We start from the raw sequence: 144,179 nt of genomic DNA, 5'->3' as shown, positions 1-144,179 counted from the left end.
CTACCGCTCGGTGCAAACTCGTGCTATGATTATTATGTTTTGTTTTTTTTAAGAATCTTTTATCGACAGGTATCTGTACGGGTTTTTATTTTATTTTTAGTTATGATATAATTTGTGAACGGATTTTGAACGGATTTTTGTAAAACAATGTCCACAGATTTACATTAAACTTTACACCGTTTGAAGATATTATGAATGTAAAAAGCTTACCTTGGAATAGTAGTTGCTGAGGTGCTATAGTTTTTGACAAATAAGTAAAACAATGTTACGAAAATACGTTTTAAATGCTGACATAGTTTTCGTCCCATTTACTTATTTCTCAAAAATTACAGCACCTCAGCAAGTAACATTTTAAGGGAAGCTTTCTACTATCATTTTCTTCAAACCATGCGAGTTTAATGTCAATCTGTGGACATTGTGCAATTGTGTCCTGCAAAAAAAAGTACCCGGACCCTTAGTCTGCACAGTTGATGTATCTCAACATTATTGTGAGCTCAATCGGTCGTCGAAGTTGCGAGATATTAATAAAAGAAAAGAAAAAACACCCTTGTCGCACCATGGTTACACGAAGTTGTGTGCTTCCAGAGGCTTGATTTCGAGACCTCAAATTCTAAATCTGAGGTCTCGAAATCAGATTCGTGGAAAATAACTTCTTTCTCGAATACTACATTACTTCAGAGGGAGCTGTTTCTCACATTGTTTTATACTATCAACTTCTCCCCATTACTCGTTACCAAGTGTAATTGCCTAAAACAATCATAGCATATGATTATTACAACAACATGTCTGCACCTTTACAAGTATACATGTTTGTGTTGTTAACATTCTCCAGCCAATACTGTAGTGGCAATCCAAATTGATTGGTTCACATCACCAAACGCGTTTGATATAAATACAATAAAACACATCCAATAAAGATGCCCGGAGGCCACGAAAGACCTTGTGCTTCATTGACATACGGCCCTCAACGACAGCAGTCCAGACACGCCAATCAAAACATGACGTAACACTCCAAAAGGGAATAATTAATCCGGGTCTATGTAAACAACTCTCACAGCAAGAGAGGGGGTGGGTAGAGGGGTGGGTTACGATTGGGGGCGAGGTCATACGGGACGGGAACTCCTCCCTCCCCCTCTTGATACCCCCACCAGCCCGGGCTTATACAAAACAGCCCCTGGGGCATGTATCAACACAAACTAGGCAACAACTTTTAGAAGTCAACGGCTAAGTACAGGGTTGAATTAGAGCTGTCTTTTGTTGCACCACGCGTCACTGTAATACCCCTGACGTGCAATCTCTGGAAGCAGCAAATCTCCATGCTCTAGTTTTGTCTTCTCTCTGCTGGTTTTTAAAGACTGGTGTTAAAGGCAGTGGACACTATTGGTAATTACTCAAAATAATTATTAGCCTAAAACCTTTCTTGGTGGCGAGTAATAGGGAGAGGTTGATGGTATAAAACATTGTGAGAAATGGCTCCCTCTGAAGTGCCATAGTTTTCGAGAAAGAAGCTTGAAAGTCAACCTGTTCGATGGTTTCAAACTTTGCCAACAAGCTCTGAGGTAAATTATGCTGATCACTGTGGATTATTTACACAAACAAGTGGAGGATTTTTGTGTGTGTGAATGTTCAGTAAAACTAGTGTGCAGTGACGATGCTTAAAGTTCGAATTTTGAGCTTTTTTTTATTGAAGACAGTGGACACTATTGGTAATTACTCAAAATAATTGTTAGCATAAAACCTTACTTGGTGACGAGTAATAGGGAGAGGTTGATAGTATAAACCATGGTGAGGAACGGCTCCCTCTGAAGTGAAGTAGTTTTCGAGAAAGGAGTAATTTTCCACGAATTTGATTTCGAGACCTCAGATTTAGAACTTGATGTCTCGAAATCAACTATCTAAACGCACACTTTTTTTCAAGATCAATCCGCAAGTTCGATGAATGATTAAGCTCAAATTTTCTGTGAAGGCTAGTCTTTGACAATGACCAATAGTGTCCACTGCCTTTAAGACTAGTCTTGTCTCGAACTAGGACGAGTTAGGACGAGCTTTAAGTTTTTAATATCTCCAAGGATTACCTTTAAGTTCGTTGTGAAATCGACCCCTGGTAATTACTCAATCAAAATAATTGTTAGCATAAAATTAAAAAACCTACTTGGTAATGAGCAATATTAAGAGCTGTTGATAGTATAAAACATTGTGAAAAACGGCTCCCTCTGAAGTAACATCGTTTTGAGAAAGAGGTAGTTTCTCACTCAATTAATAAACGACATCAGCTGAAGCCTTTTATTTATCTGATAAACACACAAAGTAATGCAACAAGGGTGTTTTTCTGTCATTTTTTGCTTGCAAATTCGATGACCAATTGAGGCAAAATTTTCCCAGGTTTGTTATTTTTTATGCATTCGGACTTGGGATACACCAAGTGACTGATCTTTGACAAATACCAAACGTGTCCAGTGCCTTTAAAGATACACCCCGGGCGTTAACGGTGATACATAAATAACGTTATTCATGGATCTAATGATACCTTGATCCTTATCTCTACACGTTTAAAATTCATCTTTAAGTAATGTTAGGGACGCCCTGGACCCGTGCGTTGATAGGCTTTGACAAACAAAAAACTTCCCCGTTGGATCGAGGGTGGTAGACCCGTATCTCTGCGGAGCTGTTAGGGGAATAATTTATTACATTGCATGAAAAATACTAGCAATTCATATGGAGAGAATAAAAGATCTTGTCTTGCCGTGTTTGTATAACCCGTGTCCGGTCCGTAGAGCCGTTAATCGCACCGTGTGCTGATTCGGATTTTTTTTTTTTTTTTTTTTTTTTTACGGCAGTTGATACATGTGTGCAAAGAAACATACCTAATCCGGCGTGTACTTTTTTTTTTTTTCAATCATCACAAAAAACTGAAAGAAATGGTCCAAAACGGTACTGTTGACAGACGGTATATAAGGGGGGAGAAAAAACCAGTGTAGCCTTGAAGTCTACTGGCAGTGCGCTCGCCAAACCCGACAAATCCTACTAGGTATTCAGCCCAATTGTTGTGCATTTTACCAGTGCTAGTGGGCCGTGCTACGCCGCATTGAGTTTTGCCAACGAGGCAAGCGTGCCGGACGAATACTGGTGCCGGAGTGCCATGCTACAGTGAACCGGGGCCAAGTTTGTCTAGTTCGGCCGATCGTTGGATGGAGCTTTCATAGTCAAGATACACGGGCCAACGTTGTCGCTATGTTACTTTCCAATGTTTGAGTTGCCGTCTTTTTCAATGGGGCCAGTGATTCGAAAACAGAACTGTAAATTGCTTTATCGTAACGTTAATTACTTCACTAGATATTTTTAGGTGTGTGTGAAAGGGGGGGGGGGGGTATAGTGGCGTGTTCATTGACATAGCACGCATGGACACCTTAGCGAGCTCAGTCTGATGGCTTACGGGCTCTGAGGCCACGGGGCTGTATGTGTTACAAGTGCGCCCGCTAGCCGTAGCCAGCACCGAACACCCCCCCCCCCCCTTCGCCTGTTGACAACACGCGGCGATAAGGCAGCTCCTTGTCTCATGGTGTGTGTTCAAGGCTAACCCCATCACAGTAAAGGTGGCAAGTGTTCATGGTCCCTTCACAGTCCAGTTCGGTATGTTTGTTGTACTCGTTCAACTTGTGTGTGCGGGTATAACTTCTTCTCCTTAGTTTATACTCTGAAACCTCTCCTCTTCTTCTTCTTCTTATCTCAATGTTAATGACACAAGTCACAACTGTGATAAGTACATCTTCTACAATAGGGGGCTAGTTGTCATCTTGACTGGTGGAGGGGGGGTTAGGAGAAGGTGGAGAGCTTTGAAGGATTGGATTCAATTGGCAACACAAAACAAGAAGAAGGGAACCGTAGTGGGGTCTAATGGTAATATACACACCACAATAGACAGTGACAAACCCCAACGTTGAAGTGCGAGTCATTACACGCATGCGTGGCTCCCAAATTACCTCATCTCATTGGTGGAGCAGACGTCAAGCTGTCACTCACCACAATGCTGACCAATCATGCGGAAGCATAATTAAACCTAATTCAGTCACGCTGGGCGTCTAACAAGCCTGAGTTTTGCTCACGAAGGGGCAACACTTTTACGTGTCGTTTTCCGGCTTTCGGTAGTCATTCGCAAGTAGGGGACCCTCATTGGCACATCGAGCCACCGTTGAAAAAATACCTACTACGGCGAAGAGAGCAGAGTGTAGAGCGAGAGAGAGCGATGAGTACGGAAGCATTGCACCCGCAGTATATGGACCACTCTCTGGTCAAACGGAGCTCAGCCCTGCGTTTCGTCGACGTGGGACCGCACCAGAACTACAACGGCATGCCGAGCTTTGGGTTGCCTCCTCATGCCCACCACGGCCACGGCGGAGAGGCCATCGGTTCCGAGTCCAATATGCCGCCGTTGAATATGAACCCGTACGGGATGCCAGATACAACTCACATGGGGGGTCTCAAGCTTAGCCCCCAGCACTCCCACATGGGGGAGGCCTCCATCGTGTCCTCCCAGGCCAACTACGGGTCGCAGTCAAACGGCTATGCCCCCCACTCGCACGCCCATGGACACCCGAGCGTCGGTGGTTACCCCAGCCAGCCCTTCACGACGGGACGGGACTTCTTGCTACGACGGGACCCTCTCCCCGGCTCGGGGATGCACCCGTCCCTCGGTAGTCTGTCATCCCACGAGCCGTCGTACTCCTCCAACACGGGTGCCAGCCATCACAGCATGTTCCCCGGGGGTGGCTCGCTCCATCACTCGGTGGACAACTCGGCAACTCATGTGATATTCCCCGGACTTCACGAACAGTCGAGCCACAGTGGGTCCATGAACAGCCAAATGCGGCTGGGGCTTCCCAGCGACATGCGGACCGATCAATTCAACCCGATGTCCGGACCCCGTACCGATTACCTCACCTCCCCACAGCTCCATAATCACATGAATATGAACATGAACATGAATATGAACATTGCTCCCCACCACAGCCACGCTGCGTTCTTCCGGTATATGCGACAGCCGATCAAGCAGGAACTGTCCTGTCTCTGGATCGAGCAGGAACAGCCGGAACCTAAGAAACCCTGTAATAAAACCTTCACCACTATGCACGAGATTGTAACACACATCACCGTGGAACATGTAGGGGGACCGGAACAGACAAATCACACGTGTTTTTGGCAAAACTGTCCGAGGGAACAGAAGCCGTTTAAGGCGAAGTACAAGCTGGTGAACCATATCAGGGTTCACACGGGAGAGAAACCATTTCCCTGCCCCTTCCCCGGGTGTGGCAAGGTCTTCGCACGATCGGAAAATCTCAAGATCCACAAGAGAACACATACAGGTAAAAACAACAAATCAAAAAACCATCACTTGCAAACAATTCATTTTCAAGCTGTCAATAATGTATTTCTGTATAACTTAATAGACCATTGTCTTTCGCCAATGATAGAAGTAGTTGTGAGAACTTCAAAACCATCCATCCAACCGACGGTTTGTAGGGTTACCGTAAGCCATAATGAGAAATGGTGGATATAATACTATGACACTATTAGGTTTGGGTAAATTTATCTGTATACGCCCAAAGCAAAACAGTGCACTCCTATAGTGTCCACCATACCTCAACAAGGCTCATGATATGTATAGTTCTGTTTCGATTTACTTGTTTTACCACTGTAATGTGCCATAAAACTTTCACTTGAAAAGAGCGAAACGAACACCACTCGGACAAGCGAGTGAACTTTAAGAGAGTTTCGACAATATTGTAACCCTTCAACAATCCTCCAGACGATCTGAAGGGTTGCATTGTCACAACTATCTGTGTTAATGAGTGACTTATTCGCCTCATTGCCTCCACGATGAAGGAAGTGCACTCATCCAAGGTTCATGAGTTGCCTTAATTATCAAATTATCACCTTACCAAGAGCCATGCGTTAGTTAAACTTCTAAAAGTCTCTTAAACTAAACGTCATCGTGCGTTAAACTCTCACATTCTCGTAAACTTAAGTTACTGTAAAGTTCATAACACCTCAAAAAGTTAACTCCTTTTGGTCAAACATCAAACCATTGTTCCCAAAAGGAAACCATTTCGGGTTCGGTTGACAAAAGTCCCACAAATTGGCAGACCACAGCAACAACCACCTTATGTTTAGGAGATACATGGACAAATATTGGTTGAGAAAAAGTTAATGCAATTTTTTTTTTTGAGAATTGATGAAGTAAACTTTTCAATTTTTCAACTTGTTCATGGTGATATAAGTGCAGTATAAAAGCAGTGCTCATTATTTTCCGAACCGGTTCGTCTTGAAAAACACCGTAGCTGATTTAACTCTAACTTCTTGGGTAACGCTTTTGTTCTGAAGGTTCTAATGGTTTTGCCGATATTGTTCAAGTGGTATTGTACAAGTTTCATTACATTGATGTCCCCCCCCGGTCCCATACAGTAAAAAGTTAGTTACTCTATTTTTTTACTCGTAGCTAACGTAATTTCACCTGTAGGCCTTCTAATTGCAGTCGAAATTTTCACCAGCAAAATTGTCGAATAGTTGTAGCATTCTTCAATTGAAATACTGTGTGAATGAAAGACTTCTTTTTTTATATACTTTAAGCAAGAAGGGAGATATATTTCACATTATGCATGTCAACACACCATGATACTGCTGGGGCGCCTATAGACTCTATAGGTTTCCATTGTGAGAGATTCGCACCCGGCTTCGTAGCGGTGACGAGAGACCAGTAATCGAGAGTTGTGTCTGCCCATGATCTGCCGTAGCTCACGGCAGCGGGGGTAGGCGGGTGTCCCGCTGCGGTAGAGTGCAAACTCGGATGTCACATTGTTGTCTCTCAACCCACCCTGCTAGTGTTGGGAGCAGTAAGACTTTTCACACAACTAAATAGGATTACTTAATACTGCAGATCACAAATGGAATTGCTACGTTGCAACAATCAAGACAATGAGTTCAGAGCCGCTGGGGTTTGAGTTTAGAAATTAATAAACAAAATAATCACTAGAAAGAATGAATGATAAAAAGGCATCGCTGGTTTTGTTGAGTCGTCATCTTGCTTTATGGTTAGACGGCGGAAGTTGTTGTCTGTGCCTCCTACACACAAGTTGCTCTTTCCCTTTTCAAAAAAAAAATACAATTTCTCAGAAGTTGTTAATATTTTAGGAATTATGCTTCAATGGTGGATTATTCTTCATTTTTTTTAATCAATACGTGGTGGACCCTTTTTTCTAATAAACTCTGAATTGGTTGACTTTTAATCCGTTTATTGACGGTTGGTTGTTACAGTGATAATTATGTTTGATAAAAGGCTCTTTCGTAATAATGAAGTGGCGTTATGTCGAAGCATGGAGGAATAAATATCGAAGCTGGTAGAGGGAGAAAAAAAGAGTCAATTTGAAGCGGTGGAATTGTTGCTCGAATTATGTGAAATTGACTTCACTTTACGAAATGACGTGATTAAGTTTTAACAAAGCATGAAGAAAAAAAAGATCGGTGTTATAACGGTAATAATTTTACTTTTGTACTTGGTTTCTTATTGGTTGACTTCCGAGTCAAACCGTTGTCACAAGTTGAACTTCCATTGTTGGAAATATTGAACAAACTTGAGTTTTTGTGAGAAAAAAATAATTATTTTTTGGCCTTCTTATGATTTGTGTTATTACCACTTGACATAGTTCTAATAATAACTGCTGGGGACAAACCAAAGTCACATTGTTATATTAGAGATGCAATACCTAATGTTTAAAATGTCACAAAATTAGACAAGGGAGAGTTTGTGCAGAGGGGCTATCATTGGGTATTTGTAAGTATAAATGGGATAAACTTTTACGGTGGTTTGGGGAGACACTGTTAGCACTGGCTCTGATTGTTCACCAAAAATCCATAGAATTACCGGTGCTTCAAAAAAAGTTACCCAACAAGTCAATTATTTGTGAATGATCAGTCAGTGACTACAAGTTTTGCGGGTTTTCGTTTTTTGTGTGATGTGCTTTTAATCTGAAAGTCTGACCACAAAGTGAAATGGTCTTTGCTTAAGGTAAATCAACCTTAAAAATTATTGTAGTTTTATTCACGACACTTCCGTTTCCAAAAATGCGAACTGAATTTGTTCCTACCTTTTTTTCTTTATTTCCTTTTTAATACTTGTTTCCTGCCTTACATTGTTCAAAATTATTATGTATACTGAAGTTTTGTGACATTTAACAGTATAGACATAATTTTAATAACTCTAGTAAGAAAAACAACGGAAAGTTTTCAGTTACGAAACTACGAACTTAAACAAAGAACGAAGAACTATTCAAAATATCGCAACAGTGACAAACGATTGCATAAACTCGAGCAACAGTTTTCACTGTTATAAACGCACTATTCTGCTCATGTTTTCTGATATTATTATCAGACAAATATTCCCTTATGATCTGTCTTGAAAAGAATTTTATAAGTGGACAAAGTCTTCTGCTGATCTGTAACTATCTTTCTACTGGGCTTTTAAACATAATGGTATTACAGAAACTTGTTTCACCCATGGAGGTAGATTTCAACATAATACTGTTTATAGATGCTTCATCGTTTTGTCTTACTTTGGTAAAAACACACACGTCATCGCGATCGTAACTCAACTAATAAAAACCCCTTGCTTTATAATAGAACAATATACTACTCTCAATTAAAGTTAATAGCTAATGAGAGGTTTGGATGCTTTAAAGTTTTAACGTGCTGTTAACTGGAGGAACAAAATTGTCAATTTCGGCAAATCAAGAACAAGTGTCAAAATGGTCACAGCAGAGAAATAACTCTCTCTGTGGCCACACATGTGTTGTTTTGATACCTTTGGTAGAGATCAAGTTTCTGGCCATGACACGAATCCCTACCCACTGTGAATATGAAGGTAGGCCCCATGTACGAACTAATTTACCTGTAGAAAGTATAGCTTCATAAGTCGTTAAAGGGAAGGTACACGTTTGGTAATTACTCAAAACAAATGTTAACTTAAAAACTGCTTTGGTAACGAGCATTGGAGAGCTGTTGATAGTATAAAACATTGTGGTAAATGGCTCCCTCTGAAGTAGCATAGATTTTGAAATAGAGGTAATTTCCTACTCAAATAATAAAAGACTTCTAGCTAGAAGTCTTTTATTCCTATCTGGAGCACACAAATTCTTCCAACAAGGAAGTAGCATAGATTTTTAAATAGAGGTAATTTCCTACTCAAATAATAAAAGACTTCTAGCTAGAAGTCTTTTATTCCTATCTGGAGCACACAAATTCGTCCAACAAGGGTGTTTTTCTTTCATCATTTTCTCCCAACTCCGATGACCAATTGAGCTCAAATTTTCACAGGATTGTTATTCTATGCATATGTTGAGATACACGAGGTGAGAACACTGGTCTTTGACAATTACCAATAGTGTACATTCCCTTTAAGTTTTTGAGAGAAAAAAAAGTGAAAATCACAGAGCAATGTTTTCAGGAGAGTCACGCAAATACCAGTGCTGGTAAATACTGCTAAAATAGTAAAATAATCTCTCGAGACGAACATTATTTTCCTGACATTGTTTTACTCATTTCTCAAAACCTACAGCACCTTATCAAGCAATATTTTAAGGGAAGCTTTTTTACCATCATTATCTTCAAACAGTGTAAGTTTAATTTGAATGTGTGGACATTGTGTTTTGTCATGTGTTTCTTACACAAAATACCAAAACCCTTTAACGTAATGTTGTAAACAAAACAGTTATGGCAAATCAAGTACATACATTAGTGTTGCTCTATCCGGTCCTTACTCTATGCTCTATGGTATCGACAGAGAAATAACTCTCTCTGTGGCCACATGTGTCAGAGACAAAAAAAAACAACCTTTAGATATATCGTCAACCTCAACCCATATACCAGTAACCAATTAAACCCATACAACGCGACACCCAACAACTTCATGTTTATGCCTCGTAAATCTTACAGTTCCAAGACAAATGGTGGGCGATTTCACTCGCTGTGTTTTCAGGGGTAGTTGGGATATTATAGGTGTGAGACCCCCCTTCACGGGGGATGAAGGGTGGCGTGATGACACAATTACAAGTTTGTATCTGTCTGACGTTTGGTTGTGTGAACTTCTTGTGGGGGTGCTCCCCTGGGAAATACTCGGATTGACTTATTCAGCCATTTTGTTGTTTTGTTTACCGAACATGAATAATAAGTCGGTAATCTTTTGAGCATGGCTCCTTGTGTGTTTAAGGGATAATTGTAGAAGGTAACCTTGACACATCCAACATGGGGCGTCTTGGTCCTACACGATTGTGTATAATATTATATTATAAAATACCGTACAGTTACACAAAGTGACACCTGTGTCTAAATCTTAATATAAATTAGTTTATATGTTGGTTCTCTTGGTTCATTTCCTCGTCAATGCTTCAACAAAGTACATGGATTGAGCAATGTTGGTTCTTGTAATTGAACACTCTTCAAAGTCACGAGATCTGAAATATCTTTCGGATCTAGTTCTCTCTCTACGAAGTCGTGTACACAAATCGTACTTTCTGTTGGTTATTGTCTCTTTATAAAGATGCACTATATGAAGTAACCCCTGTTTTGTTTATCCTTCTTCTATGAAAGCAAGTGCATGAATCGAACCGTCTTTTCGTGTCGCTCTTTTTGCAAAATTGAACTATCGGTTCTGTTTTATTCTTTTGGAAATACATGAATTGTACAAACTCATCAAGTCGAACAATGTCTCTTTGATACATGCCAGGATTTCGCACTTAAACGTGTGGGGAACTTTTGCATGGCCTGCACAAACTGCATTGTTTAACTCGTTGCTAACCTATACATCTATCTAGACTAAAGGTCTGAAGCATACAGAAGGGACACTTACCTGGGTTCATGCCAAACTATTCTTAAAGACAGTATTGTGATCTGTTCTTAAAGGAACTGAACACTATTGGTTATTACCCAAAATAATTATTAGCATAAAAACTTGGTAACGAGCAATGGAGAGCTGTTGATGGTATAAAACATTGCGAGAAGTGGCTCTCTCTGAAGTTACGTAGTTTTTGAGAAAGAGATAATTTCTCACTCAACCCTTAGAAAGACTTAAGATGTAAAGCCTTTTTCAGACATCTGAAGGCACACAAGTCCAATTCAACAAGGGTGTGTGTTTCTGTCATTATTTTTCTTGCAAATTCGATGACCAATTGAGCCCAATTTTTCACAGGTTTGTTATTTGATGCATATGTTAGGATACACCAAGATACTGGTCTTTGACAATCATCAAAATTATAGGCCCTACCCTACCCTGTCTTTAAATATTTTCACCGCGGTCCTTTTTGTTTCTTCTTCTTTTACCCAAACCACGTTTTGGGGAGCGGTGGCTGACCGATCCTTCAAGTGAAGGAATTTTGTGACATAAGCGTGTGTAGGGTAAAAGGGGTACAGCTGTATAGGTGATGATTTATCTATGGTAGATTGTCATCACACTCCCTACTTTATACTGACTGACAAGTGTATAGTGAGATCTCACCACTTCTCCCACCAATAAACAAACAATTCTACAGCCAGAAAAACACTTCCGTTTTTTTTTTTATGAGTTGCTTGCTGGGAAGTTGTTACGCGAGAACTTCATTGCATGGTTTTCACACACTTCAAAATATGTTACTCAGTTAAAGCATGGTTAAAGGTATTGGACACTATTGGTGATTACTCAGAACAATTGTAAGCATGAAAACTTACTTGGTAACTAGTAATGGGGAGTTGTTTATAGTATAAAACATTGTGAGTAACGGCTCCCTCTGAAGTAACGTAGTTTTTGAGAAAGAAAGAATCTCTCACTAAAATATTTGAATTGAATTCGAGACCTCAGCTGAGGTCTCGAATTCAAGGCATCTGAAAGCACACACTTTATTCGACAAGGGTGTTTTTTCTTCCATTATCTTCTCGCAACTTCTCGTTATTTTAGGCACATGTTGAGATACACAAAGTGAGAAGACTGCATGGTCTTTGATAATTACCAAAGGTGTCCAGTACCTGGCACAATCGTCTCCAGCAGTGTGGACTTGAGTTAAAGTAACAGTGTGTAATGATTTGGGGCTTGATTTGGGGTTGACGAAACTTTAAAGAAAGAGGTGTTTACTTCTACACAAAAGAGCACTGAAAGAAATTACACTGTTTTAAAAGTGGTGAAGTTACTCCCGCGTGTGCCTTCGTTATTGGTGGTTACTAGTTCCCGGTTCAGTATTGACACATACAGCTATAATATAAGCTAGTCCTGCTGTGTTAACACTAAATAAATATTGTGTGAAGATTATGCGATGAGCAAGGTTGAAAGAAGAGTGAACTATATGGTTTTGGAAGAGTTGGATGGGCAATGGAGCTTTTGTATAGCTCCATGGGTAGGCATGCCACCTGAACTTTCTAATGTTACTAGAATTTGAACTTGTGTTTATCGGTTTGTATGTCAACTTTGGTGAATTCGTAACAAGTACATGTACTTGCTACAAAACCCTTGCACTATGATGAACCAATGTTTTATTTTGGTTTGTTGTATAACACCACGTAGTGTGTGGAGATTGTGGGGTTAAGCCTTAAAGTGGAATAAACTTCACGATTACGTTCGTTTAAACTTCCTCGATTAAAAACTCAATTAACAGTCTAAACGCGTGTCTGCATTTGAAATGCATTCTTCAAATTCACTCAGAGCAGTCAGTCACAGTTATCACCCCAGACTGAAATAAATAAACAACTTCGAACTCCCAAATACCTCTCCATCATTCAGACCCTGATTTTGTTAGCTGATACTTTTAATCTGTTTACGACAGACAATGTCAACACAGCGGATGTAATTATCACCTGTTCTCGCTTGATCTGCTAATTAATTGTTAAAGCCTACACATCAATGGTTTTTGAATTGGTACATTTTGTTTACTTTGTTCAAACTTGAGGGTTGCAGTGGGGACGTCCCAACTTACGTTACGTTACGAGTAGAATTGTGAAGGCCCATGCTATGGATTGCCTGATCAGTGCTTATATTATGTGCTTTGGTTTTATTTGCTTTTTTTGGCAAGTAATGATGTGGTTCCGTACCATAGTTGGGACCGGTTTCAATTTGAGTGCTACAAATTGGACAGCCCAACTTAAGCTGGTGCAAGCTCGTGGTGTGTAGTACTTTGGTTTGATTTGCTTATTTGGCAAGTCATGGTGTTGTTCCGTACTAACTAAAGCATCATCCCGATTATAGTTGGGACCGGTTTCAACTACAGTTTTACAGTTGGAAAGACCCACCTGTACCTTGTAAAGAAGTAACTATTGTGAAGTGCTTTGGTTTTGATTTGCTTATTTGATTTGCTTGTCATGGTGTTGTTCTGCACCAACTTGAGAATTACGCGTCCCAACCGTAGTTGTGACCGGTTTCAACGTCTTGAATGGTACTGTTGGGATGCCCCAACTGTGTTCTCCGGCAGTGCAACAGACTACTCAAGATCGCTGAAGTTTCTTACATTCTGCAGTGGAGTGCAATGGCTAGACATGACTTGGACGAGGAATAACCCCGGTGTTTCTGGTTCACATTAACAAGTACCCTTCTTTACAGGCTTGTGATGTACAGTGATTAATTTAAGTTCACTTTTGAGGCATCCTTGGTTTAATAACCAGATATGTAAAATAATAATTTTGAGACTTCCAGAACTTGACTCGACAAGAGTTTGATACATGGCGAGGCTTGCGATCAAGTCTGATGGAAACAACGAAACCTTTGTACTTTTTTGTTTTGTTTGACAATGTCTCTACTTTGATGACAAGGCGATTGTCACGAAGATGAATCCAACTTCCTCTCCAAGTATCAAGAAAGGTGTCTACGTTTCCAGGAAGATTTTTTTTTCTGAAGATGGGGATCGTGATATGCTTTAGATTGTATTCTCATTCGTGCAACTGTCACTGATGATGTAAAACATACACACTGAGCACCTTTGTCCAGCAACTTCCGCACTTCAAGTGTTTGCTTAAAAATACAGCAAGAAAAGCTTGATCAAAACAACATTATAAACTGATAGCCCACCCATTTCGTTTATTGGTAAGACGAAGGATAAACGAAATCCAGTTCAGAGATTACTGTTTGAAGACGTATGGGATTTGGCCCAGACGTTAGATCATGAATAATTCATTAGATGAAACAAGCAAGATGGCGTCTGACCTGACTCTTATCAACTTCTGGTATAGATAATTAAATGGATCAAGTGATCCCTGAAGATCTCGTGCGAGTTTGATCTTCACTGATCAAGTTTTCAAGGAATGTTTTGCAAGAGCAATATGTTTCTCAACGCGTTTTTCCCAAAATGGACAAAATGCGCGATAAATTATTTTTGAATAATCTTCATTCCTTTTACTTAGAAAAACATTGTCAATTGCCTGACGTTTTAAACCATGCAGAGTCTTTGAATGTTACCCTTCGAGAAAGACTCTGCTAGGGTCGAGTCGAAAAGTCAAGTCATTACCGGATTTGTGCTATTGATAAGCTGTTTGTAATTTTGATACCTTTTGTAGATAATAATAATAATAATATGAAACATTTATATAGCGCTCTACGGAGAACAGAGCGCTTTACATGAGACTATGACAACAAAACAAAAGAAAAACAAACAAACTAGGATGGGTGGGGAAAAAGAAATGTCTTGAGGAGGCTTTTGAATACAGGCAACGAGATCGCCTCTCTCAGACCCGCGGGGAGCTCATTCCATAGGCGAGGGGCAGCTATGGAGAATGAGCTATCGATAGCTTTCCGTCTAGTTCTAGGAACGGAAAGCCAGATCAAGTTTTTGACCATGACATGAATCCCTACTCACTGTGAAAATGAAGATGTTTGTAATATAATGTACCTTTAGAAGTTTCCGCTTATTTTAAGGGAAGCTTTCTGCCATAATTATCTTCAAACCGTGTTAATTTTATGTAAAATATGGGTGGAGTGTACTTGTGTTTTGTGTCGTACGAAAAGTACCGAAACCCTTTAACCATAATGTTTCAGTTGCACAACTATCTGTTTATTCAATGCGGACTTAATCAAGAAATCGAATCTAATCTTAATCTACCATTGAGATTTCAATGTTGTAGTTTGCAAGTACTAATCTGTCGCCATCTTGAACTAACCATGGAACTCTTCAGACAACCCGATGTCTATCATTCGACCCTGAAATTACGTTCGATCGGTTTTCAAGTGGTGAAAAAATTCCTGTTAACTTTCTCAAAACCGCTCGACTTTCATGAACGTTTTTGACTACCATATATGACTGCATACCTGGAAAGCTTAGAATAATGAATGAGGTTAAAAGCCACATTAATGAATATTGGGAGGTTAGGTTATGGGTCGTCTTTATATTTTAACGGGGAGGCAACAAAAACTTGGTGGAAAAGTAGTTCCTTGTTATTCCTTTTATAGTTCTGCGTGCACGGAAAGCATAGATAAGAAATGAGACTGAGGGTAACGAAACGTTGGGACAATTTAAGATTCACTCTGCGGTAGTGCAATTAGTAACTATAAGCTAAAGTAGTAGTCCTAACTGATTGTCTATACCTTCCGCCCAGGTAGTAGTTAAAAAGCAGGACGGTTCTTTTCAGAACTGAGAAGTCTCCCGGATAATCCGAAAAATCTACTCCACGGTAGTAGAATAACAAGAAAGTTCTCTAACTAAACAACAAACTCAACTGGCAAGAGCAATACAAACATGGTGATACTGCAAGCAATAATATGGAATGCTGCTAACATTACCACACTAGTGGTAGCAGTTTATACTCGCATTAAGAACTGTTGGGAGGTACGGTGAGTTTAATCTCAGTTTCTGCGAGTCTTTTTTTCTTTTTACGGGGAGACGACTAACACCGGCCTATTGATCCGTCTCGCCGGGCCGTCCCAGCGGACTCCGCGGTGTCATTTTCACGCGCCCACGGCGCGGCTCTCCGGTCACAAAGTACCCGTGCGTGAACGGGGCGTGAAACTTGAAATATTGTCAAGTTTAGCCAGGCTGCTGATGGGGTGTTTTTGAACATCCCATGCAGAGAACACTGCGGTAGTGGGACTGTAAACTTGGGGTCCAGTTTCCACTTTGCATATCTACAAATGTCTTCTCTAATCATGGGAAACCGGCTTGCGATGTTACATGTTTCTCAAAGCTTTGCAATGGTATATTCAAGCTCTTTATTATACCGTCCACGTTGCGCTTCGTATATTCAATTGATTTTGTTTCCTTGTGCTGCAACGCCTTTGTTGTTAAGTGGAGGAATGAGTTAGGATTGATGCTCTTTTTGTGCCGGGCCATATAAGGAATGCTGCTGGTGGATTTCACAGAGAGTAAAGACTTAGTTGTTTTATCTCAAGTTACTCGTCCTAACTATAGGACTATAGCCTTCAGTTTTGAATAACTCATCTTAGTAAGGACTATCTTTGTGGTTTCGATCCCTGGTTGGAGGATCAACAATAATTTGGTGGGAAAAGTAGAGCCACGTTTGCAAGAATTGTTTTTCCAAAACTTACTCAGCTGAATTTAATCACAATAAATGAGATTTGTTCCATCATTTCCAACTTGTTCTTTGAGCGAACATTACAAAACTGTTGTTGTCGTCGGTCACTATTAATAATCATTATTTTGCCGGCGGGCCTATTTACAGTGATACTATACGGTCGGTTTCAGAACACTCTCAGCTGAATCAACTTGTTCAAAATGATATTTGTATTAAAAAAAGAGGTTTTGAAAATTTAATTACAAAATGTAACAAATATTCAGGAACACGTTTTTTAGGAACACCGATTGCTTTGTTTTGCATATAGTTGTTTTGTGGTTGTAGTTGTTGTTGTTGGTTCGTAGAGCAAGGACGAGCTTAGCAAAACACGATTCTGCTTACCAGAATGAGGTCACAAGACAAAATACCATGTCATTTGTGTAGCGTCTGTGACTTGTATACTGTTTTTTTGCTAAGCAGAACAGTTTTAAGCAGTATAGTGTGTGCCTAAAAAAATGTGGTTTGCACGGGTTGGTCACCGTATCAAATTGGTTTATTGAAATCACTAATGACTCCTTTTTACACAAACCTTTCGAGGTAAAAAACTAACTAAGTCTTTTACTATTTGAATGAGAAAGTACCTCTTTCAAAAAAAAACACGCAACTCGCAGAGGGAGCCGTTTCTCACAATGTTATATAAACATACTATCAACAACTCCCCATTACTCATTACCAAGTAAGCTTTTATGCTAATAATTTACTTGAGTTATTACCAATAGTCCACTGCCCGGTTTAACTGTCACATATTAATGAATCCAATAGCATATAGTCGTCCCTTCTACCCCAACATTTTATTTACACTAAACTTGATAATCCACGTATAGTTAGTGTTACCTTTTTCTTTCTTCAAAAGATAATTTTAGTAGATACATCGCAAGCTGCTTGGCTTTATACGCAAAGTTGAACTTGTACACGGCTGAAGAACAAATTAGGCGTAATCGTTTATTTGTAGAGATTAAGAGATTTTCTGTTGCCAGTCAAACCCCTTTCAGCAATTTCGTCAAGATTGGTAGAGAGAAGGTTTTTGGGGGGAAGGGAGTGGGGGGGTTGTAAGAGACCGGGGCCGGGGGAACACGCGCCAACGACTCCGGGAAGCGGCCGTGGTGCGAACGGTGCTGCGAGCTACCCCAACTCCGCGCTCCGCAAACGGTGTAGGGAGACGACAAAACACACTGCTTGCATTTTAAAATAATGATTTAGCGGAATAACTGCGATGCCGTTTAATCAGGCGTGTAATTCTTCACACAATTGTCCTTCATTCTAGGGCGGTTTTAATAATCAAATATCGCGCAATAATGTCTGCACCGAAGCTGTAATTACGCACGGTCCCCATTGTAATACTGCACTGACCTCAACTTCAGTTCAACACCATTGGTTTATTCCGCCGCTGTATTTTTACAGTTGCCAGTGGTTTGGTGGGGGTTTTTTTCATCGGGTTGAAAGACTTTCAAAAACAGGAGAAGGTGCTGCTGTATTGAGACATGGGTCTGATGACATGGATGAAGAGGTTTTCCTCGTTGAATTAATCAAAATGTTCATTCACGCTTTAGACTTTTTTATTTTCACGCTACGTCTGATTTTTGGTCGAGGCAAGATTTCAACACAACAAGGGAAAAAGTGCAGGCTCTTTTTTTTTTCATCAGCGCAAAAAGCTATTTTCGTCCATCGATTAAATGTTTCAGTTGCATGCTGTAGACAAACAAAAACTCTGTAATTTTTCAAACCAGCAGGGGTTATAAATGCAATATCTTAAGAACATTGTCAAGTTTGGATTGAATTAATTTTGTTGTAACTGTATATATACGTGGGTGGGGTTTTTTACTTAGAAATTACAATTTTTAAAGTGGATAGGCCTATTGAAATCAATATATTTTTGTAGAATATTATTATCCGACATTAAGTTCAGAAACAGGAGAAGTTGGTGTGACTTTTAGTCGTGGGTCAAAAACAAATGTCATCTTGAAATGAATGTATGCGGAGAAATACATTTCAAACAATCTGGGCAATTACAGCGTTTTTATGTCTTGCTATACTACGTGATGGATAGACCCAGAAGAGCTTAAATCAAGCGGGGTGATATGCCGGGTGGAGGCACCCACGTACGCAGCGTGCAAACAGAACAAATCTGAAATGGGATCGATGTTACAAAGGTAGTCATATCATAACTGGGGTGGATTTCACAAAGAGTTAAGACTATAGTCTTATCTCGAGCAGTCTGATCTCGAGTGAGGACGAGTTACTCGTCCTAACTTAGGACTAGCCATATTTTTTTTAAATATCTCCCAGGACTAGTCCTAACTATTTGTGAAATCAACCCCGGGTACTATAGGATTGGACCTAACTTAAGACTGGTCTTAACTTAGAGCTGGTCATAACTAGGACTGGTCCATGGACTCTTAAGGGCTTATTACAAACTTTAGCCTAGTTCTAAGTTAGCACAAGTATACTCTTCCTGACTCAAGATAAAACTATAGTCTTAAAGATGCTATGTCAGATTTTTTGCCGATTTGACCCAACAGTTTTGATTTAAAATTCAATAGGTATTTTGATATTGGGGTCGAGAAAGTTACAAGCTTTCATTTGAGCCATTGCTTGAAAAAGTCCGCCAATTATTAGTAGCAGTGAAATAAAGTGCTCAAAATCCCGACAATATATCACGTGACCAATTCTTATGTGTTTTATAAGAAACGTTTCAAATTTTTGTCACGGTTCCTGACTATTAAAACTAAAAGTTTACCCTTTTTTTCGTTAGAGTGGGTGATACTCTTTGAAATACCATTCACTCGAAAATGTTTGGGGCAAAAAATCTGACATAGCATCTTTAACTCTTTGTGAATCCACCACCCAGACATGTATGTGGCAAGCTTTTTTTTATAAGTTATCTTAACATCCCAAAAGCTATCTGAATGTTGAAATGTGGTCGATTATCTTCTTGGCAATTGTCTAGATTTGTTTCATTTGTGTTGCCAGGTGTCACTTTCCACTACCCGGACCCACTTTGTTAAAACTCAATACTGACATCTGTTCTTGGTGACTGCTCCGCTCCTTTCTGTACCGCTGAAAACCTCGTTCTTATCCCTTTATATCTGGACCATAAAATAATATTTGTGGTTTTGATCCTCGAAAAAATTGACATTGTTCTTTGTGGCCATGTTTCTATTTTGTATCTTGAAAATCGCGTTCTGTATCCGTTTCGGGGAGGTACAATAGCATTTTGTGGTTTTGAGTGTTTTGTCATGATGAGTAAAAAGAGTGTAACATTGTGCGAGGGACATTTTTGGGGTATGCTTTGTGACATGGAAAGCTGTCAATTTTGATACAATGGAACTATAACTTGGCCTATGTATTACTATGATTTGTACTTAATAAAAATGTGTGTTTTTTTTGTCCTTCAAATTTGGGGTGAATACACCTCAAATTATTTTGTGCAACATAGTAGTATTTTACCAAATAACCCTACAAACATTGACAAGTCTCAAATTAACAACAAAATCTTCATTTTGAAAGCTTTGAACTTCAAAACCATAAATCTTCACCTAAATGAAAAAAAAAAATCTGCAATTGGGACTATTTGTACAAATTATAAAACAATAGTAATAGTGGTTTCTTATAATAGCGGGCGTATCGGCCTCTCAGTAACGCTCCTTGCGCTGCATACAGTATTTCCTGCTAGGTTTGTCCCGCTACGTTTGAATTATGAGACCTAATCCTTAGCACCATGTAATTGGTTTACAATGTGCTAATTTATGATATCTAATTCATGATATCTAAATTGTAATTTTGTTGTATTTTACAGGTGAGAAGCCCTTCAAGTGCGAGTTCGACGGTTGCGATCGCCGCTTCGCCAACTCCAGCGACCGGAAAAAACACTCGCACGTCCACACTTCGGACAAGCCGTACAACTGCAAGATCCGAGGCTGCGACAAGAGCTACACGCACCCAAGCTCTCTCCGGAAACACATGAAGGTGCACAGCAAGTCACCCCCACCCCCGGGGGTGTTCGAACCCGCGGCCACCTCGCCGACGACGAGCTCCGAGTCATCGCAGTCACAGGGAGGAGGTGGAGCTGGTGGTGGTGGGATCGGGAACAGCATGCCCCCGGCCCCGAGCCTTACCAACAACAACCCGGCGACCAACCTGAGCGAGTGGTACGTGTGCCAGACGGCAGGCGGTATGCCCACACCGCCAAGCAACGAGCCCTCTCCGGTAAACAGTGGTAACAGTAATAACACCCACATGAGCTCAAGAATTCCACCAAGTTCGAGTAATAGCACGTCGAACTATTGATAGACTTGAACTTTCTTTGTGAATTGTAAGAACAGAAACAAATTGTATCAGTACTCACTCCCCATGCATGAGGATAGAAACATTTCTTGGGTTTGGTTCGTGACTGAGACTGAACAGCAACAAAACTACGGGTACAACATGATTAACATGCAAAATTATCAACCACACCAAGACTACGACGAGTATAGACCATTTTTAGGTATGGTGGACTCGGTGCTATGGCACTATAGACCTTTATCATGCTGCCTCCATCGTAGCCATGCCCCTCGTATCGAATAACAATAATGAATGCTAAAAATCATTTTGAAAATAGGAACCAGACTATTTTGTTCTCCCAGCCTCGGTTTTGGTAACATTGATATCAATGGGAGAAAATCGAGATGGCGGCACCGTGATACAGGTCTATTAGGTTTGGGTAGATCTGTTTGTAGACACCCAAACCAAACAGTGCACTCCTATAATGTCCGCCATACCTCAAAAGGGCCTTTGTGACGCGGCACAGTGCCACCAGTGAGCATGCAGCACGTTGAACATTCTGCAATGTCGAGGCGAATCCAAGGGTGCCTGGACCATTATTAAGAACTTACAGAAACTGTTTGTTGATCAACGATCCAATACAACAGCTTGGGAGCCAGCCAAAGACCTCGTTCAAGAACCCTTTTGTGGGAAGAAGATTTCGAAGAGCTCGTTTAAACTCATCTCAGAGTATGCTTAAAATATTCTAATTAATGCAGGTTGATGTTGAAAATGTTCTTTTTTGACAACTTTTAAAACCTATACAAAGACAAGGTGTACATTTTTTTATGCTTCTGATTTTTTGGAAAACTGACCTTTCCTAGATGTAGTTATAAACCATAATTTGAACGGCACACATGTGTACCTTTTACCTGTAGGCTTCATGAATCCATTGTGAGTTTTGTCTTATAGAGAAATAGTTACTGAAAACCGTTTTGTATCACAGTGCCGCAATCTTTGTCCTCTTCTTACCAGAAAAACAGAGGCTTACATGACAAGAGTCTGGCTCCTTTGAATGTGTCAACGAATCCGCATTGAGATCAATGTCTTGCATTCAGGGAGCCCGACCGTGGATGGCGGTGCTGTGATAAAGAGGTGCATATAGAGTTTTTTCCAAACCTCGGCTGAGGCCGGCTCCGGGCTCCGTTTGATATAGGAAACACCGTGTAAAATGTACACTGCTCCGAAATGTGAAGCCCAATCCGGAGCCGGAGCCCACCATGACGAAGTTTGGAAAATGCTCATTGTGATTTTCAGCCTTGTCGAAATCACGTCAGCTTAAATTTCAGCTCCGTTTAGTGATGATAAAAATCAAGTTCGGTTGCACACGGGGTCTCGCGGTTTAAGGGACGGAGCCTGTGGTGAAAGCCGTAGTTTCCAAAAGGCTGGGAGTAGTATGTATAGGAACCAATTGCCGGCTACGTCATTGCAGTCAAGGTATTATAGAATCGTAACTGACAATAGATATTAGAATGAGGTGCAGATACGGACATAAACAGGGTGACAAATGGGGGTCGGGAGAGGTAGAGAGAGATGACTTAAGATATGAATGTGTGTCAAGATTAAAGCTCTTACTCAGTCTAGATCTAAAACAACCGTTTGACAATTACCTCAGTATGCTCAATGCTCCTCACAAAAAGTGTCTTGTCAGAACTGACTACTGGATAGCTCAGTTGGTAGAGCACCGGTGCGTTGATCTACAGATCGCTGGTTCATGTCCCGCTCCATTCAAATTGTCTTAGTTCAGAACCAAATTATTTATCTTTAGACATACACTCACGCACACTGCTGCTATCCTTTTGTTTTTCTCTCTCTCTCTCTCGAACGCTGTCAATAAACTATAATAAAACACCTCAAATAAATCATGCGACTTAGACCAAGTTTTATAGAGGGTGTTGGCTCACGTACATGTAAATGAATGTCAAACATGATATCGTACAATGTTTCATCGTTAAGGACGTAAATTAAGACTTAAATAATGACGTCAGCGGTTGCAATTAATGACTAGTTATTCAATGGTATTAATGAAGCTAAGGGATCCATAAAAGTGCATTGAACAATAACTAGTTGGCCCGAAAGTATGGAGATAATTACTTTGAGATTTAAAGCATAAAGCATCTGGAACAAATCCATTTAATCGGGTGTAGACATTCGGCTTAATTCCTCTTTTATTTTTCAAAACAGTGCCAGGGAAAACTGAAAAACACTGTACACAAGTTAACTGCGATCGGCAATTTCCTCTCTGGGAGTAGTAGAATGGAATTTTAAAGTGGATTAAGAAGAACTAGACATTAGGTTGTTTTTCAAAATGGCCGCCTGATAATTGGTACCAAACAGGTTTACTGTGGTTTCAATACACGTTAACTTTTCATGGAAAAGACATCAAACTTGAATTGGAGACTACGACGACTAAAGCTACACATTATTAAACAAAAAACCAAACATTTTGGTTTAAAAAAAACCTCTTGCCATTAAAACAAAAAAGACCTTAAAATGTTTTATATTTGTTGTATAGTTATTATGAATTTTTTTATAAACTGGATTTTTCTTTCGGTTTATATTAGAGTGGGGATATTCCCGGGTTTGTCTTAAAAGAAATAGTTCCTGACTTGTGAGTAGAATTTGACAATCATTAAAAATTAATAATAATGTTCTGAATGCAAGTCATGAATGCATATTTTAATGCAATAAACTACATTTTGTTTTTTGATATATTATCGTAATTTTGTTTTTTACTTTTTATTTTTTTTTTTTCATTTTATTGACCAACACAAAGCGAGAGTAAGAATTACAAATCAAGGCATTTTTAATTAAGAATAATTGCGCAAACGTTGGAAATGTTTCTTTTTCAGTTCTGTGGGTGTTATGGGGGTCTGTTGGTGAAGCAACACTCTCCTTCTGTTATGTTTTTTTTCTGATGCATATTTAAACAAAAGTTATAATTATTGCAAATTTCTTTCGTTGTCTAAATTTGACAATTTTAGATATTCAACCCTTAAACTTTGACAGTTTCCTTTTGGTTCTTAGTAGAATCTTGTTAAACCCAAACACAAAAACTGAACACCGCTTTACCAAACAAATCGTCCTGATTCAATGACCAAATGCATTCAAAAGCTGGCGCCCATAAACGAAAAAAAAAATTATTTATATGTTTGACTCATCCGATCTTTGGTCAGAATTCCATTTTCTTTTTAAGTTGGTCACACAATTCAATCATCTTAAATTTACCCATTCAATCTGATCCTGAGACATGAACTCTGATTTCAAAAGAAAAAGAAAAAAAGTCCGTTTTCTTGTTTATTTTTTTCTTGTTTTTTTTTTATTCTGTACGAGCAAATCTTCGTCTTTAAATGCAAATTATAACTGCCTTAAAATCATGCAATATTTCCTCCCATCTGAAGTAAAGCACGCCTTTAATCTTGTATCTTCTCCCCTAGCATACTCGTTGGTTTTACATCCTCCTTTAACGTCATGATGACGTCATCACATAAGTAATTTAGAAGGGTTCCCTTTCTTAACTTTAGCATGGTTGTTAAACTTTACAAATTGCAACAAGGACAACAATGTTAGGAATGTCCAGGGTCCCCAGTGAAATCTCAAATTTGCTGTCCTTATGGACAGTATAAACAATGTTTTCCTTTTAACACGAGGTGCATTGTGTACAATTTCGCAACCATACTAAAAAAAAGCAATGGACCCTTGCTAAATCACGGTCGTCTGAAAGTATTTTATTTTGGCTTCGTCTTTTTATCTAACTTTTCTCTTTATTTATTTTTATCCCGGCTTATCATTTTTACCCACCCTTTTCTTTTCTTCGAAACTCTGTGATAGGATTTAAAGCAACTACTCAATAAATTACATTATTGTAAATTATATAGAATTTTTATAATAAATTATCTGAATATTGAATACTGACATTCCTCTCGTGTCTTTCTTAACTGTCTTTAACCGCTCTGTATGCTAATTAGATGCAAAGTAGATGCAAATTAGCATCACAATCAGGCCGCTGCTATCATTCATGGTTATTCATAATCGTCTGGCCAATAGAATGGTTGGGAGCTGACCACGTGGCTATTTTCAACGAATGACGTGTCCTCATGTCATCAAAATGCTTCTAACTTTTGTCATTGGTTTGTATTGTTATTGCAAACAATTAGTCACCAATAATATCAAAATGTAACTCCATACTCTAGTTTAAAGGTATGGACATTATTATTTGGTTATTTTCATAGACCAGTCTTCTCACCTGGTGTATCCCAACATGTGCATCAAACAACAAACCTGTGAATATTTGGGCTCAATTGGTCGCCGAAGTTGCAAGAGAATGATGAACGAAAAACACCATTGTTGCACAAATTTGTGTTCTTTCAGATGCATACTTAAAGGCTTCAGGACTGAAGTTTTTTGTTATTTGAGTGAGAAATTACATGTACCTCTTTTTTCCAAAACTACGTCGCTTCAGAGGGAGCCGTTTCTCACAATGTTTTATACTATTAACAGCTCTCCATTGCTCGTTACAAAGTAAGTTTTTATGCTAATAATTATTTTGGGTAATTACCAATAGTGTCCAGTACCTTTACAATACACTGATATTTGAAACGTTGGCCTTTGAGCGAGTGACTTCACTGAGTGCAGTAACATGTCTGCGTTATTTGAGATATTTTATTCCATTTTTAACTTGTTCAGATTATGGCCGATTGTTGTCGTGATGTGAAATGGTCATTCAACAATCACCGGACTTTGCTGTCGTTTCCACCGCCTCAAGAGAAATATCACTGTGGGTCTTTCAGGCAGATCAGCCGGTCGGAAAATCGGCCCAAGAGAACCAACCGCCGGTGGGACCGGAAACGAAAAACTCACCATAACAGAAATGACCACAGCAAAGGTTCCCGAGTTACAGTTATGGTTATAGTTAAGGATGGATTATGGTTAAAGTTAGGAACAGATTACGGTTATGGTTAAGGTTAATAACAATGCTCTTCGATTGGGTATACATAAAGTGTACGACCATGTGTTAATAATAGTGTGGGGAACTGTTGAATTGTCATATTTGGCAATTAATGATTATAAGAAGGAAATTCAAAATTCGAAGTTTATGAAATTTATTGGTATATTTTATTAAAATTATCACATTGTGACCAAAAGGAAAAAATGCATGATATATTTTAAGATAAAACCATCAAAATCTAAGTAGACACCAATTTGAATGTTCTTACATCAAGTTTGTTCACCTTTTCGTTTTGAAACTTTCACCAAATTATTTCACTTTTTGTAATAAAATAATTCAAACCAACCAGGATAGCTTTCTAAACCAACCAGTTCAACTTTACAAGACAATTGCAACAGTGTTTTTCAACCCGTTGTTTGTGCCTTTCCATCGATATCACAATTATGTTTTTAAAGGGCACACTGTTAAAACACACGCTGTCACATGAGTCACTTTACGGACTGGAAACAAAAATAACATGGCAGATGTTTCGATGCCCACGAAACAAAAAGTGATCACAACAACTTCATAGGATATTCCTGGAACGATACGTGCTTGAACCCTTCATCTGCTAAATGTCATCTTAGGATGACGGACAAGAAACTAAAAAAGACAGTTGACAAGTCTTTGAGTTTCGCTTTGATCTTTTTCGGAGTCTGCGGTGACGACTACAGAGATGGCGGATCGGGACTCAGTTACCTGGCCGTGGAGAGTAGGCTTACCAACCCGTATGGCAAGATCAAAGAGACACGGTGGATGGAGAGAAGAAAAAAAATCATCTTCTGGGAGAAATTGCCGAAGCAATAAAATATATAACAAAAATAATGGTGAAGTGGAACAGGTGATAAGCGTCGAGACCCCCGGGCCATTGAAAGCCAATTAGCTGGTTTTGTAAAAAGGTGGGCATAAGACGCCGCGGTCAATGGTATCTTGGGTACCAAAAGGTAGGGTGGTGCAGGGGGGGATACCGGGTGATGCAGTTCTACTACCGGAGTAGGGGTTTCGGGTAACACCCTTTACTCTCGGTTCGGAGTTAAGCATAACATCTTCTATAACCAATACCACCGTGTTAATGTGTGTTTGATGTGATAGAGATGAAGAGGTGGTGGGTAGGCTTTTGTTTTCACTACAGACCGCTGCATAAACCATTTTGTTGGGTATTTGAGCGCGGACTCTCAGGAATGGAAATGATATCCACCATGAGCAAGCGTCTTGAGAATTCTTTCTTACCTCCTGCTGAGAAGCTGAGAGGAGAAAATGTGTTTTTTACCGGGCGCTCTCATGATTGGGGGGACGCTATACCTGAAGAAAACAACTGATGGTTGGAGCGGAAGTAAGAAGTCAGAAACGTCAGAGGAAGTTATGGGAAGAGAAACAGGGGTGTACTGGAGGGGCACTGAGGGGTGAACCATGGGTGAACTTTCGAGTGCTTGTGGCACCCCTCATCTTATTTTGTTGTTCATGGCCTAGGAATGTTGATCAGATTTATTTTCGTCAACATGACTAAATTCAATTCAAATATAAGTTTAATATTCTAAAATAAAAACTCATTTCATCAGTAATCTATCCTGGCACAATTTTAAGATTATCACATCGCAGTCATCAATTTAAAAATAATAATAATATTGAGTTGAAATTGAAAGTTGGTCAGGTCAAGTTATCAGATTTGTATGACTCACTATACTACTTTCTGCTGAGTGCTACTTAATGTTATTTTGTGCTTTACTCCGTAGTTACATGTACCTATCGATTTTTTTTTCATGGAAGTATGAAAATAAATGTGTATTTGAATTGAATTGAGTTGAATTGGATGATTGTAAAATCACGATATTATGTTGTATAATGGCGTCCTATCAATAACCAATGTTAACAAACTGAATTCATAGTGAGGGCAGAGCAAAGGTTGGGTTTATGTCTGCCACTGCCTTTTTTTTTTGTATCGACCAAATTGACAAGTTGGTTTTACACAACTCTTTCAACCGGCACTCTGTTTGAAACTGTGCGACTAAAAACAAGGCACAGGTAATCATCAAAATGAATGACTTATTCAGTGATTAAAAAGTTCACATCAGTGCTCCAGAGATATACCCTCTGAAATATTGACAAAGACGATGCAATAAATGCCACTTTAATCAATTAGAAAATACTTTCTGTTCCAGCATTAGTCCTACCCAAATTATTATTTAAATACTTAAAGACACTATGGACACTATTGGTAATTGTCAAAGACCAGTCTCCTCACTTGGTGTATCTCAACATATGCATAAAATAACAAACCTGTGAAAATTTGAACTCAATTGGTCTTCAATTTATTGGAAGAAAGGTAAGTTGTTATGCTAACAGTGATTACCAATAGTGTTCAGTGCCTGTAAGTCACTGGACGTCCCAGCGTCCAATCCAGGGGTCATGGCATTATTGTAACTTCACTATCATGTTTGGGAACGACGCAGTATTCTTGAACGTACAAGCAAAAAAGATGTTTACAAAATATAGTTAATAGTTAAAAGAAAGACTCTGGACACTATGGTAATTAGTACAAAATAATTGCTAGCATCAAAACTTAATTGGTTACGGGCAATGAAGAGCTGTTGATAGTACAAAACATCTGTTAGAAGCGGCTTCCTCTGAAGTAATAGCTTTTGAGAAAGGGGTAATTTCTCACACAAATATTAAAAGACTTCAGGCCTAAAGCACACACATTTGTGCAACAAGGGTGTTTTTTCTGGGGTTTTTTCTTAATCTCTTGCAACTTTGATGATACACCACGGGAGAAGACTGGTCTTTGACAATAATACCAAAGTTGTCCAGTGTCTTTAAACATACTTCGATCTCAAAAGGTTAACCGGCAAATGGCGACTGTAAACTCGTGTGTTTCGCAAAACAAAACAAAGAATAGTGAAAGCGAAAGGACAAAGACACTGTCGCTAGACATGATTCACTGACACATGGTTTCCGCAGATGTATAGGCGATTCTTTAAAACAATATTATTGGAAGAAATTGTCAAATTGGGAGAGGTTTGTGACACAACCTTTAGTGCACTGGACACAATTGGTAATTACTCAAAATAATTGTTGGCATAACAATTTACTTCATGGTAACGAGCATTGGAGAGCTGTTCGTAGTATTAAACAATGTGAGAAACGGCTCCATCTGAAGTAAACGTAGTAACTTAGCAGACATACAAACTATAATGGTATTCAAAGAATTAGTTAAAATTCAAAGTATATCTTTGTTTGTTTTTTGGAACCGTTCGATTGTTTGAATCCTAATATTAAGTAGATGTATACAACAGGACTAACCTGTGAACACTCATTTCAAAAGCTGAGAGCAAAGAGTAATAGGGCGTAAAACTCTCTCTTTTATTAAGTCAAAGAAGGGTACTTGCAACTCGTTTCAACTCGATGTAGTGTGAGGTGTTCTCCAAATTTACTTCAAAGGAGTGACACACTCTCAAAAGAGCGAAACTACAAGAGTATAACTACAAACCGGTCCTTTTTTCACCCCATTTGACAATTTTAGGGAGCACTGCTACCTTGACTGTCCCCCTACTCTCTACTTACGGGTCCATTGACTGGCTTGTCCCCCCTAATCCAGACCAATCATCACCCCCATTCCTAACCCGTGTTGTCAAAGCAAATCCTTGCTGGCTTTGCCTTGCGAAAACACGCCCGTGGCTGTTAGCGTAGACGTCTACGGTTTCGTCGAGGGATCCTACCCGTGGCAATATTGCAACCGATCCGCTCGCTCCGGCACCCTTTGCGGTGAGCCCGGGCCCCAAGGGCATAGGTGGATCAAAAAAGACTAGGGTAAAGAACAAAAAACTTAGACATATCTCCTTTTATATATTGACGTGCTCTCCTTTGCCATTTTTACTTAGTAAACTCCAAGGTAAACTCATGTTATACTCGATTTTGAATCAGAATATCAATTCTCGATTGGTGTGAAAAGGTATACCAAATCAGGCAACCGTTTACGCAAAGGCTTGGTGAGTAAATGTTTGCTGATTGTACAGTACGAATATGCTGGTGTTTTTGGGTGGGTTTTTCACTGAGTGCTTCGACCACGAGTGGGGGACAGAGACCCTTCTGGTAACCCTGGTGTCCAACACATTTTAACCCGGTGATGTGTTTGTGTACCAAATACCAGAAGCTTATAACTGAACGCACATGTAAAGCACTCAATTGCTGGATTAAAGGGATTAAATTATATTTACAGTTAAATCCCCTCAGGAAATCTCAAACAAATTGACTGACAGTTGGAGGATTACACAAGGACGGCGTGGACTTCATTAAAAAAAAAAAGTGTAGAAAAAAATCTTCAGGAGCGTTTTTTTTTTTGTGTGTGTGCTGAGGGAAGAATTGATGAATTCTAAACAAGCAAACTGGTTATGGGGGGAACAAAAGCTGGAGCCGGCTTGCACGCAGATGTTCAAAAGGTGGTTCCAAAATGGGCGTGGCTGATGAGATAGATACCCCCTCTTTTATTTTACCCTTTTGAGATGACTTATAGGAAAAAACTATATTTGAACTTGCGGGTACAACCAAAAAAATTTCAGACGCTTCACGAAAAGGTTCTACTACGAGGGGTGTTTGCATTCAAATAATACAGGTGTGTATTGTTCACCGTTGATTACCTACTTTGTTTTCATCAGTGGTCAACAGTGCAAAGTGCTAAGTGTTAAAATAAAATACATTTAAAGGCAGTGGACACTATTTGTAAATACTCAAACAAGTTATTAGCATATAATATAACCTTAATTGGTAACGAGTAATGGGGAGAAGTTGATAGTATCAAACATTGTGAGAAACGGCTCCCTCTGAAGTAACGTAGTTTTCGAGAAAGGAGTAATTTTCCTCGAATTTGATTTCGAGACCTCAGATTTATAATCTTGAGGTCTCGAAATCAAGCATTTAGCACACAGCTTTGTGACAAGGGTGTTATTTCTTTCATTATTATATCGCAACTTCGGTGACCCATGGAGTTCAAATTTGCACCACAGGTTTGTATATGCATATGTTGAGATACACCAAGTGAGAAGACTGGTCTTTGACAAATACCAATAGTGTCCAGTGTCTTTAAAGTACCTGTAAGTCTCACAGCTTTTTAAAGTAAATATAACATTACCCATTGACTCCTGAACTCTCTTCTGCTCAATTTGATTTCAACTCAATTTGATAAAACCCCAACACTTATGTAAATTTCCAACCGTCCTTGCGCACATCTTGACAAACATCACTCCAAGACCTCTCGACCAAACGGGACATTTTTCAGGGCCTAAATACTTCAAACTGGAAGTCAACAACCCCAATGTCTCAATTTATGGAAATGATTTACAACTGTACCCCCTTTATATCTCAAATCTTTGTAGTATAAAATATTTTGAGGGCCTACAAAATATTCATTGGACTCTGTTTTCCACCTTTTTAGTGGGAGTACCCCTCAGCTACCTTTCTCAATGTTTTTGGCGTACACTTGGTCCCAGTTTCACAAAGCTGTTCAGCAGAAAATATTTGTTGACACATTTCTTTGTTAGGCAAAAGTTGAGTGGGCCACCAGTCACAACTTCGTTGACTTAATGGAAGTTTGGCTGGTAACCCGTTTTGGTAAGCAATATTTTCCTGTGCTTAGCAAGTTTCTATGCTTACAGGCTTTATGAAATTGGGCCATGGTTCAGGGGTATACACTTGGGCCCATTTTATCGAGGAAGAAGTTTCATGCTAAGCAACTTTTCGTGCTAAGCACATTCCTGCAGCGATTGCTAAAGTGGTTGTTTAGTGTTGCATCAAATAAACGATTTGAACTGAAGGCAATTTCAACCCTTAAAGACACCGGACACCTTTGGTAATTGTCAAAGACCAGCTTTTACACTTGGTGTATCTCAACATATGCATGAAATAACCAACCTGTGAAAATTTGAACTCAATTTGGTAGTCAAATTTGCGAGATAGAAAAAAACACCATTGTGATGTCTGCTTTCAGGTGCTTGATTTCGAGACCTCACGCGAGACCTCAATCATTTCAAATAATTTAAGTGGAAAATTACTGCTTTCAAAACTTCGTTACTTTAGAGGGAGCCGTTTTTCACAATGTATTATACTATAAACATCTCTCCATTGCTCATTACCAAGTATGTTTTATGCTAACAATTATTTTGAGTAATTGTGGTGTATTTCAACAAATGCATAAAATAACAAATCGGTGAAATGATTTGAGCTCGAGTGATTGTCGGAGTTTTGAGACATCGACAACTATGAAAGAAAAAACACCCTTGTCACACGAACTTGAGTGCTTTCTGATGCTTGATTTGGAGACCTCAAATTCTAAATCTGAGGTCTCGAAACCAAACGCATGGAAAATTACTCCCTTCTCGAAAACTACGTCACTCAATAGAGGGAGCCTTTTCTCACATTGTTCTATACTATCAACCTCTCCCCATTAATACTTGTAACCAAGTGAGGTAACCAAGTGAGGTTTTATGCTAACAATAGTTTTGAGTTATTACCAATAGTGTCTTCAAGAAGTGCATTTTCAAAGGTGGGGGAAAATATTATCTGCCAACGATAATGACTTTGTAATGGAGAGAGGAGAAAGTGAGAACGAAATCCATTTGATCGCAACCTGATCGGACAGCAGACTTTCTTGGGCCCTACCAACAAGAGGACACATGTCCAACCTTAGATTAGGGCTGACTTTATACACGTGTTAACCATGTGTCTTTTTCAAGGTATTCCGAAAGCCAAGTCGTCCTTGCTTGTCGCTTTCTCTAAAACCCCCTCCACCCTCAACCAACAAAACCAGCCTCCATTTTTTTTTTTTTTTTTTTTTTTTTTTTACCGCAACACATATTGCCTGCTCTCATAATAACAATACAGTCTAACAATAACAACAAAAATCTTCGCTTGATTTTTTTTTTTTTTTCCCTTTACTCTCTCTCTTTTCGGATTATTATTAAATTATTTTGATCCTCTGGGGAAGCCAGACTTGGTGTCTCTGCGGGCCCCGTGCAGGGATCACGGGGGCCTGTTTGGTGCTGGCGTTGACTACAAAAAGTTAAACAGAAAAAAAACGGGGTCAAGGTTTCAACCAATGTGTTTTTGCGCTGCGCCCAGTGTTTACGTTCGTACCGTGCACATTATCCACGCTGAATATAGAAGTGTGAAATTTACCGCCGAACTCCAAGCGCCACCTGCACTGAAGAAACCCGCTTTTCTGTACCAACCCTATCGGAAGAAAAACACCCAGTTAACAGTGCAAGAGCCGACTTTTTCTCAAGGTTAAGTTGGTCTCAAACCAACTTTTTGGCGGCAAAGAAATAAAATAACTTAAAAAAACCAACGGCACGAAGAGGTGGTAGGAATCATGCGAGCTAATGGCACGGTGGAACGCAGCGAAACTACCCATGCCATGTGTGCGTGGCGTCGGCCTTTCAACACGGGGTATTGTGATTGGTCGAAGGGTTCCCTGCTATAGCGGTTCGCCAAGAAGTCAAACTTACGCCGGTCAAAAGCTGACAACATCGAGCTCAAAACCAAAAGCTTTTTCTACCTTAGTGATCACATGAGTTTTCTTTTGTGAATTAACCTTAATCAAAAGTGCCGCTAGCATAATAACTCTCACATGAAACTAAAATACACCATATGTTTTGTTTTTCTTTACTCAAGACGTTCTTAATTTGATATCCTCTCGAAAATATAACCGAAGGCACTGGACACTAAAGTGTAGTTTTTGAACAAAATACATGAAGTTAATATTGTTGCAACTGGTGCCCACTCATTTTTTGCCTCGCAAGGACATTTGCTGTGAAATATTTTTTGCTTAGCGGGTTTCTGAAAGTGGGCCTTTGTGTCATCCCATGTATATTATAGCCAAAGCTTTTTCGTGGATACTTTCTAGTGTCTAACAATAGTATAAGGAAGTGCCTAGATTGTGTTGCAAAACTTAACCCGGCCCACTTCGGGAGTGCGTTCCCCCTGAAACAACTCATTGACAAATCACCATTCACTAAAAAACAAATGGAAATAGCCTAGCAAATGCCAGACCTTACCAACAATGCTAAGCACAACATCCAAACAAACAAAATCTTACCAGCAAAAGTTACCTTCTTTATAACAAACATTATAACAATTTCGCAGTGGATGTTAAAGACACTGGACACTTGTCTTATCACTTGGTGTATCTCAACATTATACACAAAATAACAAACCTGTGAAAATTTGAACTCATTTGGTCGTCGAAGTTGCGAGATAATACTGGAAGAAAAAAAGACCCTTGTCATACGAAGTTGTGTGCTTTCATATGCTTGATTTCGGAACCTCTAAATCTTATTCTGATGTCTCGAAATCAAACGTGGAAAATTACTTCTTTCTCAAAAACTGCGTTTACTTCAGAGGGAGCTGTTTCTCACAATGTTTTATACTATCAGCTCTCCGTTGGTCATTACCAAGTTAGGTTTTCTGCTAATAATTATTTTGAGTAATTACCAATAGTGTCCACTGCCTTTAAGCACGCTCTATGAAAGCAGAGCCAAAAGGTTTTGTGCATTTCGTAGTACAATTTGTGAGTGGCATCCTGTTCATTTGTACTCAGCAGAAATTTGTTATGCAATATTTTTCTGCGTATAAGCAGCTCCATGAAATTGGGCCCTGTTTTCACAAAAGGTGTGAAAAAGCCGAGTCGGATTGTCTTGCGCATTACGCCCCGAGCACTGTAATGGAGCCGTGCACGCGCAAGATGAGAACCCGGGAAAAAGCACGGGGTACCAAGGAATCGAAGGTTATGAATATCACATATCCAACGGTAAAACTACACAGGAAAGAAGCGGGAAAGATTGGTGTACTTTTTATTTGCAGAGGGTTTTTTTTTTTTACCGTCTGTTTTTCTCTCTCAAAATGGAGGACGAGGGTCGCAGTTGTTGTTTGCTCAGTCAGCATGGGGTGACATTAACATTTCCGCAATTTCATTTTTTTGTTATTCTGTGGTGGGTTTTTTTCTGCGTTTCTTTTTACAATGTAGTTGAGAATCTGTTGGAAACATGTGCACTGGGTAAGAATGAAACTATATCATTTTGACGGGCAGGGTATGGGATTAAGAGTCACAGATTTATTTCTGATTTTCTTTTTCTTTTTTTTATTCATCGGTGAATAGCAAGTGAGTTCATGGTACCGTTATTTCAACAATTACATGCGGGAGAAAATGTAATGCATGTCTACGTGTTTACTTTATGACTATATGTAACTTCGTATGATTGCTGTAAAAACATATTTTTCTTTATGCAAATTCTCCCATAACAGGAGTGAAAGTTTTTAGAGGCACTGAACATTATTTGGTAATTACTCAAAATAATTATTAGCGTAAAACCTTACTTGGTAACGAGCAAAGGAGAGTTGATGATAGACTATCAAGGATAATAGGATTATACTAAGTATAAAACATTGTGAGAAACTGCTCACTCTGAAGTCACGTGGTTTTTATAGAAAGAAGTACAGTTTCTCACTAATTGAAATGAATTCGAGACCTCAGCTGAGATCTCAAATTCAGTATCTGAAAGCACACAAAATTATGCGACAAGGGGTGTTTTTTCGATCATTATTCTCTCGCATGAAATAATGAAATAATTTACGAGATATAAGTTATTAGTACAAAACAAAGATATACATTGGGACAAATGATCTGAAAAGAGAGACTATCAAATACTCTAAACTCCATGACCTCTTAGGTTCAATGACATTTCACTGTACTTTTTTTCTTCAATTGCTCTGGAAGTCCACCATATCAATATCATGTATATTAATATCACAATCCATATTTTTTTTCTCTGATCCATTTCTTCCGGTTGGAGCGGAGTTTCTTTGCCGTGGTTGTACCGTGTGTCAACTACAATAACAAGGCGACCTGGTGGTCAGTACACGGGACCACCAGAGTATTTTCACGTGAAATAAATTTGACCCCCTTGTTTTAAAGGCACTGGACACTGGTAATTACTCAAAATAATTGTTAACATAAAAACTTACTTGGTATAACGAGCAATGGAGAGCTGTTGATAGTACAAAACAGTGTGAGAAACGGCTCCCTCTGAAGAAATGTTAGTTTTTGAAAAGAGCTAAATCAAATAATATTTAAAGACTTCAGGCCTGAAACCCTTTTTAGGCATATGAAAGCACACCAAATTGTCCAACAAGGGTGTTTTTTTCTTACATTATTCTTCTGCAACTTCGATGACCAATTGACTGAAAATTTTCACAGAGTTGTTATTTTATCCATATGTTGGGTACACCAAGTGAGAAGACTGGTCTTTGACAATTACAAACACTGGTCTTTGATAATATCACAAAAGGTGTCACAACTGGGGCTTAATATCACAAAAGGGGCTTTAAGAAAGAATTTAAGAATTAATGTATTTTCTATAGTTTTTATATATTTTTTTATTTGGTATGGTATTTTGATGTGCAATTTTTATGACGTTTCTGTCTTTGTGCCCTTTTGTGCCTTTGTTATTTGTATTGTCTGGATCGCCTTTAAATAGTGATTATTTTCGCTTTTTGGTTATCTGCACGCTTGTTCTCTGTGTAGTCTTATTTTTATTGCCTATTCTTTGTAGCCTGGAAATAAATAAACAAAGTGAGAGGGTCCTGGTTGTTTTTATGACAAAAGACACATTGCCTTTGGTTCCACATATACTGTAGGGAGGAAAACTGGAGGAAAACAGTTTTTGAATTAGAGTGTATTATTGTTGTTTGTTTATTGTTTCACCCTTCTGTTTTGTTTTCTGCTCAGGTTTGTTATTTAAAGCGTAATGATGTTTGTTTATTTGTTCCATCCTGCTGTTTTCTAATTGTATTCAGATTTGGAATTAAAGGAACACGTTGCCTTGGATCGGACGAGTTGGTCAAAACAAAAGCGTTTGTAACCGTTTTTTATAAAATGCATATGGTTGGAAAGATGTTTTAAAAGTAGAATACAATGATCCACACAAGTTTGCCTCGAAATTGCGTGGTTTTCCTTCTACTGTGCGAACTAACATGGTCGGCCATTTATGGGGGTCAAAATTTTGACCCCCATAAATGGCCGACGTGTTAGTCGACGAGGTAAAAGGAAAACCACGCAATTTCGAGGCATGTTTGTGTGGATCATTGTATTCTACTGTTACAACATCTTTCTACCCATATGCATTTTATAAAAAACGGTTACAAACGCTTTTCAAAGACCAACTCGACCGATCCAATGCAACGTGTTCCTTTAAAGCGTATAACTGATTGTTTATTATTTCATTTGTCTGTTTGTTTATTTGTATTCGCATTTTTAATTATAGCGTATGATTGCGTGTTTTTTTCTTGCACTCGTCTGTGTTTTATTTGTATTCAGATTATTATCGTTTGTTTATTCATATGCATTATTCAGCTTTTTTATTTGTATAAATTATTATTATTTGTCTCATGTGATTATAGACCATCAACCTTCATACTTTAAAAAAAAAATAGTCACTGCGTCCTCTGATGAATATAAAGAAATGAGAAACTAGAGTAAGCAGTTGCAAACTGCGTACCAACCAAAAGGACCTTTTCCCCAAATAGTTAATGGCCTGATGTTTCGACCCTAGCAGAGTCTTTCTCGACGAAACAAAATAGAAACTTAACAAAACTTTCCCTGTGAATGACGAAATAACCAGACGCCCAAAAGCGTCTTACCAAATGATACTTAAGGACTGTTGTGATTATTACTTCGTTGTTGTCATCGAGTGTGTGAAATCCCAAGGGTTCGTTGCCCGCCTTTAGCCCCCATCATCATTAAAAAAAAAATCGTCACTTTCCAGTACCTTTAAAACATCTCTTTTTCCTGTCCAAACAGCCCCTCCTCTATTGAACCCAAGTACCATCAGTCCTTAACCCAACGTGTATCTCTTGGTGTCCATCTTACGTCAAGACCTGTCAAACCCCACACTTGAGATGCCTTGAAGAATCGAAGATGACAGGGGAGGTATTGTTCCCCTCCATTGTTCCACTCAGTCCACACACCGGGCCCAACAAAGCCACCCCGAGACGACTGGAGTGGGACCTGAATACAGCGCCCTTGCTCCCCATTGAAAATTATCGCTCACTTGTGGCGAAATCTCCTACATCGGTCTCGGGTGGCTATTCAATCTCTTCGGAGCTAGAGGGTGCTTTGAATGAAGTGGACCCCACGATTATACAGCAGCGGATCCCTCACTAGTCTCTCAACTCCTCGTTGAATTCTTAGTTGTCTAATTATTTTTTCACATGGTCTTTTATTAAGGACTTCTTCCCGTATACACTTATTGGGGCCTGAAGGGATGGACTGACGGGTGAAAAAAAGAACCGATACATTTTGGGGGGATCTTAGGGGGAACTTGTGACAGTCGTTGAGTGGGATCAGATCCTATTGGAATCTCTTTTATCGCTTATGACAGGTCCCCGCTGAAAAAAGACTTGTTTTCTGGTGTCAGTTTTGGGTTCTGGACATTTTAAACACACCATCTGGGATCTTGCATTTGAAGGGGTGTCTTTGCCCCCCCCCCCCCCCCCCCCCCACACCACCCGAAGTAGGCCACGGTACGTGCAAACTATAAACGACAACTTGTGACCTGATATCCGAAAGACAAGCCACTTGGGGAAAAAGACAAAATCAACACCACATTCAACCTGATACCCAAATAATGAAACTCGAGTTGGGAGTTCCCTTCGAGTTATCGCCCTTTTTAAAAAGTATATCGAAGATTTACGCCTACTAATTGGGGAGTCATTTTGATAAAAACAAAGTAGGCCTTTAACTAAAGTATTCTCCCAGTTTTCTGTTTTCTACTCCCAAAACAAGCCACCGGTCTCCAGGCGGAACGACTGCCAATTATTTGAGACTCGGCAGGTTGAACTCGGTAGCCACCCACATCAAAATCTATACCAGCCACCCAAATCAGAATCTATACCAGCCACACAAATCAGAATCTATACCAGCCACCCAAATCAGAATCTATACCAGCCACCCAAATCAGAAGCAGTATATATACACAGCGGGACAAGTTCTTGTTTAAACTCGGAATGCTCACCTATCGTCATCATCCCATTTAGAACCTACACTGAAGCAGTACTAGCAGTAGGACAATTTCTTGATGACAGTTTTTGTGTAACTTTTGTCTAGACCCGTGCAATTTTAAAAGTACATGTCCGAAGATTTAAGTAAACAAAAACAAAAGTCAGAACAATCTACACAGCAAAGTAGATTTTGATCACATGGTGTTACTCAGACTAATTGTATACTGTTAAAGACACTGGACTCGTTTGGTAATTGTCAAAGATCAGTATTCACACTTGGTGTATCCCAACATAATGTGCATACAGTAACAAACCACCTGTGAAAATTTGGACTCTATTGGTCAACGAAGTTGACAATGTATAATGAAAGAAAAACACCCTTGTTGCACAAAATGTGTGTGCTTAAAAAGGGCTTCAGGCCTGAAGTCTTTTATCAGATTCAAGTATTTGAGTGAGAAATTACCTCCATCTCAAAAACTACGTTACCACAGAAGCAGTTACTCACAGTCAACAGCTCTCCATTGCTCGTTATCTAGTTATTTTTTATGCTAATCAGTATTTTCAATAACTAAGAATGGTGTCCAGTTCCTCAACCTTGTTAAAATTTTCGGATTTTCAAAAAAAATAAAAAAAAAAAAGGTGAGATTGCGCTTCAATTAACATCAGACTCCAAGTCAAATTGCGGTCTGCAAACGCCATCGCCAACCAACCAAAAAAAAGATCAAGGGAAGAAAATATTACATGGCGACTTTAAAGTTAACGTCACCCCCGTCGCTTGGATGAGCACGGTAAACACCACCACAACGAAAAGGGAAAAAAATGAAATCGTGCACCCAGTGATGATTTAAAGATTTAATCGTCAATAATTCATCACCACCTCGCTACCAATATAAATACATCGCTCCATACCCAAACAATACCAATAGCTCTTATAACAATACCAAGTGAGGAAAAAATGCCCAGTATTTACAGAACGGAGTGGTTATTTTTGTTGGAGTTTGAAACGGAGCTGCCTGGCTGACGCCGATGGCTTTGGTCCTCGCACGCAGGTCCGGAGAGCAGTCGGGCCCCAAATGTTTCGATTCCCCGTGAGTGTTTTAGCGGCCTGGCCAAGGGGGAGAAACTCAGGCCGTCTGCTAAGACCGTGACACCCGGGGCCTGGCACAGCCCTTGCACCCTTCCTTCGCCGGACTCTGCAACATTTCGTTTCTTTTACCAGGGTCCAATTTCAAAGAGCTGCTTAAGCAGGAAACACTGATTAAAATTTGTCTGCTAAGCAACAAATGGCAGGATACCAGTCACATTATTGTATAAGTAGAATAATATTTTGAATGGTAACCATATTCTGGTAAGCATGATTTTGTTTTTGCTTAGCTACTTGTTGCGTTATTTTCATAGAGGCCCAATTTTATAGAGCTGCTTAATAAGCGCACACAAAACAGCTAAGCATAACAAAATAAAGCTTACCAGAGAAAGAATTTCTAGCCAAACTGCCATGTCACTAGTACAATTAAGGGCTGGTAATCCTGCTCATTTCTGCTTAGCAGAAAATTGTCAAGCAATATTCTCTGCATATAATAATATTTGGTTTGTGGTAACACCATCTACTTGCCATGTAGAGTTTGTTCTTTAGAAAACTGTGTTGCTATAGTGGAGTAGAGCCGCTCTATGAAATTGGGCCCATTCATAGTTCGCTACTTTCTTTGGACCAGGGTAGTTTATCCTTGATAGTTCCCAAATTTAGTCTTTCCTTTCATCTCGTTTCTATTGGGTCATTATTTGTGGCTTGGGGGATTTAGTGATGACATAATAGGAATGAAGTGGAGAGTGAATATCCTTATAACAGGAATAAAGACCTATGACGGTTTGCTAAACACAAAAGAATTATCGTAGGATTTGAACCTTTGAATGTGAAGAAATAATAATCTATAGTAAGGTTTGTTGGTAACAGCATGGCCTCTTTAATGAGGATAGGGTGGTTCTGACTGATAGGTATGTTACAACTGACGTTTCGATCAGCATACTTTGAATGTCTTCACGAGAAAAAAACTTTATCTGATACATTCAAGACTTCACCAACGAAATTATTCGAACTGGACTTTTTTTACTGTCCACGATTAACCACACTTTCCCAAACCCTGTATACTGGGCCTAATTTGATAGGGCTGCTTAAGCAGACAATATTGCTTAATAATTTCTTGCTTAGCAGAAATGAGCAGGATACCAGTCACAATTGTACATACGACATGGTGTTGTTGCTGATAACCTTATTCTAGTAAGCATAATTTTGTTGTACTTAGCTACTTTTGAGTTTATGAAATTTGGCCCTGTCCATACTCGGACTGTGTGATACGGGAAAACTATTACGACCAACAAAACAAAGAAACACACACCCAAAAACTCTGGACCCAATGAACAGATCATCAGACGCTTCAAGTTGAGCGTAAAATTTAACCCACTCTCAGCCGGGCCTCCAGCGCCATTCACCCCCGTCCCTTCAATGCCAGCAGCCGCTTGGGTTCCCTTGCTCGTCGGAGTGTTAATTAATGAACCACAACGCGTGTGCACACAGACCAAAGAAATTTGATTTTGTCACTTGCGGTGGTTTACCATTTTTTTCGGGTGGATTTTTGTTGTTATTGACTGACCTTTGGAAGAAAAGAGAGCTATTGGTATTGTCGTTTTGTATCAACGTCAAACTGTGTAATACGCAGCTAGTGGCCTATGTTAGAGTTCCGAAGAAAACACTTGTTTTTGTTACATAAAAAAGGTTATGCGTATTATGGGACCGGACGGGTGATCTGTGAATGTTGTGCAATATACAACAGGTTCTTTTTCTGTATTATGGTACAACCATGGTATTGTTACTATAGTTCCCCCTTAGGGCATGTTGGAGATTAGTGTTAAATAGGCCGTGACGATTAGGTACCAGACGACTTCTAGACTCCTGCCTCGATGTGAGTTCGGTTGGCTTTACTTAATGACAGTTGATAAGAAAATCAAAATAGCAACAGCTTTGTCTCGCAACGTGGGTTGATTATATCTCGTTGTATTCATAAATAGGTATGATCAATTAAGAGTATTAAAATCATTTATTTGTCAATATCTATTTGTTTGTGTGTACTTCTTTGTTTGCTTCGTTCAGAGACCCCATCAATTAGTCCATTGTATCGTAACTGGTGGTAACCTCTGCTAAGCAGGATGTTTCTGCGCTAAGCCATTAATACGGTTAAGCTTTTTGGAGTCTTGACCATGGCCCAACTTAATAGAGCCATGCTTAAACACAAAACAATTTTGGTTACCAGAAATAGGTTACGAGCCAAACTACCATTTCATATATACAATGTTGTGGCTTGTGTCTTGCTACACTACGCTAAGCAGATATTTGTCGATCCTATTCCGTGCTTAGGCAACTCTATGAACTTGGCCCCAGGATAAAGGCTAACTGATGAGCAATGGTATCATGAGTCAACTCGACCTAGGCCTATAACAGTTTAACACCTTAACATGGCAGTTGAATTGATTGGAGCGATTAAATTTTACAGTTGTGGCTCCAGTCGTGTCTCTGAATCCTTTCTCTGTTCAATGTGTCTTTCCCCAAAAAACTGATGCATCGTCGTTGATTTTGGAAGACTAAAGTCACGAGTTATCTAGTTTCCAGTAAACGCATCAGCCAACCTGATGTGACGAAAACGTTCTTACATTAGGTGTCGCTCTTTCGAGTACGGGCAACTAGTTTTGTCGTGCAAGTGTTTATTTTGATGCGCTCGGTGGCAAATTAATAATTCCAAGTGTTCTCCCTCATTAGTGGCTGCCACTCCGGCCGAATGCCAGCAAAAATAGCAAAGTATCATTCCAAATTATGTCCGTGTGTAGACGATGTGACCTGCGACATCACATGTTTACAAAAGAACCACAGAGCCTGGACTTCCTGCAGGCAGGATTTGTACACAGCTCAATGGAAGAAAACATAACATCTTATATTTTATGGAGATTGCACTGTCTAATTCCTATCAACTTTTGATATGATGAAGGGGGCACATCTCAAACTTTATCCAGCTTTTACTTTTATAACTCTTGGTTTTAAGTGGAAATTATGACACAAAATGTCAACTTTCTCATAGGACCAGTGTAGTATCTTGCCTACCAGAATATTTAAAGAATGTACAAGGTATAATTGTAAACAAAGTTCACATGGTCTATTCCAACAGACTAGTTTATATTGAGCCCCAAGTCAAACTAATAGGCCTACACGTACTGATGTTCAAATTTTCTCGTAAAGAAACACGTAAAATATGAACCATTGAAAAGACTGACTGACCAATGAAATGACAAACTAACTGGTCCCACTCAGTGGCTAGCTTGAGAAGTTGATGGCAAACCCTGCAAAAGTTTACTTCCGTTGAATATTGCAAGAGCTAAGATGTAATACAATGTCTCAAGGCACGCATTGTCCGGAGGTGGCATTTTCGTTCTTTTGAGAGTTAAAGTCAATCTGAATCACTCTCTTTTTAGTGAAATTTTAACGAATTTCACGCTAAATCACAAAGTACCCATATTTCACTCTTTAAAGAGTTGTCCGTCAATTAATGGCTCTTTGCAAGTGTGGTATGGCGGACAAAACGAGTGGGGTTTTATTCTTCACTCTTTTACCTTATTAAACAGAGTACAAGGATGTCAATTCAACAAGCAAATAATATGCTTTGACGTCATAAATCTGTCATTTTAGAGCTGGTAAAACAAGAGAGTTGATATGCTTTTTGGGTTTTAAGTAATTACCATAGTAGTATTCAATGCCTTTAAATGCGTTCCAAAACGGCAGCTAGAACTTTGATGTCATGACACATGGACGATCTCTATCCGTCACCTCTGATGTCAAAAAAAGGCTGTATCTTCACACCGTCAAGAAACACCTTCATTACTTCAGTGGATTCATCACACCTCGGTGACCACCGACACACAGTTTCTTAAACAATTAGGAACGTTAACTTGTAATAAGTCATCTCTAATTCAGTTTTGGTTTCCCCTGAGCGATTTGTCCACATTTTGGAAAAGTTAACAACGGTCCTTATTCAGTGGGAATGTTTATATTACTAGGTAGTTGGAGTCCTTGAATTAAAACAATCTTAACAGTGTGTAGGTAGCTTAAATGATTCGGGTTCTCTTTCAAAATGTCCACAGATTTACACTAAACTTACATGGTTTGAAGAGAATGATAGAAGAATGTTTCCCTTCAAATAGTACTAACTAAGGTTGTGTAGTTTTTGAGAAATGAGTAAAACAAGTCACAAAGTCATTTTCGTATCATGAGACCAAAATTATTTTAGCATGTAAAATCCCCTTAACCAGTTATGATTTTTATTATACCAAAACCATAGCAAAACTGGTTAATACTTTTTTACATGCTAAAACTTAGACGAAAATTATTACTTTTACTTAGTTCTCAAAAACTACAGCATCTCAGTAAGTAAATTTTTAAGGGAAGCTTTCTACTATCATAATCTTCAAACTGTGTAAGTTTAACGTAAATCTGTGGACATTGTGTTTTTTGTTAGGAAAAAAAGTACATAAACCCTTTAAAGGCAAAGTATACCTTTGTTTTTGGAACCATTTGAATGTTTGATCCTATGTAATACCATAGAGCAAGGATGGTAATACATACAATAAAACCCATGAAATAATCAGTTCAAATGGTGGACGCGTTTTTGAATTAACCGCCGAAAATGGAGCAGTTGTGTCCATGCATGAAGAATAATGTCGTACAGGGTTTTAGTACTCGCACTTGGTACTTAAGCACTAATCGAATACTACTCGAGTACCGTTTTGAAGGCACTAGTACTAGTACTCGAACTAGTACTTTCCTGGAAAGTATAACTACTTAATGTTGATAAAAATGTTGACAGGTGATTGTCGTACAGTGTTTTATAGTACTTATTCCTTCGTTACTCGAGTACTGCCTAAGTACCGTCTTGAAGGCACTCGAACACTAGGTTAGCAAAGTACTCATACTCGGCTTATCAAGTATTCAAACTCGACTCGAGTACTCATATAGATTACCTAATGAAATCTAGAAAAGGGTCAGCAAATATGCAATGTTCAGTTAATGAATTGGACCCTAACATATCCCCAAGCCCCCCCTTCATTAGAAGACCACACGAAGAACCTTTGTGGAAGAACACACAACGAAAAGGAAATCCAAAAAAAACTCATCGACCAACAACTAAACCTCTTGCTTGTCCTTCTTAACAAAACCAACAACCTACATCCTCCTTGTCGTTGATTGACAGCTGTTGACGCAATAATCGCCACTAATCCTTAGTAAAAACAAATCCATCCCACAAAAGAAAGGAAACCTCACTTGCCAGATGACCCTATTAATGCCCCCAAAAAGATAGATGTAAGGATTACAAAACCCTCAATGGTGCTTCTCTGAGATTAAATTGATTGCAAAGGAACATGGGGTCTGTGTTCTGTACTTAATAGAGACAAAGGTAAGCAAGTAGTTTATCTCCTTCTATGTAGGTCATTAACATTCCATGTTTTGGGGTTTTTGAAATTGTTATAGACTTGATTGCATATTCATGTACGGCATGAGCAGTGACAAGTAGTTTATCTCCTTCTATGTAGGTCATTAACATTCCATGTTTAGGGTTTTTGAAATTGTATAGACTTGATTGCATAATGTTTAGGGGTTTGTGAAATTGTTATAGACTTGATTGCATAATGTTAAAGGGGTTTTTGAAATTGTTATAGACTTGATTGCATATTCATGTACGGCATGAGCAGTGACAAGTATAGTTTTTCTTTTTGTCACGTTGTGGTGGTTTTGAAATTGTTGTTTTTATACTTGATTGCATATTCGTGTGAACTACATTATATTTATTTTATTGACAGAACATGGGGAACATTCATGTTCCGTTTGTTTGTTTTTGAACGTATGTATTGTTTATTTGGTTATTTATTGGTTGATTTATTTTATTCATTATTTATCTATGTATGACTTTAAACGTTGGTTTATTGTTTACGCATCTGTTTGTTTGCATATTTATTTGTTTGTTTATTTAGTTTGGTATTTATTTGTTATTGTTTTGGTGTTTCTTTGTATGTAGTTTTGTTTTAAGTTATTCGTTTATTTATCTGTGTATTTGTTTATGTATTTGTTTGTCTATTTACTCATACATGTATTCGCTTATATTTGAATTATTTATTTATATGTATTGATATATTCAGATCAAATACATCTTTCCATGTCTCCCGCCAGCAGCCTAATTCTTGAACTTATTTTTGAGGCCACCATTTAAAGGATATATAGTTTATAACTTCCGATCCATCTCAGATCGCCCCTGCCATCTCCAATCATCCTCTCAAACAATTCATTAGGTATTTAAGAAAATCTGAATGGTTCTTCCCTTGACGTCTTTATACCTTCTCTAACCTCGCTCTAACCCCGGGTGCTACCAATCCCCTCGCCCGTGGTCCATCCCTCTAAACCCCGGTAGTAAATGTCACTGACCGGCCGGCCTCACACCGCATCCTACATTGTCCCCCCTGCATCATTAAGAGATACCTTACACAATACTAATGCCAACCTTTATTCTTGTCTTCCTTTTTTTTTATCCCGTTGAAAGGGGTCTCAGTGGTAATTGAGGGCCCGTTACAATGCTGAAGAGGTCTCGCTGAATAGAAGGGTAGCTTTACAAGCGACTGATTAGTGGAGCTACGGAAACGAAACCTGGTCAAACCATGGAGGTAGGATTGTCAAACTCATGCCATCACTTGTTACAAACCTATCTCCACGAGACACCACAACAAACAAGTTCGACAAACCCTATTGCTGGACCCCGCCATCGAGTCTGCGCAAGGTGAGATTAACTGACAGTGTAATGAGGGTACTGAATCGATACCCTCATTCCTATGGCGTTACCTGGGATTGACAGGCTCCTGTCAATCAAACACTCTGGATAATTAAAATGTTTAGCCTCCCTTCAAATGAATAACGCCTTTAAGCTGTTAACAACAATCCGTTGGAATGCGTAATGGAGTATTGCTCTCATTAAAACGTATAGGTTGATGGTCATTCTTATTTAAAATCTTCTAGTACAAAATAAAAATGTGCTTGTTGTCAGTTGAATCTACTTATGTTCTTTTAAGTCAATGGAAAGTTTATACCAACAAAAGTTCTTTGAAAAAAATAGCGTGAATTCTTGCAATGTTACTTCCGGAAAGCAGTGTCTGCACCAACCTTTGTATCATCTTTTAAATAGACCGTATTAAGTAATATCAATAGATACATTTTTCTCGCGGTAATCGAGTATTGCTCTCATTAAAACGTATTGATGGTCATTCTTATTTAAAAGTGGTACACTAATTTGCTGGGTGTAGAATATACTTATGTTTACAGTCAGGGGAAAGGAAACGGGTCTTAAAACGGTAGTGATGAGCAGTTTATACCAACGTTCTTTATAAAATAGCTTTGAGTTCTTACAATGTTACTTCCGGAAAGCAATGCTTGCACCATCATTTTTATCATTCTTAAAATAGACCGTTATGGACCAAGTGTATTTACCTCATCACTTCGCCATCTTAAGGGTAAAAAAACGACGAAACAAGAAACATTGTAAAACGCACATGTTGTGCGCGTCTGTAGGATTGTAGGATAGAGGGAAACATGCATCAGGCAAGGAGTTCCAAAGAGATGCAATGCGTGGAATAAAGCTGTTGGGATGGCTTCTTGTTCTACATCTCAGCAGATCAAGAGTGTATGGATGAGAAGAAGCAGAAAGTCTGGTTTCACGCTCAAACATTCTGATAGGAGGAACCAGGTCAGACTGTCCTTACTCTATGGTCAGAAACACTGGTGGCACATTTACCATAGAAAGACAGAGGCTGGCTACAGACCTACGATGGGAAAGAGGTTGCAAAGCTGCCTCATGCTCAAGATAGACTTTATACGGAGAATAAATTGAAGAAGCAAAAAAAATGTTTGCTGTTTAGTAAGCCTTGCCGAACCCCAAATGACACCTCGTGAACCGAATGACATGTTGCGTTGCATTCCCTACTAATATTGCCCAAAGAATCTCACAATCAATTACGGAGTTACATGCTTTATTGCAGGTTTCCACCAGATGGGATCCGTAAAGCATTCCCCCGGCCGGACCAAGGGTGAAAACCTTGCGATGATCCGGCTGGCTGTCCAGTTCGGAACACCACTCCGCTCTCATCATTTTTTTTTTGAGAGAGAGAAACTGAAAGAAGGAAGGTGAGTTAACTGGTCCTTGCTCAATAGTTCCTGCGGACAATATCAAAAAGATGCGCTCCGTTTTTAAACACAGCAAGAGACTGGATATTATTGGAAGAGAAAATATTCCATTTATTATTAATGGAGATAGAGAGAGAAAGAGAGGAGATAAAGGACCGCAGACGGGGGAGAGAAGAGCAAGGGATGATCCCACTCCTCCTACCAAACAAATTCCAGTTAATTGCTGAGGTGTCAGTCACCACAGATTTGCTTGTCACAGTTACACATGGTGACAGTACCCCCTGCTGTGGTGGATGGTACTGGTCGTGAATACACAGGGGTAACTCGGGTCTATTGTGGGAAGTTGTTGCTGCACATCATGGGCACATGAGCCTGAATTGGGGGTTTTCTTGTTAAAGGCACTGGACACTTTTTGGTTATTGTCGAAGACCAGCCTTCTCACTTGGTGTATCTTAACATATTGTTATGCATAAAAAGTTGCTAGAGAATAATGAAAGAAATACCCTTAAATAGATGCTAAACTTGCATCGGGGACACCCTTGTTGCACGCACACAATTTGTTGCATGGTTTCAGAAGAAGGCTTAAGGCCTGAAGTCTTTTATTATTTTAGTGAGAAATTACCTCTTTCTCAAAAACTACGCTTCTTCAGAGGGAGACGTTTTACACAATGTTGTATACTATTAATACCTCTTCATTGCTTGTTTTACCAAGTAAGTTTTTATGCTAACAAATATTTTGAGTGATTACCAAAAGTGTCAAATGCCTTTAAGGAGTTCCCCTGTCTGTCCATTCAACCGTGAAATGAGAGGAGAGCCTGCCGTTGTTAGTGAACACGTCACCCTCTGTTTTGACTCGTTCAATGAGGAAGGAGGGAACAGGGTTGGGTTCGTAAATTGGTTTGTGACAAGATTGGCAAAATTAAGAATAATTTGTCCTGGGGTTTTTTCATGTTCTTGTTTTGTTCATGTCCGGAAGCGTTTGTCTCACAAGATGGGCCAAAGATAATGTTTGTTTTGGTTGGAGGCTTTTGCAGTCATGGTAACGGACTGTGTACCTTGTGGAAAGTAGTTTACTATGAGAAAATGTACATAGGTACAATTAATACAACGTGAAGTTTTTGTCATTAGTCATTATTGCGTACATACGGAAGCGTATTGCCGCCACAATCAAAACTTATCGTGTATGTACACGATAATTTGGGGGCTTGGATTTATCGTGTACGTACATAATAAGTTATTGTGTACGCACACAATAAGTTTGGATTTATTATGTACGTACACGATAAGTTATCATGTTATGTACGTACACGATAAAGTATCGTGTACGTACGCGATAAATTTGAACTTATTGTGTACGTACACGATAAATCCACGATAAGTTATCGTGTATGTACACGATAAGTTATCGTGTACGTACATAATAAGTTATCGTGTATGTACACGAAGAGAGAGAAAAAATGTGGCGGCAATACACTTCCGTAAGTACAAAAGAACGATGACCACTTTAAATTGGAAAACTTGTCCGAAGAAATAATTGTGTTAAGAAAAAAAGTGTTGTCTTCTTTAAAACAATAAAACAATGTTTTTAACGATTTTTCAAATACCAGTTTTAAATGAATTACTGCTTTAAAAACAATGAAGAGGTAAACAAATCTTGATTTGATATTGAACATTTATTATAGCAAGTTTGTTTGTTTTGTTCAGTATAATTTGGTTACAATTTGCTCTAGAATTATTATTATTATTATTATTTATTTTTTTTTTTTCATTTAGTTGTTATGTTTTCGGGTTTTTTTAAATCAACTTCGTGCTTTATTTTTCTTTCAATCCAGACAAATATTAAGTTCACCTGAGCAACAAAAATCAAATAGTTTCTCCTCTAAATAAAGACCCAACACACATCTCGTCCACATTATCAACCGGTACAAGGGGGAGGGTTGCGGACCGGACCCACTTCAGTCCGTGGTCCCAGGGACACGGGGACCCCCAAAATCCAATCCAACAAACGGCGCCATTCTCGTCACCTGGCCAGGGTCAGGCTTGCTGTCTCGTAGTAGGGGAGGGCGAGGTCTTAGAAGCACGCACTCACAAGGCCGTCTATGGCTCGCTCTCAGCGGTCGAGCTTCCTTTCCAATTTCGCCACCTTGAATACCTTTTTTAATTATCCTCCCGTGACCGGGGGTGAACCTCTTCAAGTATCCTATATAACAAGAACCTCCAAAATCAGTTAAAAGATGCCGAACTAGTCTTAAAGGCACTAGACACTATCTATCGTCCATGTGTCATGCAATCAACGTTCTAGCTGCCGTTTGGAGCTCATTAAAAGACACTGTGCAACTTCGGTAATAATTGTCAAAGACCAGTATTCTCAATTGGTGTATCCCAACATAACGCATGAAATAACAACCCTGTGACAATTTGGGCTCAATTTGTCATCGAAGTTAAGAGAGAATAATGTAAGAAGAAAGAACACCCTTGTCGTGCAAGTTGGGTGCTTTAATGCTTGATTTCGAGACCTCATCTGAGGACCCAAGAACCCAAAACCGTCCGCTAAAAGATGCCGAACTATTCTTAAAGGCACTGGACACTATCGTCCATGTGTCATGTGTCATGCCATCAAAGTTATATAGCTGCCGTTTAGAGCTCATTTAAATCATAAGAATCATAAGAAGAATCATAAGAAAACTGTATTGATCTTCAAAAGAAGAAATTGCATTGCTCACACAAGTTTTTAAAAACACCAAATGTGAAAATGTAACAACAGGCAGATACAAAAATAGCACAAGATACACGCACAAGGATTAAAGAATAAAAAACATATATACGCCGACAAGCCATATGTCTATATACAACAATATAAAAATATAGAGAATAATTTATGTTAAAAATATGCAAAAATTGTGATCCAGCACTTACCCAGCAGGCACACGACGTCTTTCTGACGTCATATTATGGTTGATTTTGAGTCGCGACGTCAGATTACCAAAAAGTGACTAAAATACAACGTCAGATTGGCGACAAGAATCAAACGTAAATTAATAACGTCGTATGGACGTCGTAAGATGGTCATGACTATGATAACTAAAATGTAACCGAAAATGAACGTTACATTTTAGGTAGATTTATAACCTAATAGTAACGTCATTGACCAGACGTTGTTCAGACGTAATTTTATTGTCATAGTCTAACCATCGTTTTATTACAACAGTCTGACCATAATAAGACGTCGCATTAATGTTTGTATTTTAACCAGATAGTAACGTCACTGAGCAGACGTTGCATAGACGTCGTTTGTATGTCCCTTTGTAACCATAATTGTATTACCACAAGCCGACCATAAACAAATGTCATTTTATTGTTTGTATTATAACCAGTTAGTAGCGTCATTATATTTTGGTCAACCTGTGACGTCACTACGACGTCATAATATGTACATCAGTATTTCGTCAAATTACGGTCCGCTTGTGACGGCAATTTACCGTCACGACATCATTTGCATATTATGCAAATTTTGAGGTCAGACTTAGATGTGGTTACATACTGCAACAATTATACAACAAATTAATCGGTAATTAGATACTACAAACACGTTTTGTTTTGCATGTGTTAAATATCAATAGATTTTGTGATAAATTAAATGTGTGAACTAAATTTGACAGCTTAATTCCAAAATATTAATTGACACTACAAAGTTTTAATTACAATCTATAACACCCATGAATGCAAAATTCTTGAAACCGATCGGTATATAAACACATGCTGTACCATTGAATAGTATATAGGTGCGGTGACTAGAGGTCGACGAAGGGAGGTCAAGCGGATTGTATGTGTGCATTGCATTAATTGATAATGTTAATAATTAAAAATAAACTAACTAATAAATAATAAACATAACATGTTAATGTAATGTCAAGTTTGGGGTATTCTAATGACGTCTAAACGATGTCATTAATTGACAATATGCCGACGTCGGTTTGTGGTCGGAAAAAATTACGTTGTATCATGGTCGGTTTGTGGTCGGAAAAAATTACGTTGTATCATGGTCGGTTTGTGGTCGGAAAAAATTACGTTGTATCATGGTCGGTAACAGACGTCCTACAAACTTTCACATAGAACCATCAGCCGACCATCATCCGACGTCGGCATTTGACGTCATGTTTTGGGAAAATTGCCGACGTCTAAATGACGTTCATTTATTGACCGTCTGTCGACGTCAGTCTGTGGTCGGAAAAATTACGTTGTATCATGGTCGGTAACAGACGTCCTACAAACTTTCACATAGAACCATGAGCCGACCGTCATCCGACGTCGGGATTTGACGTCGGTTTAACGTTACTATGACCATCTTGTGCCTGCTGGGTATCTTTTATACAAATGCACTGGACACTATTGGTCATTACTTGAAACAATGGTTAGCTTACAAAACTTACTTGGAAACGTGCAATTTGGGATCTGTTGAAAGAATAAAACATTGCGAAAAAACGGGTCCCTCTGAAGTAACGTAGTTTTTAAAGAAATAAGTAACGTCTACTCTATATCCGTTTGGAAGTTTATGCAGTTCCTCTACGTGAAGAAGTGAGTGTGTCCGTCCACTCGTCACTTAAAGACACGTTTGGTAATTGTCAAAGACCAGTATTCTCACCTGGTGTATCCTAACATAATGCATACAAATAACAAATTCGTGGAAGTTTGGACTCAATTGGTCATCGAAGTTGCAAAAGAATACAAAGAAAAACACACCCTTGGTGCACAAATTTGAGTACTTTTAGAAGCCTAGTAAAAGGCTTCAGACAGTGTAATATTTCAGTGAGAATACGTCTTTCTCAAAAACTACGTTACTTCAGAGGGAGCCGCATCTCACAATAGTTGATACTATCAACAGCTCTCCATTACTAGTTACCAAAGTCAGTTTTAATATTACGAGGTTCTATCGTAAGTGCATGTTGACCAGTCGTACCCCATTTATATCTTCAAGGGCATGCGCAGTACCCCCGACTCCACTCCAGATGTTGTTCCCAGCATGCAACGCAGCGGGGAGCCCTCAAGAGGCACAGCTCACCTGGTTTTTAATAGTGGAATCGGACCATGGAACATATTTCTGTTGGTTCCAATGATGGTTTTATAAGGGTGCACACCATACTAAATAAAAACACAGGCCAACCAAAACAAGCTAAATAGTGTAACAAAATAATTCCTACAAAACATGTTAACATCCACAGGGCCCTATTTCAAACAGCATGTAAGCACAACAACCAGCAAAACACAAAATCTTGCTAAGCAAAATCAGGTTACCAGCCAACATAAAAGTTTAGACTGTTGGTGGTGCCCAACACATTCTTTGCTTAGCAAAGATATTCGTAAATCAGTATTTTCGTCCAAACAGCTTTATGTAAGTCGATACTATAGCTTCGGTTTAGAAAGACACCTTTGTGAGATAGTATACAGGAGAAGTCGACATGAGTTTGAGTGAGGCGAGATGAGTTATCAGTTACTGTTTGTCGACAGTTTTGGTTCAGAGAATCACCGTGGCGAAATAAATTGGATGTCCGACATCGAAGTTTGAGTGGTTCAACTTGGGGAAAAACGTTGACACTCAGTGTGAGTCGACAGCTTTAGTTCACCGTCCAAGTCGACATGTCGGAGTAAGTGAAAGGACCCAGTGACAAAATTGTCACGGTTTGTCGACAGCTTTGGTTCAGAAAGTCACCTTGGCGAGATATAAGGACAAATCGACTCGTATGAGAAAGTGAGTAGACAAAGTGAGACAATAAAGTCGACATCGCAGTTTTAAAAGGACGACTTGGCAGGATAAACCTTGCTGTGTTCAGATATTGGACAAGCAAGTCGACATCTAAGAAGGCCTTTGAGTTTTGGACCCAGTGAGACAAATGTCACGGTCGTAAGTCGACAGTATTGGCGAGATTTAAGAGGACAAGTCGACATTTCAGAGTAAGTGCATGGACACACTGAGAGAATCAAGTCGACATCGTAGTTTCAATAGGGCGACTTGGCATGATAAACCTTGCTGTTCTAAAATTGTCATGCCACTCAGTGAGATCTCTTGGTGATGGGAGTATACATGCGCAGTGGCTCAAGTGAATAATGACGTCAGAAAATAAGGGGTTGCATGCACTTTTATGAATGTCAACTTTCCACAGCGTTTTTGACATAACTGTAATGCTCACTGTGTGTGCTAGGAGGGTGCTTTTCCACAGATGTTGTTTCTCTGATTGGCACTGGTATCAACTTTTAAGGAAAATCTTTCAGTTAAAACATGTATTATAACTCACAATAATTATCGACCAAATAATTTGTCTTTATTAATCCATTGAGGGCGCCCTTCAATTAAACCGTGCTCTTGCCACAGTGTAAAAAGTGTTAATTAAACTGGTTCATCAAACTTGAAACCGAATATAAAGTATGATGTTATAATGTTTGAAAAACTTTGAAATAATTTAGTTTTTGTATCTTTATTTAGCCACTCTATAAGATGTATGTAACACGACGATCAATTTAATTTAATGTGGCATTCACTCCTGTAATAATTATTATGGTTTCAACACATTGAACACGTCGAACACACCACACAACTTCCATCAAGCTGGATGGTCATGCTGTCCAGAATGCGAGAGGGTGTTAAAGGAACACGTTGCCTTGGATCGGACGAGTTGGTCAAAACAAAAGCGTTTGTAACCGTTTTTTATATAATGCATATGGTTGGAAAGATGTTTTAAAAGTAGAATACAATGATCCACACAAGTTTGCTTCGAAATTGCGTGGTTGTCCTTCTACTGTGCGAACTAACACGGTCGGCCATTTATGGGAGTCAAAATTTTGACCCCCATAAATGGCCGACGTGCTAGTCGACGAGGTAAATGGAAAACCACGCAATTTCGAGTCATGTTTGTGTGGATCTGTGTATTCTACTTTTACAACATCTTTCTACCCATATGCATTTTATAAAAAACGGTTACAAACGCTTTTCAAAGACCAACTCGACCGATCCAAGGCAACGTGTTCCTTTAAGGTAAACAATACTTGTGTCAGTAATGCAGGTTGCAAAAGAAACAATCAGGAATACGATTGTGATGTTTGACCATTGGAAACGTCTAGCTCAGTTAGAAAATGTTAGGGTACGGTCAATTATTACTTTTTGTATGAAAGCAGGGTATACTGTCCGAAACCTAAAAAAAAACACCAGGTTTCTTATAAGAACAAACACTCCTCCCCCAACAAATTGTATATACCAGGGCCCATACTCATAGATCTGCTAAGCGCAACAATTTGCTAAGAACGAAATTTTTGCCTTGATAAAAACAGGATTACCAACCAGATTTTCACTTGATTTTTTAGGATAAGCAAACAACAGCCGAATACCAGTATCAAGCAATATGCAACAAATGGGAATTTGGTTGGTTATCCTGTTTTTATCAAGGAAGAAATTTCATACTATAAGCACATTGTTGTGCTTAGCAGCTCTAAGAAATTGGGCCATGTTGGTACATTACTCGCAAATTGACTGACTACAGTTCTTATTCTAGGAATGGGATTACAAATATATATTTATAACCTCTAGATTAAAATCTATAATTGAACAGAAGTCTGATTTCGCTTATCTCAAATTTGTACAAAGAGTTTGAGTCTAGAAATACGATGAAAGAGTCTTTGCATATTGAAGAAGGAGCAGTTATTATGGACTCGGGTCCAGGTGTCAGTTCAAATCTTTTAATTAATTAAAATGTTACTTTCCCCAAAATAGACTGAAACTGGAGCCGGACTCCTCTCACGTAGGGTTTCTTTGAAAGGGGGTTCCGCAAACCAGTTCATGTTCAATGCCCTGAAAGAATTATTGTCAGCCTTAACAATTGGAAGTGTTACGTTCTCTTTACTGGCATTCTTATACTAGAAGTTGGTCAGGGATTTAGTGTCAGATGCTATTAAAGAGAAATTATCTTAAATGTTTGCAGCTTAAGTTCATTACACTGAAAGAATCATTGTAACCATGAACAATTGGAAGTGTTACGTTCTCTTACTGGCATTCTTATTACTGGAGCTTGATCAGTTTAGTGTCCGGAGAAATTATCTTAAATGTTTGCTGTGTATGTTAATTACACTAAAAAAGAATCATTGTCAACATGAACAATTGGAAGTGTTACGTTCTTAACGGCATTCTCAAACTATAGCTTGATCAGGTTTAGTGTCAGATGCTAAAGAACTAATTTTACATTTCTGCAGCTAAAAGTTCATTACACTGAAATAATTATTGTCAACATGAACAATTGGAAATGTTACGTTCTTAACGGCATTCATATACAATAGCTTGATCAGGTTTAGTATCAGATGCTAGAGAACTAATCTTACATTTTTGCAGCTAAAAGTTAATTACACTGAAAGAAATTATTGTCGTGACAACAATTACCGAAATTTGTTTAGGTTGATCAGGGGTTTAATTTCAGATGCTAAGAGAAAATTATCTTGAAAATTTTGAACAGCATTTTTGTGTGAAAACTCTCTTTAAATGGTTTTTGGGGTTTGAAGAATAGACTCCCACGCCCTGCCGTGTAACTGAACCATCTTTGCGTCATTAGTGGAACCTGCGATCATGTATAATGCTATACTGCCAGCCAGATGCCAGACAAACACCTAATTAATGTACTCGTATTACGATATACAGCCTAAGGGCGACTTGGGCCGACTCTATGCGCCATTATTGCTATTCACAGCTCAGGTCGGAATTATCTCGTATATATAACTGCCGATGATTATCCGGATGGGGTTTGGGGGTTTATGACGTCACGATGGGGATGGATCCCTAACCAGGTATGAATCGGCCGCGGGAGTACAATATACACTCGAGACAAATGCTCGTTATGTTGACAAGAACATTTTTGTTTTTAAGTGTTGTCGTAGTTCACAGGTTTGCTCTTGTCATTCTGACATTCTTTTCTTTCTGATAAGACGGTTTATTGTCAATGTCACCGACTTGGTAATATCTTGTCCCATGAGGACAATAGCCTTGTCATTATCTGGTCAAAAGGTTGTCAACAAACAAATTATCAAATTTTCACAGGTTTGTTATTTTATGCATATGTTGAGACACACCAAGTGAGAACCCCTGGTCTTTGACAATTATTACCAATTATCCAGTGTCTTTAAATAAATCTACAATAATGCAAAATGAACGAAAATTAAACTAAGAGATAGGTTTAAGATATTTTACCTAGACAACGCTTTCGTTGAAAGGTGACGTTCAATAATTTATATGAATAGATTGTTCTTACTTCCAACATAAGTAATATTGTATTACTTTCTGATGACATGAAAGTTTTTCCTCCTCCGGCATTGTAACGGCAACAGCCAAGAATCGAAAGTCATGGCGGGTTTCCCTAACGCTGCAGCCCCCCCCCCCCCCGGGGGGCTAGAGTACTTTCCATTTTTCAAGACTACGTCATCATAATAGCATCGAGTTACATGAGTATCATAATACAGGACATTCACTGTGAGACAAACAGGGGATTCATTAACGCTAGTAATGGATTCGGAATTCACTTTTGAAGAGGTGACAATGAATAGAACTTCGTGTGGTGGATGAAGGGAGGTTTTTTGGGAGCGAAACATTGTAAAGAACAAAATACAATACAGGATTCGTAATTTTTGAGTAGATTGTAAAATGACTCTCACTGATTATCAATAATATGCGAAACGTTTCCTGATAAAGGACGTGGGTCTATTATGAAGACATTGACAAATAACTACACACAATGGCAACATTTTTTGAGGTGTGAGGTTTTTACGCTGTAATCTCAATCAAAACCCAACCATTGTGGTGGGTTTTTGTGTACGATCTATAGACATGGGCGTGGGCTTAAATAACTGAGATTTGAAGTTGAGATTTTGTTAACATCTTGGCTGAGTCGTATCCAAGGGTTCTGTGTTTAATGCAGACGTATGATGTCTGGGGTTCAATGCATTGCTGGGGTTCAATAAACCATGGAAATTTCATCTAATCAAATGGTCAATTGGTTAGTATTCTTTTATATTTATTCAAATTTATGCTTATGTGTTAACAAACAAAATAATTTAGTTAACGGCCTGACGTTTTGACCATAGCAGAGTCCTTTTCAAAGACTAATGTTGACAACACAACAAACATGAACAGGTAACTATAATTGAGAATCAGTGAAGTGGAAATACATTAACAGAGAAAGAGACGGAAAGCACACCAAAAAAGCAACAATGAATAGGGAGACAAAGGGGTGGCTAATTTATTAATTAAGTTAGTTCATTATATATTTTTTTATAAATTTATATGATTCTTTGTCTGTAGAAGGGTTTGTTTGCTTTGTGTGATTGTGTTAGAGTAACAAAAACTTAAGTTAGTGCAAATAATATTTCTTCACTGTCATCCCTTTATAACATGTTTTACTTTGAATGTGTTTCGGCCCTTGGATGTTGTAACAATTAGGATGTCTAACAACAATGAAGAAAGAAAACTAATGGACAAAAAACATTATGACAATAGTTTGTTGGTGGATGAATAATGTGCGTTCTTTGTACGTTTATTTATGACAAGTTGTGTATTAACAAAATCCATTCTGATAAACACTTTACTTTAAAGTATTACGGTGATGTAACTATCCCAAAATGTTTGAGTTAAAAGGAGTGTTGGTAATTACTAAAAATAATTATTAGCATAAAACCTTATTTTGGTAACGAGTAATTGGGAGAGGTTGATAGTACAAAACATTGTGAGAAACTACTCCCTCTGAAGTAACGTAGTTTTTGAGAAAGAAGTAACTTTCCACGAATTTTATTTCGAGACCTCAGATTTTAGAAATTGAGGTCATGAAATCAAGCATGTGAAAGCACACAACTTCGTGTGACAAGGGTGGTTATTTTTTCTTCTGTATTATCTCTCAACTTCGATGACCGATTGAGCTCAAATTTTCACAGGTTTGTTTTGTATGCATATGTTGAGATACACCGAGAGAGAAGACTGATGACAATATTACCAATAGTGTCCATTAAGAAGTGTTGCCGGTAACGCATAAAAACACTGTTTGGCTAAAAAAGTGAAACAACACCATGGTTCATTTTGTATTATCTGTCCGTTAGAATCTATGCTGGTGTAATTCACGCACACGGTGTGCGACACTGCAGTGGTTTGCACATCTAAAAACTACCAGGACATCATGAATGTAACTGGATACATACAACGCCATCTTGGATATCTGATAATCATTTTCATTTCATACAGTTATTATGCATTGAAGAAGAGTACAATACAATCCATATATGTTTATAATAGTCACTGACTGTCCCAGAAGGGATTGAAAAACAGGACAAGGGCTCCGTGCTTCCAGCCAGGGGCACTTGTACTTTCCCTGCGTCAGCCATATTTTAAGATATATTTTTTTTCTTCTCAAGAGTCCTTCTTTTTTTCCTGGCCGCGGTTAACGAATTAAAACCTTTGCCGGTCGTTTTGGTTGGGTTTCGTATGGCAAACCGGCTGTCAAGAACAGTTAGAGTAGAACCAGTCTGAAGTAAAAGACCAGACCCTCCAGTTCATATTCTCTGTGCCCTCGCTCTTTGTGAAATGCCATGGTTCTAAAGGCAGGATTTGAAAGCAGTAAGGGTTGGGAAAATAAGATAATTTGAAACGACCAGGTGGGACTTGTCATGGGCGGAGCGTGATCAGGGATTGGAGTCATACTACACCGGCTATAGGGCCGGGGCAGGCATCGCAAAACAACCCGAACTACTCATGTATGTGGTGTCTTACAGAATTTCATATTAAAAAAAAAACAAAAAAAAAAACGCAAAATCAAAATGTGTGAAAAAAAGTCGAGCAGTAATATTTTTGCAAAGGTATCAAAGACTGCAAAACATGTTTTCTTTTAATTATTTTGTGTTCCAGACAGCTGCTTCGAGTGTACTTAATAATTTGTTGTTATTTATACATCTGTTGATGTATTGACAAACTTCTGTAATTGATTAACTTCTGACTGTAATTATTTTTCAAAGAATTTTTCCCCAAAACAAATAATTTGTATTCTTCCGTTTGTTTCTTTTCGGTTTCCTTTATTTCTCTTCCCGTAGGGTATTTATCTCTTTGTTTACTTATTTATTCATTTATTTATTTGTATTTTATTTTATTTTATTGTTAGTTTATGTATATGTATTTCTGTATAATTTATTTATTTTTTCTTTGATGTAAACCTTGAGGTGGGTCGGGAAGGCCTGCTAAATGATTAAATATGCAAGATGTTCACCTTTTTCTTTTCTTGTTTACGTTAAGCTAATGGTATTTGGTAAGTGAACCTATAAATTTACTTTATCACTGAATACGTCTTATTCATCGCTATCAAATTGTGTTTTGTATATAGTCTCCCTCATCCTTACATTAATATAACCACCTCATCCAATACCTTCACACAAAAATGATTTCGAACTTAGACCCCAAAAACTTAGAAATCCCCCAGTGAGATCCGTCAAACTGCTTTAGAAAAAAATACCATCTCATAAAAACACCATGGGGTTTTACTACACGCAGCAGCTGAACTTGAACCAATTTGCAAAATGATCACTAAAGCCATTCAGTGCGTGCTGTGAGGACTGTTCGAAGCGCGCCAATAAATTCAGTGGTGGCGCGAAACCATAGACGGCCAACTCCTTATGTAATCGCTTGGATGACACAACTAGGTATGATGTAAGAGTCGAGGGGTGTGTGTGTTTGGTCCATTTTAGAATTAGAACGCGTATAGGAAAATTTCTGAGCACATTTGTTATTTCTTCTTCTGAGAGGAAATGTGTTATACGTTTGGTGATCACTCTTAAATCATTTGCAATAACAACTATTGGTTGGAAGCCTAATCAGCAGGGGCCAATTTCATAGAGCTGCTTAAGCAAAAAGTTTGCTTAAGCACGAAAATAGCTCGCTTGTTTTACACATAATACTGGCCATAATTTCATGCCATATACATTGCTTATGACTGGTATTTAGCTGTTGCTTACTTAGCATAACAATTAAGTGGAGTCTTGGCCGGTAATCTGATTTTACTAAGCAAGGTTTTTTTTTGCTTGAGCAAAATTTTGTGCTTAAGCAGCTCTATGAAATTGGGCCCAGCTTTCATCTAACACGCGAGTACCTTTTGAAACAAATGTCCAAAATGTTTATAGTTTTATTGAATAATGAATACATTTACATTTGTATAGGATTCAAACGATGGAACGACTCCAAAAAAACAAAGGTATACTTTTCCTTTAAGTTATAGCACAATAGAAGTAGAAGGAGCAGTGTAAACATGATTTCAAACTTGCCTTAAAGGCAGTGGACACTATTGGTAATTACTCAAAATAATTATTAGCATAAAACCTTAATTGGTAACTAGTAATGGGGAGAGGTTGATAGTATAAAACATTGTGAGAAACGGCTCCCTCTGAAGTGATGTAGTTTTCGAGAAAGAAGTAATTTTCCACGAATTTGATTTCGAGACCTCAAGTTTAGAACTTGAGGTCTCGAAGTCAAGCATCTGAAAGTACACAACTTCGTGTGACAAGGGTGTTTTTTTCTTTCATTATTATCTCGCAAGTTCGATGACCGATTGAGCTCAATTTTTCACAGGTTTGTTATTTTATGCATATGTTGAGATACACTAACTGTGAAGGCTAGTCTTTGACAATTACCAATAGTGTCCACTGCCTTTAACACGATTTTGTCCAGAAAAAACTTCCATTTTGAGTTACTTCTCAACGGATAAGGTATAGCACATAACATATTAGGGCTAGTGTCACCGCAACCCTGTAGTTTGCTTTTCAATTCAGAAACAACTGATTCAAGAAAAATTATAGCACCTCAATTTACAGAAAAACACCCTCAATTGTACGATCTTTTTAGAACACCAAAAGATAGAGAACTAAAGTCTAGTTGATGGGGAAATATAAAACGCATTTTAGTATCCGGCACTCGCCTCAACACAGCCGTTGGTAAATCAGATGTGATTCCTACCCAGTCGGGGTGATCCTCCAATGTCTTCAAGTCACGCTATGTGGAGAAATAGTACTTTGCCCTCCGTCATCCTGGATCTGTACCCTACCTTCTTTCCCTTGAAACGAAATGCGACACGTCGTCGGTAAAAATAATAACCTCTAATTCGAGCCTGAAATGAATCCGAGACCAGAAAGTTTTTGAAAGTTGTTGTGATGGGTGAGTTTTGCCACCCACTAACATGGGGCCTGGGACAGCGAGTCGCCCGGGTTGGTTTTACGGAGATTGCCTCATGCGCTCCCGAGCTGTAAGTAATACGCGTATTTGCAGGGCCCTATTTCATAGAGCTGCTAAGCACAAAAGTTTGCTTAGCATGAAATTTCTTCCTGGATAAAAACAGGATTACCAACCAAATTTCCATTTTTCGCATATTGTTTGTTACTGGTATTCAGCTGTTGTTTGCTTATCCTGAAAATCATGACTGTGGAAATTTGGTTGGTAAACCTGTTTTTATTAAGGAATAAATTTCATGCTAAGAAACTTTTTGTGCTTAGCATCTCTATGAAATTGGGCCCAGATGGTTGCTTAGCATAACAAAATAACGCTTACCAGAATAAGGTTTCCAATTTCATAAAGCCTGTATAAGCTAACAAACTTGGTAAGCACAGACAAATGACCAAAACGGATCACCAGCCAAAATTACATTAGGTAACACTGTTCTGGCTGGTGTCCCATCATGACTAATTTCTTGCTTAGAAAAGAAAATTTGTCAAGCAGTATTTTCTGTTGAACATTTGTATGAATGGTGTCTTGGTTTATAGCAAAATCGGTGTTTCATGCTTCAAGACAATGTACTTGTGTTTGGCAGACGTCTTTGTAATGGAAATATTTTAAGAAGAAGAATTTTGAGCAGCTATTTACATCAAAATTGCCTTTTTAAAAACACTTAACTAAATACGAAACAATTTTTTTATTCCAGAAACTTGATTGTAAGATTTGTAATCATGTTTTAAAACAGAGCATTGTCTTCAGGCTTTTTGGCCTTAAAAACAAAACAGTTAACAAGTGAAGTCTGTATTGCACATCGATGGTCTAATAATAACCGTCGAGATATCGCAGTGGGCATGATGTAATCACCGCGGCAGCTGACGTATCTCCCGCCGTCTACACCCCACAACCGACGGCATGCCTCAACATCGCAACACGCTGCGTATTCACACCGGGCCGTTCCGAGCCCGGGGCGCGGGGCGTATTTACAACGGCCGGGGATTGCATGGCTTGCTGTGGCCGTTTAGTGAACGAAGCCAGTTTGCTGATCGGCCAGATGAAGGATGTAGTCGTACCTGTCCCCCCAAAGGTCAAACCGGGGACCATCTGCAGACAGTAAGGACACTGTACAATACTAGTATTGTATTCATCTGTCATCAAACTGATAAAAATACAACATGAAATATACAATTCAAGAGAAACTGATGACAAGAATACAAAAGTGGACCAAATTAGTCTTGCCCTCTCAGCATAGTTTAGCTCCCGATAAAAAAGGTTTAAGTCCGCAACTGCCAAAGACTAGTCTTCTCAACAATTGCATCAAACCTGTGACTTCCGTTGGTCATCGAAGTTGTGAGAGAATAATTGAAGAAAAAACACCCTTGTCGCACAAGTTGAGTGCTTTCAGATGCTTAAATTCGACACCTCAGCTGAGGTCTCTTATTCACTACAAATATTTTAATGAGAAAGTACTTCTTTCTCAAAAACTACATTACTTAAGATGGAGCTGTTTCTCACACTGTTTTATACTATCAACAGCTCTCCATTGCTTGTTACCAACTAAGTTTTTATGCTTACAATTACTTTGAGTAGTATGGTGTCCACTGCCTTAACGTCTTCACCTTATGTGCAGTCACTAAACAGTTTATCGCCGTAAATATCTTCAAAAACCTAACAAATTGAGTGTGACCCAATTTGACCTTGACATTGGGGACAAATCTAACCCCTGAACCAACCATTCACATGAGAAGGTCATTCAATGTGGTCACCAATTCATCCAATTAAAATATTAAAGAGTAGTCAATAGTAAACGTGTGTGTAAAACATGTTTTGTATCTCTTTTGTGTGAGTGTTGGCTTTGAAAAGAGCCGGTTTGGTCTCTCGACGTTTCGAACAGCATCCTCTGCTCGTCTTCAGCAGAAATCTTTGATGTCATCACTCACGAACTCCTCAATTCTACCGAAACAAAACCTGAACGTGTCGATATATTTGTGTATCTTTGTATACTGCTTTTGTATCGATGTTCTCTTCATAATGATAAGACATTTGTAAAGAGCATAATGCAAAAAGCCTCTAAGCGCATTTTAGTGACCTCATTTTGAATCTTCATTACGAATCCACGATCCATGTTCTTTTTCACATAAGTCTCGGTGATCAAACCAATACTCTCTCTCTCTCTTTCACTGCACAACCTAAGTGACCATGTGACAACAGCTTCATTGTATATAATGACGTCCTAACATGACACTGGGCACCGCAATCTCAATTTCATTTTGCGGATCATTCAAGCTTTAAGCACTCAGCATGAGTCAAATGCGGCACACAGCTCCCGACGATAATTAAACTCTATTCATGCTCCCAGACCTACTTTCCAGAAAAAGGTTATTATTTTTAATGAAGGGAAATTTAGGTAGACCTATTTTAGTAATGTTCTTTTTGTTAAAAAGTCCACTGTTTCAACTAGGAAAACAGACCACGGGTAAACAATCTTGAGATCATCCTGAACCGACAGTTTGTGTAGCCATGGGTTTTGTTATTGTCAAAGACCATTATTCTCACTTGATGTGTGTTCCTAACACGCATACATTTACAAAACTGTAAAAATTTTGACTCAATTGGTCATTGGAGTTGCTAGAAAATAATTAAAGGAAAAACACAACTGTTACAGACAAATTTGTGTGCTTTAAGATGACTTTAAAAAAGGGCTTTAGGCCTGAAGTCTTGTTGTGTTTTTGTGTGAAATTACCTCTTTCTCACAAGCTAAACTCACAACATCAACATCTCTCCATTGCTCTCCAGGGTGCGAACCCCTTTACCGTTACGTTATCAACAAAATGTACCCGTAATTTCGACTCACAATACAGGGCGCCACCAATAGTTTTCTCAGGACAGGCATTTTCTTCCATCAATCAATAAATCTACGGTCATGTAGAGCGCCAAAATCAAAAGATTTTTTTAAGACGCTGCGGAAGAGTTGAACGGTTAGAGTAAGCCCGGGCTGCTGGAACAGGTGAGCTTTAAGGAGTGTCTTGAATGAGGTGAATGAGCTGCAGCCGATTTTACGAAACGCTAGGATTAATCCTATCTCGAGTTAGGACAAGTAACCTGTCCTAACTTATAATTTTTTTTACTTTGGAAACGGAACTGTACTCGTTCTAAGTCATATTAGTAAGAGCTTGGTGAAATTGACGGCTGGCGTTTCTGATTTGTATAGGAATCTTATTCTACATTTTGGGGACATACAAGCTAAATAGCGAGTTCTTGGCACAATGGTGTATCGGGGGGACAAAATACTTACAATATGTATGTATAGACCTTTGTTATGATATGCTACATTTACTGTTTGATTGAATTTACGTAATTTAATCCTCAATGCAGATTTTTCAAACTAACCAGTTAATCCCCTCTGAATTACAAGTTGTTGTGTCCGCCACAAATTTTCTCGAAGAACATTAGAGTGTTTTGATCCGTAAAACCACGGAGCTTTACTCCATGGTAAATCACAAGCAGTACATGTACTACAAACATCATGCACGCTACTGCATTCAAACGACCGAAAGTGCAGCTGCCAAACATCACCTCGGACCAATCAAAAACACAGAATTGGAAAGCTTACGTCACTGCACGTTTATCCAATGAAATCACTGTATCCAATGAAACCTTTGGGTATGTTTAACAAGTACCTGTCTAGGGGACCAGTCTTGTGGTTTATTAACTTAACTGGGTTTGGTTGGATGCTTAACAACTGACTAAATCACACTAGAGGGCGCTAGCACAAGGCAGTGCTGAAAGCTCGATTCCAGGGTCGAGACTAGAAGGAAATCTGTCACCATGCAATGAGCCTTCATTCAAAAATTTGTGAAAGTCGAGACCAAAGCTTGAGTGTTGACGGACTTCAGCCGATTTCACGAATCTCTATAGGATTCATCCTATCTCAAGTTAAGACGAGTAACTCGCCCATAACTTAGGATGGGTTCTATGCGTCCTAACGTCTTATGGAATACGGAACCTAAATCGTCCGAAAGTCCTTAGATTAATCATATTATTAAGTTAGGAAAAATTTGGTGAAATCGACGGCTGGTCCCCTTTCTTTATCCGCAAGGATATAAAGACAGATAGGCCTAGCTTTTCAGCACCAGTGATTTCATTGGATACTACGAAGTCATTGGATAAACGTGCAGTGACGTAAGCTTTCTGTATCTGTTTTTAATTGGTCCGAGCTGACGAAGTTGTGTGCTTTCAGATGGTTGATTTCGAGACCTAAATTCTAGTTATTATGAGGTCTCAAAATCGTGGAAGATTACTTCTTTCTCGAAAACTGCGTTACTTCAGAGGGAGCCGTTTCTCACAATGTTTTATATTATCAACAGCTCCCCATTATACTCGTTACAAAGAAAGGTTTTTATGCTAATAATTATTTTGAGTAATTACCAATAGTGTCCGCTGCCTTTAAACTCTTCTTATAACATTCTAATTTTGGGTGATAAAATTGACATATTTTTCCATCATAACCGCAGTACTTTGAAGTGAAATGTATCTCCAAATGCATTATAATACCCAAAGCTGCTGCACATCTTTATACCGTGTAGTGTTTTTGTTGGCATTTCACAGACTCTTTTATCTTTGACAGGGGTCTAGTTTTACTCTTCTAAAGATAACAGTTGTGATACTTTTGTTAAAGGAACATTACAGAATTGGTTTTGCTTGCAAAAATGTTGCTGGCAGTGTAAGCACTTTATGTAATCCACCATTATATAAACTGACAAACCTGTAGAAGTTTGAGATCGATCGGCCATCTGGGTCACGAGAGAATAGTGAAAAGCCGATTACAAATTTTGCATTGCATCGATGCCAAAACAAAAATGAATAAAACGCTCCCTGAGCGATAAACTCCAAACGCGACATTATACTATTTGTTTCTCATCAAAAAAATGAAACTTCAGACAGAAATATTTCAAGGGATGTTTTCTACTATCATCATCATCATTAGACCATGTAAGTTTTATGTAAATCTGTGATCTTCACGATTTTTGTTTCTTACCATTTCTGTAACGTTCCTTTAAACCCTGACAGCCGACCTTGTAATCATTGTGTAGACGTCTAAAGGTTGAAAATGAACATGTAAATAAATAAATGGCATAAGATTGGTCTGGAAACGAACATAACTTCATGATTTGGTGAGAGATTTGATGTCCTTTTAACCTTCTGTACCGCAACCTACCACGGCCAAGTAAAATAAACAACATGTTGCTCATCCGGACTTAAAAACAAATTTATGATAGTGGTTCTTGATATTTGGTATTTCCAATTTTGTGTTATTGTTTTCAAGATGGCCCCAATGTCTAAGATGGTCGCTATCAAATAAAAGACCTTGCTTGTGCAAAGACACAACCCGGGATTTTGCCATCCGAGTTTGAAAAATTATGGAGAGTCATAAATGCCACTCATAACCAGATAGTCACAGTTTGTAGTAATGCTTTAGAGGGACACGTTGCCTTGAACGAACGAGTTGGTCTAAAAGCGTCTGTAACCGTTTGTTATAAAATGCATGGTTAGAAAGATGTTTAAAGTAGAATATAATGATACACACAAACTTACCTCGAAATTGCGTTCTTTTCCTTTTACTTTGCGAAAAAAAACAGTCTGCCATTTATGGGAGTCAAAACTCCCATAAATGGCTGACCGTGTTAGTCGACGAGGTAAAAAGAAAACCGTGCAATTTCGAGGCATATTTGTTAAGATCATTGTATTCTACTTTAAAACATTTGTCCAACGGTTACAAACGCTTTTCAAAGACCAACTCGACCGATCCAAGGCATCGTGTTCCTTAAAACACTTTATTAGCGTTTTGTTTAATTATTTTCTTTTTAATAGAGTAGTTTTTCTGGACTCACCCGATAATAGTATTTGGTTGTGCTTGTTCATTTTTAATTAAAAAGGAAAATTACAGAAATGGTAAGAAACAAAAATCGTGAAGATCACAGATTTACATAAAACTTACACGGTCCAATGATGATCATATTAGAAAACATCCCTTGAAATATTTCTGTCTAAAGTTTCACATTTTATGAGAAATAAATAATCAAATTTCGCGTTCGGAGTTTATCGCTCAGTGAGCGTTTTATTCACTTTTGTTTGGCATCGATGCAATGCAAAATTTGTAATCGGTTTTTCACTAATCTCTCGTGACCCAGATGGCCGATCGATTTCGAACTTCTACGGGTTTGTCAGTTTATGTATTTGGTGGTTTAAAGTGCTTACACTACCAGCAACTTTTTGGCTAACAAAACTGACTTTGTAATGTTCCTTTAGTGAAGAAAAATCGTTGCGGCGTCCACTCAGAGCAGGTATGGAGCAACATGTTGTAATTAAACTTGACCAAAATAATATGCAGCTTGACTTGTTACAGAGTGACTCAAAACTATCAATTAAAAGAAAACTTAAAATATAACCACAATCCAACGAAGAAATACCAGACACACAAACACACCTGTATTATATCTAGCCATATGTGTTGTTTAAACACAATCCATGAGCTTTGGATCTGTTATCTAGTCGGGTCAAAGAGTTGTACCATGGAAGTAGTCTATTTCTGCCTCCATGGTTGTATATAGATATATATAGATAAAGACCAACTTATTATACCGGAGGCATTAATGAAAAAATGGCACCGTCCGTATTTTCAACCACTGTAGTGCTGTGTGTTTGCTTCATTTTGGTACCACAAAACACAAGTGCGGTATCCCCGACTTCAGACAAGTACAAGTTTCTTTACTTTCCCGCCCTTTCGACCGGCAGCCACTTCATGACCATAAGCCAATCGGCAAAAGTTTTGGCTCGACTGGGCCACCATGTTACCTTCTTATCCTCAAACGATGAACCAAAGTGGCAGCGGGCAGACGACGCGGATTTGTTCTCGCACGTCGTCTTCAAATCACGCTACACTCAGAATGACGTAAATAACGCAGCACAGGAATTTTCCCGCACCACGCTGAGAGGTGAAAGCAGGAATGGTTTCTTTATATTCAACACGATTTACGACTCCGTTGTCTACGGAAACCCTCCTCTAGTCGATATATTGTTAGGACAATGTGACGAGTTGCTCTCTGACGAACTCGCCATTGCGAAGCTGAGATCAGAGGAATTTGACATGCTGGTCGGCGATTCCGGTCAACTTTGCAATTCAATATTAGCTCAGAAACTGGACCTACCATTTGTCTTGTGCAGCAGTCTACCATCAATACCAGCCCAAAATAGACTTCAGTAGGTATAATTTTTATAAAAATACGCTACTGGTAACAGTGCGACATTTATGTAATGTTAGGCCAAAATGTAGTTAGCCTTTTCTCAAGGCATTCGTAGACTTTTATTTAAGTCCAAATCATTTGAGGTTCATTTTCAGTCCCATTGCTTAACGTCAGAAAATTTCCCAAACTTGTGCCTCGCCGCGGGATAGGTATTCGACATGATACAAGTTAATCTAATTTTTAACAGCTTTTTGAGGTAAACTTGATGGGGAAACAGGTCAAGCCCATGGGTTTCGGAATCCGGATTAAGTCGAACCTGTAATATATCAACACTAGAGGGCGCTATTTCCACAACCCTTGTAAGCTAGTCATAGACCTTTTCGCAAATACCGGGGGCGCGCGCGTAAAGCTTGGAATTAGGTGCATTGTGGTCTTGCTGGTATCCAAATTTGATCCATATCTATCCCACAATGCACCTCATTCAACAGTCTGCGCTTGCGCATTGGTATTCGCGATAAGGTCTATGAGTTACTCTGATGAATAAACGTGTATCTGAAAGTTTTACTCTGTGCAGATATCCACTCATTTTATGGTGGCAGCGCGGTAAAAAAACTCGTCAATTCTTATCCGAAAGTTGTTGTGTCATGCATTTCAAAGAACTCAGTATACTTTTCAACTATTAGAGAAGGTATTGTTCCGGTGTTTCTGGCAGTTTGTGTCTGCCGCTGCATACCAAACTACCCTTTACATAACTCGACGTCACATTTCAACAATATCAAAAACTTAAATTATTTGCATTGTTTAAGCGCTTCGAGTACTTTATTGGTAGCAGTGTAGCTGATATCTGTGGTTAAAGGCAGTGGGCACTATTGGTAATTACTCAAAATAATTATTGGCATAAAACCTTTCTTGGTGACGAGTGATGGGGAGAGGTTGATGGTAAAAACATTATGAGAAACGGCTCCCTCTGAAGTCCCATAGTTTTCGAGAAAGAAGTAATTTTCCACGAATTTGATTTCGAGACCTCAGATTTAGAACTTGAGGTCTCAATATCAAGCATCTAAACGCACACAACTTCGTGTGACAAGGGTGTTTTTTTCTTTCATAGTTATCTCGCAACTCCGACGACCAATCGAGCTCAGATTTTCACAGGTTTGTTATTTTCTCCATATTATGTTGAGATACACCAAGTGAGAAGACTGGTCTTTGACAATTATCAATAGTGTCCAATGTCTTTAAATAATTTGCATTGCTCAAGCGCTCCGAGTATTTTATGTGGTAGCAGTGTAAGACTAGCGGGTATCTGTGGTTAATCTTACGGCTAATTAATAACCCAAACAATTCACACAAACATTGAATACATAACTTAATTTACACCCCTTTAGAAAATAAAAATAAAACACAAAGGAGAAACCAATACATGTATAGTATAGGCTGACCCTACCACGTTTACACCTATTAATTTGTCCTTCTCTAAGTTACGGAGTCCCAGCAGATCCATCATACATCCCAGAGTATACCACAAGATACACCAACAAAATGACCTTCCTTCAACGGGTCCATAATGTCTTGAGCTACGGCATGATGGACTTTCTTCTACGCCAATATCTGGAAACGTATTATCCACTGAAAGTCAAACACAACATCAAGCCTGAGATGAGTATGCTTGAGTCTCAGCGCCAAGCTGAGATAATGTTCATCAATGGGAATTATCCACTGGAGACGGCCCGCCCACTTAACCCCAACACAATTTTCATCAACCCCGTTGTTGGGTTACCAAGTAACCAAGTGGTAGGTTTCCAAGATCTAAGTTAAATTCTTATAGTAAGATTTGCGGTGACAAAACAAAACTAACTCTGTATTGAGTAGTGGTTGGCGTGAGAAAATAACTTAATAAAGCGCTTTATCACTGTTTCAAAGCGCTGTACAGCCAAGAAAAACATTAAAACACAGGATACAAATATTAGCAAAAATAGCGATATGGTTTTAAAAACACACAACAGTTAAACAAGTAGCAACAAGTTAGTAAAAATTGCATTACAAACATTCATATTATACAGAATTAAATACAAAAAAAAATAAGCGTCAGGCGGACCCACAGAAGAGCCGAATTGTTTTGACGGTTTGTAGAGTTATAGTCACCATTTTGTTACACGATGTCACCGCTAACCTTACTGACTTGGTATTTTCCAACATCCATTTATAGCCTTAAGTATTATTTTGTGTGTCAACAAAAGAGCGACCGTGTACATTCTCGGGCATTTCCAGGCAGGCAAGATGCTACAAACTCTGGTCCACACTTAAAGACACAAACAGAACTGCTGAACAATTGTTTTGGGATGGGCCCCTTTCTTTAAACCCAATATATTATTGATTAAACAGAATCAGACAGTGCAATCTAACACCCGATACTCCACATTTATGTTGGTATTTAAAGACAGCAAAGGGTCATTGGAAGTATGGTACTTATCAAACACCAATTACTACCTCGTCTCCCTGGTAACCATGACTGTAGGTACCTACCGAACACCATCAAATCTGAAAAGTCTTGGCTAAGGTAAATTGTAATGCGTCTTCCTTTAGGCTGGCTGTGTACAACTCGTGCCTGCAGAAAGTCCAGGCTTTGTGGTTCTTTTGTAAACATTTGATGGTAACCTGTTGAACATTCGCGATCGGAAATTATTAGAAAATGAATGAACAATAGTGTTCGTATGCAGCTTTTGGAGTTTTTATCAAAGTGATCTACAACGTAATTCCTGCGGATGCATGTACCAACAGATCCCGTAAAATGTATGTATAACGCTTGATGTGTACGTGGCGTTTAGAATTCATTTTATGCGGGAAATCTAAACAAACAAAACTAAAACAAAGGAAAAAGAAGGAGAAAGCGGGTTTTCGGAACGGTATGAGGGTACCCTGAACTTGAATTTTGTTATATGGTTTCATGAATTTCTCTCCCCCAAAGGTTGACGAAGATGTGGCAGAGTTTTTGGAAACGGCACCGGCTGGTTTTATTATCTGCTCATTCGGAAGCTATTTTACTATGATGGAACGAGAAACGTTACAGATGTTTGCTGATGGGTTTGCCCTGCTACCGTACCGTGTGTTGTGGCAGACCAACGGAGACATGTCTAACATCAAACTAGCAGACAATGTCAAGATCGTTAAATGGGTGCCACTGGCGCAGATAATGAGTAAGTGGATTCTCATAAACTCCCGGATCAGAAATAACCCGGATTCTGTGTTCCAAAGTGGGTCAGACCATTTCCGAGTCTGGCTGACCCAGAAAGTGGTAAAACAAATTGGATTTTAACTCAGATTGTGTGCCACTTTGACTCATTTGGGGGTCATTTTGACTCTGGTTAAAAATTACCCTGATATGGATCAAGCCTCACAGAACCCGGGTCCGGATCAACCCGACCCTGATATTTTTAACTAACTTTAACTGATATTGTCTGCCACTTTGACTCATTTTGTGTCTTTTTTTTTAACAAAGATTCAGGTCAAAATTACCCAGATGGGTCAGACCCGCTCACAGAACCCGGATCCGAATCAATTCTGACCCTGATGTTTTCAACTCAGATTTTGTGCCACTTTGACTCATTTTGGGTCACTTTGATTCCGGTCATAATTAACCAGATGTAAAACTAACACATGTCCGTGATGCTCCTCAGATTCAAATGTTGATATCTTTTTCCAAAAATGCTCATTATACTATCGAAAGCTGCTTAAAGGCTTGAACAACCAAATGGGTGGTGCCATTAATTTCAATGTCCCTGTGACATCAAACGTCCCTGTGACGTCAGTCTTTTAGAAATCGGGGAAATGACAATGTTTATTATTTTGCTACATGAGCACTGGTTGTTACACGTTAATTGTCTGACTTGTCACTTTATGCAGACCACAAGAACGCCAAAGGAATTGTGTCTCACTGTGGGATTAATAGCATCCTAGAGGCAACGTTGGCGGCGCTTCCAGTTGTTGGGATACCTATCCTGGTTGACCAATTCACCAACGTAGACAAAGTAGTGGCATTAGGTTTTGGCATCGCCCTGGAGTTCAACGAAGTGACACCACAAACATTGAGTTCAGCCATCACAACAGTTGTGGAGAAACCAAGGTAAATATTAGACCTGTGATGAGGCGGCTTCACTATTTACGCATTATAAAGACGGCAAGCGGTAGACTTGACATCAAGTCTTTACAGGCATCAAGTATTTTAATATTTGAATGAGAAATTATCTCTCTCTCAAAAACTACGTTACTTAAGAGGGAGCCGTTTTCCCGCAATGTTTTAACATTATGAACACCCCTTACCAATATTCTGCCTTTTCATTGGTTTAGAGCGCGTCACATTTTACGCAAAGACAGTCAGATTGGTAGACCTGATATCAAGTCTTTTACAAACATGAAGTCTTTTAAAGTCACCTGGAAATATATATATACATATTTTGTTCAAACATTATAAAAATATGTTTATGAACAGTGCAGCAAACACTTCGAGCCGTCGTTCTTCGAGAATCTGGAATAGACGATGTGACCTGTCACCTGTGACATCACATAGTTACAAAACAGCCAAAGAACCTGGACTTCCTGCGGGCACGATTTGTACACAGCTCAATGGAGAAGAAAAAAAAAATCTTCTATTTTATGGAGATTGCACTATCTAATTCTTATCAACTTTTGATATGGTGAACTTTCATAACTCATGGATTTATGTGGACATTAGGACACAAAATGTCAGCTTCCCCATAGGACCAGTGTAGTATCTTGCCTGTCAGAATACACAAAGAATGCACAAGGCCACACTTATTGTAAACAAAGTTCACATGGTCTAGACACCACACATTTTGACATGAACAATACAATCCAACACAATGACATCTCAATATTTGCATAAAATAACAAACCTGTGAAAATTTTAGCTCAATTGCATCGGAGTTTGGAGAAAATGATGAAAGAAAAAACACCCTTGTTGGACGAATTTGTGTGCTTTCAGATAGGAATAAAAGACTCCTAGCTAGAAGTCTTTTATTATTATTTAGTGAGAAATTCAAAATCTATGCTACTTCAGAGGGAGCCGTTTCTCACATTGCTTTATACTATCACCAGCTCTCCAATTATTCTTGCAAAGTCAGTTTTGAAGTTAATTTTTGTTTTGAGTAATTACCAAACCTGTACCTTCCCTTTAAAGTGTTTTTATTTTTATTCTTCACCTCTCAGATTTCGCGAGAGGGCGCTACACGCATCCAGGATTTTGAGTGACCTGACGTCATTTGCGCCCCCAGCTGAGACGCAAGCTCATTGGATCTTACACGTGACCAAGTTTGGAGGCGACCATCTCCGTCCGCCAATCGATGATAGTTATTTCAGTAATCTACTTGACGTGTATTTGTTCCTTGTTTTGATTCTAGTTTTGATCTTTGGTTTCAATGTTTGTTTCTGGTATTTTTGTTGCGTTCGAAGATGTAGGCGCAATAAGCAATCAAGAAAACACAAACAAAAGTAAACTTTTTTTTTTCTGTGGTTGATTTGTTTACCCTTTATATACATCGATGTGTGATAAGTACTGTACATCCGGTGTTTTTCTTATTCCCAAATGGAAAACAAATTCACACGCAATGTGTTTAAAGCTAAACAAGAGTACAAACAAACTGATCTTCTTTATACTTTTTTTGTATCCAACTTCTATCATAAAGAGTAAAAAGTAACATGCATAAAATGACAAAGTGTGAGGAATCGGCCCCAATTGATCATCGAAATGGCAAGAGAATAATGAGAGCAAATCACATTGTTGCACAAATTCGTGGTGGGTGTGTGTTTTCAGATGCATGAAAAGGCTTCAGGCCTGAAGTCTTTTAATATTACCTCTTTTAATGTTACCTCTTTCTCAAAAACCATGTTTCTTCAGAGCATGGAGGAAGCCATGGAGGAAGTTTTTCATAATGTTTTTATATTATCAACAGCTCTACATTGCTCGTTACCAAGTAAGTTGTTAATGCTAACAATATATTTGGAGTATTAATAGTGTCCATTGAATTTTATAAGCTTATGTTTTTCAAAAATGTCTCACTTTATTGTAGACGTGTTTGATGTACAATTCACTGACAGAGAGCAAACCCGGACTACGTCACCGTTACGTTTGAAATAAATGTATACCCGTAATGTCGACTAAAAATACAGAGCGCCACCAATAGTTTACTTGGGACAGGCTCTTTCTTTTCGATGTGTCCTGGGGGAAAACATCATGCACATTTTTACAAAAATCAATGTGTGTACAGACCTAAGCTTAATTTAATTGTATGCTACTTTTACTGTTTGCTTGAATGTACACAAAGCGGTGAGATAGTTGTCACTGCTCTTGCGACGACTTACTCCGTTTATGGGGAGTAGAAGTCGGGCCGGCAGCGCGCAGTAGTCGCGCAACCAGCAGTTCGCGCGGAGAGCACCGCTGCAACTCGACTATCTCACCGCGTGGGAGGAGCATAAACGACTTGTCCACAAGTCTAACTTATTGCAGATAATTCAACTTAACCAGAACATACCCTCCGTAATTTTGAGATTTCATTCACATCAAGCTCCTCAAAGAAATGCTTGATTAGAATGTGGCCGATTTCACGAAACGCTAGGATTAATCCTACCTCGAGTTAGGACGAGTAACCCGTCCTAACTTAGAATGGGTTCAATGCCTCATACGCCTTCAGATAGGGAATTTAACTCGTCCTAAATCCCTAAGACTAATCCTAAGTTAGGATGAGTTTGGTGAAATCGACGGCTGGTGCCATCACTTTGTCTGCACTCAAGCATACAACCGAAAATGCAGCTGACAAACATTACCTTAGACTTGATTCAAGTCTTAGATCGCGGTTATTCTTCTGCATAATATCAGCCACGGAAAACGCCCCCACATCGCTATCACGCGCCCTAAGGCTAAATGACGAAGGTTGGTCACAAGATGGCGCTGTTGGTAGCGGCTGTCGGACGGAAAGCCACGATCAAAAGACTATAGAACCAAGTCTAACATCACCTTGGACCAAGCACACACGCAGACATGGAAAGCTTACGTCACTGCACGTTTATCCAATGAAATCATTGTGTACAATGTAACCATTGGGTCTGTAAAACCAGTAGCCATACCTGTCTTTTTTTGCAAAAATATAGATAGGGAACCAGTCTACTGTTTAATCAACTTGGCTGGTTTGGTTGGATGTAAAATAGCCAGAGACCTGCCTCGTGTAGATTCACCTTTGACCAGTGTATTATTAAGAGTATTACTCACCTCCAACTACGTCTAAGGCCAAGAAAAAAAATATATATACCAGTTTATCGTTCGGGTTTTTCCAAAAAGAGGAGGATGAGGTACTTTTAATGTTTTATTTTTCATTTCTACCAAAGGTGGCCACCGAGCATTTTTATTCAAAATTCCCACTTATTTAGTTTAAAAGTCACAGCTTGCTTTGTGTAGTTACAAGTTCTTAAACGATTAACGAGTTTAATGAGAAATACACAGAAGAATTTTCTTTTAAAACAAAATTGAAATAACAAATTAAAAAGGATGTGGCCTCAAAAAAGGATGAGGAAGGGGACGATCATTTTTTTTTTCTTCTTTTTTTCTTTTTTAAACTAAGGTACCGCCTTTGTCTGTTAACCAATAGTCATAGGCCTATTATTTGAGCTGGAGCTCTTCCTGTATTTTTTAACCTGTCCCTTAAAAAATAGTTTTGAAACAAATCGTAAAAAAATTAAGCAATTTATGGTGTCATAGGGAAATCTTTCCCGCATATGGGTAATGATCATGGGCTGCATGACAGCATGATTTCAAAAGAGGGCGCTATCAGAAGAAGTTTGTGCACCGTTCGCTGAATGGGGGACAGAATCTCATGTCACACCGGTGTCGCATGCAATTATCTCCTCTATGCAATACTATCCGGAGGACATTATTGCATATGCAATAATGTCCGCCGGACGGTTTTTACATATGCAATCGTGTCCGCCCGGACGCTGCTGTATAATGCAATTGTGTCCGCCCGGACACATTTGCATATGCAGTTGTGTCCGCCCCGTGCAAAACCGTCCTTGCAGTAAATTAAACGCCCTTGGTAGACGGAACACGTTCGTCATGGGAAATGTTCGGCCGTTGGGTATTCGCTGCAATCATAAAAATACGTGAATATTCATGCTGCATATACGTAGGTTCAGTGCATGCACGTTCGCTTACGCGCGCACATACATGTACAGTCATGTACATGTCCGCCGGACGGTTTTTGCATAGCCCCGGACACGATTGCATATGCAAAAGTGTCCGGAGCGGACAGCATTGCATGGCGGATACAACTGCATCTGAGAGCGGCTTGTCCATAAAGGCAAGAAAGGTCTAACAAACCTGGAGGAAATACAGATAAAGGTCACTGTGTGGTTATAACGAATACTGTTTGACTTCAAAGGTTGAAAAGATACAAATCAGCAGAACATTTTTGCCCATAATAAAGGAAGAAAAGGTCTAACAAACTTGGAGCAAAGACAAAAAAGGTCGGTAATATACTAAATACTGTTTGACTTCGAAGGTTAAACAGATACAAATCGGCAAACACGTGTGTTAAAAAAACATCTAATTGTATGATGCTTTTTATAAACTCTGCTTTATTTACCTCAAGTACCGGGTGATTGGTGTGATTATCTTGTTTGATCAGAAGCATAAGTGGTCCTGTTTATTACTGGATGTTTGTTTGGCTTAAAAAAAACTTTGACTTATCGTACGTGCTCGAATGCATTTTTCTTGAAAAATTATAGCCTTGATTCAAGGTAATTAAAGGCAGTGGACACTATTGGTAATTACTCAAAATAATGTTATCATAAAACCTTTCTTGATTACGAATGATGGGGAAAGGTTGATAGTATAAAACATTGTGAGAAACGGCTCCCTCTGAAGATTTAGAGACCTCAGATTTAGAGTTTGAGGTCTCGAAATCAAGCATCTGTTGAAAGCACACGACTTCGTGTGACCATGGTCCATCAGGGATTTTTGTTTTTTCTTTCATAATATCTCCCAACTTTGATGACCGATTGAGCTCAAATTTTCACAGGTTTGTTATTTTATGCATGTGTTGAGATACACCAACTGTGAAGACTAGTCTTTGACAATTACCGATAGTGTACAGTGTCTTTAAGCCGACTATATAAAGCCCCTTTCACACGGACGCAAGTTAGCAAGGGTCCCTTGCTAAATTATAGCAAGTTGGTTATGCAAATTAAAAAGATGTACCTCATAAAATCCCATCAATTCCTGTAGTGTCCAAGGTCCCTTGTCCGACATTGCTACATGTTGTCAGAGGTCCAGAAAGTTTTGACCATTGACGTGCGCGAAACCATCGTGTGATTGAAAGTGTTGTACTGTCACCCGACGAAAACCATGCACTTAAAGCCAGTGGACACTATTGGTTATTGTCAAAGACCAGTCTCCTCACTCGCTGTATCTCAAGACATGCATAAAATAATAAATCTGTGAAAACTTGAGCTCAATCGGTCATCGAAGTTGCGAGATAATAATGAACGGGAACAAAAATTGTCACACGGAGTTGTGTGCTTTCAGATGCTCGATTTCGAGGCCTCAAATTCTAAATCTTAGGTCTCGAAATCAAATTCGCTGAAAATTACTTCTTTCTCGAATACGTCACTTCAGAGGGAGCCGTTTCTCACAATGTTTTATACTATCAACCTCTCCCCTTTACTCGATACCAAGTAAGGTTTTGTGCTAATAATTATTTTGAGTGATTACCAATAGTGTCCACTGCCTTTAAAATAGAAATATTAATCGTTGAGACTGTCCTTTGATTTTGTAGCAGTCTCAGTAGACCTCTGTGCTTTCACTATTAATAGTGGTTTCATTGTTCTTACTTGCCATTAGGGTTACGCCACAGTTCTGCTGTTAAAGCCAGTGGACACTATTGGTAATTACTCAAAATAATTGTTAGCATGAAACCTTACCTGGTAAAAACGAGTAATGGAGAGCTGTTGATAGTATAAAACATTGTGAGAAATTTTCCACAAATTTGATTTCGAGACCTCAGATTTAGAATTCGAGGTCTCGAAATCAAGCATCTGAAAGCACACAACTTCGTGTGACAAGGGTGTTTTTCTTTAGTTATCTCGCAACACCAACGGAACGAACAATCCAGCTCAAACTTTCACCGGTTTGTTATTTTATGCATTATGATACACCAAATGAGAAGACTGGTCTTCGACAATTACCAATAGTGTCCATTGTCTTTAAGTCATTAAATGTAACTAACTTAATTGTGTTAGTATTATGTAATAATTGAATCGGTAATAAAAAGAAGATGTAAATTTGTTTTTACCTTTGTACAACGATAAACACAAGGCGTGTGAATTTGTTTCCGATTGGTCTCGGGAAAACACCGGCTGTAAAGGGACAGTGCGAAGCACACATTGCTATATGGGACCACAAGTCCAAACAGAAATAGAGTTCACTCTTTTTTATGTTTTCCTGATTGTTCATTGCGCGTACATCTTCGGACGCAACAGAAATACAACAAACAAACATTGAAACCTAAGATCAAAGCTAGAATCAAAACAAGGAACAAATAGACGTCAAGTAGATTACTGAAATAACTATCATTGATTGGAGGACGGAGATGGTCGCCTCCAAACTTGGTCACGTGTAAGATCCAATGAGCTTGCGTCTCAGCTGGGAGCGCAAATGACGTCAGGTCACTCAAAATCCTGGATGCGTGTAGCGCCCTCTCGCGAAATCTGAGAGATGAAGAATATAAAGAAAGACTTTAAGGCACGCTACACTAGTGGTTATTACTCAAAATATCATTGTTAGCGTAAAAAGTTACTTGTAACAAGCAACAAAAAGCTGTTGAAAGTGTAAAACACTGTGAGGGACGGCTCCCTCTGTATAGTTTTTGAGAAAGAGGTAATTTCGCACTCAATATTCAGACCTGAAAGGACTTGGTGTCAAGTCTACCAATGAGCCGCTTGCCGTCTTTATAATACATACATGTGAAGCCGATCGACTCATCACAAGTTTAATATTTACCTTGGTTTCTCCACAACTGTTGTGATGGCTGAACTCAATGTTTGTGGTGTGACTTCGTTGAACTCCAGGGCGATGCCAAAACCATAAGCAACCACTTTGTCTATGTTCGGGAATTGATCAACCATGAGAGGTATCCCAACAACTGGAAGCGCCGCCAACGTTGCCTCCACGACGCTATTAATTCCACCGTGAGACACAATTGCTTTGGCGTTCGTGTGGTCTGCATAAAGAGGCAAGTCAAACCATTAACGTGTAACAACCAGTGTTCATGTAGCAAAATAATAAAATGTCATTTCCCCGAAGTCTAAAAGACTAACGTGAGGCACAATTGCTTTGGCGTTCGTGTGTTCTGCATTATAGTGACAAGTCAAACTATTAACGTACATTTTTAACAAAATCGCAATAACTGACGTAAGTTGTCATGCTGCGAAAACGTAAAATAATGTCAAATCGATGTCAAATGTTTCAATGATGCAACTTGAGACCCGGTTTATATTACTATGATTTGAGTTTTAAGAAATAACAACATCATTCAGAAAATCTTCTTTTCTTTTCCTGCCACTAAGTGCTAAATATCAACGCATACAAAGTAAAAAGATGCTATTTACTATGATGGAGACTTCACACTTCTGCGAGGCCTGACCAATATCTGGGTCATTATTACCGGAATCAAATGACCCTGAATTGGGTCAAAGTGGAACACAATCAGAGATTAAAACATCCGGGTCACAGTTGATCCTGACCCGGGTTCTGTGAGCAGGCCTGACCCATCAGGGTCATTTTGACCGGAATCTGTGTGAAAAGGACCCTAATTGTGTCAACGATTCAATTTGTTTTACCACTTTCTGGTTCAGCCTGACTCGAAAATGGTCTGACCCACTTTGGAACACAGTATCCGGGATAATTCCGATCCGGGAGTTTATAAAAATCCACTTACTCATGATCTGCGCAAGTGGCACCCATTTAACGATCTTGACATTGTCTGCTAGTTTGATGTTAGACATGTCTCCGTTGGTCTGCCACAGCACCCGGTACGGTAGCAGAGCAAACCCATCAGCAAACATCTGTAACGTGTCTCGTTCCATGACAGCGAAGTAGCTTCCGAATGAGCAGATAACAAAACCAGCCGGTGCCGTTTCCAAAAAGTCAGCCACATCTTCGTTAACCTTTGAGAGGAAATTTGTGAAACAATGAAACAAACTTCAAGTTCAGGGTGTCCTAATACCGTTCCGAAAATACGCTTTTTCCATCTCTTTCCTTTTTTTTTTAAAGCAGAGAATGATGTCTGAAACAAGCAGGATACCCCCTCCCCCCCCCCCCCCCGGTTGTACATGTGACTTTGTACTTTAGCCAGTAACCTTGTTTGGGTGAACATGTGGGAAAAGTAGGTACAAAACTTTATGCTTAGAAGAAATGTGTTAAAACTCTAAACACTGTTTACAAAGAGATTTTGGCAAGACGTCACCGCCTTATGGCCCTTTCGAATCCACGGCTTCAGCTCGAATTTCGGCGCAGGCTAGCTAAAGCCCCGCGGTTGTTTCGACAACATTGCGCTTGCTTTGTGTACTCGCTCATCAGGGATTCAGACGAAAAAACGGAGCCTGAAGCCGAATCCAAATCCGAATCTGCGGTTTCGAAAAGGGCCATTTTTGCAGATCTTGAAAACCTACCACTTGGTTACTTGGTAACCCAACAACGGGGTTGATGAAAACTGTGTTGGGGTTAAGTGGGCGGGCCGTCTCCAGTGGATAATTCCCATTGACGAACATTATCTCAGCTTGGCGCTGAGAATCCAGCATACTCATCTCAGGCTTGATGTTGTGTTTGACTTTCAGTGGATAATACATTTCCAGATATTGGCGTAGAAGAAAGTCCTGCACGCCGTAGCTTAAGACATTATGGACCCGTTGAAAGAAGGTCATTTCGTTGGTGTATCTTGTGGTATACTCTGGGATGTATGATGGATCTGCTGGGACTCCGTAACTTCAAGGAGGGAAAACAAGATACGTTTCAACGTTTCAACGTACTACATGCATGGCTTCTTAAGTTTGTTTGGGATTTGGGTTTTTTTTTTTAAGGGGTGTAAATTAAGTTTACGTTTTCAATGTCTGTAATAATTGTTTTTGTTACTAGCCGTAAGATTTACCAGAGACACCCTAGTCTTACACTGCTACAAATAAAATACTCAGAGCGCTTGAGCACCGCTTAAGTGAAAAGTATTAAAGGGTAGTTTTAAAGGGTAGTGTGGTCAGTCAGAAGCCACAAACTGCAATAAACACCGGACAAATACCTTCTCTGATAGCGACAAAAGTATACTGAGTTCTTTGAAATGCATGACGCTCCAACAACTTTCGGATCAGAATTGACCCGGGTCAGCCTTCATCCGGATTTCGGACCCGAGGGGTGACCAGTTTCCAGATCATATTGATCAGGAAAGTTGTTCATCAACTCATATCAGCAGGCAAGGGTGTTTGGGTACTATACAAGTCGTTAGACTGCACTTCCCAAATATTCGAAGTTTAAATTTTGCAAACAATACGGACCAAAAATGTATGTGACAAGGTATTAATACCTTGAATTCAAATGGACACTCGGTGTTTTTTTTTTTTCATTAATTGATTATTCCAAAATGAATTTCAATCCTTAATCCCCCACATTCCCCAAATAACAAATGAACGAGTCTTCTTTTTGAAAGCGTTTGATTGGATAACACGTATCACGCAGCAATGTTTACAAATAAATAAGTAAATAATTTTACATATCAGGAAACTGCGGGATTGTCCAGTCCCTATCCCGCGGTGAGGCACAGGTTGGGGGAGTTTTCTGGTGTTAGTCGATGGGGCCGAGAATTAAAGGAATCTCAAATGATTTGAACTTGAATCAAGTCTACGAAGGCCTTGACAAAAGGCTAACTACATTTAGGCCTAACATACATAAATGTCGCACTGCTTAAAGTAGCGCATTTACTAAACAAAATTGTGGTTAAGAGCCTCGAATTCAAGTTCTGGTGCTAAGTCACCAGAGTGTGAGTTCGAATCCCGGTTGTGACACTTGTGTCCTTGAGCAAGACACTTTCATATAATTGCTTCTCTCCACCCAGGGGTATAAATGGGTACCTGGTTGAGGTTGAGGGTTGGGTTAGGTTGGGTTGAAAAAGCCTTTGGAGCGATATAAACTGTCCTCGGGTTGTATACTCCCAAGGGAGCTGAGAGATATTAAAAGGGATGTTATTGGCCCTGTAAACAGGGCACTAATGAAAGGCGCATTGATACAGTTATTGTGAAATGCGCTATATAAGAACTGTTGTTATTATTATTATATTATACTTACTACAGTCTGTATTCGGCTGGTATTATTGGTAAATTACTGCACAGGACAAAAGGTATGTCCAGTTTCTGAGCCAATAACGGATTGCAAATTTGACCGGAATCGCCGACCAGCATGTCAAACTCCTCCGATCTCAGCTTCGCGATGGCGAGGTCGTCCGAGAGCAAGTCGTCACATTGTCCTAAAAATACATCGACTATAGGAGGGTTTCCGTAGACAACGGAGTCGTAAATCGAGTTGAATATAAAGAAACCATTTCTGCTTTCACCTCTCAGCGTGGTGCGGGATAATTCGTTTGCTGCGTTCATTTCGTCAGTCTTGGTGTAGCGTGTTTTGAAGACGACGTGCGAGAACAAATCCGCGTCGTCTGCCCGCTGCCGTTTTGGTGCACCGTTTGAGGATAAGAAGGTAACATGGTGGCCCAGTCGAACCAAAACTTTTGCCGATTGGCTTAAAGTCATGAAATGGCTGCCGGTCGAACCGAAGGGAAAGTAGAGAAACTTGTACTTGTCTGAAGTCGGGGATACCGCATTTGTGTCTTGTGGTACCAAAATGAAGCAAAAACAAAGCACTACAGTGGTTGAAAACACGGACGGTGCCATTTTTTCATTTATGCCTCCGGTATAATAAGTTGGTCTATATATATATATATCTATAATATACAACCATGGAGGCAGAAATAAACTACGTCGATGGTACAACTCTTTGACCCGACTGTAGATAACAGATTCAAAGCTCAAGGACTGTGTTTAAACAGGCGATTTCGGCACCTTGCAAACTCGCCACCTTACACACTCGGTACCAGCACAGTTGGCACCTAGCAAAACTCGGCATTCACAAACTCGGCAAACTCGGTAATCGTGTAAACAAAAGACTGGCTAAATATATAAATAGATTTGTGTGTTTGTGTGTGTGTGTGTGGTATATCTTTCTTCATTCGATTGTGGTATTTTAAGGTATTTTCTTGATGGTTTTGAGTCACTCTGTAAATAGCTAAGCTGCATATTAGGGCAGAGTAAAATAAATAGCATGTCGCTCGTCCCTGCCTGCTCCGATTTTGGACGCCGAAACGATTTTCATTTTTATTTGTAAATAAAAAAACAAATAAAAATCAACTTGTTTTAACGAAATCTATTTTTGGGAGTCAAGAAAATCCACTCCACAAAAAACTATATATGTGAACGCCAATATTGTTGTTGCTATACAAACTGTGGATATTTGTTTAGAATTGCATTTATGGCTCTCCATAGTTTTCCAAGACCGGTTGCCAAAATCCCGGGTTGCAGGGTCTATTATGGCGGCAATCTAACACATGGTGGCCATCTTGAAAAAAAAAAAAAACTTTTCCCACATGTGCACTTGGCCGTGGTAGGTTGCGGTACGGAAGGTTAAAAGGACATAAAATATCTGAACAAATCGTGAAGTTATTTTCATCTCCAGACTTTTGCCGTTTATTTATTTAGTTATTCATTTAAACCTTTAGACATATGATTGTCATGATTATATACCTCCAAAACACTGACTAAGTCCCACTAGAGGGCGCTACTACATACAAAAGTCAATCAATATAAATGCCTCGAAGTTGAGTGGTTTTCCTTTTAGTTTTGCGAACTTAAGCCCGGTTCATACTTCCTGCGAATGCGAATACGAAGCGAATTTTACGTGAATTTGACGTCACACCCTCCTTTCGCAGCGATTATCGCAAGGGAGTTGAGAGGGCAACTGCTGCGAATTGCCCGTTGCGAATTTGTGACGTCAAGATTCGCTTCGCATTCGCATTCGCAGGAAGTATGAACCGGGCTTAACACGGTCGGCTATTTTGTGAAATTTGATTCCACAAAATGGCATGCCGTGTTGAGTTCACGACGTATAAGGAATAAAAACCGTGCAATGTTGAGGCTTTTTTTTTGTGGATCATTATATTCTACTTTTAATTTTTTTTCCAATCATATGGTTTTCAAACGCTTTCCATGGACCAACTCGCGATCCAAGGCAACATGTCCCTTTAATATAAGGGTTTGCATTGCCTTTAAATGGACACACATGGATTTATTTCTCGCCATTTTACATGGACAGTGTTGGGGTGGCGTCACTGAACATACTTATACATATTAATCATCAATTTGGTCTGAACATGTGACGTCATACTTCGAGGCTCGTGAATTACGCCAGAGAGTGGCCTCAAACCTTGCCCATAATCACCTGTCATCTACATTGAGAAAGTGCAGTGCCTGGAGTGCCAAACGTCACATCGGACCAATCACAACACAGATACTGAAAGCTTACGTCACTGCACGTTTATCCAATGACTTCATTGTATCAAATGAAATCACTGGTGGGCTGAAAAGCAAGTAAGCCTATTATGTTTACCTCTGTGGATAAACACAGGGGACCAGTCCATCAACACTCAAGCTTTGGGCTCGACTTTCACAATTTTTTGAATGAAGGCTCATCATGGCGACAGATTTCCTTCCACTCTCGACCCTGAAAATGACATTTATCTATAAAACAACCAAAGAATGGTCATGCAAGGTTACAAGCCAACACAAAAAAAACACGTTCTCCTGAAGACGAGCAGAGTATACTGCTCGAAACGTCGAGACCAAACCGGCTCTTTTCAGAGCCAACACTCACCCTAAGAGATTTACACATGGTTCCCGCACGTTTACTATTTATTTATAGTTTCTTCTTTTTTTTCTCCACACCATGCAAAGCTTCAAACAATACTAACAAAAAAAAAAACTCATTTTATGTAAGAATTATTAGTTATGTATGCAAATTTATTCCAAAACTGTAGCTCAAAATTTACAATGATTAAATGACAGAAACTGAACCAGAATACGAGCATGGATTTGTACATGATGGGGAATATTTTTCTACATTCGTTGAATGTCGAGACACGTTTTGATCATTCTTGGTATTGCGATTAATAAAAACCCAGCATAGAGCCTGTAGTTCATGAGGCCGATCCAAAAGGATGAGTTTTCACAGTAATTACCGAACCTTAAACCAAAGTATCAATGTATAAAACAAACTTCTTAATTGAAGAAAATTTAAAAGCGATTCGTTGGTATTGTGCTCCACATTGAAACGTGAATTTCGCACAATGCAGTTAAATCAATGCAGTACAAATGCAGTACAAATCAGTTTGAATTTTGTAGGCGTTGTGTTGACTCACAAAAGTACATCACTGTGGGGCATTCTGTAGTTCTTTCATTTGTCCCCGCACTTAACAGTTTTCCCAAAGACTTTGTACTCACACTTTCCTTGTGGAGTACCCCAGTCTCTAGAATTCCCATATGGATCGTTTTTTTTTTTTTTTTCCCTAGGGTACCGAAACTGAGCGAAAACATAGCATCGTGAAAACGCAAACGCCGAGGGAGTTTAGTTTTTAAATAACAGTTTTTAAGGACAATTTTTCTAAGAAATACATGTACACAACACGGTTCAGGAGTAATGTGTGTTTATTTCTGTTTGTCAAGTAAATACAAAACGAATTTAATAACCTAACTTAACCTAGAGAAGTGATACCAACAATTTGGGTGTGAACTCCTTAGTCTTATCAGACCACATTACTGCGAAATATTCCCAAAAATATTCCATGTATCGTTTGCGTTCACAAACAAGTAGAAAAATACGAGCTAAAGGTAATAACGTGGGTTTCGAGATACCCTACTAGAAGGCAACTTTCATGAGTTTTTTGTTTTGTTTTGTACGACTATTTCTGTATTGGTTTCAAGGGTTGTAATAATGTTTGGTCCAACAGTAGATGACCTAAAATGGAGTTTTCTAAAAGTTTACTGGATTTTTAAAACGAAATGCATCGAAAAAAAACTACCGGGGAGTTGAAATGTCAAAATAATAGATGTACACATGCATTCAATATTACGTTGATCGTAGAAGAGAAAAATTACAAACCGTTTATTTTCTTATTTTCTTGCGAAAGAAACGGAGGTTAAATTTTGTGTGAAAACAGCCATTATCTGTATGTTTATACAGGCGTTTTATGACTTAGCGGTCTAGCACACCAGAGTGAATTTGGGTGGCTATGGTCTTCAGAATGTGGGTTCGAATCCTGGCCATGACATGTGTCTTTCAGCAAGACACTTATTAACGATAATTGCTTCTCTTCACCCATGGGTAATTTGGTACCTATGAGGGCAAAAATGGTTCTTGTGGTTGATTGAGCCTAATGCCCTAGCAGCACATGCTGTAGTATTCCCCAGGGAGCTGCGATGGTTTCAATAATAAATTAAGCAGCAGACACCTGCGCCATGTCTTACATCAAAAGTTGTTTATATTAAACTCGAAAGTTGTTGCAGTTTCCGCGTTCTTGTTGATTATTTATCACCCATCAAAGTTGAGGTATTGGCTTATACAAATTTTTGTATCAAAGTTCAAGTCAGAAAGATTCCGAGAACATTGTTAAGTTCTTGTTTTTATTGAACCAAAATCGAGTCCACCAAAAACATGTTGCAGCATTCTGGAGTTAATACTACTTTATAAAAAAGACCACCTTATATATTAATCACATTAAATCTCACAAGATCTAAAACTACTATATTATTATTTTTGTAAAATAAAATAAGGAAGAAAAAAAAGTTACAATAGGTTAACACCCTACGAGCACCAGGTTATCGATGAAAGGCATTTACAGAAAAATTCAAAATCAGCTATAATAAAAAAAACGTTTAAAAAAAAAGCAATTTTACATTGTTTATTATTTTCCTTTAAATATAACACAAGATAACTAGCTCATCTTTTTTTTTTATTCCACACTAAAAAAATAACAATGGTAATAATTCATCTACAACAGTTATTCAAATTACTTGTTTTAAAAAGAGTGAAAATTGCTGTTTGTGATCGTACATATAAACATAACAAACTGTGATTATTTAAGACATGTTGTGTTTGAATCCTCTAAAGCAATGCATGCACTATTTTTTTATTACGAATAAATGGATTAAAAAAATCACAACGAATGGTTTTCGCTACATTTTTAGCATAATAACCATTATGTACAAGTTAAAGGAGCAACAATTATTTATAATAATGAGTTGTGGTATGTTGGAAAATTTAAAAATATTAATTTTCAAAATATGAACTTTGTGTCATTTTTGTTAAAATACCAGCCGGCAATCGCTTAAGATGATCCATGACTATGTTTAATGATCATGATGACATCAGGAAGACTTTGCATTAATTTTTACGAGGAATTTAGCGGACTACATTATCTAAGGCACTTGTATCACCGGTTTTCGATTTGTTTTGTTTTTTACAAAAATAATTCGGCAGTTTATGCTGGTCTTCGCTAATTGCGGTATAATCGGCACTTTCTTCTTTTTTTGTATAATAACTGACTTAAAATAAGATTGTGTATACCTGGTTTGTGACTAAAGTTTATCTACTGCCGCGCATGCAGACTTGGCACCTACTGATGCGGGTTAGCAGGGCACCAGCTTTGAGGGTTTCGGACGTTGGGGAGCTGAACTCGTCGTCAGAGTCGACCGTGGTCAGCCAGAAGCTGTAGGTGGTGGCGTAGTAGTTGCAGCGGCCGTCACCGTGGCATTCAATGAAGGGGGAGGAACGGAAGTCTTCTAGGCAGGAGCCGGGCGAGGAGAGAGCCTGGCCGGAACCTTCTGCTCCAGCTCCGGTGTGCTGTAAAGAAGAAACCAAAAGTATTAATAATCCTCAGTTCTTATATAGCGCTTTTCACAACCCTAAAAGGCTGTATCAAAGCGCACAGTTATTTTCATGCAAGGTATGTGGAGCTACGATTTGAAGTATGAGACCTGTTCCTTGAAAGCAGCGTGTAATGGTTTACAAGGTGCGGTGGCACATTATGCAGTCAAGTATTCGTCATTAAAGAAGTAATTGTAGTTTTGAGGTATATTTTTATGGTACTGATCATGTATAAAATCTGTATATTTATTGTATTGTATTTGAGGATTAGTGTGTTTTTTTATAAGTTGAGTCCAATACTTTAAATTTCTGTGATTGTTTTTAATCGTTAACAGTTATGTTAAAAAAAAAAAAACTGAGAAAAAAAAAGCATTTTTCCAAAGGCAGAATTTATGGAAATTTGCACTGGGGTAAAGTCAGTTAATTTGTTTGGTAACATTGTAAAAAGGAAACCACTTACCATCATAAAACTGTAGCCTATCCACATTCCCTGCCATCCCTGCGGGCAAGAGGGTACATTCAGCGACTGACTGTGCACAGCGATGACATGCGAGGGCGCTTCGCACACCGAACAGCGACTAATGAAGGGCTGCAGGACATCACCACCGAACGGAGCCATGTCCATGGGCATCTGCTCTGGTGTGGACAGCCAGTAGGAGTAGTCATTACGTGAGGCCACGTGGCAGATGTTGTTGATGTTGCAGAACATGAATGGCATGGTGCTGAAGCGTCTCAAGCAACTGCCGGCACTCCCTGTCAATTTGTTTCAACGATAAAAAGTCATTCAGAATCTTAGTTAACTGTGGTCCAGTGGTTATAGACTGCAAGACTTGCAATCACAAAGTTATGGGTTAAAAGCCTACCAAGCTAACCACTGATTTGACAATGACTAGAATAAGTATTGTCATCTAATTTATACTGAAACACAACTTCTTGGTTTGTGCAATTCATTATCCAAAAAAATATTCATTGACTTGTTTGATACCCCACTCAAATTTTGCTTAGCAGAGAAATGTGCTGAGCAGTTGTTTTGCCTAACAGCTTTGAAACTGGCCGCTGGCCCCTACTGAATTAGTCAATTGCAGTATGGACATTTATTTTGCTTACCCAAGTCTTGTCCATGAGCCTTCTCGTTGCCCTGAACGTAAAGCAAACTGTAGCCTTCCCACATACGGGTCGTTCCACCCGGACAGGCAGGAACCTGTGAGGTCTGACTATGTCTTGTGATGAAGTAGCCGGTAAGGACCGGTGGGCCTTGCAAACCATCCTGTCCAGGCTCTCCGGGGAATCCACGCGGACCAGGAGTACCGGCGAAACCTGCAAGCCCAAGATGGTCAAAATGTTTATACTTTGAAGCGATTTTGGCCTTAATGGGCCACCTGTTTCAAGTTTAATGTTTGATAATAATTAATGAACCAGAATTGTATAAGTAATCAAAGTACGTTAATAAGCTGTGAGCTACTGATACTGAGTATTGGCAAGTATTATTGTAGGCCTATCGATATTTTGTACAATTTATATCTAAAGACAGTGGACACTATTGGTAATTGTCAAAGACCAGTCTTCTTATTTGGTGTATCTCAACATATGCATAAAATAACAAACCTGTGAAAATTTGAGCTCAATCGGTCGGTGAATTTGCGAGATAATAATGAAAGAAAAAACACCCTTGTCACACGAAGTTGTGTGCTTTCTGATGGTTGATTTCGAGACCTCAAATTCTAAACTTGAGGTCTCGAAATCAAATTCGTGGAAAATTACTTCTTTCTCGAAAACTACGTCACTTCAGAGGGAGCTGTTTCTCACAATGTTTTAAACCATCAACCTCTCCACATTACTCGTAATCAAGACAGGTTTTATGGTGATAATTATGTTGAGTAATTACCAATAGTGTCCACTGCCTTTAAGGATTTGACCAATATGACTCATTATCAAACAACCTATTAATAGTATTCAATTACATCTAGAACAATCATTTATGACCTAAAATACACAATGTTAATATTTGTTATAAAACATCTCAACATCAGTGTACTCCCACAATGGTCTGCTGCCAAAATACTACTTAAAACACTTAACTATTGCAGTCCAAACTCTCTAAAACTGGTCCAGTGGGCTTGTTTAGTGTTGAAAAGCCCCCCTATTCATTATGCAATATGAACTAGTGATAAAGCTTTAGAAATAGTGAACTGGTTATTCTGCTAACAAGTTAAAACTAACAGTTAAAAGATCTTAAAAATTGAAAAATGTAAAGACAAAATGTTGCACTAGCTCATAGCGTTAAAAATCAAACAAATAAATCATAAATGCAATAACGATCGATATATACAACACATTCAACATTATATCAGACTTTGACCAGACCAGGCCAGAACATACAAATTGCAACAGGTATGACAAAAATACTGCTCCCAGTAAAATATTAAACCAGGAGCAGGAAAGAGACAATATGAAAGATTCATAACCAATCATCATTAAATCATCAATAAAGCAAATATTATGAGTGTCAACTGGAAAACAATTGCAATGCATACAATAATACAAATATAAGAATTACACTGTAGCACAATACAATAATAATTATAAGGCATTTATAAAGTGTATAATGCAGGAGTCTCTGTGTGCAACACAAATCATAAAACAATAAAATATATGAAGCCATTCATTACACAAATAAAGATTCAAATAAGAGAGTCTGACAATGACGATTCTTGAGATATGAAGCAGACAAGTCATGCAATCTATAAAAGGTGTATTGAGAGCAAATCATATTGGAAACTTTTTGTTTGTCGAAAAACATTAGACCTTGACTGATAGACCTTTTCACAAATACCCATCAGCGCTTCCTGTTGAATGAGGTGCATGCTGGTCTAGCGAGCGATCAAACTTTGATTGCTAGCTAGACCAGCATCCATTCCTATCGCATATACACAGGGTATTTTCGATTGAGGTCTAAAACATGATTGAGAAGGGCGCCGTGAAGAGGTCAAAGGGAGGTTGTTCATTGGCCAATCCTGTGCGCTGCCTACAGGCAAGCCTGCTGTTTGGTGATGTCAAGGTATATAACTTCAACCCAAAGACCTCCCTGGAAGTTACCTACCTTTGTTTCCTTTGGGTCCTTCACCTCCCGGCCTTCCGGTGAATCCTGGGCTTCCATTAGGTCCCTCATCACCCTTATCTCCCTTGGGTCCTCTCGGTCCGTTCAATCCACGGGATCCGTCTTGCCCAGGCTCTCCGTCGGTTCCTCTGGGTCCTTGGGGCCCTATATCTCCCTTAGCTCCCTTCATGAGACCCATATCTACGGCTGCAGCTGTAAACGTAGACAAAAAGAAATAATAGTAATAAATAAATGGACATTTGTATTGCGCAGTTACCTATATAAATATACTCAACTGCGCATTACAAGGTAACCAAAAAATGCAGAGAAAAAATGAAGAAGAAAAAATTATTATTATTATTATTATTATTTGATATGCCATATCGGTACAGAACTTTGGTTGTCAGTACAGAACTTTGCCATATCAGTACAGTGCTTTAACTTGCACAGTATGTGTATCTTGTTATGCCTTGAGTTTATGTCTACACCTGCTAGTTTGCACCTCAACCAATGTGCGAGAATACTCCAGAGGAGGTTTCTGCACAGTATAGGAAGATGAGATGAGAACAAAATACAAGACAATTTACTCCAAGACCCTGTGTACTTGAATGATTGATAGAAAGCTTACTCCTAAAAAAAATTCCAGAACTTTCATATAACTAATCTCAACTCTACTTGTCACTATAGACTCTGTTTTTTTTGACTGATTTTTCTTGATGCTATATTTAGAAATCTCATTGTACCATTTTGCTCTTAATAACAATCGCTGGTTGTATATTCCACGCCCATTGTGCTTTTTTAAACTTTTGTACCAGTAGATTTTCCATTGTTTCATTAAGCACCTTTTTTCTCAATGTTTGTGAAAAGGTACAGCTACATCTTTTGCATTGTAGTTTTAAAAAAATTTGTCAGCAATTTTTATTTGGTATTCAAGTTCATTCTATCCAACTACATTATATTGAGGTTGCAAATAAACTGCTGTTCTATTCTGTTCTATCTCCACTTAAATTATACTTCTTCACTTTATTCTTGCTAGTTTTTACCTGGTTCTCCCTTCTGTCCTTGAATTCCTTTGGGTCCGATTGGTCCCGCCCCGCCGTCTTCACCATTATCTCCAGGAGATCCTCTTGAGCCAGGTCTGCCTGGCAGACCACGAGGTCCCGATGGACCTGAATCACCCTTCTCACCAAGTGGGCCATCGATTCCGGGTAGACCCTGAATTGTGAATTAATAGTAAAATAATTAATCCTAGCACAGGTTTACAAATTGTCACTGTTTTCCCGAAGAGCCACTGATCTTAATGGGACACCTTGCCTTGGATCGATCAAGTTGGTCTATGAAAAGTGTATAAAACCATTTGTTATAAAATACATATGATTAGAAAGATGTTTTGAAAAAAAAGTTCTGGAAACTCAAGAAACATTATATTCTTTATAATACAACTGTAACAAAAAACACTGTGTGGACGACATAAAAAGTTCAGCTCTTTGGACATTCCTTTGTTCTGGAAACTTAAGAAAGATCATATCAGTTGTGTGAACCTCATTTGTTCTTGCGTCAAAACCTGTAATGCTTGAACATGAAACAGGTGATCATTACAAATATATCGTATTAGTTGACCCCTGTTACTTACTGGAGAACCAGGTTGTCCTGGTAGAACTACAGGCGTTGGGCCTTCAGGTCCTACTAGACCTCTCTCTCCCTTCATTCCTGGTTCACCTTGTCGGCCTTCCAGTCCCGGTAAACCATCATTGCCAGCAGGACCTGATAGTGGCGAACATTGTTCAACTCATTACACTCTGACCAAGTAAAAGTTTCCAATGTACACGTACTACAGACACTAAATTAACAACACTAAATTTAAGGTTTGTTTAAGGAGCAATCACCTTAAAGGAACACGTTGCCTTGGATCGGACGAGTTGGTCAAAACAAAAGCGTTTGTAACCGTTTTTTATAAAATGCATATGGTTGGAAAGATGTTTTGAAAGTAGAATACAATGATCCACACAAGTTTGCCTCGAAATTGCGTGGTTTCCTTGTACTGTGCGAACTAACATGGTCGGCCATTTATGGGAGTCAAAATTTTGACCCCCATAAATGGCTGACGTGTTAGTCGACGAGGTAGAAGGAAAACCACGCAATTTCGAGGCATGTTTGTGTGGATCATTGTATTCTACTTTTACAACAGCTTTCTACCCATATGCATTTTATAAAAAACGGTTGCAAAGGCTTTTCAAAGACCAACTCGTCCGATCCAAGGCAACGTGTTCCTTTAAATAAAAAGGCCACAAACAGCCACTTAAAGGTGAGGGCTACACTTAACTCTCACCAGGGGCATATTGCCACCTACACCTGGGGCTGAAACAGGGTTACCCACCCCCCCCCCTTCAAAGTCCGTAAGGAATGTAACGGAACATCGCGTAATGCCCTGAAGCATGCAGCTGTAGCAAATGCCCTGCCACCTGGCCCCTCAAGAATTTCTTTTGAAACGAATCTAAAAAGGTTTGATGAGCATGTTATGAAATTAATAACCCTTCAGAATTAACAGAAATATCAGAATCTTTGAAACCATCCTTGATGAATAAAAATAATAATAATAATGAAGACTTGCTATGCGCACATATATACCCTGCTGGGTGTTTAAGGCGCAGTAAAAACAAACACAAACAAAAGAAAACCGACACAGTAAAATTGGTCCTTGAAAACCTGCGACATAAGATAAGTTTTGAGAAGACAATTGAATTCTGTTGTACAAATTTTGTGGCGCAGCTGAAGAAAAAAGACTCACCAGGACGTCCTTGAATACCAGGTAGGCCAGAGCTTCCCTTGGGTCCAACGAGAGCTTGACCAGGTCGGCCTGGTGTACCTTTCTCACCACGCACACCTGGGAAACCTCTTTCTCCGTTCTCACCATCAGCACCATCTTCTCCCGGAGTGCCTGGGATACCCATGGGTCCTAGAGCACCCTTAGATCCTAATACACAAGTAATAATAACATCATTTATTGAATGTCTCATGCTGAACAATTAAGCCACCGATTTCACGAATCTTGGTTTTTGATCTATTTGATTTTTTTAGTTCTATATAAATGTAGACATAAAAAAATAACACTTTCTTATTTCAAAAGGGATTGCATTTATGAAATATTGTCAAAGAAAGGAGCGGTCATGTCCACACAGGAAGAGCAATCCATTATTGGAGTACACAATCTGAGATAATTCATGCGGAAGCGTTTCTCAGATTGAACTGTTTTTGAATCCCTCTCTTTCTAAAACCAAATTCCTTTTGTAGGGAATTATTCCTCAAAATTGTATACAATATCAACAGCTGCAGTGCTTTTCACAAAGTAAGTTTTATGGTCATTAATTTTTGGGGGGTAATTACCAAAGTTATACCCTTCCTTAAAGATGCACATGAAGAAGGAACTTATGATTATATAGAATTTGATGCATTGCATGGCGAGGTATCAATACATAAGTAGGATTTGAAACTTTGCATGGTGGAGATATCCACGGTCACCCCCTAGGCCCCAACTATTAGACTGCTTTGGGTCATCTATACCCTCAGTCACCTAGGCCCCACACCCTCACTGTCCCCTGTGCTTGTTCCTACTGACACGGTTCAGTGAGCACACACCCCCCACACAACCCCCAAGGCTCCACAACAGGTTTCACCACGCATCATCGAGTTCACTTCCCGCCTACATTTCCCGCCTTCGTGCATCACCGCTGATCCACCGCCTAGTACTTAAGCAGCATGCAGCATCAGAGTCCAGCATTCTCCAGAAGACGATCAGAGCATACTGATCGAAACGTCGAGTTAACCCAACGGTTCTTTTCAGAACCACCCCAACTCATTTAGAGATTGTTATTAGATGGTGTTACCGCAAACTCTTCTATATCGTATCAATACATATTTGGTTTGTGGTAACACCACGTGTGTATCTACTTGCCAGGTAGAGTTTGTTCTTAGAAAACTGTCTTTCTTTATTCTACTACCCCGGAGTAGATTTATAGGATGTTCAGGACTTCTTAGTTCTGAAAGGAACTGTTCTGCTTTTTAACTACTACTTTAGCTTATAGGATCGTTATTAACTGCACTACCGCGGAGTCAGTTCTTGGATTGGTCTCAACGTTTTGACTAGTTTGCTCTGAAGTCGGCATCAGGAGACTTATTAATATGAAAAAAATCTCTTAAATGTGATAGAAGTAAGAAACTGACCTGGATTTCCTGGAAGACCTATAACACCTGGTGATCCTGGGACACCGTTCCTTCCTGAAAACAAAAAACAAACATTAGGTGTTAAAAAAGAGTTGAAAAAATATTTCAGCTTTTGTCAGTTTTTTTGTAGTACATTTTTCGTGTAAACTTTTTTGCTTGATATTATCTAATAAATAAATTGTATAATCTAATATGTTTCAATTCTGATTTAAAACTAGACAAGCAAGGTCTTCATAATATCATTCAAAATATTTAGATTGGGTTGTGATTAAAAGGAACATTACAGAATTGGTTTTTGCTATCAAAACAGTTGCTGGCAGTGTAAGCACTTTGTGTAATCCACCATATACATAAACTGACAAACCTGTAGAAATTTGAGATCGATCGGCCATCTGGGTCACCAGAAAATAGTGAAAAACTTTTTCATTGCATTGATGCGGAACTAAAAATGAACAAAACTCCCACTGAGCGATAAACTCCAAACGCGAAGTTAGATTATTTATTTCTCATCAAATATGACATTTCAGACAGAAATATTTCAAGGGATGTTTTCAACAATCATCATCATTAGACCGTGTAAGTTTTATGTAAATCTGTGATCTTCACGATTTTTGTTTCTTACCAATTCTGTAACGTTCCTTTAAATATCTGAGTAATATTAAGAAGGTACAAGTTAGGGAAAAGAATTAACAGTGGTAGATTATGGATCAATACTTATGTATTTATTATTCATGTACTTCTTATTTCAACTGGATGGGCTATTCAGTGACAACCACTGGTAAGCCATAAGTCCCATCACGAACAGTGAAACAATAAAGCGGAGATTTCACAGGCCTGATGAACCTTACCTAAATCTCCTTTAGGTCCGAGTGGTCCTTGTAGTCCAGAATCTCCAGGCAGACCACGATCACCCTTAACACCTGGCTCGCCCTGTTCACCATTCTCACCAGGAGGACCTGGGACACCGGTGAAACCTCTGGTTCCACGATCACCCTTGAGTCCATTCAAACCATTCTGTCCAGGTTCACCTAAATGGATTTATCAATAAGGGAATATAATTAGTTTTTTTGCACACAATTTAGGCATTAGATCTTTAATTTCTTCCGCAGTAAAATACCAGGGCCCAATTTCATAGAGCTGCTAAGCACTAAAATTTGCTTAGCATTAAATATCTTCCTTGATAAAAGCAGGATTACCAACCAAATTTCCACTTGTTGCATGTTGCTTGTTACTGGTATTCAGCTGTTGTCTGCTTATCCTGAAAATCACGTGGAAATTGGGTTGGTAATCCTGTTTTTTATCAAGGCAAAAATTTCATGCTATCTCATGAATTCAAATTTACGTGGTAACTTCATTGTCCCAGACAATATTCAAATCTAATACGAAATGGCTTATTGACTGGCCCACCACTGTATAGAGCTAACACCATCCATGTCTCAGTCTCGAACCTTGATATCTCTTAAGCGGCTACGTACCAAAATCTCCCTTTTCACCGACCTCGCCTTTGGCTCCCTTCATTTCCAGTTGACATGGTACCACCACCACATGACCCTTTTCACCTTTAGGTCCTGAGGGTCCAATTCCTCCTGGAACTCCCTAAAATCAGCAAGAGACGAATGGTACAGCATGAGATTCATTTGGTGCAAGAAGAACCAACAAGTTTGGCGTTTGGAAGGGTAGTTCACTGATTCATATGATAAATGTCGATGAATGTAAATTAAACAGGTAGATTTCCAGGATTTGAAATTAAAGCCTTCCTTCCCTGATCGTTGTGATCATTGTCAGTTTTTCACTTTAATTTTCCTTTCGTAAAATTGCCAACATATATATTTTTTTTAAGAGAGATTGCCTAACATCACATTAAATTAAACAGGTAGGTTTCCAGGGTTTGAGATTAAAGCCTTCCTTCCCTGATCCTGGTGATCATTGTCAGTTTTTCACTTTAATTTCCTTTCGTAGAATTGCCAACATAAATGTTTTTTCATGAGAGATCGCCTAACATCATTAAAGCCATTAGACACTTTCGGTAAAAAAGTAATGTCCAAAGGCCCACACTTCGTGTATCACAACTTATATATGAAATAACAAACCTGTGACAACTTAGGCTCAATCGGTCATCGGAGTCGGGAGAAAATAACAGGAAAACCCACACTTGTTTCTGCACGTTTCGCCATGTCATGACATGTGTTTAAAATAAATCAGTAATTCTCGATATCGAGAATTGATAATTGTTTTAATAATTTCTCAAAAAGTCAAGCATTTCATGGAATAATATTTCACCATTACCTTCTGAAAACCCTGTAAGTTAGTTAGTTTTCTGCTCCGAAAGTGTATAATTGCTTTAAAGGAACACATTGCCTTGGATCGGTCCAGTTGGTCTTTGAAAAGCGTTTGTGACCGTTCGTTATAAAATACACATGAGTAGAAAGATGTTGTAAAAGTAGAATACAATGATCCACACAAACATGCCTCGAAATTGCACGGTTTTCCTTTTACATCGTCGACCAACACGGTCGGCCATTTATGGGAGTCAAAGTTTTGACTCCCATAAATGGCAAAGTAACAGGAAAACCACGCAATTTCGAGGCAAATTGGTGCGGATCATTGTATTCTACTTTTAAAACATCTTTCTAACCATATGCATTTTATAACAAACGGTTACAAATGCTTTTTATAGACCAACTCGTCCGATCCAAGGCAACATGTTCCTTTAAGCCACAGATAGTCAGTTCAAGGTGAAGGCTACACTTAACTGGTTAAGCCTATCGACCCAAATCAGTTGCCACCACAGGGGCACGTTGCCACCTACTCCTAGGGCTGAAACAGGGTTCCCCCTTTGACAGTCTGTAAGGATGGAGGCATGGGTATCATCCACTGGGAGCCTGGCTGGTAGAGCAGAATGCTCTAAATCAAACAAAATCAAACATTTTTGTGCTCTGTGGTCATAATGGGGTTGATGTGTCTGGCTGCCAAAGGCGCCCTTGCATGCCTGCTTCTTGAACACGTTGAAGCTGCGTCCTTCGCAATTGAGCTCTTAGTGAGGATGATTAGCCTCCCAAATCTTTATTATTATTATAACCTTCCAAACTTTACGAAGAAGTTACAAACCTTCTCTCCTGAATTTCCATTGAAACCAGGCAGTCCAGGGTTTCCGATTTCTCCAGGCAGACCAGGAGAGCCTTGAGGACCGATCGCACCGGTAGTGCCTTCTGGACCTGTCTCACCCTTATCACCACGGATACCTATAATTCAAAGAAATCACACTTTTATTAAGATGGCCTTCAGGTTTCATTGGGCTGCACCTACAACTTAAGTTTTTCGAGGCTACGGCATAGTGTCTAACTATTGTGCAAACAATTGATATATTTCCCCTCCGAAAAACATTTTTTTTTTTTTTTTTTTCCTCCTAAACCAATTTTTATGTCTTCATTTTGTAACTGCTAATTTAATCATCTTTTTAGATTTTGTATTCTCTGTAAATATTTTCCTGTAATTCGACCCTTAGTCCAAGCAATCAGGTAAGGTAATAAACATCAAGAAATTGTGGGCAACAGAAATCAGCGTTCTCACCCCTTTAAAGACCTCATCATTGTTCAACAACAAATTAACACTCACCTGGGGCTCCCATATCACCACTCTGTCCCTTCAGGCCAGGGTTCCCGCTCAAACCCGGCAAACCTGGTGATCCATTGTCTCCCTTCAACCCAATGCTCCCCTTCGCTCCTTCCAAACCAGGGAATCCTCGACTTCCTTTAGATCCTACTGGGCCTGGGGTACCATCTGCTCCGGGTGGTCCAGGCGGGCCAGGCTGACCGTTCTGTCCGGGCAAGCCTGGTTGTCCTGATGGGCCAGGGAAACCCTTATCTCCCTTGGAACCTTCGGCTCCTGGAGAGCCTCGTTCACCTGGCCTGCCTGGGCCACCGGGAGATCCGATTAATCCAGGGAGACCAATGCTGCCGTCTTCACCTGTTTGGAGTAAAAAATACAATAACTCATTATTATGTGCATGGTATTACTATTGGCAGTGTTTTTGCTGATATCGTTGTTATCTTAATAATGTCCTTTTAACTTTTTTTAAATATTGTATCATAGTTGCAATTCAGTTTTTATACTGTGATGGCTATTGTCAATAAACCTTTTAGGTATCTATCTATGAGGTCGTTCACACGCCGTACTAAAGTTGGTCTAAGTCCACTTAGACCGGTTCGGGTTCAACTTTTGTGCGTGTGAACGCAAATAAAGTTAGACCGGATCGGGTTTAAACCCCAAAACTTAAACCGTCCAGCGAGGCGGTCTAAGTCTAAACCGGTTCGGGTTTATCTTTTAACACTGCGTGTGGACAGAATGACATCCGGTTTTAACTCACAACGGACGACCCATTGTGTGGTTCAATGCACACGCCCGGGACCCGGAGTGCTTGTATACGGTTTCTGTTGCCTCTGATGCTGAAAAGCACCGAGTATTTATATTACTTTCTTGCCGCTTACCGAGTTGGCGAAACCCTCTCGATCGGTGTATGCAGTTTAACACAGGCCCACGCCCGAGATTTATTAAATTCTGAAACAAAATTATATTTTCCAAGCTTTTTTTGTTGAGTGTCCTACAATAAATTGAAACTGTTTTCCATGCGTATACTACGAGCGCAGCGAAGAAGCATATTTTGTAATACTTCTCACATGTACAGCGCTGCCATCCCATAGTGATCACTCTCTGATATCCCATAGTTACCATCACCGATCCCGTGGATGTGCCTTTCTATTGCCGTCACCGTTACTAGCGTGCTGTACTTTCAATCTAGGAGAATGAACTGCAGTGGGCGCGAGGCTGTGTGTAGGGGAAATTCCCTACGCCAGCAATATCACCACGTTGTTGGGAAGTTGGGAAAATACTGCAAAGTACATGTATTTACGTAACTTGCACGTGCGTAGTTGTGTTTATGAACGAATCGGAATAAAAATCGCGGCACCAGCTTTTGAGAGATCGCAACTTCCAATCGATTGAAGTACAAACTAAAAGTATTTAAATCGGAAACAGTGGTATAAAACAAAACACAAAAATGAAACGTGTTCTGTTTCATGGAATATGGACAATATTTTGGTGAGTTTTCTCGACGGTTTGTATCAATATTTTGTTTGTTTAAAAAAGAAAATTCGAGTCGTGTTCATGTTTGTTTTAAGTGCCCGTGTACTCCCAACCGTAAAACTGTTGCCGCGTTCGATTGAGCCATTTGTATCCAATAATTATGCCCTGATGATCATCCAGGGCATGGGGCACTCAGCATCTCGGCATACTCGGTGCGTGAATCTGATGAATAAAACCGGATGTTAGAGCAACGGGGTCGCGTCTACTTTGACCTCTTAAAACCGAAGATAAACCGGATCGGGTTTAACTCTGTGCTGTCTGAACGCAAGGGGGTTTTATTTTTACGACCACCCCCCGCTGCTCGTAAAAGTTAGACCGGTTCGGGTCTAAGTTAGTACGCTGTCTGAACATACCCCATCTATCTGTTTGTTTGTTTGTTTTGGGGGAAAATACAATAAATCAATATTATGTGCATGGTGTTAATACTATTGGCAGCGTCTTCCCCTGTTTGGAGTAAAAAATACAAACTCATTATTATGTGCATGTTATTTCTATCAGCAGTGTTGTAGCCACCTTGGGCGGTGCTGGGCGGGCCTGCTAATTTTATCCAGCACTCTGAGCAAAATATTTGTGTGCCGCCCAGCACAGGCGGGTTTCCCCCAGAATAAATCAAAGCATTGTCCAGTGTGCATTGATCTGAAACAAGGAATATCAAATGTCACGGGATGAAAGTCACTGCCGACAATAAGCCTGAAACTGGGATCCAGATCTTAGGAGGTACATTGAAATGATGGAAATTCTTTTTGATCACCTCCATAGTTAAAGATTGTAAGGAGATTCTGGAAACAGTATTATCGGTGCTTGAAATGCACATCCAGGAGTCTGACTTAGTTAATTTTGTATTTTGTGCAAAGTATTTGAAAAATCTGATAACCAAGAAAGTCAAAAAACTATCTCATCGCTGTTAATGATGCATGCATGTTTTTTTAACTGCTTAAAAATAAAATGCCTGCATTTTGGTATTCTCCAACCATAAAAGATGACAAACATACCCTTCAGTCCGGGCAATCCATTCTCGCCCGATTCACCCGGTGCTCCAGGTTGTCCTGGGTTACCACTTAAACCTCGATCTCCTTTCTCTCCTGTGTTGGGGTAACATCAATAAAAAACAATCAATGGTTAAATCATCATTTGCATGGAAGATTGAACAAATACCAGAGACATTGATTGATTTCTTGTTTTACTTCAAAAAAAGTGTCTAGAAGTGTTGGGCGGTCGTTTAAAAAAAAAGGGCGCTAAATATAATTTCTCCAGAAGACGATCAGAGCATACTGATCGAAACGTTGAGTTGAAACCAAAGGTTCTTTTCAGAACCACCCCAACTTAAAGATTATTATTACATGGCGTTACCCCAAACCTTCCTAGATAGTATTTCCACCATGCAAAGTTTCAAATCCTACTTAAACCTAATTTGTTTGTTTTTTGCCCAAGAACGACACAATTCAAAGTTTCCAAACCTGGTCTGCCATCTTCGCCTGCCTCGCCGTCCTCTCCTGGGGGTCCAGCTGGTCCAGGTAGCCCAATATCTCCTGGGCGTCCATCACGCCCAGGTTCACCCTTCTGCCCCTCGATAGCAGCGAATCCAGGTGGGCCAGGGGTACCCTGAGGTCCGGTCTCACCGGGAGGTCCTGCAGAAAATAATTCAGTGAAGTTGTTGTCACCTTTATTTTTTAATGTGTGTAATAGCATGTATGAGTATATTTTTATAGTCTATTTTCTTGTTCAGCGCATTTTAACAAAATTATATTGGAGTTTATGATATTCAAATTATATACAAAAAAGCAGATTACAAATAAGCAGCTTCAATCAAATAGACTTTGAAAATTGTAACGAACTAAACTGGCGAATATGCACAGAAAGACTATTCCAAAGAAATGTTGCGACGGTGTAAGAAAATGATCTGTGGCCACAAAAAAATGGAAGAAGCTGTTGTAATTGAAAGCAATGATGAACCTTATAACAATAAAATAATAATAATAATAATAAGACTTGTAATGCGCACATATCCACCCTGCTGGGTGTTCAAGACGTAGTAAAACCAAAAACAAAACAAAAACGAAAAACAAAGAAAAACTGACCATTCTCTCCTGGTTGTCCCGGTTCACCGGGTCGTCCGTCTTCTCCTGGGATTGAATCTCCTGGGGTACCAGGCTCACCGGGTCGGCCAGAAACACCAAACGCTCCTCTATCACCTAGAAAATATCAAAAACAATTTAAAAGCATAGAGCACTGAAGTGGATAGAGTTTATTATTGTTTGGTTTTTTTTTATCACCGGGTGGCTAGAAACACCAAACATTCCTCTATCACCTACAAAATATCAAAAACAATTTCAAAGCCTAGAAAACATCAAAAACAGTTTAAAAGCCTAGAGCACAGAAAATATCAAAAACATATTATTTAAAAGCCTTGAGCACTGAAGTGGATAGAGTTAATTATTATTGTGGTTTTTTGTTAATCTGCTTGTCGCAGCCGGTAGGCTGAATTATAATACAGATTTACAATGAAAACAAAAAAGTACAGCAAAATAATTAGAGATTATAGATAATAGATTCGATTCGAAAACCAAAAATTTAAATCATTGACAATGACCCAAATGGTGTGAATATGAAAAAAATGCAAATGTGGGATAACAACTGTGGAAAGTAAAAGGTTTTTGTAAAAGGTTTTTGCAAGCTTTGGTTTGAGCCAGGCATAATATATATTTTTGTCCTGGGGGGGGGGGGGGGAGGGGAGGAAAATTCCATTGAGTACAAGGGCTGGCCTACATGTGTACATATGGTGTAGGTAGTATGTTAGGCTATTTAATCATATTACACAGTTTTTCCCAAGGGCTAACAAATCGGAAATAAAGAACATCATGTCTGTGTATAAGCACTTATTTCAAGAGGATTGAGAGTGATTTTGTTTCGATGTATTTTACCTTTTTCTCCAGGAGATCCTGGAGGTCCGATATCACCATTTGCTCCAGGACCACCGGGTGAGCCTCTTGCACCTGGCTGGCCAATGGGACCAACAGAACCCTTCAACCCACGAGGTCCTTGGCTTCCAGGCACTCCTGGTAGACCAGAATCACCCTGGGTGGAGAGGACGAGATTGTGTTGTCATCAAACGTAAGTAGGATTTGAAAATTTACAATTTCAAATTTAATTGTGTGCAATCATGATTCAAAAGATCTCTTCTTTTTCAGGAATAAAACAAGCAGTAACTCCAGGCATCTCACAACCACCTTTTCCCCGGAATTCCCTGAGGTCCTTGACCCCCTGAATCCCTTCCGGGCGAGCACTCTCTTCTTGCTACACCAGAGGGACCCTGTTCACGGCCGTTATGGGCATTTTGTACAAACCGCTTATGGTCTCTATGAAGAAATAAATTTGCATCCAGTCCCTTACCTTGTCTCCTTGAGGTCCTTCCACACCAGGGAAGCCATTAGAACCTCTCTGGCCTGGAATACCCTGAGGTCCCTGATCACCTGGCAGTCCACGGAATCCCTTCTCACCACTCTCTCCCGGCATGCCTACACCAGAAGGTCCCTGTTCTCCAAGGTCTCCCTTAGGACCGTCAAATCCACGGCTTCCCTTTATTCCACCGGGACCAGGGGGTCCTGTGAGGAGAGACAATGCAAGAATCATTTATTTCATTTCTTGGGCAGATAAAAGGACAACAATTGACATTGGTGAAAAAGAGCTCAAGACACAACAAAAGCGAAAAAATAGAGGGGGGGAAAGAGAACCAGCTGGAGCCTGATGGATTGCCAAGGCCATTCTTACGACCATCAAATCCACCCGTTATTCCACCGAGTCCAGTCAATCTGGCAATCATTTATGTTATTTCTCGGGCAAATAAAAAGGTAATTAGGTACAAACTAGGAAAACAAATAAAATAAAAGTCAAGAGAAAAAAATCTGAGATCATTGTTTATAAAAGGGAAAATAAAAAATTGCACATTGGTAAAACAAAATAGTGAATATGAATTGGAATATGAATTAGTTGTGATGTGTACATCATAAATAAAGAGGCGATAACAAAAAATTAGAAGGTCACGTACCTGGGGGTCCTCGTTCTCCGACATCACCATATGGACCCTGTGGTCCTGGGGGTCCTCGTGGACCGACCTGCCCTGGCTCAGATACAAAGATATTCTGTCCACGCTCACCTACAAACAAAGTATAATCACAATTAAGGACCAACTTAAGATCTATTTAAAAAAATATTAAAGTCCGATCCGTGTTCACAGAAGTACACAGATGCTTTAGTGAAAACTCATCCACAGTCATGATATTTTGTCTATGTTATTCAGATTTCAAACATATTTGGCAGTCCAAAAATCAGTAATTTAGCCGAGTTACTTTAATTATAGTGACACGTCTTGTGGTCGAGCTCTCAATACTCTAAATTATTTGTTCCTCTCCTTCCAACGACATGAAATAAACATTTGTTGAGGTCAACCTACCCTTTTGACCAAAGGGTCCTCTTGGTCCAGTTTCTCCTTCCTGACCGGGTGGACCGGGTGGTCCAGGGTTGCCCACAATGGATGCACCACGCTCTCCGGGTACGCCTGATTGCCCGTCAAACCCTGGGAGTCCAGGTGCACCCTGTTGACCTGGCTCACCTTTATCACCCTACGACGACATAAATTAACATTTGTTAAGAATGGTTAATGATAGATCCAAGTTAAGACTTAAAGGAACACATTGCACATGGATCGGTCTGGTTGTTCTTTTAAAAAGTGTTTGTAACGATTTGTTATGAATAGCATATGGGTAGAAAGATGTTGTAAAAGTAGAATACGATGATCCACACAAACATGCCTCGAAATTGCACGACCGTGTTAGTTTGCAAAATAAAAGCAAAACCACGCAATATTTTGTGCTTTAAGCAGCTCTATGAATTTGCACCATGATGGAAGTATTTTTTTTAACACATGATTTGACGAACTAATACTTACAGTTACTTTAGCTGGTTGTTCACACGGAGGTCCTGGGAAGCCTTCAGCTCCCTTGTCGCCCTGATCCCCTCGGTATCCTCTGTCCCCTTTACTGCCTGGAGGTCCAGGGAACCCAGGGAGTGCAGGTCCACGGTCACCCTTATCTCCCTTGTCTCCAACAGGTCCACCTGGTCCAGGATCACCCTAAAGAAGAAAAAAGTTCAAGCCCTTATTTAACAGGGATGTGCTAGGCTGTTTGGGAAAAAAAAACCTGAGCGTGAAAGCTTGTTAACCCAACGTATGAAAACATCAGATTGCGAAGCCTGCTTGTGCATTTATCTTTGGTTTTGAAAGCCGTACTCCAATCTGGGGTGTTCCATATGGTTTTATCTTCATTTTCTTATGAGATTGATCTTACTTATAAGATTTTTATTTAAAAAAACAAGACAATTTGTTCAGTGATTTTTTTGTATATTTCTTTCATAATCTTTTGGGGGCAGGTCAAGTTATACAAAGACAACAAATATTATTTATGGGTAAAAACTAAAAAAGTCGTGAATCTTGAATATTTGAATTAATTGATTAAAAAAAAGCAAGAATAAAAAGTTTATTTACATTTCTTCCTGGGGCTCCGTCATTTCCAACATCTCCTCTTGGTCCTGGTGGTCCTGGTGGTCCTTGAGGTCCATCAAATCCAGCCAAACCAGGCGTTCCTGAGGGACCATCTGGTCCAGGGTCACCCTTAGCTCCAGCGGGACCTCCGGGGCACTGACCACATGGCTCTCCAGCCTCACCTGTCACAGAAAATAGCATTTAGTTTGAATTTTACTCAAATTCACTTAAGTCCCCAGTGGGAAATCCATTTTTACAAAAAATTCTTCAAATTAAAATGTTAATATGACACAGTAAAAAAATACATTACAAACCACAATACTTCTCCCTATATAAATATAAAAGCTGAAACGACATAACAGATCCATAAAAAAAAATATTTTAAATTTTTTAAATCGTCTTAAAAAGAAAAAAAACAGACGAGTGGAGTCGAAAAGAGAGCTCGACAAGAAAGAGCTTCGTTCTCTGCATCTGAATGTCAGAGACAGAATCAATTGGAGACTTTTTGACCGTCCTTTTCCAGAATTCTCACTAAAAGTGCGCAAGCTCAGATCTATGCGCTTTATACTGCGCGCTCACTCAGAGCCACAACACAGGGCCGTTATATGTCTGCTGCCACCAGCATCTCAAAAGCCTTCCATTGAAGTGGAACATTTTTTGTTGAAGGAAACAGAACTCACCAATTCTTCCTGGGAAACCACGAGGTCCTGGATCACCTGTACCACCGGGTTCACCCTCTGGACCAGGGAGGCCAGGTGGGCCTTGGGGACCACGCATACCGTCTACGTTACCGGGGATTCCAGGAAGACCTAAAATGTTTGCAGGAAAAAAAAGTTGAGTTATAACAAAATTGTGGGCAATAACTGTTTGCAGAAAAACAAATTAATGCCTGCATGTTTCTGCTCTGGCAGAGTCTTTCACAGGTTAAATTAAAACTGAAATAACTAAAATACAAATTTTACATAAACTAACATCTACTTCATTTATCTGGCTCGTCTCATCTGTCAGTATGTCCTTGTCCAGCATAAGTCTTGTCTGTCTCAGGGAACATTTTAAAAGCACTATGCTTCACATTTTCCCTCCGTATTGGTAAAAACATAAACAGAGTATCTTAACCATGTAATAATGATGTTTCAATGTTGTTTTCTGTATGTAATGCTTAAATTACATTTCATACATTTGTTTGTTGTTGCCAACAGACGTTGTGACCTGTGACATCACGTTTACAAAAGAGCCACAGAGCCTGGACTTCCTGCAGGCACGATTTGTACACAGCTCAATGGAAGAAAACATCAAATCTTATATTTTATGGAGATCGCACTGTCTAATTCTTATCAACTTTTGATTTGAATTACCCTTTTTTGGATCTAATAAAGATTATTATCTTCAAGTACGCGCTAATCCTCCAATCGGATTGGCAGAATGGAGTGGTGATAAAAACCTATATTGCACGGCTAATATCACTACCATGCGTCTTGTGTCTTCTATGTCACGCGCCAAGTTTGCTTGAAGATAAATACGTTATCACACGTGCGCTCGTGGAAATACGGAAAATATAGCGCGTCTGCATCCCAAATCCAACTCGGCCTTCGGCCTCGTTGGATATGGGACGCAGAAGCGCTATATTTTTTCGTATTCCACTCGCGCTTGTGTGATAACTTATATTGTATTGTATTGTATTGTATTGTATTGTATTGATGAAAGGAGGCACATCTCAAAACTTGTCCAGCTTTTACTTTCATAACTCTAGGTTTTATGTGGAAATTATGACACAAAATGTCAACTTTCCCATAGGACCATTGTAGTTTCTTGCCTGCCAGAATACTCAAAGAATGTCACACTTATTGTAAACAAATGGTCTATATTGGAATAAATTTCTGAACTATAAAAAAGATAACAAACCTTGGGCTCCCGTATCACCAGGAGGTCCAGGGGGTCCTGGGTTTCCTCCTCTACCAGGGAGACCATCCATTCCTGGGGGGCCTTGCACAGATAAACCAGTCATTCCTGGATCTCCTTTGGGACCTTCACGCCCTGGGAGACCACGTGAACCAAACTGTCCTGGGGGTCCAGGTAGTCCTATTAGGGGGAAAAAACATACAATCAATCAATCAATCAGAACAATTTATATATCGCCTAAATCAAAGGTTTGCTCAAAGGTGCTGAGGCACAGAAGAAATAATAATAATGAACCACATGTGGCACAAACAATTACACACATTTGAAAATATTTCAAAAGTAACAACAAATCACCAGTGAGTGACAAGACGGAATAGATGACCAGCACCTCTACACAAGAAACTCACCCAAAAAGAAAAAAAAAAAAAAAAACAGTTTAAAAGAGAAGTTACGAACACAAACAAACAGTACATATATCTTTCTTCTTGACAACCAAAGTTTATTTATTTTCCAGAACTTACCTGGACCACCCTGTTCCCCCTTATCACCGATTCCTGGTAAGCCCTGTGTTCCTGGCTGTCCTGGTGGGCCAGTGTTGCCTGGTCTGCCTTCAACACCCGTCAATCCTGAAGGGGGTTGGGGAAGGGGGAGATAAAACTTTGCATTAATAATACTGATAATAAATAGTATTTATATAACGCCAAAATCTGCCTAAGAAGATGCTTGAGGCGATTTACACATACTAAGATGTAAAACAAGGAGCCTATAAACATGTTGATGAATGGAAAACAACTGTAAATAGAAACAGGAATTTCATGCATCCCTTGAATACATTACCGATTGGAAAAGAACAAAACAAAATTTGTCCATCTGAAGCCTGGTTCATACTTACTGCGAATGTGAGTGCGATACAAATTTTGACATCACAAATTCGCAACAAATAAGTCACATTAGTTGACTTGTGCTCAAATCTTGTGAAACATTCACTGCAAAAATAATAATATTAATAATAATAATAACAAGTTCTTATATAGCGCATTTCACAATAAACTGTATCAATGCGCTTTACATTAGTCCCCTGGTCATTGGGCCAATAAACATCCCTTTAATCTTTCTCAGCTCCCATTAGGGAGTATACAGCCCCGAGCTGCCGTGGCGCTCTGAAAGCTTTTCATTCACAATATCAACCTCTACCCTCGCAGGTACCCATTTATACCCCTGGGTGAAGAGAAGCAATTATAGTAAAGTATCTTGCTCAAGGACACAAGAGTCACGACCGGGATTCGAACACACACTCCGGTGAATTAGCACCAGAACTTGAATTCGATGCTCTTAACCACTCGGCCATGACACTCTACAAAAACAGCCATGCGACGTCAAAATACGCTTCCAATTGGCATTTGCAGGAAGTATCAACCGGGGTTTAGTGTGTGAGTTTGTTTCCTTCACTAGTTAAAGCAATGTTTGAATACGCGATAGAAATTCCACAGCCTATTATCACAGACAGGCAACTGTAACTTGACCAAAAAGAGGAGATTACAAAACTTAAATGATTTTGTTTAGTACTTTTCAATTTTGAATGGTAAAACAGAGAATAGAAAAAGAGGAAAACAGCTGATCCGAGGAAAAGTTGCATGCCTGCACTGAACAAAAAAAACGTAGGATTATTTTTGTTTAATGACTTTTTGGGTTGAACAAAGAATTTACTAGAGTGGGATTCGAACCAACGACCTCTGGATTAACGTGCCGGCGCTCCACCAACTGAGCTATCTAGCCCTTTGTTGGCGGTGTCCCTATTTTGTCAATATCTTTGTTCGGGGGTGCCAGTCAGAAGCCATACAACCATGAACTGCCGTGTAGCCAGGGATCACACCCAAATTGCGATACAACCTGGTTTTTTTTAGTTTTTAAAGGTTGATTGATTGATGGAGTCTCTTACCTCTAGATCCTTTGTCTCCAGTTGGTCCAGGGGGTCCTGGTGGTCCATCACGCCCCTGGGGTCCACGGGGACCAGGTTCACCGAAACCAGTAGAATCGGAAGGCGTTCCCTGAAAAACGATGAAAGAAAGCTTAGAAGATGGACACTTTCTTCTTCTTTTTGTCAAAATTTCATTTTATTTCATACTTGAAAGTTTTGTACATTTTGTGTGTTTCCTTTTAACTCTTTCAGCGCACTGAAGAAAAAAAAAATTGAAAATGTTCAATCGTGTTTTTCTCAAAAATTTTTCAAAAGTGCCCCCTGTTGAACATCAGATCAAACGAAAGCCCAACAATCGCTCAAAATAACTCAAAGAGGGCGATATATATGGGTATTGAAGTTTTGAAAATTTGTAGAAAACTATGTTAAACTTTCTCGAAACTACGTTACTTCAGACGGAGCCATTTCTCACAATGTTCTATACTATCAACAGCTCTCCATTACTTGTTACCAAGCGAGTTTTTATGCTATAAATTATTTTGAGTAATTACCACTAGGGTCCACTGCCTTTAATACTTACCGGAGGACCCTGCAACCCTTCACGTCCACGTTCTCCTTTGTCTCCTTTGGGCCCCTAAAGAAATTCAGAAAAAAATTCATTGTCCATTATGAAACAGGTCAGAGTTGCTTCAATTTACTAAAAGTTAAAGACACAAATTGCATTGAACTATATTAAACAAAATTATCACAAAAGTACAACAAACATAAGAGCCAAGTGGCTTTAGCAATACCCTACCGTAAATTGAAAAAAAATAAACTTAAACTATAAAATTAAAAACATTCAGGAGTTTCGTTAGAGCAAGTATTGTGGAATATTTAGATTGGTCTGTAAAATCAACTGGCCGGTCTCAAGGAGTTGGGATACCAAGACTCTGAAGACAGAGTCACAAACTATGGAGCACCTCCTGAGATGCCCCCTCCTGGAGCAAGAATGCAAAACTGAGGACCTTGCAGAGTACAACCACATTGCTAGGAACTGTGTCCAGTTCTGGTTGAAACACAATATCTAGTGTGTGTGGACCCGATAATTTGAAGAAGATTGGTCTGTATTGCAAAAAAGGGGGAATGATTATGCAAGCTTGTTAATTGGACCCGAGAACTTATATACTGTTCTTAACCTAGGAGGACTTTTAAAGTTAATTTGTACGTCTCATGGCGACCTTACCTCAGGGCCATTAAATCCTGATGCACCTGGTACTCCAGCAGGGCCACGGTCACCCTTAAACCCAGGTGTTCCTGGAGAGCCATCTTTACCACGCTTCCCCTACAAGTGAAAAATCAAGAAATTGTTATTAGTGATACCTATAGCCATGCAATGCCTCGAACCCCAAAAGCACAACCCCATATTTTACTACATAAAATTGGGGAGGTAGCGCTTTCTGCTCAACCGGCCAGGCTTCAGACTGATGATACCCAAGCCTGCATCCGTATGGACTGTAGAAGGGGTAACCCTGTTTCAGCCCTAGGAGTAGGTGGCAACAGCCTCTGGAAAAAAATATTTGTAGCCCACACCTTGAAGTGACCCTTCAGGCCTTGTGTGTCTGGTGGCTTGCATAAAATAAAATAAAAATCAAAAAATTAAAAATGATAATTTTATAAGGGCCCATTTTCACCAAGCTGTTTAGCAAATTCTTTTGCTAAGCAAGAAATTAGTGGGGTAAATGTACAGTATTTTGGCTGGCGACCTATTTTTGCTTTATGAAATTGGGCCCATGCATGATATGAAGTCATTTGAAGAAAAGTAGAAACTTTTTATTGAGCACTTATTGTGAAGGTTTTAATAGACTTTTCATGCTATTTTGCCAGTTTTTCTTATTGTTTTCAAAGGGCTACAAAATCAGAAATAATATTTAAGAAGGGAGAATATCATTCCGGCCTTAATCAGCTGTTTATCACATCCAAGTGAGTCAAAAGAAACAATAATTGGTTTACCAAACCAAAGCCATTCAGAATATGGTTCCCGAGTGTTACTCACTTTTTAATCTTAAAGTTCTAACTTGGACTTCATTTAACAGAACTTACCGGTTTTCCTGTGGGTCCATATTCACCCTTTGGTCCTGTCATTCCTTTGTCGCCATAAAGACCCTAAACAAAATAGTAATAAGTAAAGTAACTAGAGAACACTATAAATAGTTAATGGCTTGACATATTTCGACCCTATCAGAGTCTTTCTCAAAGGCTAAACATAAGGCTGTTATGGAGAACATCAAATTCCAACGTCAATGCAGAATTATCACATAATCTGATTTCACTATTCATATACAACCACTAAAAATGTCAGCTGCCAAATGTCAATAACTAATCACATAACAAGTAAATCAATATTGAGTGGCATAGTCAGGCCTGATACTTCATAGAGGCAACAAAGGTGTTTGCCTCCTTGCCCCCTGGTCATTGCCTTGGTGCCCCTAAAAATTACTCCAAAAGACGAAGAAACCCTACACTACACACTGAGCACAATGACCATACTGTTTTCTAGAATTTTATTTTTTAATATAACCAAAACTTTAACTCTTTATTTGTGCATGTTACAAACAAAATATCAACTTACCGGGTTACCAGTGTAGCCTCGCTGGCCAGTAGAACCTTTGTCTCCTTTCATTCCCTTTAAACAAAAACAAGACAAATTCAATTTAAGAACTTCTTTAAGTGGTACTTTTCATCAATTACTGCAAGAATTGTCGCGATACACCTGTTGTCTTTTCGACAGAGCATCTACTACAAAATATTTGAACACTGAAATTGACAGTGGATAGCCCAAAAAGCTGAATAGAAAACCGCTCGTTTTCCATCGGGGTCCTTAAAAAATACAAGACATACAAAATAAATACAACACTAAAAAATTGCACAGGAAATAGTGAACAATGGCAGTCAAAAATGAATGCGTTTTTCAGCACATCTACCATCTGTTAAGAAGTTGTTGATCAAGGCGCTTTTGGCAATAGCAGTCCCCACCTTACATAAAGCGGAACAAACTCCCTCCATATAGTCAGCTAGTCTGACAAGATGATGACATTCAAGAAACTGTCGCAAGAATTGTTCATTCTTTATTGTTCAGTGCCTTGATCTAGTGTCTAGGAAATGTACGCTCAATAAAATATCTGTAGAATAAGAATTATTAGAGTAATATTAATGTACTTCTGTGCCAGTATGAATTCATCATTTATGGAGCACAATAATAAAAGCATTATTAATTTACTAATAGCATTTAATATTGACTGTTTATCTAGGTTAACTAACCCGAAAAACAAAAAAAACATTGACAAAATTATAGAGTATTTGTAAAACGCCATGAGCATATGATATTTGCTCTATAGAAATATTAAGTAGATTTTTATAAATATTAATTTTGGTTTTACCCATAACCTGATGTGCGTTAGTACTGCATACTCAGTACTTTCCCGAATTCTTTGAAAAAAAATCACAGGCATATTACTTGAGCGAGATTCGAACCCACGACCTTTGAAACTCTAGAGCAATTGTGTCACCAACACCAACCAGACCACCGAGATTGCCGGATCTAGTAATTAGAGGCACTTCGAATCCCATAGTTAAAGGCAGTGGACACTATTGGTAATTACTCAAAATAATTATTACCATAAAACCTTTTTTGGTAACGAGTAATGGGGAGAGGTTGATGGTATAAAACATTGTGAGAAACGGCGCCCTCTGAAGTGACGTAGTTTTCGAGAAAGAAGTAATTTTCCACGAATTTGATTTTGAGACCTCAAGTTTAGAACTTGAGGTCTCGAAATCAACCATCTAAACGCACACAACTTCGTGTGACAAGGGTGTTTTTTTCTTTCATTAGTACTTCACAACTTCGACGACCAATTTAGCTCAAATTTTCACAGGTTTGTTATTTCATGCATATGTTGTAATACACCAAGTGAGAAAACTGGTTTGTGACAATTACCAATAGTGTCCACTATCTTTAAGCAGCAAGCCTTGAAATAACCGGAGGCACCCACAGCAGTTGCCGCGGTGCCTTGTGCTTTTGCTGTGGTCCTCTTTAAAGGTTTCAATACAAATTCACATTTTCCTCATAGAGTGCCCCCTACCAGAGGAAGATTGCGGTGCCCCTTACAACGCCTTGTGCAGTGGGTATCGCAACGATTTATTGTATTTATTTTTTACTAACATTGTTATTATTACGTTATGATAGAAAACTGTAATATTGTGATGGTTTAGTAAAATAACGGACTCGAAAAAATGACTGACTCAACACATTGATGGTGTGGATCACTAAAACATGTTGTCAACAAAGATCCGTGGGCATGCCCGATGCACAGACAGTTAGTATGGAGCGCCTATTGTGACAATACTACATAAACGTCAGAACTAACCTTCATGCCTCTGTCTCCCTTTTCACCTGGGTAGGTCGTGCCTTCATCTGTCCCAACTACATCTTCAACGTTACAAGATTCCCCAGGAGGTCCAGGCGTACCAGGATCACCCTGAAACCAATAGAGAAATACTTAATAATAATAATAATAATAATAATAATAATAATAATAATAATAATAATAATAATAATAATAATAATAATAATAATAATAATAATAATAATAATAATAATAATAATAATAATAATAATAATAATAATAATAATAATAATAATAATAATAATAATAATAATAATAATAATAATAATAATAATAATAATAATAATAATAATAATAATAATAATAATAATAATAATAATAATAATAATAATAATAATAATAATAATAATAATTACATTAATAAGCATTTATATAGCGCCTTTAATCTAATATCTACCTAGAACACTATTCCGAAACGCTGGAGAGGAAAAGAAGTCAAAAAAGTTTATACAAAGAAATGGATCAAAACGAGTGCCTAATTTTAGTTGCAATTTAAATGTGTCTAAGGATGAAGCTGTGTGAATGCCTACTGGTAGAGTATTCCAGAGGGCTGGTGCTACAGATTAAAAAGCCCTATTTCCATAAGAGGTGTGTGTCCTTGGTGTCACAAGAAGACACTTGTTTCATGATCTCAGGCAGCGTTGAGGAATGTATGGACTCTTGAAGGTGCTATAGTGTGTGTGTGTCACCAATTTGTTTTGGTGTGGGGGATGCCATTTGCAAAATAACGTAAACAATTACTTTGTCCATCGGATCAATGTATCACTAAAATAAATGGTGCATGGAAGACATCTTTTTTCAAGTAACTTTCTAGAACTAAAAGGTGACTCTTACAGTGTCTCCAGTCGATCCAATGTAGCCGACACCCGGTAGTCCCTGAGGTCCTGGGGCACCTGGCCGTCCTCGCTCACCCTAAATAGGAGAAGAAATCGCTGAAATTATATTTTTATCCCAGGGATAACATTTTAATGCTCTCTAGTCAAACACACATTATCGTAGACAAATTATTTAATATTAAAGCATTTCTTATGGCAAAATGAAAATTAGGGTAATATAATTTGTTTAAGTTTTTAAAGGATGGGAAGATCTTTGGTAACCTTGAAAGGTAAGTGTGAGACTTAACTGTATTTAAGTGAGACTTAATTTCTTTTTTCTGTAGGGAGTCCAACCGGGTCAAAATAAAACAGAATTCAATAGCATCAAAATGCCGACAAAACAATCTCAATTTACTAATAATTAGGAGATTGTTGTTGTTTATAAACTCATCAACAGAATTATCTTCAAATTACGTCTTAAAGACACTGGACACTATTGGTAATTGTCAAAGACCAGTCTTCTCACTTGGTGTATCTCAACAAAATATGCATAAAGTACCAAACCTGTGAAAGTTTGAGCTCGATTGGTCATCGGAGTTGCAAGATAACTTTGAAAGAAAAAAACACCCTTGTCACACAAAGTTGTGTGCTGTCAGATGCTTGATTTCGAGACCTCAAATTCTAAACTTGAGGTCTCGAAATCAAATTTGTGGAAAATTACTTCTTTCCCCAAAACTACGTCCCTTCAGAGGGAGCCGTTTCTCACAATGTTTTATAATCAACCTCTCCCCATTACTCATTACCAAGAAAGGTTTTATGCTTACAATTAATTTGAGTAATTACCAATAGTGTCCACTGCCTTTAAAAATGCCTATAAATCAAATGTAAATTCAAACGCCACAGATAATTGCTTCCTATCACAAAGTATACCTATCTTTGCGAAACAAATATTTTGGGGCAGAGTTATCACCAATAAGCTGAGTTTAAGATGGGATTTAGACAAATTTTTCTATCAACCAAATCTCTAACAATGTTTTTAAATAAAAAAAAATAGTAGATTGATGGCAGAAATAAAAGTAACAGTTAAGCAAAACTTACCGTTAATCCTTGCGTCCCACGATCACCTTTGTTTCCATTGTATCCAGGTAGACCTGTTTGCCCCTGTTGTGAAAATACAGAAACCATTTATTTCATCTACTTTGGGGAACAACTTTGCAAGAGTTTCCAACGGGAAGCACTGCCAGCCATAAGAGGGATGGAGCTTCCAATCTCCCTCAGGAGAAACTGACAACTGATAAGTAAAATGTTGACAGCACGATTTTGCAACCCACCCTCTCCAGGACAGCACCAATGCTTTTAGGCAAGTAAAACAACAGACCCTATTCACAACGCAATGTGTGTCAAAAACGTGGCGTTGTGATTAAAAGGTCTATGTTCTTTTTGTAGGATAAAAAACATTATGTCACAGATTTACATTAAACTTAACACAGTTTGAAGATCATGATAGCTAAAAGCTTCCCTGAAAGTATTACTTGCTGAGGTGCTGTAGTTTCACAGAAATGAGTAAAACAATGTCATGAACATTATTTTCGTCTCAGTGATCATAAGACGAAAGTTTATTTTAGCATGTAAAAACGTATTTTCATGACATTGTTTTACTCATTTCTCAGAAACTAGAGCATCTCAGCAACTAATATTTTAAGGTACTCTTTCTGCTATCGTCTTCAAATGGTGTAAGTTTAAAAAGGTCTGAAACTTATTACCCCTGTAAAAAAAAAATATGAGGAAAACATTTTTTTTAAGATTTAATTTCCTAAGATATAAATCACTAATTGTTATTTAAATGCCTCCGATAAAATTACTTTGGAGTGGAAAAACCCAGTTCTGAGTTTTAGAGTGGACAGACCTAGTTCTGAGTTTTAGAGTTGACAAACCCAGTTCTGACTTTAAGAGTTGACCAACCCCGTTCTGAGTTTTAGAGTTGACAAGCCCAGTTCTAAGAGTTGACAAACCCAGGGCTGAGTTTAAGAGTTGACAAACCCAGATCGTGGTTTTAGAGTTGACAAACCCAGTTCTGAGTGTAAGAGTTGACAAACCCAGTTCTGAGTTTTAGAAGGAAAAGTCTACTTTGGCATGGAACGACATATTATCTTGCTATCACTTGATATTTGGATTAGTGGCACTTCACAATCATAGCTAATGACAGCGGGACACAGATGTGCGATTGTAAAGGTCACATCCCAATTGTCAATTAGGATAAATTGATGTTGCAGACACAGACTAGACAACAGGTGACTAGTTTCATAAAACGTGAACAACTGAACATGCACACACAAAACAGATTGTACATGTAGGCTGTCATTGAGTAAGAAAAGTCTGTAATCATTTGGTGGAACACAGGGCAAGTATTTATTTCAGAAACTTAAGCTTTGTGTCAACCAGTAAATTTGAACCATACAATTTTTACATTTGTTGTAAATTGGAGGATGGAGATTCCTTTAGATAAAGTTTAGGTTGTTTGGGTTCTTGTTAAAATTCACGATTGATCAATGTCACACAAGGCAATTTTTACAGGCAATATTGAGGCAACCAACTGCAGTGCATGGACTCCAAAACTTTTTTGTAGCACATGAGTAATTCTTCAAATAATGTCTCTTACGATCACCAAGAAAAAATATTTGAACATTCAAATGTGAATGCCTTTCTTCTTGGAGATTGCCAGGAACTGGTTGCCAGTTAATTGCCTCATGTGACGTGGCCCTTACATGCACTGTACACGTTTGGTAATTGTCAAAGACCAGTGTTCTCACTTGGTGTATCCCATCATAAGCATAAAATAACAAGCCAGTGAAAATTTGGGCTCATCAATCGGCCATCGAAGTTGCGAGAAAATAATGAAAGAAAAAACACAATTGTCGGACAAATTTGTGTGCTTTCAGCTAGGAATAAAAGACTTCTAGCTAGAAGTCTTTTAAAACTAGAGTGAGAAATTACCTCTTTCTCAAAAACTAAGTTACTTCAGAGGGAGTGGTTTCCCACAATGTTTTTAAGTTAATATTTTGTTTTGAGTAATTACCAAACGTGTACCTTGAGCTAAGCCTGGTTCATAGTCATGCGAATGCTTGAATGCGAAGCAAATGTTGACGTCACAAGTTTGCAAGCATACTTCGCAGCAGTTGAGCTGTGGTCAACTCACTTGCGAATATCGCTGCGAAAACAGAGTTGTGACGTCAAATTCACGTCAAAATCGGTTCGGATTACCGCCCGCAGGAAGTATGAACCGAGCTTAACCGGTACTCTGCAATGGTATTGGGAGTTGGAATACTTACTGGTATACCAGGTTGACCTGGGATCCCACGATCTCCTTTGTTCCCTGGCAAGTTCACTGCTGGCTCTCCGGCTTCACCCTGTAAATTAAATCAAACGGACAACTTAAATAACATTAAGACGGCTTTCAAAAATGGTTACTTCAAATTGGAGGCTTGCTGTATTATACATTATTTTTAGCTCTCGTGCAGCTAAAATCATCAACCGGAGTCTTTCGCTTTGGTTTCAGTGGACAAAATTAAAAGAAACCACATAGTTTTCCTTTTTTTCTTTTTTACTTTTTGTGGGGAATTCAATATTTTATTTGTTGTTCTTGTACTTTATCATTTATTCAATACTTTTATTAAAATATTTTTATTATTTATGTTTTATTTTATTTACTTTTTCACCTATTATTATCACTTGTTCATACTATTATTATTGTAATTTTATTTATTTTATTTTAATTAGTATGACAGTTTATTTATTTATTACTCTGTTTTGTTTTTTATTTGTTTATTTATTTGTTTTTATTTATTTATTTATTTATTTTTTTTTTTTTTGTGGGGGACACAGGGGTTCCTCCTGTGTTTTATTAGGACCACTTCACTTCCTGCCCTTCTAACATATGGTTCAGATTATCCATCCACACAGTCCCAGCTTTGTCATGAGCTCATTCAGGAAATCAATGGAGGAAACCAGTTACGCTCCTAGTATTTCACTTTTATGACAAAAAGATGATCATCTTTAAATCATTTCTCTCTTTACAATCATATTAAAAAAGGCTGGATAAATGTAGGCGTCTGTGTGTATTTGTTTCGTCACCATGGCAAGACCGGACTATACTTCAAGGAGCATAAACAATGTAGATCTTTTGTTCTGGAAAGGCTGGGTTCCCTTCAACTTTCAGGAGGAAAAGATTTGTGTTCATTCTTTAATTTCAATCAGCTCATCAACAAACTGACAACACACTTGATCTTCTGGTAATGGCCCTGGGCCCAATTTCAAAGAGCTGCTAAGCACAAAGATGTGCTTAGCATGAAATTGTTGCCTTGATAAAAACAGGATTACCAACAAAACTTCAACATGATTTTCAGCAAACAACAGCTGAATACCAGTGAACAAACAATATGCAACAAATGGAAATTCGGTTGGTAATCCTGTTTTTATCAAGGAAGAAATTTCATGCTTAGCAAATTGTTGTGCTTAGCAGCTCTGGTCTTGGTCAGTCGTTTAGAAGATGTACGCTTTCGTTACAGGGCTTATAAGGTACACAAATCCTGAGCGAGCCCAAGTCCAAGCCCAAGCTCTAAGAGGGCGTAAAAGTAGACACGACCGATATCCTTTTGTTCGTTCCAGTTTTTAGCAAGTGTTTTATGTTTTCACTTCATGTTTTCATTTCACACAGCCACTGCCTTTTAGTCAAAGATGAAAAGACACCACTAGCCAGGGCCCAACTTCATAGAGCTGCTTAAGCAGAAAATAATTGCTCAACAGTTTTCTGCTAAAGCAGACATGAGCAGCTTACTCTATGATAACAGTAACAAATTTTACATGGGGCATGGTAGTTTGGCTAGTTAGTATGGTAAGCATAGATTTAGTGGAAGGCTTGAGAAAGAATGAGTTCAGATAAAAGCCTTTAATTTCTCATCCCTGTGCAATTCATATGAACGCCCTCACTGATTGATTTGAGTTTCGTTTCTCTACCAATGTTCCACCTTCTTCCTCACTTAATTGAGAGATGATCATGACAATAAGTTTACAGTTCATGACCCCTCTACCCTGCAGTTTCCGACAGGTTCGACTCCCCATGCCTTTTACTAGAGTGAAGGTCAACCCAGTGGGTGTGATGAAACCTGGGTGTGATACAACCTCAACAGGTTTGTCATATGCACTACACACCCTCAAAACAATCCTGTCGATGAAGGACCGTATGGATACATCGGGACCTCACGTCGAGAAAACCTCATTACTTTTTTTGGACATGGAACTAATCCTAACAATGGCTGGAAATAATTTGAGCTGGCAACTCTTTTGATGAAGCTTCCACCCGTGTAGCTTCTGGTTGCACCTCCTTAAGGTTACGATTGCCTCTTTAAAGAGAAAGGGTTAAGTCTAACAGAAGCTGTGTGCTAATACAACCAGCATGGGTGAGAGACTAGAATCATTGCTGACGAAAAAAAGTCTGAAACTAGGATCCAGATCGTCTGCTGAAATAAAGGCATTTCCACCTTGTGGTAACCCCTGGGGTTGATTTCACAAAGATAGTCCTAACTTAGGACTAGTCCTAGGACTCTTTAGGAGTTATTAAAAACTTAACACTAGTCCTAGGTTGGGGCGGGTAACTCGTCCTACTTGAGATAAGACTAATCTAAACTCTTTGTGAAACTCGACCAGTGGTGCTATAGATTCCAATGAGCTTTAGTGAACAGTATTCTCAGCAATAGATACATGTACGATGATGAAAGAGCCTTACGTATTGTTCGCTCCCATCATGCAGATTTGAAAAAGTCTGAATTCAGATAAAAGTTTAGAAATTCTCATCCCTGAGTCAGGCATAAAAATCATTGTTCCAAGTGTAAGATTGTCTCACTGTCTTCTTCCAAGAGAAACTATTTTAACTCATTGTATAAATATACACACGGTATTGATGCATTGCATGGCAAGGTATCAGTGTATTTTGAGTTTGAGGTATCTACTTGCTGTTCAGATTTTTCTTCAGGAGTTTCTGAAAAGAAACTGTCTCGCTCATCAAGTACTAACTTGGGAGGTGTACAAAATCAGCCGGAACTACTACTTTGGCTTTTGGATCGAGGGGACGTTTTGTGTTCGAATTCACTGTTGCTGAGGGAGGTATTAATTAGTCTAAACGTTTCGACAAGCCTTCTCTAAATACGCAAATGGTTCCTCCCTCTTCACCTTCAGGCAACCAAGTGAAACAAGGGCGGCTTAATTTGTTAACTTCTTCTCTAGACAGTCTGCCAGCAGCAATTTATCCCCGAGCATTTTTGTCTGGTCAAAAAAAACACCAGCAACAACAAACGAACAAAAAGGAAAAAGGGGTCACGGCCGAGTTCATTGCAGTGACTCGTAACACTCTAATTGACAGATGAACATCGACTCTTTTGTTTACATCAACTCCCAAGAGGAAATCTTCATCTTTAGTCGTCAATCTAGCACCCAGACTTCTTCCCTTGGCCACCAGTGGCTTTTTCAAGGAGCGCTAGAGGGAGCTGCTGTGTATTACTCACTCCAGATCTCTTAATCATCCCCGGGGCAGGAAGTCGGGAATTTTGCGACATCGTAGACTAGGAAACTTGGGCTTTGGCAGACCCTCCCCGGCATCGTGAGAGGGCTGAAGCCACTCACCACGACTAGTCAGACATGCGATAGGTCATGGGTAAATAGCGATGTACTTTGCCAGAGCGAGAAAAGAATCACGAGTCTGCCTAGTTCGTTAGATCTGTATCTGTCTGTTGTTAAAGACAACTGACGTGAGACTAAACGACCCTTTCATAGTCACTCACTCGTCATAATATTGTCATAGTCATCCACATTAACTTTCCTTGTTTGTATTGCTTATAGGACAAAGTTAACATCCTGTTTAGTTGTCGCAGTAAATCCTTCTTAAATACGCAGTGCTAGAGTGGCTTTAGTTTAGAGTGACCTTTTTTAAGGTCAAAGCTTGATGTTGTATCTCGAAAACCAAAACCCCTTGTGATGACACAATTCGTATCTTGAGCGATCAGATTGGGCAAAACTTTTTATGTGTTTGTTTTAAAAGCGATAATCGACAGTATTTATTGATTATACTTACTTTAAATCTGATGGTTTTCAGGAAATGTATATTGAAACTACTTCTGTCAAGTTTGGGGTGTTTTTTTAAAGGATGAATTTTTTTGTAGATACAAGGTAAGTATAAACTATCCATAGCTTTAAGTCTTAAAGTCTTATCTTAGATGAAGGTAAAAGCTAAAAAACTACAAAATTAATAGTAATTTAGTAGTAGTTTAATAGTAAACCAAGTTTTGGTTTCAAGAACATTTTTTGCGCCGAGTTTTCAATTTTGGATCAGATCACAATAATCATCCAGACAGCGCAATACACAGTTCAGATGCTAAAATGAAAACCATACTTCACAAAAATGCTTTGTAACCGAAAAGTTAATGACGCCTAACCAGCTTAAGCTTGACCGTGACAGGCAATGATATCTTGCAGCGTTACTTGGACAACTTAAAAGCCAAGTTGCTTGGTGTCCGTCGACCATTTACAAATGTAATGGCCCAGGATGACTGGATGTCTGAGTTCATTTCCTAGAGCCTGTTCTCGACTGGCACAACAGAAAATCTCATGACAGATCTGTTTTATCGGCCGTCTCTTCAAAATGTTCATGTCTGGAAAATGACACATGGTATAAAATATCAAAACTGACCATAAATAATCTCTTCATACCCAAATCCTTGGAAGGTTAAACATCCGTAGGAAGATTAGGCCTAGTGTCAGAACTGAAATGCAGTTGGTTAGAGTCCTTTAACAAAATCGTTTCCTTTTGCATGGCGAAGCGCAAACCAAAATTTACAAAATATCATTTTGGTCTTACTTTACTCATACACCGATGTGTGTAAGCACTGTTAAACTCAGTACTTTTCCTGTGTTTTGTGAACTCAGTTGGAATTCGAACCCCAAACCATTGTCATTCTAGAGTAGATGTCTTACTAACTAGACCACCGAGATTGCCTGGTAGCTTTCATGTTTAAAAAAAAAAAAAAAAACGAGGAATTCCGCGGAAACGCGGAAGAGTTGCAAGCCTGTAGAGTCGGTTCAAATCCTACATTATCTTAGTAGTGGGTACCACAATGATTTAAAAGATGTTAAATTTGCATGGGCGATAAAGAATATTTTTTGACCTATCAATAAAAAGAATTTTATGCTCAAATTTAAAACGGTTGTTTGTGATTTTGTACCTTTGATCCTGGTAGTCCTGAAACTCCTTGAGGTCCTTCTGGGCCAGTCCCTGGGACTCCTGCATCACCCATGTCTCCCTGTTGGGTTATAGATCAAACATATCAATTATTACAACCACTCCCAGCTGAATTACTTAATTGATTGAAAGGCAGTTGACACTATTGGTAATTACTCAAAATAATTATTATCATAAAACCTTACTTGGTAACGAGTAATGTGGAGAGGTTGATAGTATGAAACTTTGTGAGAAACGGCTCTCTCTGAAGTAACCTAGTTTTCGAGAAAGAAGTAATTTTCCACGAATTTGATTTCAAGACCTCAGAATTAGATTTTGAGGTCTCGAAATCAAGCATCTGAAAGCACACAACTTCGTGTGACAAGGGTGTTTTTTCTTTCATAGTTATCTTGCAACTTCGATGACCAGTTGAGCCCAAATTTTCACAGGCTTGTTATTTTAGGCTACGCATATGTTGATACACACAAAGCGAGAAGACTGGTCATTGACAATTACCAAAAGCGTCCAGTGTCTTTAATAATATAATAATATAGAACAATTTATAAAGCGCAAAACAATAGCAGAAAGATTCCGCCTCAAGGTGCTAGAATAGAACAAAATAAAAGTCTGCACCAGACAAATTTATACAAAGCAAAGTATTACTCAGAGAAATAGTTCAAGCAACTACTAGATAATACAGAAAATTTACACAAAGTTACAACAATGTAAAACAACCAGTTTAAAAAAAAGATAAGACTTACAAAAGTTAAAAACAATGTCCCAAATACTGTCAAAAATACTGTTAATAACAATTTCGCTGTTTTTCCGAGGTCAATCAGAAATCAGACTTAAAGGAACACGTTGCCTTGGATCGGTCGAGTTGGTCTTTGAAAAGCGTTTGAAACCGTTTGTTATAAAATGCATATGGTTAGAAAGATGATGTAAAAGTAGAATACAATAATCTACACAAATATGCCTCGAAATTGCGTGATTTTCTTTTTACCTCGTCCAATAACACGGTCGGCCATTAATGGGAGTCAAAATGTTGACTCCCATAAATGGCCGACCGTGATAGTTCGCGACGTAAAAAGAAAACCGTGCAATTTTGAGTGATACTTGTGTGGATTATTATATTCTACTTTTAAAACATCTTTCTAACCATATACATTTCATAACAAACGGTTTCAAACGCTTTTTATAGACCAACACGTCCGATCCAAGGCAACGTGTTCGTTAAAGTAGGAAATGCCTGTTGCCATTAATTATCAGGAGACGACATTCACCAATAGAAACTTCCATCCAGGGCTTGAATTTTAAACTTGACCACCCCCACAGGCTCGATGCCAGTAGTTTTAGTGTCGGGCCAGTAAACTCATGACTTCACAAGAAGTCCAGCGGTCTTGTGTTTTTTCAATTGAATAATAAAAACCTCACTGTGTAATATATTGAAACAAACAAGAAACATTTTCTCTTCTACTATTTGTCATAGTGCTTGCTCAAATAAAAACAGTATCCGTGTTAACCTGTTCAGGGGTCGATTTCACAAAGAGTTAGGACTAGTCCTAACTTAGGACTAGTCCTAAGAGATACCAAAAACGTACAGCTAGTCCCAAGTTAGGACTAGTAACTCGTCCTAACTCGAGATAAGACTAGTCCTAACTCTTTGTGAAATCCACCCCAGATATCATGAGAACTATTCTGAGCCCCTAACATCTTGAGTAACAAGCCCTTTGATTTTGTGGGTTCCCCCCTAAAAAAAATTAGCCCTGGGCCCAATTTCATGGAGCTGCTTTAGCAGAATTAAAACATCGGTTGAGAATGCTCTGATTAGCAGAAATAAGCAGGATACCAATCACAAACTGTTCATGTGACATAGCAGTTTGGCTGGTAACCTAATTTTCGGTAAACACAATTTTGCTCTGCTTAGCTACTTTTCTTGCTTTAAAGCACCTCTATGAAATTGGGCCCATGATCTTAAAAGTCAACACCCGGACACCCTTCTGGTTACGACTATGGTTGTTTACACACCTTGGTTCCATTGCATCCTGGCATACCCGTCTCACCAATCGGTCCTTCTGGGCCAGGTAACCCAGGCAGACCTGGGTTACCGGGGAATCCTGGTACTCCTTGACTTCCCTGAAAGCAGAAACCATAATCAAAATACAATTAAAATGAGATATAAAGCAGGTGTATCCATCAATGATCGTACCCTTCGTGTTGAAGCTAATTATACAAGTATGCTTTTGTTGTCTTAACATTATTTAATCAATGGCTTCTTGCTCTTAACTGTTTAATTCTTTGCTCTATTTCTACTGAAGTCAATTAAGACGATCCTGCAATGATGTGAAAACCAGTTGAAAACAAAAACTCTGTGTTACCGACAACTATTTTAGATTCTAAAATACATTTTTTTAAACATAGTTCCAATGCTTCTATGCCATTTTAGCCAATGGAAGCAACATCCTGTGAATTTTGTAAAGGCGCGAACAAATAAAATAAATTGAAGTTTATCCAAGTACATACTCGGTATCCTTTGGATCCAACATCACCTGAAGATCCTGTATAACCCTGTCACAAAGAGAAGAACACAAACAAATAATCACTTGTTAAAAAATTTATATTTATACCCGACATTAATGCACACTTTAGATTAACACTACTATAGACACACTATATCTTTGTACCTGTAGTTAAGAACCGCCCATAGACTTTGAATGTACACAATTGCTTGAGGAGCACCCCAGTCTTAACAATTCCCTGTGGAAACTCTTTGTGAATATGAAATTACATGCACACACACACATTTGTCGACCCTGAAAATTACAGACTTCTCTGCTTTCCCACTGTTTGGAAAACTTTTTTTTTTTAGCATCAGCTGCATTGGTTGGTGTATACTAAAGTAAAATGAGAACGCCCTCGCTCAGTCACCCAGATCGTATTTAATAAAATCCTTCTTTGGAATAGGACTTCTCTTTGTTCTCCCGTTAGTCTTAACAATTCCCCTATGGAAACTCTTTGTGAATATGATATTACACGCACACACACACACATTTGTCGACCCCGAAAATTACGGACTTCTCTATTTTCCCACTGTTTGGAATTTATTTTTTTATACAGCATCAGCCTCATTGGTTGCTGTACACCAAAGTAAAATGAGAGCGCCCTCGCTCAAACACCTAGAGCATACTAAACGCCTTCCATTGCAACATGTAGACACCACCCACACACACACACAATAAGCTACTTGTTTTATGTAAGCTTGACTCCATGACCCCTTCCAACCTAACCCCACCCCTAAGGGGTCAGTTAAGAAAGGTCAACTTCATCAGATCTCTAAGTAAATCGTTCTAGGGTGTTATATTCCTGGCAGAAGGGTAGGTTTAAATTCACATAACTGAAAGCTGGAGGGATGGTGCTTCTCCCTGGACCCTGCTGTGATTCCACTGTTTATTTTGTTAACAGATCTCGGTCATGCAGAGGGCACAGACCTACCCAACCAACCAACCCCCTCAAGCTCATAAATGCAGCTGAGAGTAATGTAATTGCATTTGTGTTTAACTTTAACCCATGGTTTCGGTAACTTTACACCCATAATGATACAAGGGTGACACTGCTGGTACCCCATAAGCTGAGGGCGGCAAAAGGCCAAATTTCTCACCAGTCATCCATTTGTGTTAGCCGAATAAATTTTACAGAAACCGGGAATGATCTTTAACATTGGCTATAAATTTTATGCTTAAATCTTTTCGCCCTATTGACAGGTATGTTTTTTAAGGAACAAAAAGTTTTCAATATCAAAAATTGAACTTTGAAACATTCAACTTTGGAACATACACTTGTTCCACTGCAATAATTTCTAATCCTGAGCCACGCCCTTCTAGTTTGAATTGAGGTCAAACTATCATCTAGTAGTTCAGGAGGTAAATTTCAAGGCCGCTTGGCAGTTTATTTTTAAAACTTCATAGGATGAAAAGCCCTACAACAAGACAGATTTAAATCACTGGTAATTCAAGAACTGGCAAATTTATATGAACGAAGCTTCCGGCATGAAAGAAGCTAAAATCTCTCTTGAAAAGCGTTTGGCTCTGAGATTACCCGATTGTTTTACTCAACATTTCAACCAACTGTGCTCAAATTGTCTGTTGAAAAAGATCTCTACCAATTATGGAAATCATTTAACCACTTACTGCTTCTCCTTTCCTGCCCATGGGGCCCTCTGGACCTGGGTAACCTGGTTGTCCAACATGTCCTGGAAGACCATTGTGTCCTCTATTACCCTGGGCAGGAGAAAAAAACAAATATATTTATTACAAATTTCCATCAAATTTATGTCTTGCTTGTGAAAACAATTCTGGTCCAGTTAAAATTAAGTTGAGTAACAAGCCCTGTAGTCTTGTGGATTTTTTCCCCCAGATACGATTAAGGACTTTTATGATAACTATCCGGAATCAAGGTCTAGCCATCAGGTCTTCCCTGCTGAGACAAAGTTTCCTTTGTGTCCACTTATTTTAAAGACTTAAAACCAAGTCTTTTTCACAGCATTGATTGTGTAGGAACCCAGCAAAAATCCTACAAACATTCACAGCAGAGTGGTTCCGAAATGATGATAGTGTTCTAATAAACTTCAAGCCTAATGCTTCACGGAGGCATTGGGGGCCCTTAAAGTTCTCCAGTGGAAATGTACAATTTCCTCATAGGGTGCCCTCTGAAATACCGAGGAGAGACGAAGCATACAGGCCTGAAACTTTGGCAAGCTTCAGCTGATCTTTGATTCCTAATCCATGGTGGAAGTTTCACAGTGTGCACAGCGGGGACCACTGCTACTGGTGTCCCCCTACCCAGATTCTTCTAATTAATCATGGAGTGGGTGATGACCTTTGCCCTTTCCTGGCGTGCATCAAGAAAGTATCAATTTGCTGTGTAAATAATCCAACTCCACCACAATACATGAACTGATCATCTGATCCTGGCCCAATTTCATGGCTCTGCTTACAGTAACCAAAGAATCAGCGCTTCTGGAGGGAATTCTGTGCTACTGCTAACGTCAAGCGTATTTTCACGGGTTAGTGGAGAATTTTGGATTGTGTGCGTGCATACTCCACATTACTAGGCATTCTGCGCATACACAGCTAGCATAGAAATGCTTGCACATAAGCAGAGAATGGTGATCGTAAGCGCAGAATTCAGCAGTAAGCAGAGCCATGAAATTGGGCCCTGATCCTGATTTTGGGGGACTGACTTGTTTAAGGTTGCAGCATATGGAAGGATGACATTTTGTAGCTAGACCAATTGTGGTGAACCCCACCACCAGGGGTCTTAATCCAATTTAGTCCACCAAGGGCACCTGGTCCCCAAAATTTTGGATGGGGCCAATACTGCTGAAGTATTTAGTCCGAGATAAATGTTTGCTGGGCAGCACTGTGTATTTTGTTGGGCGAATTAGTTAGTTCTTAGACTTGACTCAAGTCCCAATCCCGTGCCAGTGTCACAGAAAATAATTGTTTTCCGGGCCCCAACCTGTTCTGCTGCTGCAATAACTACATTTTGACGATGGGGGCGCACTTTTCTTATGTAACTTGACTGCTGGCGCGTTGTGTTTCGGACCTCACACGATCAAGGGACTTGAATCAAGTGTAGTTAGTTCTAGACAGGCCTGCCCAGCACTGCCCACCACCGCTACAACATAACACTGATCTGTGGATGTTTGTATTTTGTGTTGAACAAAAAGTACCCAAACCCTTTAAACACAGTTGTCTTCTTAGAGGAAAAGCTAACAGTTTTGAAACAAAGATGTGAAGTGAAATGTTGTTGTTACTCTCTTTAAGTTTTTCGACTGATGATCACTCTAATTGATTGAAACTATAGGCAATGAACAATTGTGTGTAGCATAGCAGAGCAAAATGCCAGTTGCTACTCAAAAATCTCAATAATATTACCATTCAGTGTGCACACAATTTTGTTCATTTGAAATATTTTGCAATGTAAAAAAGTTCTTGATGAAATTGTTCCCCGTAGGAACAAAATCATCTGCAGTTGTCACTAAACTGTATCGATTAGAGTGAACTTCGGTCCTAAATTCTAGAGAGTAAGTTGACAACAACAAAAACGTATATAAATTCTTGTGGAGCTGCAGGGGCTTTCCATCTACCCTGGATGTGCTCAATTTGACTAGCACTTAACAGGGATAGATCACTTCTTCAGGATATGTTTAATATGACTACCATCTTACAAATACAATACAAAGGAAGTCAATTTGTGGTATAAAGAAAGATGGTGTTTCCACTTCGGGGGGGGGGGGGGCAGACAAATATCCTGAAATACAACCAGGCCAAATTTCATAGTGCTGTTCAAGCAGGAAATATCGCTGAACAATTCTTTGCTTAGCACAAATGAGCAGGATACCAGTCACAATTGGTACATGTGACATGGTATTTTGACCAGTTAATGTATTCTGGTAAGCACAATTATTTTGTGCTTGGCTACTTTTAGTGCTTTTATGTCTATGAAGTTGGACCCAGCCGATGAGTGTCCTTCTTATTGGACTTTTATGATGAGCGGTACACTTGTGTTTTGCAGGTGTTTTTGAGATTTTTATTTGTGACAATCCTTGAAACCTGATGCATGAAGATGGGCCTTCAACATGTGATGATAGAATCCGTCCTTTCTTACAAACTACTTCTTGTCAGCAATCAAGCTGTGCAAGTTACTGAACACAGGTCAGGCAACCCAATAGTGCCAACTGATTGATTGGTTGATCTTAATAACCTCTGCCCAATATTTTGTAAGAAAGGTTTAGTTTGATAGACTGTAGGAGGAATTTTCATGGCTGACGCTGAACATAGTCAGTCAATAAGGATGGTACTCCCATTGAGGACACCCTTGAGATTACTTTTAAAATTCTGAACACATACCGGTTTGGAAGTCCAGATACTCAATAAAAAGGCTCAGTGTTTGTAAGGTGTCTAGTAAACTTTACTCAGGTAAAATTTTCCAGGTAGAACCATGTGTAGTAGGGCTCAAGTTAACACTTGAACGCAGGCTCAAGGCCAGTGAGTTTTAGCATCGGGCCAGTGCCTAAAGTCCAGCAGTTTGTGTTTTTGAATAATCTAGTTACACCTCATTGCAATTTTAGTTTTAACTGATAAATTCAAATGTCCTTCAATATGTGAAGTATTGATAGATCTTCTCTTAATGCATGTTCCAAACTGTATCTAGATAATGTGTTTTTCTAAATTGGTTTCCAGTCTTGTCACACTCTCTGGTCCAGTAAATGTTTTGAGCTACAATCTCTGCACTATTGTGGATTTTCACACTAAATTTGGACATTTTGTAGATCTATTTTGGAGAAGAAAAGAATTGATATGTGAAGACTGGCAGTGTCAGGGCCATCCCTTAAGACCCCCCCCCCCTCCCCCCCGACAATTATTGGTTTGTTGCTGAATATGTGTTATATATCAAGTACTATAGATTTGACTTTTGTACATGATAGGACAGGAACACTTCTAGACTGTCAGACGATTATTATTATTATTATTCCACCACATATGAACTGACCTGCATCAGTAAGAGATAACAACTTTCCCATCAATGAGTTAATACTCAATAACTTTCGAAACAGTTGACATTAGTTTCCATTGATCAGACTGGCCTTGGCTTTTTTTTTCTGGTATATTTTAGGTTGTAGAAATTTGTCTGTTGTTTGTGCGTAGTTGATTAAACTTTCCATCGTTCCTGTTTATCTAACACCATTTACAATGAACCCACTTGACACAGACGCAGACAGAACGTCCTTCGCTCCTCTGTCAAAACATCCAATCAATGGAGCAAGACTTTTGTTTCATTCATTTTCTTGTGTGAATGTAGAACGAGGAGTTATTCCTGGAGTTTGGGATCAGGTATGCAGCACCAATCAGTTTGGCACCTGCCAACCTCAACCTGCACCCACTTAACCACAATAGTCAGAACATTTTATTTTATTTCCAGCAAATGTTGTTATTGGCCTACAAGCCTGGAATTACACACAGGCCATGGCCTCCGTTGCCCAATGGGAAAATTTAAGACGGTCCTTTTTCACAGTATTGCGCGTGCTCTCTGCTCAGACCTATGCGCACAATACTGAGCATGCGCGCGCACGCTCAAGCCGCAAACTAAAGGAACGTTATCTCTGCTGCTGTCACCGTCTCAAAAGTCTCCTATTTCATAGGGGTGCTTAAGCAGTAATGGTGATTAATGATTTTCAGCTTAGCAAACTAAGTAGGGTACCAATACAAAACATTGTACAATGTAGTTTGGCTGGTAACCTTATTCTGGTAAGCATAGTTTTGTTTGTGCTTAGTTGCTGTTCATGCTTAAGCAGCTCTGTAAAATTCTGCCCTGGTCTTGGGATTGGTGCCCCCATTGACTTTAAGATTTTCTAATGGAGGTGCCCTTTGCAAAATGAAAATGGCCTTGCGCTTTCAAAGATGAAATTCCACGCCTGGTTATATGAATAAGAATTGATGCTACGTTTATCAGATTTTGTTTTCCGATAAACTTGGGTACATTCTTCTTATTTTATAAAATCCACCGCTCTCAAAGGCCATTGAATTTAATCCCTTAATGCTTGACAAATATAATTATCTCAAAAAAATATATATATATATCAAAAAATATAGCACGAGGGAGACTGACTGGATACATTTTTTTATGATTTTGGGGTTGAACAAATTGAACTTTGTTCAACCTCCAAATCAAATATAATTATATTTACATTTGTGCAGCATTAATGCAGAATGTTACATCACAGGGAGATAGCAGTTGGGACTCATGTCCCACATCTTAGCCGATTATACCATAGCACTAGATTAACAGAAACGACTCCTAAAGGTTTCTTTGCCAATGTATTTAATGATATGAACGCTGTGATTTCAGGACAGATAACATTCTTTCTAGAGAGCCCAACAGTTAGACAGCCCAAAATGTTTGTGTAGTAATTGGAGGATATGTTACCTTTTCTGAGAATAATAGACCCTTCCCATGAAATATGTGAATTGCACATAGCACGTGCGCAATAACGTTTTGGGTTGCAAAATGAGGGAACATCGCGCTGTTTTGTACACGGCTAATGGGTGCGTGACGCAGACGCGATTGCGCGTCTGCGTAGTGCACAACTCTATGGTGTTTGCCAACCAACAGGGTCTGTATGCATGCGTGAATGTAATAAGCATATTTCATGGGAAGGGTCAATTGGCCAAGGCATGCCAAATTGAAACAAGGTCTTCGGAACCTTAAAACCTTTAAAAGACCTACTGTGCAATCTGGGGTTTCTAAATGGTTTTAATCTTGATGTCTTTTTTTGTGAGTTTGCTCTGAAGTACAGGCTGCAATTTATGCACATCAGCCAGAAAGTTGCGCTCATCAGCCCACAACTTAATACTTTCATGCTTTTAAAGGGGACTCTGTTTTATAAACCTATATTATAAGTTAGTTTGTTAATATTTTAGAATACAAACCTTTTCTCCTTTTGTTCCGTTGCATATACACTTGTCTTTTAGACATCCAACACAGGCCTGTAGATAAAAAAACAGAAGATATGATTATTATTCAATATTTATGACCGATTTAGGCAGTGTTTTGCTTCAAGCGACTTTGGCCAGGTCTTTGGCTGTGGCTTTGACAGTCGGCTGGTAGAGACGGGGCCTTTTCAGTGATCTGGCCAAAACAATGTAGAGTAAAGATCAGGGACCAATTTTATGGCTCTGTTCCGCCCAATTCTGCGCTTGCGACCATGATTCCCCGCTTACGCGCAAGCACTGAACTTCTGCTCTTGCCTCCCTTGAAGCAAGAATGCTTGGTAACGTGGAATATACACGCGCAAAAGCCAAAATCCGCCGCTAACCCGTGAAATACGCTTGCCGTAAACACAGAATTCCCTGCTTCCATAAGCACCCATTCTGTGCTTACAGTAAGCAGAGACATGAAATTTGGCCCAGATCTTCTCTTTTGAGCTTGTTCAACTCATTTTGATTATGGCCGTGTAAAAATAATTCTGGTATAGCCTAGTAAAAATGTTGAGCTTCACAAGCCCTGAAGTCTTGTGGATTTGCCGCCCTAATTCGTAAACTGCAACTGCGGAAGAGGTCAATAGATCTCTACTTAATCTATCAATAGCAATTCATTTATTCACTTTTTCAAGTTCATCGCAGGGGCAAGTGTTTTGAAAACCCCTTACAAGAAAAAAGTATTAATTAACATGTTATCCTCGAAGAAGACTTTAAAACGCCCGGACGAAGAATGGATTGGCTTTGAGTTTGAGGTGACAGTGAGTCAGTCAAATATACATCTTTTCAATGTTGAAATGATTGCTACTTCCTTTTCGATCATCCCATCCTTCCTATGCCCTTCTTATATAGTGAACAACTTGACACCACAGGAGCAACAACCAGATCCTCAAGTCAAGGAGAAATCCTAAGATCATAATCCCCATTTCCACCCTCCTCTTCCTCTGCCACCACCCCGCCCCTTTTCAAATTTCAATATGCCAATTTCAATCACTTGTCTTTCCTAATGACCCCCTGAAAGAATCTAGAAAGAACCACTTGTATCAAGATACAACTCTGTAATAACCCAAAGTCCCTAAATCCCCATCACTGCCCCAGAACATAACATAATCAGGATTAATTATATAAAGGCCTTTGCACTAAAAACAGTTTTGGATTGCTAGAAAACGAAATGGACACCTCATGAGCAACAACTTCACGTCAAGGAGAATTCCTAAGATCATAATCCCCATTTCCGCCCTCCTCTTCCCTCCGCCACCACCCCGCCCGTTTTCCATATGCCAATTTCAATCACACATCTTCCTTAACGACCCCATGGAAGAATCTAACCAATTAGGTATCACAAGGAAAGCTTTGTAGTCTCCGATATCCTTAAATCCCTTAATACCTGCCACTAAACCAGATCCCAAAATGCTCAGGATACATTGTATAAAGGCATTTGCACTAAAAACAGTTTTGGGTCACTTTCAATGCCAATTTCAATCACACATCTTCCCTAATGACCCCTGAAAGAATCTAGAACCACTCGGTTATCAGGAGTGAAACCTCTAGTTATATTCCTAAATCCCTAAATCCCTTAACCCTTGTCACTTAACCTGATCCTAATGTGATCAGGATTGTATAGAGGGCTATGCACTAAAAACATTTTGTTTGGGTTGCTAGAAAACAAAATGAACCATTTTTTTTTTTTTCAAACAAAATTCACCCCAGTCAGGGCGGGTATCTTTGTTCTAAAATCGCCAGACAATTTCTGTTGCTCATACTTTGAATACACCAGATCAGAGACGGGCGAACATGAGAGGGGTTGGTGAGAGGTAGGGTGGGGGAGGGTGGAACCAGACTGCAACCAGCTCTGACCCCTGTTATCACCACCAGATCAGTTTCAGGAAATCTAGTCTGGCCCAGTTTTTTTGGTTCCAGACGATTTGCAATCCCGATTCACTGGAGATGAGTACGGGCCAGTGACTGATAATAATAGTATTGGGTCTAGACAAGCAGAAATCAAAAGACAGTTACATCCTGTGTATTTGAAGCTTGGCCAAGTGTCTATCAGACAGCCCTAAATGAAACATTAGTCGTATAATTAATCTATACCTGGGACTTTTCTTGGTCGTAAAAGGGATCCTTGGTACAAAATGTTGCAGGTGTGCCTCTTGGAAATTTACAGCCGAGGAGTCACAGAAGGGTGGGGCTGATGAATGTTGAATTGGGTAGTTGGAAAAGCCCTTAAGGAACATTTTCAAGACAGTTTTGATCTGGAAAAATTTTTATGAAGGGAAATTAGACTTTCCTGAAACATAAGCTCATAAATTGAATGATTGTAATTTGATCTACAAAATTTAAACCCCCAACATGCTTTCAGTCTGATAAATAACTTTCAATTCTACATGTTGAGTATGGAAGTTTTATCCATTAGACCGTAATAAGATTAGCGATTGTTGAAATAAAAACAATTTAAGTGCTTTGAGACTTCATTGTAATTTTGCGCTATATAAAAACTGTTCAGTTTTATTAATACTAGTATTAATTCTGACACTGTGTTGTATCTTTAAACTTATTTTCTCATTTTGATTCTGGTCTTGCAACAAATTCTGGTCAAGTATAAGTGTTTAAGCTACAAGTCTGCTGAAATTTTGTCCCACAATTCAAACCCTGTTGCCCCACCCCGTCACCAATAGTTGTGTCACCAATAGTTGTTGCTGACACTGACAGTTCAAAAGTTTAACACCATCTCCCCAGTTCTTGACATGGATTTCCACCACTTTTCAATACAAGTAGACCCACCAAAGCTCAGTAATTAAGATCAATTTAGAGCAGTTTCTGGCACAGCAAGGGAACTGTGTTTAGATCAGGTACCCTGGAGAGAGCCCAAATGTGATGTCAGTATGTCACCGGAGAGTCCGAGACAGGGAGAACATTGAACAGGGCCAGCATCTTATAGAGCTCCCAGCTCTGTCTTAAAGAATGTGCCCAGCATCTGTTCAATCTCCTGTGAACATTCCATTCCGCTCATGCATAGGAGGGCATTCGTGGCACAGTTATAGTTTCAACCTGTGTATCATGGAGGTACAGCTTTCTAGGGTGCTCTGTTTTTAGACAGACTTTAAGTTTGCTGCTTATTGAATAAAAATAACCTTTGTGAGAAGGAACAACACCTAAGTTTTAATTAGAATTTAAAATGACCACACTAATTTTTAGTGTAACAGCTCAAGTGTATAAACCAAGAGATACCACACAAAAAATCACCCGTTTTCAAAAAGAATTTGAACATTATATTAATTCATACATGTGTACAAAACAACACAACACGAAAGAAAATTGATTTTCCAACTTCAAAAGGGCATGTCAAACGTGGATGTCTGAAGAAAAAAAAACAGATGGCTAAATACCCGAAAATTCCAGTTGTTCAAACCATCTTACTTTGAGCTGACAACCTGACGCCAGAATAAATGATGAGGTACATCCCTTTGTACGCCCTTTAAATTATAAAAACATTCATGAATGTTTTTGTGGTTGTCGTGTTTAAAGGATTTGGGTACTTTTTCAAAATGTCCATAGATTTACATTAAACTTACAGGGTTTGAAGATACTGATAGTGGAAAGCTTCCCTTCAAATATTACTTAACGAGGTGCTGTAGTTTTTGAGAAATGAGTAAAACGATGTCATGAAAATACGTTTGTAAATGATTAAAATAATTTTCGTCTCATGAGACAAAAATTATTTTCATGACATTGTTTTACTCATTTCCCCAAAACTACAGCAACTCAGCACGTAATATTTTCAGGGAAGCTTTCTACTATCATTATCTTCAAACTGTGTAAGTTTAGTGTAAACCTGTGTTTTTGTCCTACAAAAGTTACATAGACCCTTTAAGTTCAGTGTGGTTTTGGGGTGTTTTTTGTTAACTTATAATGATTTAAGCTATTTTACATGTGAAAATGTTTTTAAAACATTTTGAAAGCAACAGCGGGGAGGCAACTTTCTGCGTGGTTTCTCAAAATCAAAATCAAAAGACAGTTAACAGGTAGGCTACGTCATAATTCATTAAAACACCTTTACTTGGCCTTTATTTTAATTGTGCATGGCAATCCAAATAAGCAACAGTGACTTTGAGACTTCAAAATGTTATTTCCTTGACTTTTACCGCATTTCAGACTGGTGGGAAACTAATACCATTTTAATGGACAATGTAAAGGCCAAGACCTTCGAGGCAAGGTACAATGAGTTAAGACATTGGTGCCAGTTTACAAACAATGTCATGGTCACTTGCTCTCCCATATGGCTATATTATATTTATTTATACAGTCCCACATCTTGCAGGAAATACTGTGTTACAGCGCCAGGAGCGTCACTGAGTGACGGACATGTGCGCTATATAAGAAGCCACAATTATTATTATTATTATTATTATTATTATTTGTCTTTCGGTCATCTGGCTCTCCTAGCTGGGAAACCAGCTACCATTTCTAACCCTGGGTGGGTCCCGAGCCCAGGGAGAGTGTGGCATTATTGCATGATCGCGCCCTTACCAGTAACGATCCCAAAGCAGCAAATCAAGCTTTGCATACCCACATGTCAACCACATGACCCTTAATCTCTTGGGGGCTGTTAGGAAATTGATTGCCAGGTTGTGAAGGTGATGGCAAGTTGGAGAAAAGCTTGCGGAAACCTTGCAAGTTCAACTTTTGAAACTTGCTATTCGTAATTGGCATTGGCAATATCATCTTATTGTTGATGACACTGGGTTCAATTTAACAACAGAGCCTTGTAGAACTTGTATTACCCTCCGGGGGGAAAAGTACTTGTAATCGTGTTTTGTCGTCCTCAAAATGTATTTAACAGGTTCGTTTCCGGGAAACTGAATAACAAACTCAATTAAAATACGTCTCTCTCATGTCCCATCTGTGATATTGCTCAGTCACGATAGTTGACTTTTAAAATGTCTAGGGGTCAAAAAATAACTTGAGAAGCTGATGAAAAGACCATGAAAAGAATGCAAGTAAATCTGTATTTGGGCAAAGGGACTCTTCCTAGCTTGTTTCCTTGACACATTACAGCATTGGGGAAAAAGTGGTCACAAAAATGTTCAAATATGGGGAAGACTTAGACCCAGTAACTGGGGCGCTGTACTCCTTTTTGACAGAGAATGTCAAAATTTCGAAAAAAGGAGTACAGCGCAGCGCCCCAGTTACTGGGTCTAGGGAAGACTCACATGGTCTATTGTTATAAATCTACTCAGCAAAAAGAAAATAACAAAATTGAAGGAAAACTTTCTGTATTCTACCTCCACTTTTCCACTCATTTTTACAAAAGAAGTATCTCATTTGAAGAAAATATATTTAAAAACAATGAGAAAGTGGTGGCTGGATACAAAAACTTTTGCAAATTCAAACCTAGTTTTGAATCCAAGTAAAAGTTGATTACTTTGAAGAATAGTTAATACGTACAATTAATTAGACACCATAGCAGAAGAAATAATCTAAACATTTGCTTCTCTGCCGATAACAAAAAAAGACTACGAGAGAATAAGAGATAAATGTCCTTTGTTAAGGTCCTTGCTCTGTGGTTAAATTGTTGTTGATTCAACTTCAACAACTACTACTTTCTAATTTAACAATGTGGGAGTGGCCACCCCCTCAAGCCAATTAGTTTTAGTTTACAAACTACAAGTTTACAACAATACAAGAAGTGCCATAGAACCCACAATATATACACAACCCAGATTCCCATACAATACGTATTGACACAACCCATTGTTGGCAGTTTAACTTTGAAATATCTCCCATTGATAACCACTTCACTTGGCTTTGTTACCAATTCTTTGAAGCATGCGAAAGAAAACATGGAGGACAAACTGCCATTGACAACTAACAACAGGTTCACCCGCCCGTAAATGAAGCGACTTCTGCTGACTTTGTCAAGTCCACACCATCAAGACCGTGTTACAGCGCGGGCGTGTGAATGCTTCTCAGGCATTCAGGGATCGTCTCAAAAAATCAACACTGGACGGAAATTCACACAGTGAGACAGCACGACTCCCAATCACAAATGCACAGGACTTTATGAATTTACTCGATGAAAATGTCATTTTGAAACGGGCTTTGTTCGATATTTAGGTGTATATGGGTTGAATAACTGTTAAGATGGGAAGGGGTTAGCTTGGGGATTTTCAAAATATAAAAATAAAGAAGGAATGTTAACTTACCGCGTCGGCCCACTGTGCCCAGACGAAAACGACCAAAAGGCAGCATACCAACACATGCCTTTCGATAACTTCCCGATACTTCATCTTTTAAAAATAAATTAGAAAAAAAAACTATAAAAATTAAAAGTTCGTTGTCACAGAGACACGGAGTATGAGCTCCTCTCCCCGTCTACACAGCTGGCTTGAACGACACTCTGCTTCCAGTTGGGGAGAAAATCGGGCTTGATTTCGGGGTGAAATCTCAGCTTCTACGAGCCATTCTGCCGTGGAAACGAACCACGAACAAGCTGCAGTGCACCAGATAAAAAGCTGAGAATTGTTACTTGGGCCGCATCACACCCAACTCGTCAAACGCGCGCAGCAATTCGGTGTCGGAACTACATGCAGATTGTCAATGCTTTAAAATTCAAGAAGGTGTTTCAAAAATATAGAAATAAGTTTGTAGCTGGTGATATTTCTGATCAGCTTTTTTCGTTTATCACTGTCGAAATGCTATTTTTTGTTGTGAAATACACAATAGAAGGGTGCACTATTTATGTAGTGCGTAACGTTTTTAAATTTTCTGGCTGTGCTCAAGAAAATTTGCATATATAATTTAATGAAATAGGAGGCCACCATCGAAACCTGTTTGACGATTTGAGCAAAGTTTATCGGCAGTGGGTTGGGAGAATTTAAAAAGTGATCAACGCTTTAAACGACCGACGTTGACCTGATGGTGGGGGTTATGTATAATGATAAATCAGAGCTGGTAGGATAAGGTTTATATATAGTTTCGAAACTATGGACATATAGAACAAATTTTATTATGAACATCTGCTGCGGGTGCTAATGCAGTTTAAATATGTGCAGTGTAACTCCAGTGTCCAGTGTGTTGATCTACTGTCTGTGCATTCAACAAAGGGCAGAGTGCTAATTATGATTTCAATCAAAAGTGTGTTGCGAGTTCGGTTTCTCAGGGTTTTTTATGTCCAAAAATACAATATTTGGGTGTGGAGGTCTTTTTTGGTCCACTATTTCTTTCATTCAATGTAGGCCCAGAACAATCCTATGTGTTTGGGAATTATTGTAGGCTCCCTAAGGTGGTTATTTCAAAATTGAATAAAATTAAACTAAGTATGAATAAACATTTGCAAAAATGTTCTAATAATTTATAAATAACTCCACATTATTTTTAAAGGGATGAAAACAGTTGTTTGGATGTGTGAACTGAACACAACAAAACCTCTGCTATAAAGACAACCAAAGTTCGAAAGCTATGGTTTACGAAACAGATGTGTTTTGAGATGTGTCTTAAATTGAGAACAATGTGCATTGCAATGAGCAAGGACCAGCCATCGTCTACTGCGAGCCTATCCACTTCGCACTTCAGTAAACGGGATTTGTTTGTCAATGAACTAAAATCACGGAGGTAGGAATATGCTTAATCAAGTAGCCTTATCAATCTGGGGTGGGAATGATAACGCCGGATTTCCCACTATTCTATTCTCACACCACTTGCTGTTTATCTTTTATAGATGACGTAACAAATTTGTTTATCGGTAATTTTGATAAACAATGCCGCAGCTCATCCAGTAAGTCAATGAACCGGTGGCCCTTGCTCTCTGCATGGTCTGTGCATATTTTTTTTATAAGGACCAGATGATGCAAAATACCAACGACATACCATCACATCATTTTGCCATGTAGCAACCTTAAATTAATACTAACGTCAATGCAAAAATGTACACACAAATTCTGCGTCCACATCATTAGTCACCAAAATATAGTTGTTGTTTTATAAGTATTTGGTATTCAACTAAAATGGATGAAGATACGATTACATTTGGAGAGAGGGGAGCAAGTCTTTAAGGCAGTGGACACTATTGGTAATTACTCAAAATAATTATTAGCACAAAACCTTCCTTGGTAACTTGTAATGGGGAGAGGTTGATGGTATAAAACATTGTGGGAAACGGCTCCCTCTGAAGTGCCATAGTTTTCGAGTAAGAAGTAAATTTCAAGACCTCAAGTTTAGAACTTGGGGTCTCGAAATCAACCATCTAAACGCACACAACTTCGTGTGACAAGGGTGTTTTTTCTTTCATTATTATCTCGCAAGTTCGACCACCAATTGAGCTCAAATTTTCACAGGTTTGTTATTTTATGCATATGATGAGATGTTCTTTCTCAAAACCTATGTTACTTCAGAGGGAGACTGTTTTTCACGATGTTTTATACTATCAACAGCTCTCCATTACTCGTTACCAAGTAAGGTTTTATGCTAATAATTCTTGTGAGTAATTACCAATAGTGTCCAGTGCCTGTATTCAACTGAAAAATTGAGGAAAATACGTCTTCATTTGGAGAGGGGCGGGGGGGGGGGGGCAAGTCTTTAGACCATGGGAGTGGGATATGACTCAAATACATTTCAATTCAACCAGTTCAGAAGTGGGTTACTTTTCTACTTCTTTTTCTTTTCTCCCAAAAATTGTCTAGGGTGTCTCGTGGGTTAGCGTCTGCGGTTATTTTAAGAAAACATACCCGGTACGTCCAGTCAAAACCCTTCGACCCCTGATCTAGTTCGTGTAAGACTAGTCTGGTCTTACACGAGTCTGGTTGACTCACATTCAAACAAAATCAGATTTTAAATGGGGCGGGAAACCATAGGGGGGTTGCAATGTTTCCTGTATCCAGTAACAGTAATGGATTATATTGTACAAACAGGAACCAGACTATTTGTCCTTCCAGTCTGAGTTTGATTAAATTGATTTGAAAGGGAGAAAATCAACATAGCCGTATTAACTTAAGGTGTATTGAAACCGGAAGCACCTTATATTTCAATTTTCAAAGCTACTGAATGCTTGGTTTCTGTTCAGCCGGAGCCAAAGAGATAAAGAACGGGCTGTTAAAATCTAAAAACCCAAATCTAACGCACATTTCAAAATTGATTGAATGCTATAAAAAAATGAGTGACCGCCAACTAATAATTTATCACTTGGGAATCATTTTCTAGCCAGCTCGCCCACGCATAATACCACTAGACATGATCTCTTCTTACGCACGAAACCCATCAAGGCTAAAACAGAAACGATCCCATGACGGATTTTATAGAAACTGAAACAAACGGTCTGATCTTACCGCTCTAAGATCTTTCGTATCGAATACAACAAACCACCAATAAGTGACTGTGCCAATGAGTGACTCCATACACCCGTGTGCCACTAAATTGCCAAAGCAAAGAAATTTTACTTTTATCACCAGAAATTGACCCAAAACCGTTTGCAGAAAAATGTGCCTAATTAGCCATTAAGGCACTGGACACTATTGGTAATTACTCAAACTAATTGTTAGCATTTAGACTTAATTGGTAGCTCAGCTGAGGTATCGAGTTC

General features: G+C 39.0%; 5 protein-coding genes across 5 annotated transcripts; 3 read left to right on the top strand and 2 right to left on the bottom strand.

Moving 5' to 3' along the window:
- The first annotated feature begins 4,169 nt into the window (after positions 1-4,169).
- LOC139944859 (zinc finger protein ZIC 1-like) lies at positions 4,170-24,735 on the top strand. Its single transcript, XM_071941992.1, has 2 exons — positions 4,170-5,360; positions 20,357-24,735. The coding sequence occupies exons 1-2, from the start codon at positions 4,244-4,246 to the stop codon at positions 20,845-20,847; spliced, it is 1,608 nt and encodes a 535-aa protein (XP_071798093.1). The 5' UTR covers positions 4,170-4,243; the 3' UTR covers positions 20,848-24,735.
- A 44,476-nt stretch (positions 24,736-69,211) lies between these two features.
- LOC139945349 (uncharacterized) lies at positions 69,212-69,673 on the top strand. The gene has a single exon (XM_071942700.1). The coding sequence runs from the start codon at positions 69,212-69,214 to the stop codon at positions 69,671-69,673; it is 462 nt and encodes a 153-aa protein (XP_071798801.1).
- Positions 69,674-71,137: 1,464 nt separating this feature from the next.
- Positions 71,138-75,771, top strand: LOC139945394 (UDP-glucuronosyltransferase 3A1-like). The gene is made up of 4 exons (XM_071942742.1): positions 71,138-71,444; positions 72,619-72,847; positions 73,554-73,773; positions 74,877-75,771. The coding sequence occupies exons 1-4, from the start codon at positions 71,193-71,195 to the stop codon at positions 75,160-75,162; spliced, it is 987 nt and encodes a 328-aa protein (XP_071798843.1). The 5' UTR covers positions 71,138-71,192; the 3' UTR covers positions 75,163-75,771.
- Positions 75,772-80,120: 4,349 nt separating this feature from the next.
- On the bottom strand, positions 80,121-84,627 carry LOC139945410 (2-hydroxyacylsphingosine 1-beta-galactosyltransferase-like). The gene is made up of 5 exons (XM_071942761.1): positions 84,046-84,627; positions 82,386-82,698; positions 81,653-81,881; positions 80,716-80,935; positions 80,121-80,423 (listed from the first exon to the last, which is right to left on the bottom strand). The coding sequence occupies exons 1-5, from the start codon at positions 84,501-84,503 to the stop codon at positions 80,138-80,140; spliced, it is 1,506 nt and encodes a 501-aa protein (XP_071798862.1). The 5' UTR covers positions 84,504-84,627; the 3' UTR covers positions 80,121-80,137.
- A 2,861-nt stretch (positions 84,628-87,488) lies between these two features.
- Positions 87,489-141,124, bottom strand: LOC139944767 (uncharacterized). Its single transcript, XM_071941872.1, has 39 exons — positions 140,809-141,124; positions 134,555-134,611; positions 129,251-129,340; positions 127,587-127,631; positions 127,092-127,199; positions 125,068-125,145; positions 120,127-120,204; positions 117,896-117,958; positions 116,817-116,894; positions 115,944-116,054; positions 114,149-114,202; positions 113,620-113,682; positions 112,763-112,861; positions 112,118-112,171; positions 111,559-111,667; positions 110,141-110,245; positions 109,623-109,799; positions 108,401-108,529; positions 107,724-107,902; positions 107,130-107,312; positions 106,635-106,803; positions 106,230-106,337; positions 105,575-105,786; positions 105,106-105,259; positions 104,263-104,376; positions 103,642-103,812; positions 103,177-103,266; positions 100,658-101,008; positions 100,151-100,284; positions 98,518-98,638; positions 97,891-98,070; positions 97,043-97,096; positions 95,610-95,795; positions 94,455-94,585; positions 93,865-94,036; positions 92,825-93,034; positions 90,832-91,041; positions 90,185-90,477; positions 87,489-89,700 (listed from the first exon to the last, which is right to left on the bottom strand). Exons 1-39 carry the CDS (start codon positions 140,890-140,892, stop codon positions 89,443-89,445), a joined length of 5,262 nt encoding a protein of 1,753 aa, XP_071797973.1. The 5' UTR covers positions 140,893-141,124; the 3' UTR covers positions 87,489-89,442.
- Between the last annotated feature and the right edge of the window lie 3,055 nt (positions 141,125-144,179).

The sequence above is a fragment of the Asterias amurensis genome, chromosome 12 (genome assembly GCF_032118995.1).
Source record: "Asterias amurensis chromosome 12, ASM3211899v1".
Lineage (NCBI taxonomy): Eukaryota > Metazoa > Echinodermata > Asteroidea > Forcipulatida > Asteriidae > Asterias > Asterias amurensis.
This window is presented reverse-complemented; position numbering and strand designations above follow the sequence as displayed.

Bases quoted from the DNA above. Each gene is read 5' to 3' on its own strand.
- LOC139944859 (XM_071941992.1), top strand. From the start codon at position 4,244: ATGAGTACGGAAGCATTGCACCCGCAGTATATGGACCACTCTCTGGTC. The intron at 5,361-20,356 runs GTAAAAACAACA...TGTATTTTACAG, and splicing joins CCACAAGAGAACACATACAG to GTGAGAAGCCCTTCAAGTGC.
- LOC139945349 (XM_071942700.1), top strand. From the start codon at position 69,212: ATGACCATAAGCCAATCGGCAAAAGTTTTGGCTCGACTGGGCCACCAT.
- LOC139945394 (XM_071942742.1), top strand. From the start codon at position 71,193: ATGACCTTCCTTCAACGGGTCCATAATGTCTTGAGCTACGGCATGATG. The intron at 72,848-73,553 runs GTAAGTGGATTC...CACTTTATGCAG, and splicing joins GCCACTGGCGCAGATAATGA to ACCACAAGAACGCCAAAGGA. The intron at 73,774-74,876 runs GTAAATATTAGA...TTCACCTCTCAG, and splicing joins ACAGTTGTGGAGAAACCAAG to ATTTCGCGAGAGGGCGCTAC.
- LOC139945410 (XM_071942761.1), bottom strand. From the start codon at position 84,503: ATGACTTTAAGCCAATCGGCAAAAGTTTTGGTTCGACTGGGCCACCAT. The intron at 80,936-81,652 runs GTAAGTGGATTT...CTCTTTATGCAG, and splicing joins GCCACTTGCGCAGATCATGA to ACCACACGAACGCCAAAGCA. The intron at 80,424-80,715 runs GTAAATATTAAA...TTCATCTCTCAG, and splicing joins ACAGTTGTGGAGAAACCAAG to ATTTCGCGAGAGGGCGCTAC.
- LOC139944767 (XM_071941872.1), bottom strand. From the start codon at position 140,892: ATGAAGTATCGGGAAGTTATCGAAAGGCATGTGTTGGTATGCTGCCTT. The intron at 106,804-107,129 runs GTAAGTATTAGT...ATGTCGTCGTAG, and splicing joins AACAACCAGCTAAAGTAACT to GGTGATAAAGGTGAGCCAGG. The intron at 95,796-97,042 runs GTCAGTTTCTTA...CTTGTGTATTAG, and splicing joins AGGTCTTCCAGGAAATCCAG to GATCTAAGGGTGCTCTAGGA.